Source organism: Pituophis catenifer, unplaced genomic scaffold (genome assembly GCF_029215685.1).
Source record: "Pituophis catenifer annectens isolate HBS135680 unplaced genomic scaffold, rPitCat1.0.hap2 SCAF_8, whole genome shotgun sequence".
Taxonomy (NCBI): Eukaryota; Metazoa; Chordata; class Lepidosauria; order Squamata; family Colubridae; genus Pituophis; species Pituophis catenifer.
The window spans coordinates 3,423,216-3,561,912 of NW_027256888.1; the positions used below are offsets into that span (position 1 = coordinate 3,423,216).

At 40.5% G+C, this 138,697-nt stretch overlaps 2 protein-coding genes across 2 annotated transcripts; one reads left to right on the forward strand and one right to left on the reverse strand.

The window, feature by feature from the left end:
* The first annotated feature begins 30,605 nt into the window (after positions 1 to 30,605).
* Positions 30,606 to 93,952, forward strand: ATP8A1 (ATPase phospholipid transporting 8A1). The gene is made up of 37 exons (XM_070949066.1): positions 30,606 to 30,776; positions 41,394 to 41,508; positions 41,948 to 42,047; positions 43,915 to 44,013; positions 46,101 to 46,146; positions 47,388 to 47,428; positions 49,273 to 49,346; positions 52,622 to 52,691; positions 54,138 to 54,265; positions 57,278 to 57,389; positions 58,336 to 58,501; positions 59,098 to 59,225; positions 59,945 to 60,022; positions 60,930 to 61,018; positions 62,247 to 62,291; positions 62,990 to 63,062; positions 64,621 to 64,726; positions 67,142 to 67,224; positions 67,341 to 67,390; positions 67,469 to 67,538; positions 69,294 to 69,378; positions 69,902 to 70,041; positions 70,600 to 70,738; positions 72,034 to 72,098; positions 73,925 to 74,097; positions 75,115 to 75,298; positions 75,388 to 75,498; positions 78,185 to 78,259; positions 78,358 to 78,480; positions 80,508 to 80,586; positions 82,293 to 82,354; positions 83,103 to 83,159; positions 83,338 to 83,445; positions 87,846 to 87,934; positions 88,552 to 88,644; positions 90,396 to 90,487; positions 92,589 to 93,952. The coding sequence occupies exons 1-37, from the start codon at positions 30,728 to 30,730 to the stop codon at positions 92,684 to 92,686; spliced, it is 3,495 nt and encodes a 1,164-aa protein (XP_070805167.1). The 5' UTR covers positions 30,606 to 30,727; the 3' UTR covers positions 92,687 to 93,952.
* Positions 93,953 to 103,817: 9,865 nt separating this feature from the next.
* SHISA3 (shisa family member 3) lies at positions 103,818 to 108,786 on the reverse strand. Its single transcript, XM_070948929.1, has 2 exons — positions 108,501 to 108,786; positions 103,818 to 104,206 (listed from the first exon to the last, which is right to left on the reverse strand). The coding sequence occupies exons 1-2, from the start codon at positions 108,784 to 108,786 to the stop codon at positions 103,818 to 103,820; spliced, it is 675 nt and encodes a 224-aa protein (XP_070805030.1).
* Between the last annotated feature and the right edge of the window lie 29,911 nt (positions 108,787 to 138,697).

Genomic DNA, 138,697 nt, shown 5'->3' on the forward strand with positions numbered 1-138,697 from the left:
TGTTTCTCTAGGGAGAAATTGCCCCTTCGTGGATTTAGTTCCAGCCCAGAATTCTCCAAAATGCTATTTCAAGCTCCATTATAGTTGTGTGTTTTTTTTTATTTTTTTGTCTTGTCTTGATTCTATCCCTTTAGGGCAGTGATGGCTAACCTTTTTGCCATCGCGTGCCAGGAGGGGGTGGGGGAGGTTCACGCACACACGTGCCCACACCCATAATTTTATGCACCCCACCCTATGCATGCGCGCCCAACCCCCCCCTCCCCCCTTGCTCCTGGCCCGTTTTTCTTTGTCACCTGGCTCCAGATCCTCTCTATGCATCTGGGGAGGGCGAAAACAGCCTTCCCCACCTACCCCCAGAGGCAGAAGACAGCCTGTTTCCCTACTTCTGGTGGTCCCAAAAGGCCTGAAAATCAGGTGGCCGGCATGCATATGGGCGCCAGAGCTGAGCTGGCGTGCCTACTGATATGGCTATGTGTGCCACCTGTGGCATGCGTGCCATAGGTTCGCCATGACGGCTTTAGGGCCTGTAAAACAAAGGTGTGAGCAGCACAAATAAAATGTGGTGCAGCGCTTTGAATAAGCCACGTCTCTGCTTCTCATCTTCTCAGGTTGGTCGATGCATTTTAAAAACTCCCCTTTGAGCTAAATCCTGTTTACGTCTTCGCCCAAATTTTGGCAGGTTGCATCCACGGGTGGGCTGCTGGGGGTTCGCAAGGGTTCGGGAGAACCTCTAGCTAAGATTCTGTGCAGTTCAGAGAACCCCCAAATCCCACTCCTGGCTGGCCCTTCCCACCCCTCCCCTCCCCTCCCCTCCCCTCCCCTCCCCTCCCCTCCCAGGAGTCCCCACGTGGCCCGTTTTGGATGCAGGTAAGTGCAGAGCAGGCGCAGAGGCTCTAGGAGGGTGAAAAACGGGCCTACCGGAAGTTTGGGAAGGTTGGAAACGGGCCCGTTTATGGCCTCCAGAGGGCCTCCGAAGCCTGGGGAGGCTGTTTCGCCCTCCCGAACCTGTCAGAACCTGCTGGATTTCACCCCTGCCTGTATCCGATGCTGAGATTGTAACACTTGCTACGAGATTACCAGACGGAGTAATTTGCTACTTCCCATGAAAATTGTGGGCCTCTCTTTCTGCATAATGGCCTCCTAAATTGAATTAGCTCTCCTTCATGTTTTGATAACGTAAGGCAGGAAAACAGAGACGGAGGGAAGGACAATGAGCTCACAGGGTAGGAGAAATGTGGTAGCCAGGGGAGATCAAGGCTGTTACTGCTGATGTGCTTTGAGTCTCTAGACCTCATTAAGGCTGAAGTGGGGACCAGAAATAAAATGGTGCCGTGTGACTTCGACTGTACTTACAAGGCTGCATTTTAACAACGGCGAAAATATGCAAAGGCGAAGGCACTTGGAAGCTAAATGAACTGAATGTCTATGGAGATTCTCAGTCATCCAGGTCGCAGATATCCCAACGGTGCTTTTTCAAAAGGCAACTGAACTTTTGTTTTTTTCCTTGAAGAGGTTTCGCTTCCCATCCACGAGAAGCTTCTTCAGTTCTGACTGAATGGTGGAGAAAAATCAGAAATCCTTCCATCCTCCACCACTCAGTCCGAACTGAAGAAGATACTGGATAAACACAACAATGACAACACAGAAAATATTTAAGAGACAAAGATTAATGAAACCTGGAGTTTTTCTTTTAGGTAGAATGGACAAGCCAACGGAAAGACAATTTGGAGGTGCGATTCCTTCATGGGATGCTTGACTGCTGAAGAATGGATTTTGAAATTGACTGAACTGAATTAGCGGAGATGGAGAAATTAACTGCTTTGATTAGATGGACTAGACAGCTCTCTAAGACACCGGAAACCGTTTGTGGACTTTTTATGCGCTGAATATAATAACAGATGGTTAACAGAGGGATTTGAAGATTAATGTAATGTTTAGCTTAATGTTTAGTTCTATTGTTTAGACTGCTTTTTCTTCTTTCATAGATAGATAGATAGATAGATAGATAGATAGATAGATAGATAGATGGGTGGGTGGGTGGGTGGGTGGGTGGGTGGATGGATGGATGGATGGATGGATGGATGGATGGATGGATATGATAGATTAGATAGATTAGATAGACAGATAGTTGTAGATAGATAGAAGATAGATAGATAGATAGATAGATGGATGGATGGATGGATATGGTAGATAGATAGATAGATAGATAGATAGATAGATAGATAGATAGATAGATAGATAGATAGATAGATATGAGATAGAGGGAGAGATAGATGGAGGGATAAACAAAGGGAAAGAGAGAGGATGGAAAGATAGGACGGATAGATAGAGAGATGGATGGATGGATGGATATGGTAGATTATAGATAGATGATAGATAGATAGATAGATAGATAGATAGATAGATAGATAGATAGATATGGTGGATGAGAGAGAGAGGGAGGGAGGGAGATATTTGTAAAAGGGGAGGAGAATTTATTCCTTTTTCTTTTCTTTCAGCACTCAGCCAGGGTGGATCCTACATGCTAAATGTTAAATTTAATTGAACACTTTTTCCTCTCTAGTAGCAGGGTTACTAATTAACAAAAATCAAACAAATATACTAACTAAGAATATCTTAGAAGAATCTAAGAAAGGCTTACAGGAGGTGACCGGATTAAATGTAGTTAATAAAGTTAAATACTTGGGAATTTGGCTAACTGGCAAATGTTCGAGCATACAGGAGGATAATTATAATAAACTATTAATTCAAACAAGAAAAGATTTAGACAAATGGGGCAAAATACAACTCTCACTACTAGGACGAGTAACAACAGTTAAATCCTATGTTTTACCGAAGTTAAATTTTTTATTTCAAACCGCCTTCTCTTTCTCTTTCAAGGCAAAAAGTACATAATAAATTGCCTTTTTTTTTTCTCGTTGCAGAGGTAGTTCATTCTTGCTGCCACAGGAGGGATACATGTCAATGTATTAATATATGAGTGGAAAATATCATTCTTTAAATGATATTTAAATTCACTTTCTCCGAGAGTTAAGTACTGAATAGACAAATTGTTGCATCATTGGTGTTATTAATCATTAATATTATCAGTGTTAAACCAGTGGTGAAATCCAAAAATTTTTACTACCAGTTCCGTGGGCGTGGCTTGGTGGAAGTGGTGTGGCTTGGTGGGCATGGCAGGGAAAGGATACTGCAAAATCTCCATTTCCACCCCACTCCAGGGGAAGGATACTGTAAAATCCCCATTCCCTCCTGACTCCAAGGGGAAGGATATTGCAAAATCTCCATTCCCACCCCACTCCAGGGGAAGGATACTGTAAAATCCCCATTCCCTCCCGACTCCAGGGGGAAGGATATTGCAAAATCTCCATTCCCACCCCACCCTGGGACCAGCCGGAGGTGGTATTTGCCAGTTCTCCAAACTACTCAAAATTTCTGCTACCGGTTCTCCGAACTAATCAAAATTTCCGCAACCGGTTCTCCAGAACCTGTCAGAATCTGCTGGATTTCACCCCTGTGTTAAACCATGCTGCACTGCTAGCATTAGAAGATAAGAATTAGAAGACGGTATGCACACAGACAGGCAAACGTCTGTACGTATTGTGGGAAGCCACACACCCCCAGAAGAATGAAATAGTTTGGAGAATATTAAAAAGGCAGAATATTATACTTTTTATAATATTTTTGTTCTGCACAATTTTTATTTCGCAAGTTCTATATGATAGTGATTGAATAACTTCAGATGTTCATCTTGGCTACCAATTAGACCAGGAGTGAAATCCTACTGGTTTGGACCAGTTCGGGTGAACCGCTCCGGATTATGTGAAAATATCTACAGACCCCTCGCATCCTGGACGTAAACTGTTTCAACTCCTACCCTCAAAACGATGCTATAGGGCACTGCACACCAGAACAACTAGACACGAGGATGGTTTTTCCCCGAACACCATCACTCTGTTAAACAACTAATTCCCTCAACACTGTTAAACTAGTTACTAAGTCTGCACTACTATTAATCTTCTCATCGTTCCCATCACCCATCTCCTCCCGCTTATGACTGTAACTTCATTGCTGGTATCCTTACGATTTATATTGATATTGTTTCCTGATTGCTTATTTGTTCCCTATGACTATCATTAAGTGTTGTACCTTATGATTCTTGATGAATGTATTTTTTTTTTATGTATACTGAGAGCTTATGCACCAAAGACAAATTCCTTGTGGGTCCAATCACTTTTGACCAATAAAGAATTCTATTCTATTCTATTCTATTCTATTCTATTCTATTCTATTCTATTCTATTCTATTCTATTCTATTCTATTCTATTCTATCCTATCCTACCCTACCCTACCCTACCCTACCCTACCCTACCCTATCCTATCCTATCCTACTCTACTCTACCCTACCCTACCCTACCCTACCCTACCCTACCCTACCCTACCCTACCCTACCCTACTCTATTCTATTCTATTCTATTCTATTCTATTCTATTTAGCCGGTAGACACCTTCAAGCAATAAAGTCAATAGAAAAAGACTGTCTAAAACATTTGAAAGACACCTGACTGATATTCCGCATTTTTATGACAAATAAAAAAGAAAAGAAAAGCAGCAATAGGACTACAGAGCGAGATATAGAAAAAGTGAGCGAAGATTTCATTACAAAACCTGGACAGGTTTACGACTCTCGATTTTAAATGGCTGTGAAGACAATCAGAACGGAATTGCACTGGGACCAGCAGCTTATCTGATTAATTGCACGAAGAAAAGGAAAGAAAGGGAATTTAGAGACCGGAAGAATGGAAAAGTAAACAAGACACAAAGGGAACCAGAAAACCATGACTGAAATATCACTGCTCCAAATCGGTCTGTTCCACCGAAGCAAACAGAAGTTAACAGATCTTGCAGTTGTTATAGAGGCTGCAATGCATTTGAAATATGTTTATTTTCCCCTTTTGTGGCCAGGAATCTTAGCTAGATTTATTGTTGTTTACTGCATTTTCTAGCCTTGGAATCTTCTGGGTGACATCAGCCGAGTCTCGGAAGACACACCAGGAAATAAATTGAGAGGAACCTGAACTCATGGGGCGAAAGATAGAGCTTTGGCACCCCAAAAACACTTAAAAGAACGACGTCCAGTCAAATAAAACAAATGCACAATACTTGTTCAATGGACGCTAACAGTATTTTTGCAGCTTCTACTTCAGATCCCCAGCACAGCAGTGACTTTATGGTTAAATCTTTTTCAAGAGGGAGGAAAAAAAAAACAATAACATCCATTCTCAAAGTGAATATAAAGTTAAAACCAGAAACTTTACTGTTGGGTTTCATGGGAAAAGACTCGAGGAAAAAAGTTTAGAACTTTGATGTTATCTACGTTGAAGGCAGCAAGATTACTGTACGCACAAAAATAGAAGGACGCTTTGATTCCCACAATGGACAAAGGGCTGCAAAAGTCGATGGACGTAGCAGAGATGGCTAAATTGACTGTCTTGATTAAAGGAAAAAAAAACACACAATTGTTGTAGCCCGCCAGCAGTCAATGGAGCTGGCAGCAGAGTCGGACAGTGAGGAGGTTGGTGTTGTGGCCCCGCCCTCTGAGCCTATCTCATTGGAGGAAGAAAGCTCCGAACATGAGGAAGAGGAGTCAGCCAGGCCTCCCTCTCCAGGCCCCTCCCCTCTGGCACTGTCTCAGGTGCCGGCCGAGGGAGAGGAGATTAGCCAGGAGCCAGGTGTCTCGGATGAGAGCGAAGGAGAGCCGTCATTCCTGGATGCATGCCAATGAAGGCGTGATAAACGGTTGCAGCAGTTAAGGAGGCGTGCTAGGGATTAGAACTGAGTCACTGGACCACACCCCAGAGACTATATAAGAGAGGGTGGTGGCTGGTAAAACTCCGTGACGAACAAAAACTAACTTTGGCTAGTCACTTGAACAACGTCTGAAGCTGCCGAAAGGGATATTGTTTTGCTGGACTATTTGCAATGCGTATGTAATTTTATGTTATCTGTTGCGGTAAAAGCTCTTGGCAGACGGTGATTATATTGCTGCCAAGTTTGAGATAACGACCTGTGTGCGTGCCAAGTACTTTCTTAACCCTCGGATGGCTGTGTTTGTGTGTGTGTGTGTGGACGGGGACAGATCAGTTGGGGAGAAACTTGGGCCAGTCCTGGGGGCTGGGGAAAGCTCGGACGAGGGCTCTGCGTCGGAGGCAGAGAGGGAGTTAAACAGCAGCAAGGCAGAGGAAAGCTGGAGCCTGTTCCCAGTATGTGCATGTGCAGAGCTAACAGAAGACAAAAACAACTCAGAAAGCAGGGTCGACTCAGGAGTAAAGCCACACCTTGGAGGTGATTGGACCCTCCCATAGGAAACAAAAGAGGAGCGAACGGGGAGTGGGCCTTTTGCAGGAAACAATTCGTTCGTTCAGTGACTGTGAGAGACTCTGTGCCAAGTTTGGCCTTGTACTGCGGTTGGAAACAAGTTGCGTGGCAGCTTTGCCAAACGACATAAGGTGTGTTGAGAAATATTCCTTTGCAAAACTGTTTGGACAAACCTTGCTGACTGTGAATGAGCGTAATTCACAGTCGTGTAAATAAAAGAGGTTTTGCCGGGACCGATTCCTGCCTCCTGCCTGTTAAGGGAGCCTAGCTCAGAACAACAATGACTTTTGTTTCTACTTGGAAACCGCTTCTGGGCTTTGTGCTCGAGGTGGCGAGAAAAAATGAAACTTTGATTTTGGGGCTTTGCCGATTTGATAGATTTGTTGTTATAGAAATGGCTAGTTGATATTACCATGCAAAAGTAAAAAGTTGAGGTATGATGCTGTTATTTTATTCTACTGCACCAAAGGGAGTCGGAAATCAACGCCTTTTCTTTCTTTTTTCCCTACTTTCTCCGGGAGGCTGGGGAAGCTGTTTTCGCCCTCCCGGAGGCTCAAGGAAAGCCTCCAGAGCCTGGGGAGGGCAAAAATGCCCCCCCCACCATGGTGCAGGAAGCCGACTAGACCACGCCCACCTTGCAACCAGGCAGAGAACCCCTTGCTAAAATTTTTGAAGCCCACCCTGTATTGTATTGTATTGTATTGTATTGTATTGTATTGTATTGTATTGTATTGTATTGTATTGTATTGTATTGTATTGTATTGTATTGTATTGTATTGTATTGTATTGTACTGTACTGTACTGTACTATATTATGTTATATTATTGTCAACTTGCAAAGCTTTCAAGTTGCCATGAGCAGAAGAGAGGGAGAACTGATGGAGCTGATTGATCTCCCTAACTGAAGTGCATTCCATACATTCTTCCTGACCGCAATCAGAAGGAGGGTGTTGGATTTCACAGCCAGCCAAAGTGGTTAATTGGAGAATGTGATTTATGACATGGCCAGAGAGGAGGGGAGAGACAGGGTCATAGGGGAACGTAAATCTACGTGGGATTAGTTCTAACTGCATTCTAATATTGCCAAACTGGTGCTCCTAATAAATGACTGTATTTCTTTTGAAGTTTGGCTTGTGGCTCATGAATTAGTTAGGGGATCTTTCGGAAACTTCACTATATTATATTATATTATATTATATTATATTATATTATATTATATTATATTATATTATATTATATTATATTATATTATATTATATTATTATATTATATTATTATATTATATTATATTATATTATATTATATTATATTATATTATATTATATTATATTATATTATATTATATTATATTATATTATATTATATTATTATTGTCAACTTGCAAAGCTTTCAAGTTGCCATGAGCAGAAGAGAGGGAGAACTGATGGAGCTGATTGATTTCCCTAACTGAAGCTACATTCCACAGATGCTTTTTTACCGCAATCAGTAGGAGAGTTTTGGGTTTCACAGCCAGCCAAAGTGATTAATTGGAGAATGTGATTCATGACATGGCCAGGGAGGAGGGGAGAGACAGGGTCATAGGGGAACGTAAATCTACGTGGGATTAGTTCTAACTGCATCCGAATATTGCCAAAATGGTGCTCCTAATAAATGACTGTATTTCTTTTGAAGTTTGGCTCGTGGCTCATGAATTAATTAGGGCATCTTTCGGAAACTTCATTATATTATATTATATTATATTATATTATATTATATTATATTATATTATATTATATTATATTATATTATAAATTATATTAATTATATATTATATTATATTATATTATATTATATTATATTATATTATTATTATATTAATTATATTATATTCTGATTTTTTTAAAAAATTAAACATTAGAAAAAGGGAAAAAATATCCAGGATTAATGGGCTGATATTTGTTTCCATCTTGCTGGGAACTGCAGAAAGCTGGGTTCGTTTCCTACACCAGCCAAGACTTAAATTAATTTTAGATCAGAATAGGCACAAGCCAGAAACTTCTAGTCCAACGAGAGAGGAACAAGAAGTACCGTCAGAGACCGATATTTCCCTCGCTTGCAGTCTCGAATTTTTGACAGCAGAGTGAGATTTTTTTCTGGCGTGGAAAATAAATGATCTATTGTAATGGAATTAGAAAAAGAAAGAAAGAATCGCTTTCCCGCAATCCTCCCCAAAAGAGTTTTTTTAAAAAAATATTTTTGCAAGAGTAAAAATCCTGCCACGTTTAATTCGGCCCTGATTCCTGCCTGCCTGTTAAAAGTTCTACGGGAAGCCAGACATTTTTAAAAGGAAATCTGTCCTAACTTCCTCCAGAACTCATGCAGGTTGTCTTAACACCTGGTCCTGATGGGCACTTACCTGTGGGTCCCATTAGCATAGGGCCCCATACTAATCTGTGTATATTAACCAGTGGTGGAATTCAATTTTTTTAATACCGGTTCTGTGGGCGTGGCTTTGTGGGCATGGTGTGGCTTGGTGAGTGTGGCAGGGGAAGGATACTGCAAAATCCCCATTCCCTCCCCACTCCTGGGGGGAGGATACTGCAAAATCTTCATTTCCACCCCATACCAGGGGAAGGATACTGTAAAATCCCCATTCCCTCCCCACTCCAGGGGAAAGGATATTGCAAAATCCCCATTCCCTCCCCACTCCAGGGGAAGGATACTGCAAAATCCCCATTTCCACCCCACTCCAGGGGAAGGATATTGCAAAATCCCCATTCCTTCCCCACTCCAGGGGAAAGGATATTGCAAAATCCCCTGTTCCCTCCCCACTCCAAGGGAAGGATACTGCAACATCTCCATTCCCTCCCCACTCCAGGGGAAAGGATATTGCAAAATCCCCATTCCCTCCCCACTTCAGGGGAAGGATACTGCAACATCTCCATTCCCTCCCCATTCCTGGGGGAAGGATACTACAAAATCCCCATTCCCTACCCACTCCAGGGGAAGGATACTGCAAAATCCCCATTCCCTCCCCACTCCAGGGGGAAGGTTATTGCAAAATCCCCATTCCCACCCCACTGCGGCCAGCCAGAGGTGGCATTTACCGGTTCTCAAAATTTCTGCTACCGGTTCTCCAGAACCTGTCAGAACCTGCTGAATAGCACCCGTGACGTTAACTCTTCAATGCACCTTGTATCATATAAATACAGCAACATCTTTATTACATTTTACTGCATTTTTTAAAAAAATTAATACTAACATGCATGAATAGAAATTAACACTGATTTCTTTTTTCCCCTAGATGATGAGATGAGACCGCCTGTTTTTAATGTTTCAACACCGATTTTGTTGGAAGTGCCAATAAAATGAATATATGTTTAATTTTATCGGCCATTTATATTTTTATTCCTGTGAGTAGTTTATTTATTTATTTTATTATCGGATTTATATGCCGCCCTCTCTCCACAAGGAATCAGGGCGGCTCGCAGCAATAAACAACAACAAGTCCAATTAAAATTCAACTATAAAGCTAAAATTAAAATTAAAATTCCCATTAAAACCCCATTCAGTCCAGGCTGGCTTGGCGAAACAGCCATATTTTAAGGTCACGGCGGAAGGAGCGAAGATCGGGGGCTACCCGGAGGTCCAAGGGGAGCTGATTCCAGAGGGTAGGTGCGCCCACAGAAAAGGCTCGCCCCCTAGGGGCCGTCAGCCGACATTGTTTGGCCGACGGAACCCCAAGTAGGCCCTCTCTATGTGAGCGCACGGGGCGATGGGGAGCTGTTGCTGGCTGCAGGTAGTCCGCCAAATACCCCGGGCCTAAGCCATGTAGTGCTTTAATTGTCGTAGGGGTCCCAGTACACTCCTTTGCCCGGGGCCCATAATGCTGTTAAGACAGCCCTGATTGGGAGGGTCAGTGGGTTCGACATTTGCCCATGAGAAAGTACAAAGAGTTCCTGTCCTTTCCGGGGGGGAGGGGGCAGGAGTGAAATCCAGCAGGTTCTGACAGGTTCTAGAGAACCGGTAGCGGATAGTTTGAGTCGTTCGGAGAACCAGCAAATACCACCTCTGGCTGGCCCCAGAGTGGAATGGGAATTTTGCAATATCTGCACCTTTGTTCATTGTGCAAGGCAGGGCTGATGAGCAGGGATGAAGACCAACCTACGTATTCATATTTGCCAGGGGGGAGGGATAAATGTCACTCCCGGGCTTCATCCTACAAGCTGAACTTATTTTAGAAACCACACGGGCTGCGAGTTGCCTACTAAGAACCACGTTCACACTGTGCTCCGATCCCCACTCAAACAAGAAGGCGGTTTTGCCGTGCGACAGCTCCTACTGCAACCTGTATCCTGCAGGCAGATTCTGTTGGTTGTATTACAACATTGTGATGGTTCGTCTTATACCTGCAATGTTTTACAATACCTCATAGTTTTTCTTTATTATTTAAGTATTTCAGGATGATGTAGCGGAAATCGCTCCCCCCTCCCCAACTCTATGCCATCCTATTTAGGCATGTGTCAGCACTTCAACCTGCATTTACTCTATTGCTGATATGAGAAGGAGAAGAGGGGGGCAGCTGGCAAGAGGACGCTTGACTTCTCACCTACTTATTTTCCCTGAAGATAATATCCCCTAGGAGATGAGATGGGAGGGGGGACATTCCTGGGAGCTGAAGTAGTAGATATGGGGAGAGTGATTTGGAAGAGGGCCAATGAAACGCAGAGAATTGGGGAACGGAAAGGGAAGGTTTGGGGTCAGGAAGTCAGAGTTGGCTACGCCACGATCGGGGACAGGTTGTTGTGCTTAATAAAATGAAAGATTTCTTCAAAGACTATTTGTTTGGAAATGCAATTTATTTTATTTGAGACGACACCGAAACCTGACAGCGCGTTTTTGAGGCCAGGCGCACGCATGAGCAAAGCACATGCACAGAAGGCCGGGCGCATGCACGGAAGGCAGGGGCATGCACGAGCGCACATGAAGCAAGTGTGCGTGCACACGGTGAACCGGTAGTAACATAAATTCAAATCCGCCGCTGCCAATATGGAATCTAGCATGGAATCTTACGATGTGTGTCAGTTGATATGATCTTCCAGCTTGTGGTGAAAGCTGCTGTTGGGTATACAATTGTTCAACCGCGCACTGCACTCCTGACATCCATTATCGAAATCAGCTTGGTTTGGCATGACTGATTTTTAATAAACTCACGCAGACTTCGAGCCAGCAAGTCAGGCGATATTGCTAAATCCTTACCAACCGCGTCTGCTAATCCATCTGTTCCAACGTTTTGCTTAGCACCATCGTGCCGGGTTAAACAAGGCCTCTTTTCCAACTTTTGGAAGAGAGGAACAAATATTTCTCCTCCTTCTCTACCTTTATTCCCGTCATCCATAGAGTCATTTCTCCAAAGATCCAAGAAAAGGACTCGCTAGTTCCCTTAAGACCTTTTACATGTAACTAGTCTCAAAGACCTCGTTTTATTTTTGAGTCAGCTGTTCCCCAACACTTATTTATTTATTTAGTTGAATTCAGCTTTTATTGTTTTTACAAATAACTCAAGGAGGGGAACATACCTAATACTCCTTCCTCCTCCTATTTTGCCCATAACAATCCTGTGAGGAGGCTTGGGCTAAAAGAGGGACTGGCCCAAAGTCTCCTAGCCAGCTTTCATGCCTAAGGCAGGACTAGAACTCACTGTCTCCTGGTGATTGGCCCCAAATCACCCAGCCAGCTTTCATATCTAAGGCGGGACTAGAACTCACCGTCTCCTGGTGATTTGCCTCAAATCACCCAGCCAGCTTTCATATCTAAGGCGGGACTAGAACTCACCGTCTCCTGGTGATTTGCCCCAAATCACCCAGCCAGCTTTCATATCTAAGGCGGGACTAGAACTCACCGTCTCCTGGTGATTTGCCTCAAATCACCCAGCCAGCTTTCATATCTAAGGAGGGACTAGAACTCACTGTCTCCTGGTGATTGGCCCCAAATCACCCAGCCAGCTTTCATATCTAAGGCGGGACTAGAACTCACCGTCTCCTGGTGATTTGCCTCAAATCACCCAGCCAGCTTTCATATCTAAGGAGGGACTAGAACTCACTGTCTCCTGGTGATTGGCCCCAAATCACCCAGCCAGCTTTCATATCTAAGGCGGGACTAGAACTCACCGTCTCCTGGTGATTGGCCCCAAATCACCCAGCCAGCTTTCATATCTAAGGCGGGACTAGAACTCACCGTCTCCTGGTGATTTGCCTCAAATCACCCAGCCAGCTTTCATATCTAAGGCGGGACTAGAACTCACCGTCTCCTGGTGATTTGCCCCAAATCACCCAGCCAGCTTTCATATCTAAGGCGGGACTAGAACTCACCGTCTCCTGGTGATTTGCCTCAAATCACCCAGCCAGCTTTCATATCTAAGGAGGGACTAGAACTCACTGTCTCCTGGTGATTGGCCCCAAATCACCCAGCCAGCTTTCATATCTAAGGAGGGACTAGAACTCACCGTCTCCTGGTGATTTGCCTCAAATCACCCAGCCGGCTTTCATATCTAAGGCGGGACTAGAACTCACCGTCTCCTGGTGATTTGCCTCAAATCACCCAGCCAGCTTTCATATCTAAGGAGGGACTAGAACTCACTGTCTCCTGGTGATTGGCCCCAAATCACCCAGCCAGCTTTCATATCTAAGGAGGGACTAGAACTCACCGTCTCCTGGTGATTGGCCCCAAATCACCCAGCCAGCTTTCATATCTAAGGAGGGACTAGAACTCACCGTCTCCTGGTGATTGGCCCCAAATCACCCAGCCAGCTTTCATATCTAAGGAGGGACTAGAACTCACCGTCTCCTGGTGATTTGCCTCAAATCACCCAGCCAGCTTTCATATCTAAGGAGGGACTAGAACTCACCGTCTCCTGGTGATTTGCCTCAAATCACCCAGCCAGCTTTCATATCTAAGGAGGGACTAGAACTCACTGTCTCCTGGTGATTGGCCCCAAATCACCCAGCCAGCTTTCATATCTAAGGAGGGACTAGAACTCACCGTCTCCTGGTGATTTGCCTCAAATCACCCAGCCAGCTTTCATATCTAAGGAGGGACTAGAACTCACTGTCTCCTGGTGATTGGCCCCAAATCACCCAGCCAGCTTTCATATCTAAGGCGGGACTAGAACTCACCGTCTCCTGGTGATTTGCCTCAAATCACCCAGCCAGCTTTCATATCTAAGGAGGGACTAGAACTCACTGTCTCCTGGTGATTTGCCTCAAATCACCCAGCCAGCTTTCATATCTAAGGAGGGACTAGAACTCACTGTCTCCTGGTGATTTGCCTCAAATCACCCAGCCAGCTTTCATATCTAAGGAGGGACTAGAACTCACTGTCTCCTGGTGATTGGCCCCAAATCACCCAGCCAGCTTTCATATCTAAGGCGGGACTAGAACTCACCGTCTCCTGGTGATTTGCCTCAAATCACCCAGCCAGCTTTCATATCTAAGGCGGGACTAGAACTCACTGTCTCCTGGTGATTGGCCCCAAATCACCCAGCCAGCTTTCATATCTAAGGCGGGACTAGAACTCACCGTCTCCTGGTGATTGGCCCCAAATCACCCAGCCAGCTTTCATATCTAAGGAGGGACTAGAACTCACCGTCTCCTGGTGATTTGCCTCAAATCACCCAGCCAGCTTTCATATCTAAGGAGGGACTAGAACTCACTGTCTCCTGGTGATTGGCCCCAAATCACCCAGCCAGCTTTCATATCTAAGGCGGGACTAGAACTCACTGTCTCCTGGTGATTGGCCCCAAATCACCCAGCCAGCTTTCATATCTAAGGCGGGACTAGAACTCACCGTCTCCTGGTGATTGGCCCCAAATCACCCAGCCAGCTTTCATATCTAAGGAGGGACTAGAACTCACCGTCTCCTGGTGATTTGCCTCAAATCACCCAGCCAGCTTTCATATCTAAGGAGGGACTAGAACTCACTGTCTCCTGGTGATTTGCCTCAAATCACCCAGCCAGCTTTCATATCTAAGGTGGGACTAGAACTCACCGTCTCCTGGTGATTTGCCTCAAATCACCCAGCCAGCTTTCATATCTAAGGAGGGACTAGAACTCACTGTCTCCTGGTGATTTGCCTCAAATCACCCAGCCAGCTTTCATATCTAAGGAGGGACTAGAACTCACCGTCTCCTGGTGATTTGCCTCAAATCACCCAGCCAGCTTTCATATCTAAGGAGGGACTAGAACTCACTGTCTCCTGGTGATTGGCCCCAAATCACCCAGCCAGCTTTCATATCTAAGGCGGGACTAGAACTCACCGTCTCCTGGTGATTGGCCCCAAATCACCCAGCCAGCTTTCATATCTAAGGAGGGACTAGAACTCACCGTCTCCTGGTGATTTGCCTCAAATCACCCAGCCAGCTTTCATATCTAAGGAGGGACTAGAACTCACCGTCTCCTGGTGATTTGCCTCAAATCACCCAGCCAGCTTTCATGCCTAAGGCAGGACTAGAACTCACCGTCTCCTGGTGATTTGCCTCAAATCACCCAGCCAGCTTTCATATCTAAGGAGGGACTAGAACTCACCGTCTCCTGGTGATTTGCCTCAAATCACCCAGCCAGCTTTCATATCTAAGGAGGGACTAGAACTCACTGTCTCCTGGTGATTGGCCCCAAATCACCCAGCCAGCTTTCATATCTAAGGCGGGACTAGAACTCACTGTCTCCTGGTGATTGGCCCCAAATCACCCAGCCAGCTTTCATATCTAAGGAGGGACTAGAACTCACCGTCTCCTGGTGATTTGCCTCAAATCACCCAGCCAGCTTTCATATCTAAGGAGGGACTAGAACTCACTGTCTCCTGGTGATTTGCCTCAAATCACCCAGCCAGCTTTCATATCTAAGGAGGGACTAGAACTCACCGTCTCCTGGTGATTGGCCCCAAATCACCCAGCCAGCTTTCATATCTAAGGCGGGACTAGAACTCACCGTCTCCTGGTGATTGGCCCCAAATCACCCAGCCAGCTTTCATATCTAAGGAGGGACTAGAACTCACTGTCTCCTGGTGATTGGCCCCAAATCACCCAGCCAGCTTTCATATCTAAGGCGGGACTAGAACTCACTGTCTCCTGGTGATTGGCCCAAAGTCATTCAGCCAGCTTTCATGCCTAAGGCCGGACTAGAACTCACCGTCTCCTGGTGATTTCCCTTAAATCACCCAGCCAGCTTTCATATCTAAGGAGGGACTAGAACTCACTGTCTCCTGGTGATTTGCCTCAAATCACCCAGCCAGCTTTCATATCTAAGGAGGGACTAGAACTCACTGTCTCCTGGTGATTGGCCCCAAATCACCCAGCCAGCTTTCATATCTAAGGCGGGACTAGAACTCACTGTCTCCTGGTGATTGGCCCCAAATCACCCAGCCAGCTTTCATATCTAAGGCGGGACTAGAACTCACCGTCTCCTGGTGATTTGCCTCAAATCACCCAGCCAGCTTTCATATCTAAGGAGGGACTAGAACTCACTGTCTCCTGGTGATTTGCCTCAAATCACCCAGCCAGCTTTCATATCTAAGGTGGGACTAGAACTCACCGTCTCCTGGTGATTTGCCTCAAATCACCCAGCCAGCTTTCATATCTAAGGCGGGACTAGAACTCACTGTCTCCTGGTGATTTGCCTCAAATCACCCAGCCAGCTTTCATATCTAAGGAGGGACTAGAACTCACTGTCTCCTGGTGATTGGCCCCAAATCACCCAGCCAGCTTTCATATCTAAGGTGGGACTAGAACTCACCGTCTCCTGGTGATTGGCCCCAAATCACCCAGCCAGCTTTCATATCTAAGGCGGGACTAGAACTCACTGTCTCCTGGTGATTGGCCCCAAATCACCCAGCCAGCTTTCATATCTAAGGCGGGACTAGAACTCACTGTCTCCTGGTGATTGGCCCCAAATCACCCAGCCAGCTTTCATATCTAAGGCGGGACTAGAACTCACCGTCTCCTGGTGATTTGCCTCAAATCACCCAGCCAGCTTTCATATCTAAGGAGGGACTAGAACTCACTGTCTCCTGGTGATTTGCCTCAAATCACCCAGCCAGCTTTCATATCTAAGGAGGGACTAGAACTCACCGTCTCCTGGTGATTTGCCTCAAATCACCCAGCCAGCTTTCATATCTAAGGTGGGACTAGAACTCACCGTCTCCTGGTGATTTGCCTCAAATCACCCAGCCAGCTTTCATATCTAAGGAGGGACTAGAACTCACTGTCTCCTGGTGATTTGCCTCAAATCACCCAGCCAGCTTTCATATCTAAGGAGGGACTAGAACTCACTGTCTCCTGGTGATTTGCCTCAAATCACCCAGCCAGCTTTCATATCTAAGGAGGGACTAGAACTCACTGTCTCCTGGTGATTGGCCCCAAATCACCCAGCCAGCTTTCATATCTAAGGCGGGACTAGAACTCACTGTCTCCTGGTGATTGGCCCCAAATCACCCAGCCAGCTTTCATATCTAAGGCGGGACTAGAACTCACCGTCTCCTGTTGATTTGCCTCAAATCACCCAGCCAGCTTTCATATCTAAGGAGGGACTAGAACTCACTGTCTCCTGGTGATTTGCCTCAAATCACCCAGCCAGCTTTCATATCTAAGGTGGGACTAGAACTCACCGTCTCCTGGTGATTTGCCTCAAATCACCCAGCCAGCTTTCATATCTAAGGCGGGACTAGAACTCACTGTCTCCTGGTGATTTGCCTCAAATCACCCAGCCAGCTTTCATATCTAAGGAGGGACTAGAACTCACTGTCTCCTGGTGATTGGCCCCAAATCACCCAGCCAGCTTTCATATCTAAGGCGGGACTAGAACTCACCGTCTCCTGGTGATTGGCCCCAAATCACCCAGCCAGCTTTCATATCTAAGGCGGGACTAGAACTCACTGTCTCCTGGTGATTGGCCCCAAATCACCCAGCCAGCTTTCATATCTAAGGCGGGACTAGAACTCACTGTCTCCTGGTGATTGGCCCCAAATCACCCAGCCAGCTTTCATATCTAAGGCAGGACTAGAACTCACCATCTCCTGGCAATTGGCCCAAAGTCATTCAGCCAGCTTTCATGCCTAAGGCCGGACTAGAACTCACCGTCTCCTGGTGATTTCCCTTAAATCACCCAGCCAGCTTTCATATCTAAGGCGGGACTAGAACTCACTGTCTCCTGGCAATTGGCCCAAAGTCATTCAGCCAGCTTTCATGCCTAAGGCCGGACTAGAACTCACTGTCTCCTGGTAATTGGACCCAAATCACCCAGCCGGCTTTCATGTCTAAGGAAGGACTAGAATTCCCCATCTCCCACTTTGTAGCCCGTTGCCTTAAGCAGTAGACCAAGCTGGCTCTCCTAAAGTTCCTGAATTATTCTTCATACTTCCAGTATCTTATCGTACTTTGTGGAGTATAAGATGCACTTTTTCTCCCAAAAGTGGGAGAAAATTGTGGTGCGTCTTATACACCGAATGTTGCTGAAGCCCCACCGGCCCACAACCTTCGGCTGTTTTTGGCCTCTGGGTGTTGCGTTTTTGGCCTCCGTGCGTTGCATTTTTGGCCGGTTCCAGGTGGCGGGGGATCGGCTACGGCAAATGGGCAGCACCGAACTGGTTGTGGCAGCAAATGGGCTGCACCAGCAATGAACAGGCTGTTGTGAACAAGCCACGGAGGCAGCAAACAGGCCACGGCAAACGGGCGGTGCCAAATAGCCCATGGTGGTGGCGAACAGGCCGCGGTGAATGGGCCATGGCAGCAGCAAACGGGCCACGGCAAACGGACCGCAGTGGTGGTGAACAGGCCACAGCAAATGCGGCTGCACCGAACAGGCTGCACAGCAGCAGCGAACAGTCCACAGCGAATGGGCCGTGACAGCAGCGAATCGGTGGCGGCAAACAGGTGGCCGCGAATGGGCAAAAGCAGGGTTTTTTCCTTGTTTTCCTCCCCCCAAAAAGATAAGTGCGTCTTATACGCCGGTGCCTCTTATAGTCTGAAAAATACGGCAATTTGGAGACATCACAAGCCGTGCAGTTTTACCGTTCTACCCCTTTTGCCCGAGGATTTCAGTCCACGGGGATCCTGTCTTTAATTCTAGGGTTTTTAGTGCAAGCTGTTTCGCCGTTTGCTGAAAGAAGAAAAAAATTGGCTGCGATCTGGTTTTTACGCTGTGCAGGCCAGGTGCCGGCCATATGTCTGGGGAAGGTTACCGCTGACATGCAGTCTGCCGGTGCAGCTTTTTTGGGGGAGGTGCAGACCATTTATTCATTTCATCGCAGAAGATCCGAGGGTGGATGAATTTGCAAGACTGAGCTCCACGGAGAAGACAGGTAGTGGCGCACAGAACAGGCGATGGCATCTCTTGAGAGAGAGAGAGAGAGAGAGAGAGAGAGAGAGAGAGAGAGAGAGAGAGAGAGAGAGAGAGAGAGAGAGAGAGAGAGAGAGAGAGGAAAAGAAAAATAAGCCATCATTTGTTTTAGCCTCCAGCCCCCAAATCCTCTTTGTTGCTCTTCTCTGCACTCTTTCCAGAGTCTCCACATCTTTTTCACATCGTGGCGACCAAAACTGGATGCCATATTCCAAGTGTGGCCTTACCAAGGCCTTATAAAGTGGTATTAACACTTCACGTGATCTTGATTCTCTCCCTCTGTTGATGCAGCCCAGAACTGTGTTGGCTTTTTTGGCAGCTGCAGCACAAGGCTGGCTCAGATTTAAGTGGTTGTTCACTAGGACTCCAAGATCCCTCTCCCAGTTACTGCTATTGAGCCAGGTACCACATATCCCATACCTCTGCATTTGGCTTTTCTTGCCTAAATGCACAACCTTACTTTTTTTTCACCATTAAAATTCAACGGAATGTTGAGCCCATGCAAAACAGAGATTACCGACTTTAGAAATTTTAAAGACCAAATAAATAATAGCACTCAGAGGGGCAGAGTGGTGTGGTGGCCTAGAGGTGGAGCTCTCGCCTCACCATCGGGAGGCTGTGAGTTCGATCCTAGGTAGAGGCTAGGTATTTCTCTCTCTGGGCACAATGAGAATGTATCTGCTGAACAAAACTCCACATTGGCAACAGGAAAGGCATCCGGCCAGTAAACACTACACTCCGTTCAGTTGCCCAGACTCCACCCCGTAAGGGATTAATCGTTAAACGATGATGATGATAGCATTCAGAGGGGCCTCTAATAATCTTTATTAAATTGTTATGGAATGATAGGACCAAACAACATTCCTGGGTCAGCCAGAGACAGTTTTTATTGCGCAAGGTTCAGAGGCAGATTGGTTCTTGCTATCTGAACAAAGGAAAGAGATCTAATACCCCTGTTCTATACTTTTCCAAGACAAAGGATTTTGCTAGCACAGCAGTTTTCCATATATGGTTAACATACATCCGTTACATGATAATTGACATTTCCTAATTACTAAATTCCTGCCCTAATTTATAGTACATGATATAATTTTAGCTAAACATCCTCCTTAGTTCTGTATCCGCTGATGCATAGATTTATGTCTTCCTTTGATAATAAGTAACTTCTTGTTCCATATGGATGTCCTTACATCCTTGACAACTAGGCCCCTTCAGAAGATTTATATATTACCCAGGATGTAATTTAGCTGACTTAGTGTAATCTTCCAAACAAGTATTGTTCTTCCCAACCAGCACATTTCTTTCTTACAATAATGTGAATAAGGAGGGCCCTTCAGTGTTCATATAGCTGATCCTGCATCATTCACATTAAAATGACTAGGATTTCCACGCTAAAAATCTGTAAAATAATAATAATAATAACCTAGGCACCCCAGTGGAAATAAACCAGGAATACTCCTTATTTGCCACAATGATGACTTGATGGAAACTAACACGGAAATTCTCAGCAATTCATCTATACCGATTACATGCAACTTTAGCTAGATCTCTTATTACTAATGGAACAGTGGGCAAATCTGTGGGCCGACTTGTGAATCTTAAACATTTTGTGTTGGCGTAAGTAATCATCTCCTTTTAATGACTCCATAATCCAGGGGTGAGTTCTACTTACCTTTATTACTGGTTCGCAATGGGAGTGCACGCAGATCGTCAATTACGATGTCCGGGCAGGGGGTCAGAGTTTTCTGCCGCTTTTACTACTGGTTCTACCGGTTTTACTACTAGATAGAACCAGGAGCAACCCACCACTGCCATAATCCCTCGCGGGGTGGATTCTGGGCAACTGAATGGAGCTAGCAGAGTGTTTTACTGGCCAGCTGCCCTTCCTGTCACCAATGAGGAGTTTTGTTCAGCAGATATATTCTCATTGTGCCCAGAAAGAAAAACATCTGTTTATAAGTAATAGTGGATATAAATTCTGGCAAAAATAGGAACACGAGGACAAAAGGGTATGGAATTGGCAATTAGGAAGAGTTCTGATATTTACAAAAGTAATGTTTTTTAAATACACATTTTAAAACCTTCTGGGGCTGAAATGATTGGAGCAGTAGCAGGAATGCAGTACCCTTAAGTAAGAGGCCAGGATAGGTTTTGTTGGGGATCCTTTTGGGGTGGGTGGGCTGGAATCACTATTAACTTTTATTTCTTTTATTGCCCAGGTGCCTTTCCTATTTCCGGTTAGGTTTCTCGAGGAATGATCGAGTGTGACATTAAAGTTAGTAGACTGGAGAGACTGCAGGAGATTGAATGCTGCAGTGCAGGCTAACGAAGCAGAGAAATTATTTGTTTTATTTCTTTTTTGGCAACAGGCTGGTACCAGGTTTCCTGGCTCAAAACCTTGGAGGGATTTCTAAACCACAATCCTACAGGTCACACACCGATGACACAAGTTCTTGTTTAATGGTAACAGAGGATTGGTGGTGGTACTGTGGTTTTTTAAATCATCATTTAAAAAAAAGAAAAAGAAAACCTTGAGTTTCTTCCGTATAATGCTTCTTCTCGCGCCAGATTTTTTTTTTTCCCCCATTATATATCAGGACGGAAAAAAAGTGACTTGTATAAAAAAATATTCCACTAGATTAGATACAGATTAACAGAGTTGGAAGGGACCTTGTAGGTCATCTAGTCTAACCCTCCGCCCAAGAAGACCTGACACCATTTCTTAAACAGATGGCAGTCCAGTCTCTTCTTGAAAGTCTCCAGTGATGAAGCTCCCACAACTTCTGAAGGCAACTCCTGTTCCATGGGTTGATTGTTCTCACTGTCCGAAAATTCCTCCTTATTTCCAGGTTGAATCTCTCCTTGTTCAGTTTCCATCCATTATTCCTTCTTCTGGCCTTCAGGTGGTTTGGAAAATAGCTTGACCCCCTTCCTCCTCTCTGTGGCAGCCCCTCAAATATTGGAAGACTGGTCTCATGTCTCCTCTGGTCCTTCTCTTCACTAGACTAATCATGCCCAGTTCCTGCAACCGTTCTTCGTATGTTTTAGCCTCCGGTCCCCTAATCCTCCTGGTTGCTATTCTCTGCACTTTTTCTAGAGTCTCAACATCTTTTTTACAGTGTGGTGACCAAAACTGGATGCAGTACTCTAGGTGTGGTCTTACTAAGGCTTTATAGAGTGGTATTAGTACCTCCCTTGATCTTGATTGCATCCCTCTGTTCATGCAATTTAGGATTGCATTGGCTTTTTTGGCTGCCGGCTCATATTTAACTGGTTGTCCACTAAGACTCCAAGATCCCTCTCACAGTTACTGCTATTAGGTCTGGTTTCACCCAGTCTATATGTGTAGGTTTTGGGTTTTCTTGGCCAGTTTTAAAGAAATTATCAGGATATACATTAGCTGGAATTCTGCCATTAACTTTTTTTTTTTAAATTTGATTTATATGCCGCCCTTCTCCGGAGACTCAGGGCGGCTTACAATGCGTTAAGCAATAGCCTTCATCCTTTTTGTATATTTATACAAAGTCAGCTTATTGCCCCCACAAACTGGGTCCTCAATTTACCTACCTTAGAAAGGATGGAAGGCTGAGTCAACCTTGAGCCTTGGCGAGATTCGAACCTGCAGTAATTGCAGGCAGCTGGTCTTAATAACCAGCTTAATAACAGGGTGCCTTAAACTCCTGTACTACCAAGGCTCTTTTAACTTATGCCTATTCTAATGAAATATGTTGTTTATTTATACCTGTACAGACAGGATTTATTTATAAAAGCGACAATGTCAGCCTGCTTGGGATATTTCCGGTTTTGAGAGCAATAAAATTATCTGGAACACACAACGCGTGCGTTACCTTTTCTTTGTTCCCAGTTGTGGTCAAACAATCAACTCAACTGTATTTCTTTGCTTAGCTGAATGGAACCAGAACAGCCTGCAGCGTTATTACTCAACTCTCTACTTGCTTCCCTGCGAAACAGCATTTATTTAACTCTGACACAGCTAATCTATCACCTCTTAATTACTATGCAAATTGTTTGCATTAGTGTCAAAAGTAAAAGTTGTCGACACCGATTCGGAAATTGTGAGTTTTCCAACCCTGGAGGCTTTTAAGAAGGGGTCAGAAAGGTTTTTATTTTATTATTTTATTTTATTTTATTTTATTTTATTATTATTTTATTACTTACTTACTTACTTACTTACTTACTTACTTACTTACTTACTTACTTACTTATTTATTTTGTCAAGCACATATTAGATAACAGAAATAGATTTAAACATGGTTATTAATACATGAAATGGATACGAATAAAAGGGGGACATTAGGACACGGACGGTAAGGCACATTGGTGCGCTTATGCACCACGCTGTAAGGATCGCCTCTCCTTCCAACTTAAGAAAGTACAAACTCTTTTTTTTTTTTTTTAATTTGATTTATATGCCGCCCTTCTCCGGAGACTCAGGGCGGCTTACACTGCGTTAAGCAATAGCCTTCATCCTTTTGTATATTTATACAAAGTCAGCTTATTGCCCCCACAAACTGGGTCCTCATTTCACCTACCTTAGAAAGGATGGAAGGCTGAGTCAACCTTGAGCCTGGCGAGATTCGAACCCTGCAGTAATTGCAGGCAGCTGGTCTTAATAACAGGGTGCTTTAAACCACTGTACTACCAAACGTAGTTGTTCAACTACTTGAAACGTAGTTGTTCAAAAGGATTCTTTTATTAAGCAGGAGTGAAAGCCATCCAGCTAAAGCACAATCTGAATGCCCTCAGGCAAAGCAGTAGGATTAAAGTGGTAGAGACCCCTCCCTTTAAGTCAGAATGCAGATTTCAGCCAAGTGTGAAGATGTTTTCTTTACTATTTCCTTTGAGAACCCGAACAAGCATGCATTCCCACCGCTACCCTTTAAAGTGAGACAACCCACACGGCTATCATAAACATTCCTGCAGGTAAAGGGGAATCTCAGGCCTCCTTGGCGCAAGGATATAGGTTGTAAAATATCTGATGACACAGGCCATGCTAGTAAATCGAATCCGAGTTCCCCCCTTCCTCCACTTGAATGGCAGTATCACTTTTAGGGATCTGACACACGCCTTACAGACCTCTTGGGAACGGGGTAAGGTCAACAGTAGACAGCCTAAGGTTAAAGTTTTGGGGGTTTGGGGAAGAAACCACAGAGTCAGGTAGTGCATTCCAGGCGTCGACCACTCTGTTGTTGAAGTCGTATTTCCTGCAATCGAGTTTGGAGCGGTTCGCTTTAAATTTATATCTATTGTGTGCTCGTGTATTGTTGTGGTTGAAGTCATTGACAGATAGTTGTAGCAGATAATTTTATGTACTACGCTTACGTCGGACCGAAGGCGGCTTAGTTATAAGTTGTCTAAACCCAAAATTTCAAATCTGGTGTCATAACTCAGGAAGCTCAAACTGCCCAAGGAGCTGCTGATAACAGTTCTACAGAGGAATTATTGAATCTGTCATCTGCACCTCTATTACTGTCTGGTTTGGCTCTGCAGCCCAACAAGACAGAAAACAGACTTCAGAGGATAATCAGAAGTGCAGAAAAAACCATGGCTACCAACCTGCCTTCCATGGAGGACCCGTCTACTGCACGAGTCAAAAAGAGGGCTGGGAAAATATTTACAGATCCGTCACATCCTGGACATCAACTGTTTCAACTCCTACCCTCAAAACGACGCTATAGAGCACTGCACACCAGAACAACTAGACACAAGGACAGTTTTTTCCGAACGCCATCACTCTACTAAACAAATAATTCCCTCCACATCGTCAAACTAGTTACCAAGTCTACACTACTATTAATCTTCTCATCATTCCCACCTCCCATCTCCTTCCATTTATGACTGTATGACTGTAACTTTGTTGCTTGTATCCTTACGATTTATATTGACTGTTTCCCTATGACTATCATTAAGTGTTGTACCTTATGATTCTTGATGCACGTATCTTTTCTTTTTATGTACACCGAGAGCGTATGCGCCAAGATAAATCCCAGCCAGTGGAACAAATTTGTCACACGCTCTCACACAACAAACCCTCTCAGATAATATTTCTGTGCATGAAAATATGTCAGGTGTTAATGACTTTGTTAGATTCTACTTCCAAACCAATCTTCCTAACATAAACACAACCTACGTGTTATATTAAACAATCATCTCGATAAATGCAATATTTTTACGCTCCCCGTACGGAATTGCGAGTTTCCAACTCCCGTCTTCAAGATCTGGAGCCTCGAGAAGCATCCGTTTCATACCGTTTTTGGGGAAAGATATTAGAGCAATATTACCCTCGCGTTGCTTGGCAACCAATTAAAAAAATGAGACGGTATTGCTAAGAACCGGTGAAGATATTGGGCATTTGTTTTATAAACAGGCTACGTGAGAGTCATAAGCCCATCTCGGATAACATTAATCATGTAATAGCCAATAGGATGCTTTTGGGAAGCAAACCCTAAATAATAAAACAGTAAGTTCGTTTTACAACGGCTTCCTAGCAGTCAGTATAGAAGGTATATTTTGCTGGCTATTTTTTCTGGAGATTGTAAACAGCGAGCAATATAAACAGCCTTTGATAGACTCATCCTCTCTAAACCTGACCGAAACTACTTTTAAAACTACCCAGCTTGAAGCCATCATCACAACTGCTCCCAATAATGTCAGTGTGCTATGAAAAAAAAATACTTTACAGAAGGCAGATTAGAAGAGTTAGAAGGGGCCTTGGAGGTCTTCTAGTCCTCAGCGAGGAAAGCGTATACCATTGATGGCTAACCTTTTTGCCGTCGCGCGCCAAAAGCAGGGGGAGTGCGGGGGGGTCACGCATGTGCGTGCCCACACCATAATTCAATGCCTCCTGCCCCCGTGCGTGTATGACCCCCCATAGTCCTCCCACTTTTGGCACGCGATGGCACGGTGGACCTGTAGGCCCATTTTTCGCCCTCCCCAGCCTCCATGTTGTGGCTCCGTTACCTGAGCCTCTGTCATCGGCAGGAGAGGACTCCGAGAGTGAAGGAGAGGAGTTGGCAAGGCCTCCCTCTCCAGGACCCTCCTCTCTGGCAATGCCTTCGGTGTCCGCCGAAGGGCAAGAGATAGGGCCAGGGCCAAGCACGTCCACGCAGCCACAGGTGGACAGTGATGAGGGTAATGAGTCTTGGCTGGATCCACGCCAGCATCGCAGAGATAAGCGCATGCAATAGAGGAAAAGGCGTGCCCGAGATTAGGCTGAGTCACTGGACCACACCCCACAGGATATAAAAGGGAGCGTGGTGGCCAGTCAAACCTTGTGACGAACAAAGCTGAAAGCTTCCACGCCATTCTGCATTGCCGGACTTTTGCTATAGACTTTGCTGGATTATCTCTGGACTTGATTAACTCCATAATTATTGAGCTGTTTCTTTTGATGTACCGGAAGTGGGGAGAAGTTATCTCTCCTCTTCGTAAGTAATAAACTCTTGGCAGGCAGCCACTAGGTTGTTGCCAAGTTCCGTTATCATAAGGAAAAGGATTTTGCCGGCTGGTTTGGTCTTTAACTCTTGAACGTCTGTTGGTGTGTGTGCGTGTGGGACAGGGACAGAACACTCCAGAGACTTTCAAGGAGCTTGGGGAGGGCAAAAATGGCTTTCTCCATCTCCCTTGGAGGCCCTCCGGAGGCCGGAAATGGCCCATTTCCCGACTTCCAGTGGGCCCAGAAGGCCCGAAAATCAGCTGGCCGGCATGCACATGTGCGCTGGAGCTGAGCTAGGGCAATGCTCACATGCCCGCAGATATGGCTCTGCGTGCCACAGGTTCACCATCATGGGCCTATACCATTTCTCAGACAAATGGTTGTCCAATCTCTTCTTGAAAACCTCCAATGATGGAGCATTTACAACTTCTGGAGGCAAGTTGTTCCACTGGTTAATTGTTCTCACTGTCAGGAAATTCCTCCTTAGTTCTAGATTGGTTCTCTCCGTGATGAGTTTCCCCCCGTTGCTTCTTGTCCTGCCTTCTGGTGCTTTGGAGATTAGGTTGACCCCCTCTTCTTGGTGGCAGCCCCTGAAATATTGGAAGACTCTGCTATCAGGTGATCCCTAGCCAGCGGTGAAATCCAGCTGGATCTATCCGGCTCGCGCAAACTGGTAGCGCTGGTGGCTGGAGACTCTGCCCACCCGCCAGAACATCATTACGCCCTGTTTTTGGCCCTCTGCGCATGCACAGAAGAGGTGCACGCACGCTCTCATTCCCAAACTGTTAGCGAAGATAAGTGGATTTCACCGCTACCCCTAGTCCTTCTTTTCATTAAACTAGACATATCCAATTCCTGCAACCGTTCTTCATATGCTTTAGCCTCCAGTCCCCTAATCCTCTTCATTGCTCTTCTCTGCACTCTTTCCAGAGTCTCCACATCTTTTCTGTATCATGCTGACCGCTACTTTTAAGTTTTCTGCATTTAATTTCAAAGGATGCCCTCATGTTTTAACATTGTAAAGGATGGGAAGAAAACGACAATAACCTCTTGGCATTATTATCTTGGCATTTCTAACAATTCCAAGTAAGACGTTTCTATTTTTTCCCCCCCAATTTTATAAAAAAAAAACAGCTAAATGGCTGTTCACCGCTCATCAAACTGTTATTATGTAAGAGTTCTCTTTGAGGGAGATGGAGGATTCAGAAATGTAAATAAATAAATAAATATCAGAGTTTTAAAAAAAACCCTTATCAATACGTTGCAAATCTTTTCATTTAAATGTCCGTATTCTTCCAGAATTGGAAGTATTAACAAGTCGAAACGCTGCATTCCAGATGACAGAAGCTAAGGAAAGGTGTTGTATTCCTGGACCATAATTTAAAGAACAATACTTTAAAAAGTTTTCCCTTTTTAAAGAATCTGTGGTCTTGTTTGTTGAGGAATTCACAGAGCAACCCTAGAGTAGCAAGGGTGTGCACATTATCACAGCCAACACAGAGATACACTGAGTTGTGTTTACTTTTAGGAAATAGTAATAAGGCGCAGTCCAATAAACAGTCCAGGTCATACACAGATAAAGCAGTAGATAGTAAAACAATAGTCCAGGGATATTCCAATAACAAAGTCTTCTTACCAGTTGTTGTAGTCATACACAATAAACAGTATGGAAATAGTAGCAAACACAGCAAATAGCAGTAACAATCAGGACAGAGCAATAATGATCAGCAAAGATCAGCAGAGAGAAATAATGGAAAATAGAGCACATTGTTTTTCTAAGAATTGTCTTGTTCCTTTTTTTTTTTTTTTAATAAATCATTCTCTTTGCTTTGAGAATTTATCGGACATCCATCTGTGTTCCTAACAAAACTTGCGGGTAAAAAAAAAACCTGTAACTTTTAAAACCAATATTTATTTTGTCCGGAGAACACTTTTAGATTTGTTTATGCTGATAAACATGTAGTCGGATGCAAGGTGAGCTTTTACTCCCTTACCAAGGATTTCATCCTGCTGAGCAAGACAAGACGGCAACTGCTTGTCTGTTGTGATGATTCGGCACAGCACCACACTTTTGAAAGTGTGGTAGGTAGGGACATTTCCACAAGAGTGATTTATGGCTTCTCGTGGATGGCTGTGCCTGCCTGCCCTCTTTAGTGACATGTCACCACAGTAATGACAGGTGATGCAGCTGTATTATCCAGCACTTCTGTGAAAATGATTGTAAGCCAGTATGCTGAGTAATTGCTGCTTGACAGTTTATGTATCCATCCATCGTATCATTTCCCTTTACCTCTAACATCAGTCTATTATCTGTTTAACTATTATCTATTAACTATTATCTGTTTAACTAAGCTGGTTATCAAGACCAGCTGCCTGCAATTACTGCAGGTTCGAATCTCGCCAAGGCTCAAGGTTGACTCAGCCTTCCATCCTTTCTAAGGTAGGTAAATTGAGGACCCAGTTGGTGGGGGAAATAAGCTGACTTTGTATAAATATACAAAAGGATGAAGGCTATTGCTGAGCACATTGTAAGCCGCCCTGAGTCTGCGGAGAAGGGCGGCATATAAATCAATTTTAAAAAAAAAAACTATATCGTTATCTATCTCTATCTACCAGTATCTATCTATCTACCAATCTACCTACCTATCTACCAGTATCTATCTACCAGTATCTATTTATCTACCAGTATCTATTTATCTATCAGTATCTACCAATCTACTTACCTATCTATCTACCAACCACTATCTTATCTATCTACCAATCTCGACCAGTATCTATCTATCTATATCTATCTATCTATCTATCTATCTATCTACCTACCAGTGTCTATCTACCTATCGTGTTTCCCCAAAAATAAGACCCTGTCTTATATTCTTTTGAACCCTGAAATAAGCACTTGGCCTTATTGCCATGCACTCAAAAGCCCGATTGGGCTTATTATCAGGGGAAGTCTTATTTTGGGGAAAACAGGGTATCTATCTATCTATTTATCTATCTATCTATCTATCTATCTATCTATCTATCTATCTATCTGTGTCTGTCTATATTATAGACAGACACAGATAGATAATGATAGATGATAAAAGATAGATGATGATAGAGAGAAATGATAGGATAGATGGATGGATGAGTGGACGAATGGATAGGCAGTCAAGCAGGCAAGCGGGGAGGCAGGCAAACAGATATAGACTCTATATCATTATATATCTATCTATCTCTATCTCTATCTCTATCTCTATCTCTATCTACCATTATCTACCTCTAGCTACCTCTATCTCTAAATCTCTATCTCAATTTCTCTCTATTTCTACCTACCAATCTCTCATCTATTGATCTATATCAATTATATATAACCTGTGTCTGTATCTATTTCCTGCCTTTATTTTTACAAATAATATTTATAAATAAATAACCATTAATATAACCATGTGTGACAGGACTTGTGCGATCACGTCCTGCAGAAGAGAGTAACCAAGTTCAGGCTACTGCTCAGTACTCATAGGACAATTACCGTACATGTATGGTTTTTTAAAAAAAAAATATATTTCAACAGCCCAGAATCGGTGACCTTTGCTGCCATCATTGTAACTTCACTGTTGCAGGCAGCTATTACATTATGTTGGAAATATATAGAAGGCTGCAAAGATTCCTTTGCATTTTCAAATAATCTAAACGTCTGTAGCACTTTGCAAGAAGAGACAAAACTCCTTGGTTGAGCCTTGGGATTTCCTGGTGGTCTCCCATCCAGGCTCTACCAGATCCTTACAGGGTGCAAAAAGGCTCAAAGGTTTTCATACCTTAAAAAAAAGGGGGGGGGTTTGCATTCAGGACAAAGTAAAACAACTATCTCTCAAGTTTGATTCCACCTCCCACCCCAAGACTCCCACCCGCCTTCCATTCAGCAAATGCCGGTAAACTCCGCACCGCCCGGCTTTTTATACTCTCCGCCCCGCCCCTTTTCTTGCCAGGCTCCGCCCCGCTTCAAATCCGGCCTCTTCCATTATCGATCCTTGAAAGCGCAGGGGAGTCGGTCGGCTTTGTCAAGTTGGGGGTGGTGGAGGAAAGAAGGATTCCACGCACGCACACATATACATACATACTACGAGGCGTGAAGGGCAGAAGCACGTCTCTTTGTCCTACCGTGCGCCGCCTCAAAGGCCGGTCGAAAAGGGCTTTTTTTTTCCTTCCCCCCCCTCTGAAGGAAGTTGGTACATTCCAGTCGAGGGAGGGAAAGGAAAGAGAAAAAAAAAAAAAAGGAGGGACGGGCGCGCGAAGCCAGAAAGCGCTCGCTCGCTCGCGCGCGCTCGCCCCGGCGCGCAGGCGCAGGTGTCCCGAGAGGTGGTCTCGCGACCGCAAAGCCGCGGGGGGTCTCCCTCAGGGGGAAGAGAGAGAGAGAGAGAGAAAAGGGAGCGCGCATGCGCGAAGAAAGAGCGCGCGCGAGAGAGAGAAGAGTCGCCTCAGCCCTTGTGAGGGGAGCGCGCCTGCCGGCCGCCTGAGGCGATAAAGAGAGAGAGAGAGAGAGGAGAGATGCCCGCCGTTCAGAAGACCGTGTCGGAGCTGCGGTCCAGGGCGGAGGGTGAGTGTGTGTGAGGCCGGCCACGGAGCGGGTTTGGAAGGAGCCCCGAGAATCCCTGGTGTTGTGAGGTGATGTGAGGGAGAAAAGGCGCCTCAGCTGCCCCCTCAGCGCCGGTTCTCCTCCCCCAGTCAGTCAGTCAGGCGCTGAGGAGGCTCGCTTGGCCCTGAGGGGGAGGGGAGGGGGCTCCCCGGGGTGGGGGGGTGGGGGGGTTGAACGCAGCCCCTTCTTTTTACCCGCAGCAGCCCCTGCGCTTTTGGCCCGGCCCTTTTTCTCCCCTTTCCGAGCATCCTCCAGCCTTCCTTCTGGCCACAGGCAGCAGGGCTGGAGGGGACCCTGGAGGTCTTCTAGTCGAGCCCCATTCCCCCCCCCATCTCCCCGCCCAAGGCAGGAGATCCAACACCATTCTAAACAAATGGCTGTCCAATCTCTTCGTTTTTTTTTTTTAAAAAAACAACCCTGTAAAATATAGAATAAAGCTGGCAGGATCCCAGGGGCTGGAGGGGACCCTGGAGGTCGTCTAGTCTAACCCCCCCTCCTGCCCAAGTCCTCATAGCATCTCAGACAAATGGTTGTCCAATCTCTTCATTTAAAAAAAAAAAAAACCCTATATCATATAGAATAGAGCTGGCAGGATCCTAGGGTTGGAAGGGACCCTGGAGGTCGTCTAGTCTAACCCCCCTGTCCAAGGCAGGAGTCCTTTTGCCACCCAGGACAAATGGCTGTCCAATCTCTTCATAAACGCCTCCGTTGATGCAATTTAGTATCTGTTCACTCTGTGGTTCAGATGACTCCTGATTATAAGGCTGGAAGGGACCTTGGAGGTCTTCTAGTCCAACCCCTGCCCAAGGCAGGAGTCCTCATACCTTCCCAGACAAATAGTTGTCCAATCTCTTCTTGAAAACCTCCATAGATGGAGCAGCCACAACTCCAGGATGCAAAGCTGTTCCACTGATTGTTTTCACTGTCAGGAAATTCCTCCTTAGTCCTAGGTTGGGTCTCCCTTTAATGAGCTTCTACCCATTGCTCAGGTCCTGTGGAGAATACATTGATGCTCTCTTCCCTATGAGAGCCCTTCAAGTATTGGAAGATGCTATTATTCTCTTCCTAAGCCTTCTCTTCAATAGCCTAGACATACCTTAGTTCCTTGACCCATTCATCATACGATTGAGCCTCCAGACCTTGAGCTATCTGCAAAGGTGGGCCAAAACACACCAAGGTGGCCGCTGTGCCCCCAGCAAAGAAGGGAGGTCTTATTCTGGCAAGGCTGTCATTTTGACTGTTTTGACCACCTCGGATGCCCATCTTCAATTGTCTGGCTCCTATAAAACACTGTGAGTCACTAATGGGAAAATAACCCTCGTGTCTTGGTGTCTGCTTTTGACTATTCCATCTTTTGGTCCTTCTGCTACCTGAATTGGGTTTCTTTTCCCAAACAACCAACAGTTCTTTCCCGATAATTGAATAGTCATGTGTTTCATGCAAATGCCAGTAATCATGTTTGATGGTGGTCTTAAGGGATGGCAGCCCCCTGCTGGGGTGAGGAAACTAAGCAGGTCAGGATTGGATAGTCCTGAATGGATCTGAAGGCTGTAGAAATGGAGCTTGATTGAAAAACCTTTACCTTTTTACTTTAATTTTGCGTGATATCTCACAAAAGCAATAGGAAGTGGCTTTCCCTGGTATGTTACAGTTCTATGTTCATGGCTTTTGCTGTTTGCTAGATGTTTTGTGGACTATTTTATGTTACAAGGAAACAGAATAAGATTATGATAGAGTGACATTGAGGTGAGATTTGGTCATCCTAGGCCTGTGAAATGCTGATAAATACCTCCAGATTCCTCAATATCTGGGAATGTTGTTAACTCATCTTTACTTAAATAAAAGGAATGACAGAATAGCCTAAAACAGATTGAAGGGAATTATTGCTCTTAGAGAATGATACGTCGGTAATATTTGAAGCTGAGAGGTTTTGGCTGCTGAAACCTTTGATAATTTATGAGATATACAGCATCTCAGTTTATAAGGTGTATCTCTCCTTGTTTTAGCCTTGTTCTTACCCCAGGTTGTATCTGAAGTTAAAGGAATCCATATGAGGAATATATTATAGGGAGGACCATCCTGTAGCAGAAGATGAATGGAGAACGCTGGCTGTACACAGTGAGATTACATCTCATGGTCTCACGTCGTATTGCTCAGTTTTCTCTGCAGCATGAGAGGGAATAAGGGAAAACAACCCATTCTGGACTGAATCCCTTAGATTTGTGATCAAATGAGCAGCTCCTATTAGCCTACCTCCAAACCTCGTCAATGATATAATGCAATTTCATTCCAATATGAGGACTACTGGGGTTTAGATTTAGATGAGCAGAAAGCTGTTCCCCTAAGAATAATATTACACTGAATAATGGAACTCTCTTGCCATATGGGGGAAATTTCGTAAATATTTACAGTACCTATTGTGATCAAAAGTATTAGAGAATTTATTTTCTTTTAATAATCAAACATCATAATTTCAGTTAATATTGTATATTTAAAATGAAATTAGATGCCACCATGCATTTTAGATATAGATTGTACTTCACTTAATTAAAATGTTATTCTACTTTTGGAGGGTTTTTTTAATTAGATTTTTTTTTTTCAATTTTTGGAGCTAAGTAAGCAAAACTTAAAAATCCAACCCAATCTTTCTTAATGTAAATAAGAAATCAATGAACAGTTCAGTCCTGTTCAATTCCAGCATTCCACTTTGACAGTAGAAGTTCAATTTGTCAAAAATAGCACTATACTAATTTGTATGTCTGAAATACACAATCAAGAATTCCTAACGTGAAGTTTATTTTTATAGCCAGAACATCTGCAAGTGAAGGTTGCTTTCTTTTTGTTCTGCTGATGCAAGAAAGAGAAAGTTCTGTATGTATCTGCTGTAATACAGCACTAAGCAAAACATCGTGATAAAAGCTTTTGTTAATGCTTTATTCCACTATAACAGTGATGGTTAATCTTTTTGCCGTCGCATGCCAAAAGCAGGAGGACCATGGGGGGGTCGCGTGCACGCGTGCTCCACCCCCCACGCATGTGCGCATGACCTCCCCACGCAATGGCACAGTGGAGCCTGGGGAGGCCCGTTTTTCACCCTCTCCAGGCTCCAGAGGCTTTCTAGGAGCCTGGGGAGGGCAAAAACGGCCTCCCCCACCCCGGAGGCCCTCCAGAGGCCAGAAACGGCCCATTTGCCAACTTCTGGTGGGACCGGAAAACCTGAAAATCAGCTGGCACTGGAGCTGAGCTTGGGCAACGCTCACCTGCCCACCAATATGGCTCCGTGTGCCACCTGTGGCACACGTGCCATAGGTTCGCCATCATGGCACTATAAATATTTCTGCTGTATCCCTTTTTCTGCATAGAAGAAATATTTCTTAGCATTAATCAGATAAACACCTACAATCATCATTACAGTATTAAAAGATGTGAATATGCTTACATAATTGTGTAAAAGTATATTAATATATGGCTGAAACATTAGATATTAATATATCTAATTATTTCTGATAATAAATCTAATTAGAACTAATATAAGTAGAGTGCGTTTATTAGACTTTGTAAACTAATATATAATTTAAATTTTTCAGCAGGCAGAAAAATATTCTGTTTATTAGTTTTACTAATGACCCTCCTACTAGTTATTAGCATTAGTACCTAATGTTTATTATATAAGTAGAGTTGAGTGTATTACTATAGAAAGAATGCATCTGAATAAATGGTTGTAAGTTTTTGGTTTCATTTTTGTGAATGCGATTGAATATAGCATTTTAAATAACATGCTTTCCTTTGTTTTACCAAATTAAAAAACTCTAAAATAAAGCTGTGAAATATAAAATGCACATACTCATCATTTATTTTTAGTTTTACAAAAATGCCATTTGGGCATGTTCTATTAATTTTCTTCTTGAGCAATGAGGCTAATAAACCTTCCATCTGTTCTTATCAATCATGTGAGCCCCGCCATTGAAAGGAATAGGATACAAAGATTACTCAGAAGGCAAATGGGATCAGAAGTTACTTGTAACTCAGGCAGATTTTCCTTTTCAGAAGGACAAGGCTGTATAGTCATGATGGCGAGCCTAAGGTACACGTGCCACAGGTGGCACGCGCAGCCATATCGGTAGGCACGTGAGCTCAGCTCTGGCACGCATATGCACGCCGGCCAGCTCATTTTCAGGCCTTCTGGACACACCAGAAGTAGGGAAACAGGCTGTTTCCTGCCCCTGGAGGGCCTCGGGGGGGGGGGGCGTTTTTCTCTCTCCCCAGGCTCCAGAACCTTTCTAGGAGTCTGGGGAGGGTGAAAATGGCCTTCTCCCCCCCCCCGCCCGAGGCCGAAATGGCCTGTTTACCAACTTCCGGTCCCACCAGGACGCGGCATAAACACAAACCAGTTGCCAAGCATCCGAATTTTGATCTTGTGGCCAGGCCAAGAGCCTTGATAGTACATTGGTCTAAGCACCCTGTTATTAACACAGCTGCCTGCAATTTACTGCTGGTTCGAATCTCTCCAAGGCTCAAGGTTGACTCAGCCTTCCATCCTTTCTAAGGTAGGTGAAATGAGGACCCAGTTTGTGGGGGCAATAAGCTGTATAAATATACAAAAGTATGAAGGCTATTGCTTAACGCATTGTAAGCCGCCCTGTGTCTCCGGAGAAGGGCGGCATATAAATCAAATTTTTTTAAAAAAAAAAACGGTCATAAGTTATTTTTTTCAGTGCCATTGTAACATGGAACAGTGACTAAATGAACTGTCGTAAATGGTGGACTACCTGTATCTAGGTTTCTTTTTCTTCAAATGCTATGAGATAGTGGGCCTTGGGAAATTCTAATTATTATCTGAAAGCCACATAAAGTTTCTTACAGTTCAGCTAAGTTTCAGCCACATGTTTTAGGAAGTAAAGTGATGGAAGCACAAATCAGATCATGTGAAAGTAATTTTGAAACATCCTTTTGCATGTTAGTGCAGGGATGAACAATTTTTATGAAAGAAGACGACACATGAGCAAAGCTTATAAGCAAAGGAACACGGACATCTCCCTACATTCCCACGCATTTTCTCCACAGAAATGATTGTTCCCTTTCCATTTTGCATTTGTGTACAATCATTGTGGATGTGTTTAATGGTATCTGCAGTTTCCCTAATAAAAAGCAGTGATGCGTGCTGAAGGAAATTTGAAGCTGGGAATGAGGTTAAAGCCTCTTCATTGTTCTTGATCAAGATTGCTGGTGAGAGGAACAGTCTGGTTCCTCTTTCCTCAGCAGTCCTAATTAGGATTGCAGGGGGTGGAGATCTTTAACCTTGGTCTCTTCTGATAATCCCCATTAAAAAGCTGTTTTTTTTTAATGCCTTTTGTCCTTCAGGCCCTTCTGCTGCATAAGATGCTTGAGTTTGTTTTCCAAATTGACACTTTAGGGAAGAAAAGGTAGCTTTTAATAAATAAATCCAGTGACTTGAATAATTACTTTTCAGTTTGAGCCTATCAGAAACTTTAGTTTTAAAATGACTAATCGTATAATATCTGCAAAGTGTTGTAGTTGAAAAAATCCTTATTGATTATCTTAGGTCAGTGGTCAGCAACCTTAAACACTCAAACAGCCACAAAGGTCCTAATCGGAAGCCCTCACCCCACCCCCACCCCGTTCAATTCTGGAGCCGACCGGAAGTCCGGTTCCCCCACCATAGAGTCTCCTCCTAGCGTAGCATCCTTTTTCCTCTACTAGTCCTAACCCTATCAATTGTGGGCTGACCTGAAAACATGCCCCTTGCCATAGAGTCTCCTCCTGGCATGCCCTGCTCCCCCCCCTCCCCCGGAAGCTCTTCTCAAAATTGTGGTGCTGACTGACGACAGGGAGCCGCAGCAGAGGGATGAAAGAGCCACATGTGGTTCCAGAGCCGCAGGTTGCTGACCCCTGGCTTAGGTAATGGCATAGTACCAGCATGTACTATCTGTAGTATGATCTACTACTGGTTTGGAGGGAGGTAATGTTGAAATCAGCTATAAGGAGTCCTCAACTTATGACCACAATTAAACCCAAAATTTCTGTTGCTAGGGGAGTCGTTTGCTAAGTGAGTTTTGCCACATTTTATGACCTTTCTTGCCACGGTTGTTAGCTGAATCATTGCAGTTGTTAAGTCAGTAACACGGTTGTTAAATGAATCTGACTTCCCCATTGACTTTGCTTGTCAGAAGGTCTCAAAAGGGGGTCACATGATCCCAGGGCCCTGCATCCATCATAAATACAGGCAAGTTGCCAAGTGTCAAGTGCCAATTTTGATCATGTGACCACGGGGATGCTGCAATGGTCATAAGTGTGAAAAACAGTCTTAAGTCACTTTTGTCAGTAACTTGGAGCAATCACTAAATGAATGGTTGTAAATCAAGAACTACCTGTATGGTATGCAAATGTAAGGAACAATACTTTTAAGCTAACTACTATAAATTTCAGCCCTGCTCTTGTTTATTCTACGACACATGCAAACTTATGTCTGTGTATAAATATGAGAACTTAAGATATTTTAATATTATTTTACATTCTTACAAATATTGTTCTTCTGCACATTAGCCCATAACATTATTTTTGATAACCAAATTGCAGTTGTACATACACTGTTGCTATATATTTAAATACATATTTTTATGGTAGAAGAGAATCATATGTTTTCATATTTTCCACATATTCTTTGAGAAGATTTCTACCAGTAGTTCATGGATTTATCAAATTGATAAGCATATTCAGATCTATACGTGAGTCTAATTTTGTCTGTTTCCTAATTAGCAAGAATTTAATCATTGATTTGTCTACAATGCATCATTCCATAATTTTTCCTAGTGATAGAATTTGCAATATCCAAGTTCTTTCAAAATCTAACGAATGCTAAGATGTTACCTTAAGACACTCTACTGTATCAACAATTACCGTATATGTTTTAATGATGCACTTGTAGGACAAAAATATTTAATAATGCTAGCTGAGGAATCATTTCAATTTCCCAATGAAATTTCCCACTTTTTCTGAAAATCAATTTCTTGACTGTAGGTTCACAATAGGTAAAATATATATTGCCTTAGTTCTTCAACTCATCCTGTGAATGATTCATCATGATTGTTTTATTAATATATAGTCATCTTGCCTGGAACATTATATTGCGCTTGAATGATTTACTGTGACATTTCTTGTATTTGTGACAAAATAGATTTATAAGGTAATTTTTTTGTACTCTAAATTTCTCAATTTATCTCTCGTGTTTTATTAATGTACCACAAATCATCATCAAAATGTTTTTTTATAAATTACTGATCTCAAATCCATTCTGGTTCTTTTCTGCCTGCTTTAAGTTATATTTTTGAATTCAGTTAGAATCTTAGTACTGTTATTTTACTTTTCAAAACTATATCATTCCAACTAAGAAACAAGAATTCCTTTCACAGTCAACAGGAAAAAAAGCCTCTTTTCTAATAGGATTCTCATCCCTGTAGAAGTTCTACAAGTTGAATGAGTCTAGTTTTTTCCAAGTTTGTGGCTCTCTAAATTTTTTTGCTTAAATCAGGATGCAGAATGTTGGTGATATCAAAGAGCCAAAAAGGCTTATGTTGTATTTTAGGACATAGATTTTATTTCACATGTGTCATTTCAATTGCACTTTATTATCAACTTCTTTAAAAAGGACTGTATTCTTTTACAGGTAGTTCTTGACTTATGATCACAATTGAGCCCAAAATTTCTGTTGCTAAGTGAGACAGTTAAGTGAGTTTTGCCCCCATTTTTCTTGCCACTGTTGTTAAGTGAATCACTGCAATTGTTAACTTAGTAACATTGTCGTTACGTGAATTTGGCTTCCTCATTGACTTTGTGTGTCATAAGGTTGTAAAAAGGAGATCATATGACCGCGGGACACTGCAACCATAATAAATCCATGTTTGTTGCTTAGCATCTGAGTTTTGATCACGTGACCATGGGGATACTGCAATGATCATAAGTGTGAAAAATGGTCATAAATTACTTTTTTCAGTGAGTTGTAAGTTGAGGAGTACTTGTACTTAAAATATAGTGTTGTACTGATCTGTTATTTATCTCTACAACCTCAATTTAAACTTACGGCTTTTTAGGATCCCTTATTGAAGACTAAAGGGTTGGTATTGTCAGTCCTTATAAGAGAGTTTTATGTAAATTACATTTCATCTCTCTCCCAGTTCTACGTGCTGCTGAAAGTTGCTTTTATGTTTGGATCCTTTTACAAAACTGTAATTTTGAAAATTTCCCACTAATTCAGCTGCTTATCAATTATCTGACAGTAGCACAAACCCCCTTCTGCCACAAAGCTTCAGAGGAAGCATCATTTTCACAGCTATTATTCTACTACTTTAATTCAGATTTATTCTTTTTTTTTTTAAACCATTTGGCAAGTATCTGTCCACAATGGAGTATAGTTAGCATGTAAGCATTTATTCAGGTCACTTGTAATCTCAGTATGCAGATATCTAATCTGCTTATTATACAAAATAATACATTTTTCTTAATTTTTTCCTGCTTCCTCTAACAAAATATTAAAACATACAAATTAACATGTAGGCCTAAACCAGCTTCAAAATTTTTCAGTTCCTCTTTTAATGTTTCAGATGTTTTAATCCTTCAGGTGACACCTGAGTGAAACATTGCTAGCATATCAGATTAATATTTCTTCACTTTTCTGTTGACTGCTTAATTAGACTCAAACTCCTCCTTCTTTAATTGTTGAGCTAAGGGTTGCATAACTACAGATAAGTCCTCAACTTACAACCTCCACTGAGCCCAAAATTTATGTTGCTAAGTGAGACATTTGTTAAGTGAATTTTGCCCCATTTTACAACCTTTCTTGCTATGGTTAAGTGGGTCACTGCAGTTAAGTTAGTAACACGGTTGTTAGGTGAATCTGCCTTCCCCATTGACTTTGCTTATCAGATGGTCGCAAAAGCAGATCACATGACTCCAGGACACTGCAACCGTCGTAAACAGGAGTCAGTTGCCAAGCTTCTGAATTTTGATCACGTGACCATGGAGCTGCTGCAACAATCATAAGTCACCTTTTTCAGTGCCACTGTAACTTTCAACAGTCGCTAAATGAACTGTTGTATGTTGAGGACTTACCTGTACAATGGAGATATAGTAGGCCAAAGTCCTGGCCTGGTATTTGGAAGCTGGACAAAGCTCTATGAGACAAAACAAAGTTCAAGTTTAATCCTAATAAAACAGAATTCCGTTTTCCCAACAAAAAACTGGCTTTTCTCTCTGCTCCATTTATAAGGAGGCAGGGCTGTGATTCAAAGTGTTCTAGACTCAGGGCTACTATTATTTGGAAAAGAGGTAGTAGTGGGCATAACCTGGGAGGCCTTTACCCAACTTTGTACTCCAGCTGTAACTCTTTTCCAAAGCAGGAAAACCTGGTGATAGGACCTCAAAGTCTTATCACCATGACAATAGACTATTGCAAGGTGCTTTATATGGGTTTGCTTTTGGAGGTTACTTGGAAACCACAGTTGTGTAATGTGCAACTGTCTGCAAGCTGACAGGCAAGAGCAGTTACAGTATACCCATATTCATAATCATATTCCAGGTACTATGCTTCCTTCCAACAGGTTTCTTATTACACGCAAAGTGACAGTTTTAACTTTTAAAGTGCTTAAGTGCTTTGCTTAAGCACTTAAGCAATTGGAGGAACACCTTTTCCTGGTAGAAGCAATCAGTCCATTTCAGTTTAAAACGAGTATTGTTGATTCACAACAGATTAAATTAATGGCTCAGAGGCAGTGGTCTCTTTGGTGGTTAGTATAGTAGCAGACATTACAACCTTAATAGGCAGAGTTGTCTAGAAAAGCTTGGCTGTGAAACAGTTGAGGATGTGGGGGAGAGAGAAGGTATGTTTTGTGTTTGAACTAAATCAGCTAGAAGAGAGAAGTATTTTTTTCCACGAGAAGGAAGGGTTTAGGAGGAAGTAGAGAGGCAAGGATTGGATGTAGCGTAAAAAGAACCCATGATCGGTCAAGATTGAGATATTTTACAAGACTTTGGAGGAGTGATGTTACCTAATATTGGTTGCTGTCCGTAACTAAAATCATTGACACTTTTTATTTTAATGTTTTTAGTTATCGACATTTATTTTTTATATTAACTGTACATTATTGTAATTTTTTTTGCTTATAGAACTGAAAATTTTTGGGAGTTGCAAGCTTCAACCATATAAAACTTTTAAGTAAGTCCCTGACCAGAGTATACTAAACTTGGAACAGGCTGCAACTATTGTAACATTAATAAGTAACATTTAAAGTACATGAAATTTAATTTCTCTGTCAAATCAAAATATTTAGTTTAAATGCTTTGAGCAGCTAGAAAAGCTACTTTAGCATGTCACTAACAGACCAGGGAAAGATAAAAAATTTAATCCTTAAATAGGAATTAAAAAGATTAATTTTATCAATACAAATGATAGAATAGTACCTACTATTGTTTTTTGTGTTTCTCACTGCTTAAATTTAAAATGCTTTTTGTTTTCATTTAAATCATTGCAGAATTTGTACATATTAGATTTTTAATATTTTGTAGGTTATGAGAAGACAGATGATGTTTCAGAGAAAACCTCATTAGCTGATCAAGAGGAAGTGAGAACTATATTCATCAATCAACCACAATTCTCTAAGTTCTGTAGCAATCATGTCAGGTATTTGTAACCAAAGTTTTGTACAATTATCTTACATACTCTCATTGAAAGCCAAAGCACCGTTCTGCCACTGCATCATTAGCTCTGACCTGTTGTGTATGTGTGATATCACTAAGTGCACATTGAAAGTGGTGCTTGTGCTTCCTTTAACCATGTATGTCCTTAAACTTCACCCACAGGTTGTCTCTGATTTGTTACAAGCTATGGTAGGGTCCTTGATGCTCTCTGAATTTGGCTGTTTTCTTGCAGACAATTAAGATCATCAGGCTAGAAGGGAAGGGGGTTTTCAGGGAGAAGGAGGAGGAAGATGTTATGTGTATTTAGACATACAATACTGCGTTAACTGTTAAAATCTCTCTTAGTGTACTCTGACTACATATTTTATCTGTTTTTTATGTCTTTCCCTTAATTCCATGTATTTTTAATTCCTCTCTCTTAGCACTGCAAAATACAACATTATCACATTCCTGCCTAGGTTCCTCTATTCTCAGTTCAGGAGAGCTGCTAATGCCTTTTTTCTTTTCATTGCATTGCTTCAGGTAAGAATGTGTGTAAGTGCTCTGCTCCCTCCCTTCCTCCCTCCCTTTATCCTCCAGTAACATTTAATTGTTAGAAGTCATAAAATTGTTTGTAATGTCCTCAGTGGCTGCAGGCTGTCATTATGCAATGTCTTAAGTTCAGATAAAATCTTAGAACTTTTTAGGGAGTGAAATTTTAAACCAGGGCAAGGTTATTTTTTTCTTCTCAATATAGCTATATAGTTTTATTGTTTTAAAACTCTTTTTAATACTTTTAACTATAATGTATATTTTGAATTGTAAGCCGCTCAGGGAGATTGACTGACATGGGCGGCCATGGAAATTGAACAAACAAAAAAATACATTGTCTAACTTTTCTTATGAAAAGATTCCTAAGAAGTATTTTGGGCCCTGCAGAAGCAGAGGTACTTATTAGGGACTTAGCCTGATATTTACCAGGTTATGTGAAAAAATGCTTTAAGAGTTGCATTCAATTTATAATGAGTTGATTCTTTCACAGCATCATCTTTTCTCAGACTCACCCAAAAATCTGGGGGGGGGGGAGAAAGTCACCCCACTTTAATGATTAACAAAGAGGTATTGTACCCAAGTGAGGTCCAAAGCACTTTTGCCAAATCATTTTTGAAGAATGTAAGCAATATATCCCGAAACACGTATATTGTTGTAGTAAACTTTAAACTGAAAGTTGCTTTACCAGTTCTTCCTGTCCCTGTGTAATGATCAGTATAATAAAGAGTTTTTATGATGTAAGCATTAGTTGTATAGGAAAGACCAACTCCTGTATTTTTTTTATCTGTCATGTGATAATGAGTTTAACCCTCCTGACTGAACTTTGTAATTGGGCATATATTTTGGCCTCCGTGTTTCTATAGAACATAATATAACAAGTAAAAAGACTAATAAATTCTCAGCTAGAAAGTTATTATGTGACTTTGATATTATGTCAGGCTTTGTTTGGTTCTAGATCTACACTGTAATATTTATTGTATTAAAGGCTGTAAGGATAATGAGATTAAATAACACGTTTTCACATTACATATTTTTATTCTGGGATAAATAAAAATTCTGGGTAATTTTTTTAAAAAAACATGGGCCATTAGTGGTATTTCATATTTTATAGGGATTTATTGCCAGGCAAGTTTTTAAATCATTTAAGTTAAAATTCATTAAACTTCTCCTGAGTTCACAGTTTAATCCAGATGGATCAGTAATGCCTAAAACTCTCAAATTACTATCAGTATTGGAATGTATTTCAAATTTCAAATCTTTATTGTCAGTGCACAACATATGTACAATGAGATTGGTTGAGCTCACTCAGTGCACCCCCCACAACACAGTGAAGACAGAAAATCCCTAACCCAACAAATCATATTAACAAAACACCCAGTCCTATTGCACCAGTGTGAACATGTTACACATTGTGCTGGCCCTGCAGTCCATCATACTACATAGTTATGATGTTATTTCTCATTCAGGAGTCTGATAGCCCACGGATAAAAACTGTTCTTCAGCCTGTTTGTGTGGCTGGCTATGCTTCTATATCTCCTTCCCAATGGTAGGAGGGTAAAGAAGTGGTGAGCAGGGTGAGAATCGTCCCTGAGAATTTTCCTCACTCTTCTAAGGCAACGAGCCTTAGAAGAGTTCATTTTTGGTGATTATAAATATAAAACGTTTATTAAGAAACAGTTAATTGCAACTAGGGTAGATAATAGTTAATGGAAATAACCATTGTAATTATTTGAGACTATTTGAGAAATTTTCCTCATTAGCATTTAAGTGGATTCTGCTGTTATCACATTTTATTGAACATATTTTCATACAATTAATGCGACTAATATTAACATGCACTTTTCTTTTTATGCTTTAGCAAATTCCAGACGTTTCTCCAACAGGACGGTATACAACTTTGGTTCCTCTCTTATTTATTTTAGTTGTAGCAGCAGTCAAAGAAATAATAGAAGATATTGTAAGTAGTATAATGTTTCCTTCATAACTTTAAACTAATACTCATCTTCAAATAAGATACATGTTTAAATTTAAAGGGACGCAAACCAAATATACTCATTTTGATTTTTTTTAATTGATTTTTTTTTTCATTAATTTTTTAGCAGCTAAGCAAAAAAATCCCTCACATTTTGTTATGGAGCATACATTTCTGATTTTACACATGCAACACATGTAATGATGATGTGCCTTTAGGCGAAGGAAATCTACAAACGACTGCTATAGATTTTCTCCATCTCCCAGGGGCCTAGCACTTCCTGTGCTTTTTATTAACTGAAGCATTTTCAATATTTTATGTATGATTGTTCAGTAAAAGGAGTCCTCAACTTACAGCAGACACCCCAAAAGCTACTAATGACCCAGTTTCAAAGATATTGCCGCTGCAGAACTTCTTTGGGCATTAAGAGGGACTGCAGAAATACTGCACGCAGCCCCTCTGTCTATTTCCCCCACCCCACCAGGTTCCCGCAGGCCTTGGGGTTTTGTTTCCCATTCAGCAGGACTTGGCCTCCTCCACAGTCCTCTCCAGGACCCAGCGACACCCCAACTCTCCTTTCTGTATTTTGCAGCTCCTGAGAGAGGCGCCAAGTCGATGTGAGGCTCAGTTTTTTTACACAGAGTAACACAGCCTTGTGTTATTTTGCTATTCTCTCAATCCTTGGAAGCCTCTGTTTTTACGGCTGAGAGGCAGGCTGAGTCCAACAGGTCCTTGGGTGGACTGCGGAGCCTGATTTGCTTCCCTTGTTAAAACCAAACCTTTGCATATAGAATAGAACAGAACTGAACTGAACTGAACTGAACTGAACTGAACTGAACTGAACTCTTTATTAGCCAAGTGTGATTGGACACACAAGGAATTTGTCTTGGTGCATATGCTCTCAGTGTACATAAAAAAGAAAGATAAGTTCATCAAGAATCATAAGGTACAACAGTTAATGATAGTCATAGGGTACAAATAAGCAATCAGGAAACAATATCAATATAAATCGTAAGGATACAAGCAACAAAATTACAGTCATACAGTCATAAGTAGGAGGAGGTGGGTGATGGGAACGATGAGAAGATGAGAAGATTAATAGTAGTGCAAACTTAGTAACTAGTTTAACAGTGTTGAGGGAATTATTTGTTTAAGAGAGTGATGGCGTTCGGGGAAAAACTGTTATGTCTAGTTGTTCTGGTGTGCAGTGCTCTATAGTGTCATTTTGAGGGTAGGAGTTGAAACAGTTTATGTCCAGGATGCGAGGGGTCTGTAAATATTTTCACTATATTTTCACATTGTAAGATGCCAGACTGAGAATATTTTCCAAATGCATTGATTACAAGAAGTATATTGAATGTTATTAGTTCTGTACAAGCATTTCAGTGATCAGAACAAGACACTGCCTGTTCCAGAATTGTGTCCCAAACACAAAACACAATCTTTAGAGAATAATGGAATAAGCTGTTGCTATGTTGTTCTTTATCCAAATACCACAGTATTTGTCCATCTATATAGAGTTCCCGTTACTTGTCCCAGCTTCTGCCAACCTAGCAGTTCAAAAGCACGTAAAAAGTGCAAGTAGAAAAATAGGGATCACCTTTGGTGGGAAGGGAACAGCGTTCCGTGCGCCTTTGGCATTTAGTCATGCTGGCCACATGACCACGGAGACGACTTTGAAATGGAGATGAGCACCGCCTCATAGAGTCGGGAACAACTAGCACATATGTGCGAGGGGAACCTTTACCTTTATAGGCCATGAGGAGGATGTTTTAACAAAAATATTTTGAACAAATCCCATAGCAAATTACCAATTTAGGATGCTCTCTGCAGTCTGCCTGGACAATACAATACTTTTAAAAAAAAAAAAAAAACTTAAAAGTTATGCCTTGGTTTGCATGAAGTATAAATCACAAAAATATTACCAAATGTGGTATCTTGTGAATAGTTCTCTAACTTGATTTGTTATACATGTTGTGTCAACCTAGTCATAATACACTTTAACATGTAACTTGCCTAATATTTAAAGTATTCCATAATAGTAATGTAAAAATCTATGTGGTTTGTTTCAGAAAAGACAGAAAGCTGATAATGCTGTGAATAAAAAGGAAGTACAAGGTAGGAAGTTTCATATATAACCATTTTTTTAACTGTTCAGTGAGTAAAAACAAAGTCATATGAAGTTTTCTGAATAAAGCTATTTTTTATAATTACTTTGTCATTTCATTTATTTATATGATTTATATGATCACCCATTACATAGCAGTGAATCTAGATGGTGTTCGAAGTATAAACAAGAAATTGTAAAATGTGAGATCGCAAGCATAGTTGTGGTTTCACTTAATGACCATTTCTGTTGACTACTGAGTTGCCAGTCCCAATTGTGGTAGCTAAACACAAACTACCATATTTTTCAGAGTATAAGACGCACATTAGTTTTTGGTGAGGAAAACAAGAAAAAAAAATTCTGCCTCTGCCTGCCAACATCCATCAGTGTTCATCTGACTAGCGTCCTAACAGCAAACAGCCTGTCAGCTTCGGATGTTATCGCAGCCTGATTCAGCACAAACAGCTGATTGGCAGTTGGATCGGCCTCCCAGAATACCGCCAATTAGCTGTTCCAGGCTGCAGGGATCGCCATAGCCCATTGCCGCCTCCATGCGTCATGTTTTTGGCCTCTGTGTGTCGCGTTTTTGGCCTCCACACGCTCCATTTTAGACCCGTTTTACACCCGTTCCAGGCTGCCAGGATCACCATAGCACATTGCCGCCAATCGCCACCTCCGTGCATTGCGTTTTTGGCCTCCGATTGCCCTGTTTTTGACCTCTGCATGTCGTATTTTTGGCCTGTTCCAGATGGGAATTGCTGCCGCCACCAATCCCCACCACCTGGAACCAGCCGAAAACACGATGTATGGAAGCCAAAAATGGGGCGTGCAGAGGCCTAAAATGGCTGAAGGGTGGGGGCCGGTGGGTGGGCGGGGCTTTGGCAACATTCACTGTATAAGACACACAGACATTTCCACCCACTTTTGGGGGGGGAGTGCGTCTTATACTCCGAAAAAGACTGCATGTACTTGAAAAAGAGAGCACTTTAACCAAAAAGGTGGGGGAGAAAAGTAAACAAAAAGACTGACAAAATCTTGCACAAATGAATGGTTTTATATTCAGAATTCTTTTGGTAACAAAATAAACTTTTTTAGAATAAACTTTTGTTCCCACATGGTTTCATTTTGTATTTTTTGGATAAAATGTTTCTGTATAATTGGATCTTGGAGCAAATGTTACATTAGTAGAAAAGCATTTTGATCATTGGTTTAATAGAACATTTGTGGTTTTGTTGTTGCTTTCATGATGCAGTATTGAGAAATGGAGCCTGGGAGATTGTACACTGGGAAAAGGTATGTGGTTTCGTTATTGTAAAATTTAAATACAATTTAGATCCAAAGAATTGAACAGACAACAATGCTTGTTAAACATTGTTCTGAAGTATGTTTGTTGTCAAGTTATTTAATACGGTAGTGTTTATCTTTTTTCAGCGTTTTGCACTACCCACTATAAAAATTACGGATTATCAAAGCATCTTATATTCACTGATATAACCTACTACAGGTAGTCCTCGAATTACTGGAGTTTCATTTAGTGACTATTTGAAGTTACAACAGCACTGAGAAAAATGACTTATGACCGTTTTCACACGGTTGTTGCAGCATCCCTATGGTCACATGATCAAAATTCAGACCCTTGGCAATTGGTTCATATTTATGACCGCTGCAATGTCCTGGGGTCATGTGATCCCCATTTGCAAACTTTTGCCAAGCAAAGTCAATGGGGAAGCCAGTTTCACTTAACAACCACATTACTAACTTAACAACTGCAGTGATTCACTTAACAAGAAAGGTCATAAAATGGGGCAAAACTCATTTAACAACAGAAAGTCGAGGACCACCTTATGTAACATAAGATAAGCATATAAGCAGTTCTACCCCGAGAAGAGTAACTCTGGATCTAAATCTTTATATATGTTATAGTGAATTACACTGAATAAATGAAATATATTGAATATATTATAATTAAAAGGATTGTTTTCTATTTTGTTGACTGTATGTTTACCATACTGATTAAATTGTCATTAATTGTTTTATTGAAAGTTCTGATCTATTTTTATTGCCTACATAATAATTCAATGTGCATGTGATCCCTAAAGGGTTAATTTGTATGCTCTGATACGCATTTAGGCAAAAGAATAGTTTATTATTCCATGTCAATACTTCTCAAAGTTGCCATTTCCCTATCCTATTAATCCAGCCCTAGTTATTTTCACGCAGCATAATTAGCAAATATCCTGGATTCTCACAATACATTGAATCAAATGAGTTGAATCGAATCAAAATGCACATGTATCTTTTCTGTTTAAACGTGTCAATATAACCATAGTGCTAACAGCATCATCATAAAGAATTAAAAAATATTACCTCTCTTGTTTAGCATAGAATAGTGCTCTAATTATTCTTATAAGTGCCTTCATTCGTTATGGATTGCTGTCTTTACTCAGTGGGAAAATAACCACTGGAGAACTGAAATATGAATTCATTTTAGATATTTTTAAGCCATGACAACTATAAATATATATTTGCCCACATAGAAGCTGGTTTCATTGAAATAAGTGGGGATTATTTCTAAGTAGAAATTATTCAAGTTACTCTAGTAATCAATTTTACATAGCTACAAGAGAGTGTCTCTTTCAGTATTTGACTTGACAGATTCTATACTGTACTTTATTAGTCAATAAAAACCTCCCAAATTGTTATATTTTTGTTATTACACAAGTGCTACAGAAGGCCATAGTAGTTTCATTAGTAAAATTTGTGTATTGAAGTCAACTCATAAAGTTTTTAATTCTTGGAGGATTAGCTGTCAGACTGTGCAACATGATCTAAATAAGGCAAAGAGCTGACTGACGATAAAGACGTCTTCTGTATTCATACCAAGTCACAAAACAGATCACTCTCTTATTAGGAAATGGTGCTTTACTTTCTGTCATAAAATGAAAATAGGAATGTGGTCATTCTGTTAAATGGGAGAAAAATAATACTTAGATGAGAATGCCTACCGTTTTTAAACCTCTTATATTCCATTTTAAGTCGTGTACTACTTTTATTGCACAGTGCGTACTTAAATACAGCAAAGGAAAGGATTATTCTGCTAGTTTCAGACCATTAACCAATTCCCAGTTTTCTTTCAGGTAGATGTTGGAGATATAGTTTTAATAAAAGGCAAAGAATATATACCTGCTGACATTGTACTTCTCTCATCAAGGTAGAGATGCTCATCAATGCTTCCAGAATAGAGTCTGTTTTCTCTCTCCAACTTTGATCCCTAATTGCACCAAGGAAATAAAGAATAAACAGAAGTGTTTAGAACCGCTGAAATATTGAATACATTAATTATTGCTTAAGGAAGCCTACTTCAAATGAATAAACTGGGCTTTCCAATGCATCTGATTATATTTTCTTTCATAGTTTCAAACTCAGAAGCTTTCCCTCCTGGTTTTATTTAATTTATCACCTAAGTATATCAATTGAAAATAAAATGTTAATTTGCGGCACAACGTTGTCTTAACATTAAAGCATTACAAAATGTTACTGACATCTTCCTGAATATATAGTGTTTTAAATTATTTTTTTTAAAGCCTCAAGGCATGCTTTCAGATTTCAAAATACTAGATTTCATCCCAGTGAAATTTAATCTTGTTTATCTGTGTTTCCTTGGACAACTCAATATATGAAACATTTTCCCCCCAAATCTATTTGATTGGGTCATTATCTCCAAATATAAATATTTAAAGAGAGTCTTTTGCTATCCTTACCTGAAGATTTTTACCATATGCAATTCTTGCTTTAATAGGCTTTTCCTTTCTCAATGGAAGCTCTATTTTGTTACTTTGGCTATTTGATTCCTACTCCATCTACTGTACATCATGCCTTCCTGGTAGATGTGCTGAATTTGAATTTCTAGAAATATCAGAATACCTCTCTAGGATTGTGAAACAGCCATGAATTCCAGTATTTATTAATTCTGTTAAAGGAATTCCTAGCATCTGAAAAGGAAATCAAGAGATTTCCCTCCATTCCTTTTTCAAATTGCTTTTATTATTTTGCTAAAGTTAAATAATACACTATTATGCTCTATTTCCTTTCTAATACCATGAATTTGTATTATTGTAAGAGATGACCAGGCTGAGCCTGAGGGAGGGGTCAAACATGTCATCAGTCACGAGTCCCTCTGCACCCACAAGAGATCTAAGTCCAGTCCACTCATTTCCCTTGACCGCTAGTAGCTCAGATTCTTGTAGAGAGTTTAAGCTTGCAATAAATCTTTATACTTATTTGAAATGCCTGAATCTCCTGATTTCCCCGGCGCTTGACAATTACAATTGATGTCCACATCTTAGGGTTATTTTTGCTGCCTGTAAAAATATTTTACATTTTTCTGATCCAAATTAAATAGATTTTGAGGGGGGGGAAAGGACTGTTCCTTAACACGCTTTATATAATAATTTCAACTTTCTGTCTTTTTTTTTTAATCCGTTCGATTTCTCCTCTTTTATTTATTATTCTGTTATAATTATTATTATTTCAAAACTGGTAAAGGTTGCAGTGGGGGAAATAGTGAAGGTGACCAATGGGGAGCATCTCCCAGCTGATCTCATCAGTCTGTCCTCAAGGTTAGAATGAATCAGTTCTAGAATGAATGTGTTTCTGGGTCCTTCTATTAAACCGAGGCAGAAAATGATTCTGCTGTGAACAGATTGCAGAATGTTATCTACAAACATTCATTCAAATGGAAGTACAAGGGAATGTTCAACTTTGTCTAAGCTAATAGCAATAGCACTTAGACGTATATACCGCTTTACAGTACTTTACAGCCCTATGTAATCTCTATGATTATTAAAGCCAAATGTGCAATTAAACACCCATGTACTTCAGCATAAATTCCACCGAAATTAATTGGACATACTTATAAATCAAGAGGCCTAGTATTGCACTTAATTCAAAAGTAGTTGATCTATCTCCAGATTTATTCTATAAAATAAACCAATGACTAAAATAAACTGTTTTGATGAAGTTATTATGTAGATGCTATCTAAAGTTTTAAACTCGACTCCCTTGAGGAAGATGGGCTGTCTAGAAACATGAAATATAAATCAATAAATCATAGATCATAAATCATACCACAGAGAACTTCATGTTCTCAATAATTTTATACAATTTCGGTGTTAACAAATGATACATTTTGAGAATTCTAGAGGACCCACAGCACAGACCTAAATGTTGCATGCTTTATATTGCATGCATTTGGATTTGTTGATGGATGAACAGCATGCTACCTCAATAAAAGCAGTTTTAAATACAAGATTCTATATTTGGATTGCATTTTGTTTGACAACATTAATTTTATTTGATTATAGAGATGAATGTCAAAGTATATTAATTTCTGTAATGAAACATATTTTCCTGATCTTTGATGTTCCTCTCATTTATTTTCAATGTTCTTCAGAAAATATTCACTCAAATGTAAACCCAATTTGATAAATTGGGTTTATTTTAAATTATATGTACATAATTTGGTAGCTTTCCAGTGCAATCCTGTACATACATACATACAAACTATACTAGTTTGAATTGAGCAGACATACCCCTAGATAGATGTGTAAAGGATTGCAAACACAGTGTATATTTGTTAAATCATATGAAATATGTCCGGATTTAGATATGTTTCATATACTGAAACTGAAATAATTTGCATGCTAATTTGTAATCAGTCAATTACATTTTCAGAAAAACTGACCTTTAAAACATAAAGGTAAAGTGAAGAAATTCTTGTTTAAATATGGACACGCTTTGCAACTTTACTAAATATTCAACATTTCCTAAATATATTTAGGGCATCAATGCAAGATCAACATTATATGTATTTTGAGAGATGTGGTATTTTCATACAATGCATTTAATTACAATGCAATTACAATGCAATCAATTACAATTCTGTTGACCATGATTTTTGTCATTTTTTTGCCAGTTACTTCCTGGCTAAAACAGCTTTGCTTAATAACTGCCAAATTCACTTAACAACAGCCTTTACAAAAATCACAAAATCAGGCACAGTCACTTTTTGGCCTGCTTTGTGATTGCAATGATTTATAATCGTAATTCTGCGCTCAATTACTATCATATGTCAAAGACTTTCTATATGTTGCATAATTGTTTATTTTGTGTTACTTTCTTTATAAAAAAACTAGAGAAGTTACGTTATTCAAACCAATGTATTGCAAGCTTAGTTTCTTGTCAAACTATTTAGCTTGCTTTTTCTGTCTTAACAAACATCTGGAATCTGAATTTTTACCGATCATTAATGAAGTCAATATGAATCATTTTCTTTACATATTTTAAGGGTCATTTTCTGAAAATGTAAATTACTAGTTCATATTTTGTTTAAAGACAATAACATAAACTAAAGAACAATGTTGTATTTCAGTGAAAATAGATTCTGGACTGCTTAATTTATAAAATGGATCTTCTCTTTTCTATAAGTGAACCGCAAGCTATGTGCTACATTGAAACATCAAATTTAGATGGCGAAACTAATTTAAAAATACGACAGGTAAGAAGTACATTTTTTCCTCTCTGTTATCTTACTGTATATTGCTTCAAAATAATTCACAGTGCATAGTTCACATTACAAAGCAGAATCTTAAAGGGCAAAAAAAATGCATTAAGGGATAGGAACATTCATTTAAGTCCTCAAGAGATGTAGGCACTGATCCAAAGTGTATTGCATACCATTGATGTTAGTCTGTTATTTACATAAAGAAGAATCCGCATTTTAAGTAACCTGGTTTTACCTGTAAAATATTGATAATGTATATCCCTTCTATGTGTGCATTTTCAGAATGCAAGTATAAAAATTAATAACGCTTCAATTTTAGATTTGCAGTCTTCTCAATCCTTTCAGTTTTATTAGGTGTTTGACTTTATATTCAATTTTGTAAAAAATCTTACATGGGAAATTGGGCACTGCAGGTGAACAGGGAGGGAGAAAGAAAACCGAGAGGACAGTATCATACATAAAAAGATAAACATAATTTTTTATAATGAAAATGTATAATTAAAATACGAATACATTATCAGCTGATAAATAATTAGGGCTAGTGCAAATTTATATACCGTGTTTCCCTGAAAATAAGTCCCTGTCTTATATTTTTTTGAACCCCGAAATAAGCGCTTGGCCTTATTTTTGGGGAGGTCTTATTATTTTGGGGTGCGTGGAGCAAGATGCGGCTCCTCTTGCTGTCTCATCTGATTTCCAGCTCTGCATTTAAATATTTTCGGGGAGAACTTATTTTCGGGGGGAGGCTTATTTTAGCACATGCGCTCAAAAGCCCGATTGGGCTTATTATCAGGGGATGTCTTATTTTTGGGGAAACAGTGTATATACATGGGTTGAAATGCGTGAATGCAGCTTAGGGCTGCAAGAAATATTTGAAATTTTGCTTTTAGTTGTCTTAAATTTGTCATGTCACCCGTGCATGGAATTGTGGCAACTATCAACAGTTATTAGCAACTAGCAAGTTTAATCCGTAATCATGCATTTTGTATTTGGTTTAGAGTGATATTTCTGAATCGTTCCATTCTGCCTTTAACTTTATTATGAACCACTTAAAATCATAATTAAAAATACAGGCTTAATTATATAGATAAAATTCTGTGTCTCTGTGTTTCTAACTGACAATAATTTATATGAGGCACAGTTTATTGCTCCAAGCAATATGACATCCTTTATCTATTTATCCATAAATAAAAATGAATCAGTGTTCAATGCCTTGATAATTATATGAAATTGAGGGAAAAAAAGAGCTTGTGAAACTGAAGTTAATTGCAGGATGAATTTGCTTATACACATCGTGGTATAATATGATTTACCGTTTCCGGTGAATGCAACTAATAAATTAATAAATAGATGTAAACACCCATATGTAGGAAATCATAAGCTTGTGTTACTTATTCTTAGTTTTTCATTATCGCATTATCAAAACTTTTGTTCGAACAGGGCTTACCACTGACAGCTGATATAAAGGACATTGACAACTTGGTGAGACTTTCAGGCAAAATTGAATGTGAGAGTCCTAATAGACATCTCTATGACTTTGTTGGAAATATTAGACTAGACAGCCACGGGTATGTAAACCTTTGAGTACAATTTCTTTCATAATATTTCTAAAATCTATAAAAAGTAGAATATTGATATTGGTGAAAAGAATATTTTCATTGCTGCATTTTAACAAAAAAAAATTATATGTGTCGGTTGTATTAATTTCAGTTGACTTTCACTGTTTAAAGTTCTGGTAATACCCGTCCCCTGCACGCATTTTATAAGTAAATATTAATTCAATGTGCTTATTCATCCTGCCATTTTTTTAAAAAAAAAAGTTTGGCCATTTTATTTCAGCATCATTGTTCAAACCTTAAAGTTTGGAGAAAGAAAGGTAATGAAACAGAACAGATTTTAATCATGAAAACAACCAACCTTTGAGCTCACAAGTATTGATAATTATGGTTTGGCTTTTACTCTTCATTTTACACATTCACCTCCTAGACCTATTTCTAATCGTAACAACTTAAAATGAATGCCTCTCTTATCTGATTCCTTAACCCCACTACTCAGACCTCAACCAGTATTTTTCTGCAAGCATTCTAAAACACCCATTATGCCAGAGAATCAGAATCAAAATAGAACCGGAAGGGAAACTTCAACCGTCATAAATGTGAATCAGTTGTCAAGCATCCAAATGTAAATTACGTGACCCTGGGGACGCTGCAACAGTCAGAAGTGTGAAAAATGGTCGTAAGTCACTTTTTTCAGCGCCATTGTAACTTCAAACCGTCACTAAGCGAACTGTTGTAAGTCGAGGACTGCCTGTGTCTCCTTCCCCCGAAGGAGCTGATGCAAAACAAAAATAAATTTATGAAACAAATTGTGAAACAATTGGCACATTCAGTTAGAATGTTTCAAATGTCTTAAGTTCAGACCAAAGGAAACTTGAGACATTTTGAAACTTCCACTATTTATGGAAACTCAAAACAAGTCAGTTGCTTTCTTAATTTTCAAGCTTGGAAGCAAGATAGTCATTGATAAACAAAACTAAGTAGTAACTATCATGCAACATAGGGAAAAATAGGCAGAGTGGATTATTGTAAGTATTTTGATAGCCTACTATAGAAGCAATACTTAAAAACATTTCTAAAGCCAAAACATTTCTAAAGCATAGCAGCAGAGAACTGAACCCAAAAATGAAGAAGTGGGAAATATATTCAGTTTTAACAATGCTCGTGAATCCACAGGAAAAATCCTCCATTAATTTGAGATCTCTTTCTATGCAGGGACGTCGTACTTGGCAATTATGCAACAAACAAACAAGCAAAAAAGCAGCACAATTGTGCATTTGTCAGCTCAAAAACTCAACAAATGTAACAATGCATCTATTATTCACATGCACAACGCACATTTTTGTGTTTGGCTGTTTGCTGTCAAAGCTCAACATACAAAAGCATAATTTGCTGGAAAATCTCAGCAACTGTAACAACAGGAATATCTATAAATGGTCATGGACCATGCACATTTTTGTTAAGTGGCACTCTGTCCATAAAAGCACAACAGGAATTATCTATGGATGGCCATGGACAGTGTTTGCCCACAATAGAAAACACAAAGCACACACCAAATTCATAATCTGCAACATTTATGTTACAATCCATGAGCTTAATTTCCATCTAGAAGAATTTAATAGTAATAAACATAACCTGGAGGTACAAAACGGCCTAGACTCTGAGAAATGTGGTTAATGCTGTATTCTCTATTCCCTTTAACTAGTTCCACTCAATACTAACTGAAGTTAAAATCTTTGTCTACAATCCAAGTCTCTGTGGCAAAAGGGTGTTTTGTTTGTTAATTGCAGGAGATTGGAGGACTATTTTGTGTTAGAAATGGTTTGCATATCTTGATTTCCCATTCGGTAGAAATGTACCTAAAACCCAGTATTAAGAAATGAGGCATGCTAAGTTCAGCTGATTCTGGCATAGGTTCCAGACCATCCAGGGTCAAGTCTTAGATTGCAGAAGACTTCCTTTCAATGGATTCAGCAGCATTTTAACATCTGGATGGTTTCCGTTAACACGCAAAAGGAAGCTCATTGAAGGAAGAACCAAAGGGGAAACAACATCGTATATAAAGATTTACGATGCTTCCAGGACAAAAATGGTTAGCTCCTTGATTTTATCAGCAGCACAAATATAAAAGAAGAGAGAAGTCAAGCTCTTTTGTAGATTAATCACTGACAGCAAATAAAGATGAAAAGCTAAACTGAAAAGCTTTTTCTACTACTGTTCCTAATGATACAAGAGGCCTTATTGATTCATATGTACTACCTCTGTCTTTTTCACTCTTACAAAAAAAATCCTTAATGAAGGAAAATAGTGGTGAGGCTTAATTGTGTGACCTGTATTAAATCAGGATGTGACTCAATTTTGGATGCAATGATCAGTTGTGATGATTGACAGGACTATAAAAATATTAGTAAAGGTAAAGGTAATCCCCTTGCACATATGTGCTAGTTGTTCCCGATTCTAGGGGGCGGTGCTCATCTCTGTTTCAAAGCTGAAGAGCCAGCACTGTCCGAAGACGTCTCCATGGTCATGTGGCCGGCATAACTAAATGCCAAAGGCGCACGGAACGCTGTTACCTTCCCACCAAAGATGGTCCCTATTTTTCTACTTGCATTTTTTACATGCTTTTGAACTGCTAGGTTGGCAGAAGCTGGGACAAGGAACGGGAGCTCACCCTGTTACACGACGCTAGGAATTCGAACCGCTGAACTGCCAACCTTTCGATCGACAAGCTCAGCGTCTTAGCCACTGAACCACTGCATCCCTCTAAAATATTAGTACAAAATAGCAATTTGGATGTGTACATTGCAAAGAGAAACATAACATACCCAATGGCAGAATTAAAATTATGTTCTTATTAATTATTATTATTATAGTTATTTCCATTAAAAAGTCTTAAAGTTGCATTTAATAAATGTGCCTAAGAATTTCCCCAAAACCCCTAATCTGTTTCTATATTAATGTTTCTGAAGTAGTTATTTTGCAATCGATTCAATGTGACTTAATTTTTTCTGTCTTCTCTTTTAGGACTGTTCCACTGGGGCCTGACCAGATTCTTCTGCGTGGTGCTCAACTCAGAAATACACAGTGGGTTCATGGAATTGTTGTTTATACAGGACATGATACAAAACTTATGCAGGTTTGTCTCCTAACCGAGTATGTTGAAGGTCTTTGGACCTTCTGCTCTATGTTTATGCCATAATGGACAGGAGCCAAAGATCGTCTGATTGGATAATAAATTAGAAGCATGACTATACAGGTAGTCCTCAACTTATGGCCATTTCCCCCCACTTAACAATTGTTGCAGCAGCCCCAGCATCAAAATTCAGATGCTTGGCAACGGACTCATATTTATGCAATTGCAGTCTCCCAGATTGCAGATTCGCTTAACAACTGTGGCAGTAAAGGTCGTAAAATGGAGCAAAATTCATTTAACTGTCTCAGCAACAAAAATTTTGGACTCCAGTGTAGTCATAAATTGAGGACTACCTGCATAAAAGAACACTTAACACCATGAACTTGCTATACAGATCAAAAAAATAGTTGGCCATCATTATTATTGGGTAAATACATTAGTATCATTTGACACATATCAAGGTTATATCCTTGGGTTTCTCAGTTCACTAGATAAACATATGACTCATAAATTAATAAATAAAAGTGCATTTATTTTACTGTCAAATTAAATCGGCAGTAATTTATTTATAGGACAACAATCCCATGATACATAAAAGACAATCAAGTTTCTTATCACATACACTTCAATCATTTGTTAATTTTTAAAATGCCACAACACTCTCATACAGCAATCTTCTGTAGATTCCTACAGAAATCTAATGTGGCTCTCTTTTTGGCATTTATTTCAACAGTTGTTCCTATTCTTATTGACACCTCCAATGGAATGTATCACCCAAGTTAAAACTGTGCCGTGTTTTTCAAGCTGTTATAAAATAAGCTATATCATTCATTGACATGAATATTTAAGATGATTAATCCAAGCATGAAAATATCCGTAGACATTAAATAAAAACCAAAATAGCATATGAATGTCATATTTACTTGTGGACCCTCCTTTTCTTCCACAGAACTCAACAAGCCCACCTCTTAAACTGTCTAACGTGGAAAGGATTACAAATATACAAATTCTGTTTTTGTTCTGCATTCTTATTGCCATGTCTCTGGTTTGTTCCATTGGTGCAGCTATATGGAATCAAAAGCACGAAGGCAAAGACTGGTACATCAACCTAACCTGTAAGCCCTTAAAACAAGTGTGTTTTTCCTGCCATAATGATACCTATATCTTACTTTACGTCTACGAAGTAAAATAAGTGCATCATACATCCTTGTATTTATACCTGTTTAAAACAGAATTATGGTTAATATTGACTAAAGGTTTTTAATGATTTTTTTAATAGTTGGTACCCTCAAGTGTGTATACACTTGCAAAACCATATACAAATTCACCGGAAGACATATTTGTCCGGGTTCAAATTAGAAATTGTGTGAAACCATGTATAGTAATTGCATTTCATGCATTATTTCAAAGAGGCTAAATGACTTAAATAGCATTAGCACACAGTATTGTGGATTTATAGTTTTCTGTCTGCACTGTGTTCTTAGCAGAGATCCAGTTTAACTGCTATTTTCCAATTTGTTTTTTGACACCTATTCAGATTCCTTTCCAAGGCAAATGATCAGATTCAAGAGCAGGTTTCATAGGAACCAGGGTATTAGGAGAGTTTTATATATAGTTTTTAAAATAAATTTAATTAAATAAATTTCTAGAATTATTGTACTTAATGTAATAACTCATGCATGATTTCTCTTTGTTCTCCCTGTTTTAACAGATGGTGGAGCTAATAATTTTGGACTCAATTTCCTGACATTTATCATCCTCTTCAATAATCTAATTCCAATCAGCCTGTTAGTTACACTGGAAGTTGTTAAATTTATTCAAGCATATTTTATAAATTGGGTAAATATAATAATTATTGTGCTATTTGCAGACCTTTTAATAATTCATTTCAAGAATAGAATATATGCTGTTTGATAATATTTGATAATACAGGCTATTTGTTAAAATAGTGCAGATTAAATTGCAGGGTAAAATATCACAAAATATTTTCTTACATGATTGCAGGCTTTAAGTGGTATAGATTAATGAAATCCTGTACAACTAAACCGTTTAAGATATGACCTTGCAAAAACATGTTTACTCTTAATACAAACTACAAAGACAGATAATGAATAGTCTAATGCAGTGATGAAATCCTCCCCAGTTCTATCCGGCTCGCCGAACCGGTAGCACTGGTGGCGGGAGGCTCCGCCCACCTGCCGGGACATCATTACATCCTGGTTTTTTTACCATCTGTGCACGCGCAGAAGAGGCGCATGCATAGCGCACCCCGTTCCTGAACCGGTAGCGGAAGTAAGTGGATTTCACTGCTGGTCTAATGCATATTCTCAATGGAGGAAGTCTACCTCCTAGCCCTATGCCTGTCTTTATATCAAAAGTATCCTCCTCCTATCCTCAATATTCACACATGGAATGCAATTTTGGTAAATGTTTAGTTAATACCAAGTTCATACATACCTACAGGTTCTTGCTTAATGTTTTGCTCAAAGCAGATTGCAGTGGAGTGTGTGCGCAAGTTAATACCCTTTTCAGCTTTTTTATTATTATTATTTTATTAGGATATTGACATGCATTATGAACTTACAGACACTGCTGCCATGGCACGTACGTCCAATCTTAACGAAGAACTTGGCCAGGTATTTTGGGGGTTTTTTGGGAGGGGGCGGTTCTGTTGTTTTATTAATGTGTAATTTCTTAATTTAAATTCACACAACCACCTCCTCTAACTGTCATTTATCTGATAAACTTGGTAGAATGTAAATATTCTCTATCTTGTGTTTAAATGGATTATGTTTACATTTATCCCCCAAATATGCCAGTGTAGAATTCCTGGCTCAGGAAGTCTGGGAGTTGAAGTTCACAAATCATAAAGGGGCCATAGTTGCCCACCCCGGCCTAAAGATTATTCTCCAGAACAAGCCAGAGTCTAATGAGACTCATTTATATCAATAACCTAATTCAACCACTATTCTGAACAACAGAGCATTTATAAAGAGTCCTACAGATGTGGCAAGGGAAAAAAAAATGAGCCTGGGGTGCTATTTTTAACAATGTCTCATTACAGGAACCGTTGACAAGATACCATAAATATTGTAACTCAGTAAGCAACACTTACAATTAGTTTTTCATCTTTGTATTTCTTAAACTTCAATAAAATATTATGAAAGAAACAAAAAGAGAAAGAGTTCCCGGAGATACATCAGCTTTAGGGACACTTCCCAAAAAAGAGGATGCTATTTACTTAACAGCTGCTACTAGGTTTAATCCCATCCATGTAGACAGAACATAAATCTTCAAATGATCCTTCTTGAGATCCCAGTACTCCTAATTGGTGAAGTTGAAAATGGTGCTGAATTCTAAGCTGACCGTTTACGGATTTGTTATCTAAACCATCCAATACTGGAAAGCTTTTGTATGATTTTTTTGGCTAGCGTTTTCAGTATGTTGAATAATTTAAAAAATCACATTACTATGATAAGGTTATCATATTAATATATGCTCAATGAAACATATTAATGAACATTTACCTTTTTTTTTTTAAAGGTCAAATACATCTTTTCAGACAAAACAGGTACCTTGACGTGCAACGTTATGCATTTTAAGAAGTGTACTATAGCAGGAATATCTTATGGGTGAGTTCTTTTCTTAGGTCATTGCTTGGTTTTATCTATCTTGCTAGCTTTTTTTAAAAAAATAAATAGAGTTGGACATTTCCAATGTCATTAAAATATTTTTGGAGATCTCTTCAGGATCTTTTAAATTAAAAACAAAAACGTCTCAAAGACAATCAAAAGCCTCTGATGCATAACTATTTCAGGGCCTGCCTTTTACTCTTAAGTCAGCTTCATCTTTTTAGCCATGGAGTTCAAATGATCGAACTGGACATTTTACACGGATGCTATTTCATTTAAACTTCAGCAACCTCTATGGGAGGCTCTTTCCTGGGAGCCGCTGATTGTCAGATTGTTAATTACTAAAAATAAAGATACTGAAGGCTAAAATACTAAAATACTAATACAGATAGTTCTCGACTTACAATAGTTTCTTTAGTAACCGTTCGAAGTTACAATGGCGCTGAAAAAAAGTGACTTCTTATGACCGTTGCAGCATTCCCCATGGTCATGTGATTTATATTTGGATGTTTGACCACTGCTTCTTATTTATGACGGGTTGCAAGCGCCCTGGAGGTCACGTGATCACCTTTTGCAACTTTCTGGCGAGCAAAATCAACGGGGAAGCTTGATTCACTTAGCAACCGTGTTACTAAGTTAACAATGGCAACGACCTGTACTAAAATTCTTCGGGATACGGAAGTTAAAAGACAGTGCAAAGAATTTGCTCTATTCAAAGTCCCATCTATAAGAACACGTGCACACTTGTGTTTATTGGATTTTCAAAACATATGATAGAAATTGGAACCTAAAATTTCAGTGTCTCAGACTGTGAAGCATGGGATCCTTCTCTGGGCTCCTGCTTCTTCTTCACTTACATCTGGCTGTGCCTTGTCCTCATGTTTAAAACCTCTTCCATCCCCACCTTCCCTTTCTTCGCTGGCTGGGGAATTCTGGGAGTTGAAGTCCACAAGCTTTGAAGTGGCCAAGATTGGACACTCTTGGTCTGGAATTGCCGGAGTTACGTAAGGCAGGCTGTGCACTCCAGGTCCCTAATAAAGTAGGATTCCAAATAACATAGATCACTTTTAAAAACCTATAGCTTCAATTATATGAATGGGTCACTAGATCATTTGTGATTTTTTGATATTTTTTTTGGCCTTAATTTCTCTCTGATGAGCTTCAAGCCTTTCTCAGCTTTCTTAGCTATTTCTCTATGTTGTTCTGCCCTTCTTTACATTCCATGCAGCCATTCTCCTGAATCGGATGATTTTGGCTGTACCTCCGACGAGTGGTAAGCACTAATTTTTGCTGCTATTTCCTTTCTGCTCGCAATGATCTATAACTATTATTAACATACTGACACTGAGCATATATAGAGAAAGTGATTTTGAAACGGTACCTTCAAATAAACATTTCATCTGTTGAGAAATGGGATTCGACTCCTCAGTTGAAAAGATAATGCATTGCTGATCCGTTTATTTTTAGACTGATTAAGCTTTACTGAACATTACTTCACTCAAATATAAATAACCTGGTTTTGAAATGTTCACATTAGAATTATTAGAGTATTACAGTACAGTTTTACAGCATTATCAAAAATATCCATATACGTTCATCAAAACTCAATGTCTAGGAAACCATTATTTGTTATCAGAGGCTAACTTTTGATTTTTAACCCATGGGTGAAAGATCTGGTTTTGATGTGATTTGTATGGGTAAATTAACTAATATTCATCTCATTCTATATATTTATCATCATTTTGTTGAACCCAGTTAAATGTGTTGTACTACTTAATCAAACTATAAGTATGTGGGTGGATAATTAAACTGTGAGATGCCTTCTTAAATACAAATTAAATACAAATCTTGTGTAACCATTACTTCAAAAAAGATGTAAACAGAATCTACATGATTTATACTTAATGAATCTCTTTTTTTTATCATAAATATATGTAGTAATTATTTCATTTCTTTCATTTTTATTTTTAGCCAGAGTCCACAAGCAAGGGAAGAAAAAACATTTAGCGACTCATCATTACTGGAAAATTTGCAAAACAAACATGTAAGATGCAGAAATACGCTGATGCAAAATAAATAATAACTTCAAAACTAACATAAAATAGGAGGAGGACCAGGTATTACGTATATTTGCCAGTTACTTACAAAGTAATAAAGGCAGGATAAAACCCTAATAAAATAAATACAGAATAACAGAGTTGGAAACGACCTTGGAGGTCTTCTAGTCCAACCCCCTGCTTAGGCAGGAAACCCTACACCACTTCAGACAAATGGTTATCAATGTCTTTCCTTACAAACTTCCAGTGTTGGAGCATTTACAACTTCTGGAGGCAAGTTGTTCCACTGGTTAATTGTCCTCACTGTTAGGAAGCTTCTCCTTAATTCCAGGTTGCTTCTCTCCTTGATTAGTTTCCATCCGTTGTTTCTTGTCCTGCCTTCAGGCACTTTGGATTCTCTCTTCTTTGTGGCAACTTTTCAGATATTGGAATACTGCTATCATGTCAACCCCTAGTCTTTCTCTTCCTTAAACTAGAGATACCCTGTTCTCGCAATCATTCATCGTATAATTCTAGCCTCCAGACTCTTTTATCATCTTTGTTGCTCTTCTCTGCACTCTTTTCTAGAGTCTCAACCTTTTTTTTTTTTTTTTTGGTATCATGGTGACTAAAACTGTGAAATCCTGATTATCAGAAGAGTTAACAATATTTATTTCCTCTTAAGGGCTTAACCATCTGTGAGATTTTAAAATGACAAACCTCATAGAAAATAAGGCAGAGACCATGAACAAGTAAAAAGCAGATTTAATATATATATAGAGAGAACATCTTACAGCTCCGAATACATGGTTTAAATACATTTTCAAGCAATCAGCAAAACAATTAAAACGCCCCCACTTATTGTTTTTCGGACGTTGCATAACATTTTGGCTTTCTCAGCCACATTTGTCTCGATTTAGAATTCCCCCTTGGAGGGGCATTTCCCTCCTAAAAATAACCTTTCAATATGTCCTTAACTAAAACAATTAATTGGAACGGTATCTCCCTTCCTTCTTTCTTTTAATTTAGCTTGGGTCAGCCTGAACCAACTCAGAATGTACTAACTTAAGTTTATGGCGTTATTTCTTCAGAAAAGGCATCATACTTCCCCTTTCTAAGTGCCTTACGCTGCCAAATAGCTTAGAGTTAACTTAGGTCATGAGAAGTATAAATATGGAGTCATTTAGGCTATCTTCTTTACAGGAATAATTCTATTTCTCACATCATCACAGAGTGGAGTTTTGATTTGCATAAAAATAGGTCTGCAATCAAGAAAGGGAATGGAGCATTTCTCACTGTTCTGACTCACAATCTTTTTTTCTATCACTACCCCTTTCCTTCAATAAGCAACTGGTGGTGGTTGTTTTTTAAACAAAATGCATATCTTTTTTCTTTGTCTCTTTCGTTTCCCCTACCATTTTGTTTCTGCTAGGTGAATGAATGTTTTTTTAAAAAAAACAACAACGTTTTTATTTCTATAGCTATTTTTGCACCTGTTTGTCTGTACGTTCAGTTTTTAATTCTAGAAAAAAAGAACAGTTCATTCTACTGTTTTCTGTTTTTCAGCCAACGGCACCTATAATTTGTGAGTTTTTGACAATGATGGCAATTTGTCACACAGCTGTCCCAGAAAGAGAGGATGACAGAATAGTTTATCAAGCGGCATCTCCAGGTAAGGCTTACGCGGCAGCCGTAATCGCTTTCGACTATGTAAAGTTTGAACTGCGTTACATTCAATTATGTACTTAAAAGATATATTCACATCGAACGGATGGATTAGCCTGGAGTTTATTGTAAAGAGGATGCATTGCTAACTGTAGGCTGAACATTACCCTGAGAATAATGTGGGCTTTTAAAAGACATTTTGGCTTACCACTCACAAAGTCACGCCTATAATAAGCTTTGTAGGATTTCTTCATGCAATGTAATGTGAAGAGAATGAATTAGTACCGGTTTAGTTGAACAGTGTATGCCCATAATTTATACCACCGATCATCGGAATAACAGACTGCTCTGGACAGAAGATCCTGATCTTCAAAAGTCCATGTGAAAGTCTGGTTATACAGTAGTGGCCAAAATTGTGGAAAGCTTTTGGGAAAAGTGTATTTTCTAAAACTAGCTAATAACACCACTTTTTGGGGCGGAGTAATACCATAAAATTATATATCAATGGAAAGATAATTTAATCAAGAATGTCATGCAATAACTTTTGTGAAGGATTTGCTATTAGAATAGCAGTTACAGTATAAAGAAGAAAAGTGCAACATGTAGAAAAAACCGAGATATACAAAAATTATCACCATAGAAAAACAACATATTCAAAAATGATCCCCGTGTCAGTTAATCCCTAGTTGGGTAACCGTTAGCATGAATGACAGCCTTACAACATCTTCCCATGGAGTGAACCAAGTCTTTTAGTTCTGCAGCTGTTATAATGTGAAACCAAGATAGAAGGATGGCTTCTATTAACTGGGTTTTATTACTGGGTCGCTTTTGACTAACAAGTTTCTTTAGTCGGCTCCATAGATTTTCAACTGGGTTAAGGTCTGGGCTATTCCCAGGCCATTCCATCAGTGGAAAAGGATTATCTTGAAACTCCAAAAAAAAAACAAAAAAAAACAAGTGGTGTTATTAGCCATCAAACCTCCAAAATACACTTTTCCCAAAAGGTTTCCACAATTTTGGCCACTGCTGTATCTATGTTTGCATTCCTTGGAGGTTAGAGATAGGGAAGTAGCCACCACGCTTACCTTTATCTGTCTTTGCCACTCCCTTCCCAATTTCCATTCATGGTAATTTCCTCAGCAGAAATTTATTTTACATACACCAGTGGTAGAAAACTTGTGGAAATGGAAGTGGGCAAACAAGCTCCATTAGTGAATCACAGGTAGTCCTCGTTTGCCCCTAGTTTGTTCAGTGATTGTTCGAAGTTACATCAGCACCGAAAAAAGGGACTTATGTCTGTTTTTCACACTTATGACCGTAGCAGCATCCCCATGGTCACATGATCAAAATTCAGACAATTTGGCAACTGACTCACGATGGTCGCAGTATCCTGGGGTCATATGATCACGTTTTACGACCTTCTAGCCAGCAAAGTCAATGGGAGAAGCCAAATTTGTTTAACCACCGTGTTCCTAACTTAACAACTGCAGCAATTCGCTTAACAACAGTGGCAAGAAAGGTCGCAAAATGGGGCAAAACTCACTGAACAAATGTTTCACTTAGCAGCATAAATTTTGGGCTCGATTGTGGTCGTAAGTCGAGGACTACCTGCACATTACCGACTGATTGATTGATCAGTCACTGCTCTGGTTAGTAGTGGGTTTCTCGGCCCAATTTAGAGTGCTGGTTATTACTACAATCTCCTTTATGGGCTGTGACCAGAGACCATCTTATCGAAAATCAAATTCCTGTTGTCATATAAGCTACTTACATGTCGCCTTGTCCCGCAAGATGAGTCGCATATAAATTTAATAAATAGTCTAGCCTATAGCCCTGGGATGTCTGGTGGTCTGCCATACAGTGAGATCAACTAAGGTGGGCCAGGTTCTGCCATTTGATAGGATATCATTTTTTCCCAAAAAAAAAAAAAAAAAGGCTATATAGGAAAAGGTTGGATCTTTTTTTTAGCTATGCGTTTTAACTACACAAACATAAAAATATATAGGGACATAGCGATGCTTCCAAAGCGTTCTTGTACTGCTTCTCGAAACCAATTAATTGACTGATATTTTTGAAAAGAAAAAAAAATGGAAGCTGCGATAACAATAACAGGAGAAAACGGAAGAAGCGGAATTTCACAATTCTTTTTCATTTCCCCCCCTCCCCCCATCAAATTATATGAACCAAGAAAAGCTATTATATGATAGAAGTCTTGTTTGGAAGCATTCTTGAATTATGAAATCTTTTTACTTGGGGGTGGGGGAAATGTAGCGGAAATTATATATGAATGAAATGAAATTGCGTGTGAATAAAATGAAGATGAAAAATCTGATTTCTGGTGAACAAAACAGTAAACATATTGTATTTAGTTTATTGTTCGTATCGATTTGCCAGTGAAATAATAGTGGATGTTTTGTTACAGATGAAGGAGCATTAGTCAGAGCAGCTAAGCAACTCCATTTTGTTTTTACTGGAAGAACGCCAGACTCTGTCATTATAGAATCTGTAAGTAGATTAAATTAGTAAATTGTCCAGGGTATTATTTTCTCAGTTTAAAAAAAAAATTAAGAAATTAGAAATGCCTTTGAAGTTTTAAAGTGTTGCTTTTTTTTTTCCCCCAGCTGGGTCAAGAAGAAAGATACGAATTGCTAAACGTGTTAGAATTTACAAGGTAAATTACATAGGTCTTTTTAATGCCTTTTGTTTTCTCAGCCCCTTAAAAATGTTAACTGTTTTTCAATTCTTCCAGTTCTAGAAAAAGAATGTCTGTAATTGTGCGCACACCATCCGGAAAATTAAGACTCTACTGCAAAGGAGCTGTAAGTTGTCACTCCGTTTTGTTTTGTTTTTTTACAAACGTAAATTTCTGAAACTTGATTGTCAGTGATATTTTCTCAAGGAAGATTGTAAGGAATAAACAGAGGGTGATTTATTTAGTCATGCCACTTTCTTCTACTCTTTTTTTTTTTTTTTCTATACCAGTAAACACAGAAAAATAGAACCAACATTTTGTAACGGCACCACTCTGTCAATCGGGTGAAAGATGGTAGGTCTCAAACTTAAAAGTCTTTCCAAGGTTGGACACCCCTGGTTTAACACATCTTTGGATGCCAGTTCTTGGGTACAATGCTGAGGAATCCCCCATAATTTAGGAGACGATAACCTGACCACCCTTGGACTGCAAGGCCATCCAACCGATCAGTCCCAGAGGAGATCAACCCTGACTGCCCTTTAGAAGGCCAGATCCTGAAAAGGAAACTCAAATCCTTTGGCCACCTGATGAGAAGGAAGGACTCACTGGAGAAGAGCCTAATGCTGGGAACGATGGAGGGCAAAAGAAGAAGGGGACGGCAGAGAACGAGGTGGCTGGATGGAGTCACTGAAGCAGTCGGCGTGAGCTTCAATGGACTCCGGGGGGATGGTAGAGGACAGGAAGGCCTGGAGGAACGTTGTCCATGGGGTCGCGATGGGTCGGACGCGACTTCGCAACTAACAATAACAACAACCTGACCACCAGAAGATTCCAGTTTTTTTCTGTTTCTCTGGCCTCATTTTTCTTTTGGATAAGATGGATAAGATGCTCAGGTACCTAACTGCATCTTCTCCGCACACAGACCCCTACACTTGAAACACAACTGCCTTGTGTGTGGTGCACAAATCTACCAATGGAGAAACAGATAGGGGAAGGAGGGAGCACAAGCATTGGCCATCACCCCTGGTGGGTTTTTTCCCCCCTTCCTTGCGTAAATAAAATCAAATTTTACTCAAAGAAAAGAAATTTGGGGGAGGGGGAATCAAACATAAAAGTCTTAGTTACTTAAAACGCAAAAATACTCGAAGTTAAACGGAAAGCAACAACTGGTAAATTGTTTTTTTAAAAGAAGACTACACACAACTTAAAACTAACGGAAAGTGTGGGGTGTAATATTCCACCCACACCACCAGATGGTGCTGCTGCATTACATGACATCCTTTTGAGTACCAGCATTCAACTCAACATTTTATAGAACTCTTAATTTCTGAAAGAAAAACACTGATTTAAAGCCTAAAGCTTCAATTCATGGTCCAAAATACATCATTCAGAATTCTGCGCTGTACCATCATCATCAATACAGAACCAAAAACATGGGAGACAGTTTTATATGTTTAATTATTGGATGTAAATTTTATTTATTTGATACACACTGCCGCATTCGGGTAAACAACTCTTAAAAATAATAGTGATTTAACGCACGTTTATACATTCAGTTCATAGTTCTCAATCCAGTAAAAATTGTAAACGGTTGTTCCATACAGTATTATTTTCAATCAGTTTTTGCATTAATATAAAAATACAAAGGGGTTTTTGTTTTGTTTTTGGTACATAGTGGTGATTTTTTTTAAAAAAAAAAACCTTGCCTTACACTGATTTTTTTATGGAAAATGGGATATGCATTTTTAATTAGATAATAATTAACTAATACTACACATTAAATAGAGTTTTTGTTACAGAGAATCATTTTCTGGCCTAGTTTTGCATTTACATTTTTTTTAATGCTCAACAAAAAAAATTGATCTGTTAATTATTACTATAGGACACGGTAATTTATGATCGTCTGGCTGAAAATTCAAGATACAAAGAAATTACCTTGAAACATTTAGAGCTGTTTGCTACAGAAGGTGAGTACAGTATTACTGTTTAATTATAACAGCACAGTAATAAATGAGTATTAGTAATAATATAAATAGATAATGATTGACGATTACTTTAAAAACTTACTTCTGTTTTTTCAGCTAGTACAGTGCAGATTAGAAGTTCTTTTTCAAGCCCCAATAAACGCTGCCTTTTGCTTATTTTCTTTATATTTGATTAACTCTAATTTGTCAGCAAGTGATTGAAAAGCATCACATACGACCTGTGATGTTGCCTCTTTGAAAATGTCAGTTTGAAACTCATTTAGAAAAGAGGAAGAACTTTTATGAAGAAACACCAATCCTTTGGCCAGGTTGAAGTATATGAAAACGTATTTTATTGCACCTGAAACATGGATTTTTACCCTTTTCCTAAGAAAGATGGTAACTTCCTTGGGTGAACAAATTAGTAGCAGCCAGTTGCCTGCAGATCAGCTGGTTCTCATGTCTATGAAGAGAACAGCCTATAAGTCCTAAGTGTCCAACCTTGACAATTTTTGTGGAATTGTAGGTTTGAGGACCCTCTGTTTTGCTGTGGCTGAGATTACAGAAAGTGATTATCATGAGTGGCTGAACATGTATCAAAAAGCTACAACATCTATTCAAAACAGAGCCCTAAAACTTGAAGAGAGTTATGAACTAATTGAAAAAGTAAGTGGTCCGTGTTGCTTAACTTTATGCAATGAATTTTACTGAGATTTGTGTTAATTGTATGTAGATTTTATTATAAATTAATATTGTAGCTTAGCCCTGATTAAATATGTATTTTTAAAAGGGGGGCTTATGTCATATTTTCAGTCTTCTCGATCGAAAGATCTCTAATAGCTTAAAAGTACTTGACAAGAAGCTTCCAAACATGATTAAAAAAGGAAGTTTGAGAATTTAAATTATCATTTAAAAGGCACCAACCATCGTTGCAAGCAAGATGGTTGTCTCTCATTGCTCAATATCCAGCAGAGAAGACCATCTTGTATCATTGTCACAAGGAGCAATTGTTTAGAGCTCATTTCAATTTTTCCTTACGAGATTTTATTTTTCTTGGAAGAAAAAAGACTTTGTTAAGAAGGAAAAGATGGAATAGCCACCTGACTATACTACTAGGAATCTTCTGTTAGCAAGTGCCTTAGTTTAAGGTGTCCTGAATCTAAATTATATTTCTTCCTTGCTTTAAGAAGAGGAAGTTAATTCTCTCGTGTGTTTTTTCTGAAGAATCTCCAATTACTTGGAGCTACAGCCATAGAAGATAAGCTACAAGACGAAGTGCCTGAAACCATCGAAACACTCATGAAAGCAGATATCAAAATTTGGATTCTTACTGGAGACAAGCAAGAGACAGCTATTAACATTGGTAATACGTTAAATTGAGTTGGTAGACTTACATGTATGTATCTTCTTTTTGTGCCATATCTGTCATCGGATATTGGCGATCCTGTTTTTATCAAGAGCCGCACGAAAAATACTGCTGAGTTTTGTCCAAACCAGTCCCTTTAGATTTTGTATGCATATATTTAATTGAAAAAAATACGTATTTTCTTTGGGAATTATTCAGGATTTCCTTTGATTATGTTTTTCTGATAACTAGAGGAAAGGAAGAATTGACTATATGAATACAATTTTGGGTTAGTGAAGAAATTGGTTATGTCCCGGTATTCACATAAACAGCAATCACAGAATGAAAGATTGTAACAACTAATAAATAATAATTAAGAGAAATCAATTATTTATTAAATATATCCATTGGATGTATTATATTAATCATCGGTATTGGATATCATTGCTAAATATTGATTATGATTACATTTATAAACATAAATCACAGAGAATAATACCCACATACACACTGTACTTTAATTAAAAGACTTTTAATTAAGCAACTGTTGACAGCTTCTATCAAGTGATCCTTACGAAGTGCCATAACATTCCCTAGAAAAGTTTTAGCAAGTTTCTGGCTTTTGCCTGAAATATTCTGATAGCAGAATGGCATATTTCTGTTCAATAACTCAAGGTCAAATGGATGTCACATAAAGAATATTGGCATTTTCATTAGCATGAGAAATTTTGCAAATCCTGTAGAATTTTCCCTAATCCTGCAATTCTGTGACTACAAATGCGATCTGAACTTCATCTAACTCTAATTAATATGGAAAGAGATTATGGTTAAAGAATACACAAAAAAAGTGCACTGAAGAGGGTTCTTTATACAATTGTATTTATTTATAGTCCCAGAAACAATATATTATTCTTGACTCTTATCTCATTGACTTCAGCTTCTGACTCAACTTCCCCTCTTAAAAGAGAATATCCTGTAGTTTAGCATATTTTTTTTCAAATAAAGATAGTGAATGTTGGCTGAATATGTTCTATAAAAGCAAAACACAGTATGTTATTTTGGGTGTTCTTTGTTTACCTGAAATCAAATAGAATTCTCAACTTTCTAGTATTCTCTTTAAATATATATATTCTCTCAAGTGGCCTTGAATTTCCCACCAAACCTCCATATAGTAATTTAACGCCAGTTATTTTATCCAGGCCACAATATTCTTGCATTTAATGTCTCAGGAATCATGTTTATATCTTTATGTATCTGTAATTACAACTTTTAAAAATCCTAACACAATAGCGTACTTTTTTTTTTTCTAATAGGACATTCCTGTAAACTCTTGAAAAAGAACATGGGGCTGATAGTTATAAATGAAGGCTCCCTTGATGTAAGTATAGTCTAAATTTGTATCACAGTGTATGTACTGGGTATAGACTAGTTTAAAAAAATAGATATGGATTAATTATTTATGTTCTGATTAATAGGAAGCATATAACCTCTAGGCATTTTTCTTTTTTGATCTAAATATTTTTCCGAAAATTATGCTTTAGAAAATGTTGATATGAAGCTAGGGGGGGGGCTAAATTTTGTCATAAAGGAAAAAAATCACAAAAATCATTCCTGCAGGACATCCTATTTAAAAACGGAGCTTCATTCACCGTGCAAGCCACCATTTCTTTTTAAAAACAGAAATCTTGCATTTAAGAGGTAAAACTCCCCTCCCAGTTGCACAGATGGACATGCTGACTCTTTCTCATTCTCTCATGCACACACAGACGTGCGCCTGCAGACTTAGAAAATCTCATAACTCTTGAGACTTGCTAATCTCTTAGAGAGTGCGTCCTTCTCCAGTCTCCACCGTATGCAGAGAAAGAGTACTTCAACCTAACAGTAAACAAATAGGTTGAAGAACATCACAGAAAGATGGACGATAACATAATGTTAGTTAAACAAAGCAGGCTGTACACCTCTTCTGATCTCAAGATATAGAAAACATGCAGTGAAAAAAATATTTTTTAAACCCTAGCCTTTGTTCGGCCCTGTTTTCAGTACATGTTCTGTACCTCTGTTTGGTTATTTAAAAAGAGAACTTGGAAGATTTGTAATGATGGGAACTTTCTTGGCTGCAGAAATATTGTTCATCTATATCAACCTACACTTCTTACGAGCTATGAAAGTGAAATGATATTAGGTCAGTCTCGTTGCATCAAGAGTTTTCCCCGTAGCTCGAAACATGATTGCATTTTACTGGAATGGCTCAATTTGAAGAGAGATCAAGATACATTCTCAACAAATCCTATGATAGGCATTAGAACAGATACTGAAGTTCTTGAGAAGGAAATTAGCGGTTGCCTTGAATTTAGAAGGCAGAAAAGAGGATAACGACAGTTGATCACTAGCAAACAGTACTGGACTGTATGTAATTATGATTGACAGATTTTCCTAATAGAGATAATCCCAAATTGTTTATTCCTAGCATTGATAAAAAAAAGGCTTCAGCTGCAGTAGTCTTGTTTCTTTTTGGAGGAAAATGCAACGATAATGTGTCTTGCAAGTTTGTTTTATTAAAGTTTACCAGGTAAAAAAAAAAGAGGTGGATTAACAACTAACCTCATCTAATTAAATAGATTTAATCCCCTAGCAAAGCCTCTCAATCGGTTTTAAATTATCCACTAAAAGACACAACCAGGTTGCAGAGTTTCATTGACAAAAATAACAGAGTTTATTTCTGAGGAAGCAAATCTAGATAGAATTCTAGCATACAGCTGTATTACATTTATGCATAGTGTATAAAAAGCAATTAAAGGATTCACATTTTCCAACAAATACAGTAAATGACATTGATATAGCCTGAACCCAATTAAATAGGAACCTGGTTGTGCAAGCATGTATCAAGATTCATATAAGAAGGATATTTGCCAGGTGAAGACCCTTTTTCTTCCCCCAGACAAGTTTAATTGTGAGCTAAACCAGCTTTTATTTTGTGGAAATTCTATTTTTCCTGTTTTTAATCAGTTCTGATTTCAATCCCTGCTGCTGTTGAATTTTGTACCCTTTTTTTTCTTTTTAGAGTAATTTTAATTGTGTTTTTAACTCCCTTGATAATTATGTTAATAAAGTTGCACAGAAGAAAATAAACATCTTAATGGGAGAAGAACCCTAGGAACAACACACAGAGGCAATGCGTATGCTTATTGTTGTGGTATTTTACAGGCAACAAGAGAGACCTTAACCCATCACTGCAGCACCCTGGGTGAGGCACTGAGGAAGGAAAATGATTTTGCACTAATCATTGACGGCAAAACATTAAAATACGCTTTGACGTTTGGTGTCAGGCAGTATTTCTTGGATTTGGCTCTGTCCTGCAAAGCTGTCATTTGTTGCAGGTAAATCTTTCTCTCTCTCTTTTTTTTTTTTTTCCTTTGCTCATACAATTTTGGGCAGCATTCCTCCAAAATATTTTTGGTTCCAGTTGAATTTAAAGTAAAGTTGTCAACGCTTATGGGAACCACGTAATGTCTATTTATTTATTTAGGGAATTTATATTGCCACCTATTTGCACATGGCGACTCAAGGCGGCTTACAGAATATAAAACCTCATATAAAAACAATAAAACTAAGAAATAATAAATTATAATAATAAAATAACCCCCCGCCCCGGCAATAGTGCCTCACACAAACCATTTAATGGACTCCATCCCGCTCTGGGTTCCCCAGGCCTTCTGGCAGAACCAGGCCTTCAGCACCTTCCGGAAGAGTGCTAGAGTGGGGGCCATTCTAATCTCTGGGGGAATGATGTTCCAGAGAGAGGGGGCCACCACAGAGAAAGTCCTTCTTCTGGGTCCCACCAGGTATGTCTCGCTAAGGGGCAGGATCCACAACATTCCCTACCTCCCAGCTCTGATGGGTCGGGTAGATGTGACCGGCAAGACACGGTCCCTCAGATAACCTGGTCCCAAGCCATGAAGGGCTTTAAAGGTGACAACCAGCTATGCTAGTGTTAGGCTGCTATCTCTAAAACAAAAACTTTTACTTTACTTTTACTTTTATTAGACTTCTATACCGCCCTTCTCCCGAAGGACTCAGGCCATATTAAAACACATAAAATTTACAAAATTTAAAAACCATTAAAATGAAATATACAAAAATTTGGCCCACAAATTAAAAAACTTACAAAAAGTATTTTAATTAGTATTAGCATTGATTTTTGTTCAGTATGTACATAGCTGGCATAGAGCCACAGTCCTTCACCTTCTCCATCCGGATTGAGACCCTTATACAGGTAGTCCTCGACCTACTAAGTTTTGTTTAGTGACAATTTGAAATTACGACAGTAATCTGTTTCCTGATGACCATTATTTAAGTTTAATAACAATATTGTTTTTTCCTTTTTTTTTTTCTAGAGTTTCGCCTCTGCAGAAATCTGATATTGTAGAAATGGTTAAAAAACAGGTAAAGGTAGTGACCTTGGCCATTGGGGATGGAGCGAATGACGTCAGCATGATACAAACGGCACACGTGGGCGTAGGCATTAGTGGAAACGAAGGCCTCCAAGCCGCTAATTCTTCAGATTATTCAATAGCTCAGGTAGGATCTTCCACTGGTTTAGAGTATTAAATCATTGTCAGTATGTGATTGTAAGCATTAAAGGCATTTCTTTTTTTCTTTGTTTGTAGTTCAAGTACTTGAAGAACTTACTTCTGGTCCATGGTGCCTGGAATTACAGTAGAGTTGCTAAATGCATTTTGTATTGCTTCTACAAGAATATTGTCCTTTATATTATTGAGGTAAGAATGGGCTTACATCGGGGGAGGGGAACACACCTCTCAATTCCCCCCCCCCAAAATCTTAACTGAAAGGTATGGTTTTATTCATTTCAAACATTCCTTCCTATTTTGATTTATGAAACACCAATGCAAAGAGAAATTGGCATCCTTTAGGTTTGGTGGCTGCATGATATGCATTAATTCGAATTAAAGCAAAGCCAGGGAATAAAATATAATCATAAAGATGTTTTATTTGTTATTTCAGCAAGAATTATTAAGAAACATGCATCCTAAAATATTTAATCTCTTAAAACCTCTTTATGTTACTGAATTTTAGGATGTATGCTTCTCATTTGTTTCAATGACTTAAAACGAATTGCCACTATACATTGATAAATTACATCCAGTCCTATTTTCTGGATTGCTGAGAGATGTACATTCTTAAGTTTTGTTCAACATCTTTTGAATTCCCCGAATTCTAAGACCAAGAATTACGACATCCTGAAGATAACAAATATTAACTGAAAATATGAAATCAACATATTTTCAGTCATCCATGGAACCTTCTTTTTCAGTAGCTACCTTTCCATTACTAGAAATTTCTCCCTTCCTTTTATGATTTTTATCTCACTTCTAATATCACAGTTAAGGATACGTTATTAGCTAAATCACAGTTAAGGATATGTTATTGGCTAAAACATTTTGCAGTGCCATATATTTAGCTATCTTTCCCTGAAAGCTTTAACTAGGAAACACATTGCTTAAATACATTGGTATTTTTTGCGTAAATACATTGGTATTTTTTGTGGCTCCAGAGTTAACAAAGCTACCCGCAAAATTTCTTTGCTTGGATTTTATGTTCTGTTTTGCCAACTAAAATTAATCAGTGGATGACTGAAACGTTAAACAATCTTAGTTTAATTAAGCAACAGAATATTAGTAGCTTAGTAATAATATTGTCTCATCTAGAATTCTAACTTTTTGCTTCTGAGATGGAAGACGTTGAAAGTCCCTGAAAGGTTTCGAACGTATCTCGAAATGATCTGCCAATCACTTAACCTACATTCAACTTTTGCAGCTCATGCAGCGGTTAATAGCTTATGTCAACACTGAATGAATAAATGAATGGACAGAATATGCATGTCTGTAGCAAGGACAACTGCCTGTTCTGAACCTCATTTCATTGTTCAAGCGTGAGAGCAAGTAACTGACTGAGGATCTTAGACTCCCTGTTACAATGCTTGAAGCCTAGGAAAATCTATGTGGCTGTTTTTTTTTTTTTCTGCCCCAACTCTCTTTTTTCCCTCTTGGAATTTTGTAAAACATCTTGACCAATATTTAGCTCAAATAAGTGGTGTCTAGTTAACACTTTATATTTCCATTAAATTGCAAAATTCTACTACAAAACAAAGCTAGAGTAAAAAATTTAAATTGCCTGAAATGCTGAACATATAATAATTGCTTATATTTCAGGATTCGTGTACACATAGCATATATTTCATGTTTTGCTTAAATGTTTTATATCTGGTGAGGTATGTTTATCGACTATGAGTTCTTTTGTTAAGTCCCTGATAAAAAGTTAAGTGAGTAGACGTGTTGTTTTTTTAGTGTTTTGCTGCTGTGGCTAACATTAACAGCCATAATGTATAAATCTAGCAGCTGGGACAGGTTTGTATGCATTTGATTAAAATAAAATCAATGCTTCCTGATATCTATTAAATTCTAACAATTTTCTTTATGTTAATTACTACATGAGAGAGGTTGCTTTCAGGCTCTCCTCTCCTTTCCTTCTAATTATTAGATATCAGTTAATGATCTGTTTAGAATTCAGCTGTTGAAACCAAACCCTATAATTTATATTTCAAATGTCAGCTCAGTATTATTTTGTTGTGTCTACAGAATCCCTGTTACGCTTTTTAAAAAATCCAGAAAATACAGCCTTGTAAAAACATTGCCTTATGCACTGTAATGTTTCATAGTTATCAAAACATTAATCATAGGCAGCTAATTTAATTTACATAGAAATTTTGCAAATATTCAGATAGTTGATGAGTATTTTCAACATTCTATTGCGTACCTTCAGGTATGAAAAACCTGTAACAATCTCAATGAGAAATGCATTAAATTCATGTAATATTGTTTTGGGATTCTTTTTATCCATTAGTAATTAGAATTAATCTGTTGATTGAACATCTATAAGGATGGGAATGTACTCTTAAGAAACAAAGGAATTAGGTGCCCTGTTACCTAATAAAAGTTAAATAGATATTGTCTTCATTATTAACTTTTCTGTGACTGAAAGTTTATGTTATTGCTGTTTTGAACATATTTGGTTAGCAAATATTAGTGATTCCAATCCTTCAAGTTGGAAGAACAGTTGGGAAAAAATGTTCATTATAAATGATTTAATCAAGAAAATATAATTCAAATTATATAAAATATTCAGGTGGAATCATGCCCAGAGATAATGTGGAACCAAAATAATCTATGTAAAACATTGTCTCAGAGACAGTTATCATGAAGGGTGTGACCTTAATCAGAATTGATTGAAAGCAATTTTTAAAAAAATTATAGACTGAAGACTCTTCACATGTTTATTATCTTTTCTGCCATTAAAATTTTCCCCATTTTTAAAAGATTATTGATTCAAGAAAAGATGCCCTTCAATCCATAAAACTAATATTATGTTTAAAACTCTATTCTTCAGATATGGTTTGCATTTGTTAATGGATTTTCTGGACAGATACTGTTTGAAAGATGGTGCATAGGACTTTATAATGTGGTAAGTTTTATAATTAGTTTCTTTGACAATGCTAATAGTTAAAATATATTTGAATGTTCATTACAGGTTTTTGTTATTATATTTGGTTTGTGCATTAGATGTTTACGGCTATGCCTCCATTGACGCTTGGAATATTTGAGAGATCCTGCCACAAAGTAAATATGCTAAAATACCCTGAATTATACAAGACGTCCCAAAACGCTCTGGATTTCAATTCAAAGGTAGTTGGAAATAATTTGTAATTATTGCATGTACACCTGTTTGATTCTATTTTACGACAACGTGCTTAAAATCATTTACATATAAGTTTGATGATGATGGTCCCCTATATCTCAGTAAGCTTCCAGTAACAATAAAATCCAATCCTGTCTATCTTCTGTTTTTTTTGTTTTTTGAGCTAGCTAGTTTTCCAGAGAAAAGCTGTTCATGAATATGCATAAAATTTTCAGAGGAGGATTTAATGTGGTAAAAAAGTAGCGGAAAGAACCTTCAGCAAACAAATAAATCATTCATGTGTATGGAAGAGTTTCTTGTTTATGCTTGTTGGTTGAGACTCTTTTGGCGCTCACGCCAACAGTGAAATTTTCATATTACGAGTAAATAAATAATAATAAATAACGTTCAAATTATTTATCCTGGTTCTTTAAAAACTTTTTAAAAGCCAGTATGGATAATAGATGCACAATTTCCAAATACTGATGTACTAGTTAAGAGTTTTTTGGATAACTATAATCTGAATCTGAGAGTGTATATTTTGCCAATTAAATTAAGTATGATTGATTGTATCATAATACACTCAACAAAGTGAAATCTCAGGTGCTGGTGCTTTAGCTGATGTTGGCCTTTGTTCACATTGTTATTATATTATTTTTCTGTACATAATTCTCTTCATTAGGTATAAGTAAACCTAAAACAAATACATATAGAAAGAACACTTAAATATGAACTAGTGTTGGTAATTTTATTAACACCAATTTAATTAACATCAAATTCATTAACAGAATAATTATACAGATCATGTTTTAAATTAATGTGGCTTCTGTACCGCTTATTTATAGCACTTTAAAACTAATTAGCTCAGATTTTTATGAGTTTCTTAAATGCTTCCTACATTTTTTTTCTTTATATTCCTCTTTTGTTAAACAAATTACAGTATAAATAATTGTGTAGGCCTGATAGATCAAAAAGAATTTCAACAATTTACTAACATAGGTTTTCTGCCACAATTTTCACATTATCTTTTGTGAATACATATAATTATTTTTGAAAAAGTTCAGTGAATGCAGATGAAGTTATTCTATTTGTAGTGTCCTGTTTAGTTTTGTTTTGCACAATTATGAATGTGGTCAAATCCCATGAACCACTCAGTTGTAAATGTTTTAATTATATTTTTTATTTTAGAAACTGATCTAACTTTTTATTGTTTTTAATTCTTAACAGGTTTTACAATTTCAAATGATTTGTAAAGACAGATATTTTTGGTTTGATATATGGAAGATTTAGAATTTTCATTGCCCTAAACGATGGTGCACAGATTCATTGCGATCAAAAGGGTCAGAGTTCAGGGGTCATGAAGAGAGGTTAAAGGATTAACGTGGGACAATGAGTATTCACCATAAAAATGAAAAAGCGGTCTTAATTTTCTTGCCCCCCATCTCAGCTTTTTCTCAAATAATATTCTTTTGTCAATGACACAGCAAGGAGAGACAAAGGTTAATGAGTAACACAAAAGTTCAAATATGCAAAGTATTGTGGCATAAATTGGATTGTACAACCTTAGCCAGTTAGATAATATTACAAAGATGTTACAGGCAGGGTAGAAAATTTTTTGAGGCAGAGAACATAATTCTGTTGTTTGAACAATTTCAAGCGATTAATACGTTTCTCTTTAGCACAATAAAGATTGTGATTTGTAAAAGCATGTCAGGCGTTACTACAAAACAACTTTCCTTTTATAGAAATAGTGAAAGGGGTTTCTTGACTTGACTCTGTCCATACATAAATACATAAAAACACATAGACTTTTTGTACATGTTTGATATAACTGTCTTATTATCTTTATTTGTAACATGTTAATCAGGAAAATGGTATAAATAAAAAATGCTTCATGTGCGTAATTAAACTGCATATATATGTGTGTGTGTGTGTGTGTTTATATATTATGTATTTAATATATGTGTATAAAAAGTTAAAATTTATAGAGCTACTTTTACCACAATGACGGTCATTAATGTTTGTTTTCGCTTAGGTTTTCTGGATCCATTGTTTAAATGGCCTCTTTCATTCAGTAATTCTGTTTTGGTTTCCGCTAAAAGCTATCCAGTATGGTAAGTAAATATTTAAAAAATAAAAAAGACTGCATTCACAGTAGACACGTACGTATTTGTTTGTTTGTTTAACAAACTCATACAGCCACTCATTAGCCAGACGGAATAATCCAAATAATCATTCAGAATTATAATCTGAATATAATCTGGGAAAATTATATTTCCAAAAGCTGACAAAGGAAAATCAAATATGAAATTGAATCCATAAATGTTCAGCTGGTGGTTGCAGATGTGCATACGATGCTCTCCTTCCTTGCTTGAAATGGCTATCCTGCAGCCTTGGGAGGAAAACTGAAGGTAGATATTTATTTTTAGCCCGTCCCTGACCTACTTCAGCCCCAGAAAATTGCAACACATGTTTTTGCCCAGATGCAAATGCATAGAACTATTAACGATTCTGTATTCCTCCACATAATCTCACAATATGCGGAAATATACTAAATACATTTATTCCTAAACTAATACGATTTCACCCTTTATTAGAAGCAGGGCTGCTAAAATGGAAATCAGGCAGTCTTCAACTTACGGCAGTTCATTTAGTGACCGTTCAAAGTTACAACGGCACTGGGGAAAAAGTGGCTTATGACCGTTTTTCACATGATCGCAGCATTCCCATGGTCACGTGGTCAAAATTCAGATGTTTGGCAACTGGCTCGTATTTAGGACGGTCGCAGGGTCCCAGGGTCACTTTCTGACAAGCAAAGTCAACGGGGAAGCCAGATTCACTTAGCAACCGTGTTGCTAACTTAACTGCAGTGATTCACTTAACAACGGTGGCAAGAAAGGTCGTAAAATGGGGCAAAACTCACTTAACAAACGTCTCACTTAGCAAAATAAATGTTGGGCTCAATTGTAGTCGTAAATTGAGGACTACCAGTAGACATCTGCTCTTTCTCCCTAACTATTACTTTAGTTAACACCTGATTAAAGAATTTTTGATTACCAGTTTTCAATCTCTTTGTAAATTACTTGGGCTGCAGCTGTAATGAATAGGTACCACTTGAAGAAACATGCCGGCTGGGGAATTCTGGAGTTTGAAAGCCACCCATCCTAAAGTTGCCAAACTAAAGTTGAGAAAGCCTGGAATTTTTTTTTCCTCTTAACTCTAGATTTCCTTCTTCGGTTATTTGCCTTATTATACAAACGTGCAGTATACATAGAATGTGGTTTCTTACATATAAATATAGCTGATGGTTTATTCATTTGTAGTAGCTGCCCATTTTTCTTTCTTAAAGTACCAGTCTTGAGATGTTTATAGCAGAGGTGGGTTTCAGCAGGTTCTGACCAGTTCTGGAGAACCGGTAGCGGAAATTTTGAATTGTTCAGAGAACCGGTAAATACCACCTCTGACTGGCCCCGCCCCCATCTATTCTCTGCCTCCCAAGTCTCAGCTGATTGGGAGGAAATGGGGATTTTGCAGTAACCTTCCCCTGGAGTGTGGTGGGAATGGAGATTTTTAAAGCTGTATCTTTGTAAATCTGAATAAACAAACAAACAAAAAATTTGGCCAGTAATTAAAAGTGTGCATTGCTGCCCTGCCACGCCCACCAAGCCACACCCACAGAACCAGTAAAAAATTTTGAAACCCATCACTGGTTTGTAGGTAAGAGTTGCTTGGCGAGTTGGCAGCCATATGAATCTAATGAAAGCAAATAAATTGCGTGCAGAATCTGTTAGTTAACGTTGGCAATGTTACTCTTTTATAGATACTGTGTTTGCCAGTGGTAGAACTTCAGACTACTTGCTCTTGGGAAATGCCGTATATACAGTAAGTTCTGTACAGTAAGTTCCAGCTCAGATCTTAAACCGGAAACAGCAGTTGACCTCACTGAGTCCTACTTAAGCAGCTTAAGAGCCCTGGTGGCGCAGTGGTTAGAATATGCAGCATTGCAGGCTAACTCAGCCCACTGCCAGGAGTTCGATCCTTAAGGTTGACTCAGCCTTCCATCCTTTTGCATGGACTAGGTAGTGTGCAAAACCACACACACCCTGTTCCGTGATGCCCAAGAGTGGCTTACAATATACAAATCTAAACACTATTGCTGTTTCTAGCTACCATGAAAGGCCAAATGACTTGGTGTCATTTTGTATACAACAGCCATCCTCTGTTGATCATCTACTTTCAGTCCAGTGTTTGTTGTAATTGTTATTTTCTTTTTCCATAAATGTCTTCATATAATCAAAACCTCTGGGTGTTCTGTCCCAGATGACATAAGGGCATTCATTCGTGTGTTTTCTGTGTTTTACTCGGGCATCATTTGCAAGCGTGCACACACAGAGATGCTCACTCATTCACTCACTCACTTGTAAGCTGCGGAGTATAAGTAACTTGTTTGCACTCCATCTGTAACTGAAGGAAAACGCAGAAGCAAGATAACGATTTCTTAAATTGCATGTTATACAGATGTTAGAATGTTAAACATTTCTTCAATTTTGAAATCGCGTATTTCAATCTGAGTTCAGTTTTATCCGGTTAGGAAAAGTAATGTCTCTCCTCTTTTTTTCTTTTTTTTTAGTTTGTGGTCATAACAGTGTGCTTAAAAGCTGGATTGGAGACTTCATATTGGACTTTGGTAAGATGTCTTTAAAATATTATAACACAATAAATGATAGCAGCTCATTTCTATTGAGGCAATGCACGACACTTTTAATTAATGGTGGAATTTTTTGTTTGTTTATTCAGATTTACAAAAATACAGCTTTAAAAATATTCATTTACTAACTGAGTTTCTTTCTCTCTTTTTTTTCCAGTTTAGTCATATAGCTATATGGGGCAGCATTGTCCTCTGGATAGTATTTTTTGGCATCTACTCTTCTTTATGGCCAGTAATTCCTATGGCACCGGACATGTCAGGGGAGGTAATATTTCTTTTAATTAACATAAAATTTTGAAAATATGTGTTACAATTTTTCTTTCAAGCAGGAGATGATTTAAAACTTAGTAATCTTTTCAACAGTTTAGGAATTCTCCTGGACATGGTAGTTTTTGACATGCTAGCGTTAAAAAAAATGTTTCAGAAAAGCATTTAAGCAGAAACCTGAAGATTCACCTCCAGGGAACGATGATAAAAATATTTTAGAAAGTTCTAATAAGAAAACGGTTAAAAAAACAACGAGGAGCTAGTAACAGTAAGGATAGCTGGCCAAAAAAGGGTGAAAAATATAGGTAAAAATGTGTTTTTCAGAAATATGTATTTGTGGTTTGATGCAAATTCTAATATAAAACAGAATATACATTTAGCAGGGAGTATATTTTTGAATTCTAATGGCAGAAGGGGACGGAGAACTAAAGGACCTTTTGATGTGGGTGAAAGAGGAGAGTGCAAAAGTTGGCTTGAAACTCAACATGAGGGGGGAAAAAACTTGGCTCTTGGGAAAGCACCTTTGGGACATTTTGGTTGATCAGTGTACAAAAATCAAAGTAATTGATAATGGTAAAAGAATAAAAAATAGGTCATTCCTCAAATCATCTCAGTAGAATCCATCTTCCGGCTAATTTAAAATTGTGGCTCACAATCAAAAATTAAAAATCCGCGATGCAAGAAAAGAAAAAGTCCAATTGCACCGGTAGGTGCCTATCTAAAACAGGATCATTTTCATGAGTTTATGAAACCCAGTTATATGGAGGCTAAAAGCACCTCATGGCATAAGCTGTTCCTTTAAGGTCAGGATTGCCATTGAAGTTTTGGTTCCGGGGTTCCATCCCCTTGACTTCTGATTGGGTAGAGATACTAAGAGAGTATCTCTAACTGGGAGATGGTAAGTTCTAGTCCCACCTTAAGCATGAAAGCCGGCTGGGTGACTTTGGGCCAATCACTAGGAGATGGTGAATTCTAGTCCCGCCTTAGCCATGAAAGCCGGCTGGGTGACCTTGTGCCAGTCACTCTGTCTCAGCCCAACCAACCTCACAGGGTTGTTGTGAGAGAAAACAGGAGGAAGAAGTATGACCCCTGCTCGCTCTCCTGAGTGTCTTTTAATGTCACGAAGGCAGGATAAAAAAATCTTAAGACGTAAACAAGAGAGCCAGTTTGGTGAAAGGGTCAAAGCCGCTGAGCCAAATGCTTCCTGCACGTTTCTGAAAATCACTTTTTAATTGATAATAAATTTAAGAGGGACCCTTTCACCCGTTAACATCCAACAGGTTCTAACGACGTTCGGCTCAACTGAGGCCGACCCTCTGGCAATTTGTATTTCTCTGTTATGTTTTGCGGGGGGGAGTCCCATGCCAACATTTCAGCAAGGTTGCATTTGATTTCCCAAGGCCGAAAGGGGCCAGGGCCAGAAGACTTGGCAGCGGGCGGCCGATGAATTTGTAAATCGCGAAAAGGCAGACGGAGTCCAACCCCAGAACAGGCTGTCCCTGTTAGCGGCCATTGTCTGCCCTGGATCCGTTTGCTAAATTCTCAGCTGACCCGTCTACGGGCAGAGAGATGTGAAAAGTTAGAGACAAAATGGGTTCTGAGCTGAGCCCAGAGGGAGCTTTTCTTTCCCCCCCCCCAGCCCCTCCCCCCAGCCCCAAACAGAAAGGAAGGAAATACCTCCGTGGGATTGTGTGTTTCTCCCTCTTCACCCACACACATACAAAGAAGCTTTCTGTCTTTAATGTGAATGTCAGCTTTAAATCTTTTAGTTTTGGATTAACTCTGCAAAAGGTGGGAGGGGGGGAACAAAATCTGACAGGCTTTCAAATATGATGCAGAAAAACGTTTGGTGGTGGGGGTTTTTTTTTTTTTTTCCTTCCTTCAATTCAGGTTGCTCATTTGTGAAGCCAAAGGGCTGGATTGAGTGAATGTGGGCGCCCGTTGTTCCTTCGTCCATCGTTAGCATCACAATGCTCAGAATTAAACATCCTGGGACCTACATTATCAATTCTGCTGTTTCACCAAGCAACTTTTAATACAAGGGGGCTTAGACAAGGGGGATGGTTCTTTGGTATTTCCCTAACTTTAAAAAGTCATTAAGAACCATTTAAAAAAAAGAAAGAAAGAAAGGAACTCTATTTAAATCCCCCGTCCCCGGCTATTTTTTGCATTTATGTTTAATTCAGAAATCAGTCGTATTTATCATTTTCTCTTGGCTTGCTTTCCCCCACCACCCCATTAGAAGCTACTCGGCCTTTCTTCTTCAGCACTTTTGCAACACACTTAGAAAAGTAATCGTCCTCTTTTCTTTCACCTGTTATGGATCTAATTCTATGAGCATCCTTAGTTTCTCTGCACGCAATAATACTCTGATTAAATCACAGGGCATAGTTTCCACTCCACCTGTAAAGTCACTGCATCGTCACTTTCTCTCTCCCTCTCTCTCTCTCTCTCTCTCTTTTTTTTTTTTTTTTAAATGCAATTTACATCTGGGCCAAATAATTTACCATTTTGTGATTAATGAAGGGCAAAGGCGCTAACTGCATTCTCCAAGCACAAACTGTATCACTGCTACAGGAGAGGGGCCCCTGATTTTACTCGCCTGCCCCATCGCCTCCTGCTCCTTGAGCCTTAGGAAAAAGGGTCCCTTGTCTGTCTGTCGAGTGATTTTGGGGGGCCCCCAGACTGCTGCTCCAGGGGATTAACAGGCCTCCCACTTATTCAGCAGAAGAGTTTAAAAGCTCCTGCAATGGAAATTTCCTGTTTGTCATTTGATGAAGTGAGACCCATCTGTTCCCATGATTTTGAACAGATACAATGCCAAAAACTCATTCCCAACATGCGTTTATTTTGAGTGTTGTTAGTGTGTACTTCGTAGCATACTATCACATCTCGGAACCTGAAATTTGCATTGTCATATGTACACCTGGAGCTAATAAGAAGTGCAAGTGCATGTAATGAGCCCTCAGCTTTTAAATTACTCAAAATACCTTGAAAATTTCACTGATAAACTTCTGCTTTTAGTGAAGGGCTTAATTGTATTTTCAAATATTATAGTGCTTTCAGATAATCTATCTACTTCTCTGGAAAGTGAATAAAGGATTATGAGCTGGTAAATAAAAAACTCTCAGTTTACCAGCAACTGTTTTACAGATTTTATTCGGCATATTTTGTCCTAATGCACAACATTTTTCAAAGCAGTGGTATCCAACAATAAAATGATGTAATGATTACAAAGTAATCAAAATCATTTTTAAAAAACATTAAAAATAACCCTAGAACAAAGATTAAAATAACCTGTATCCAAACAGGTTGCCTATTCTTTCCCCCAACCCCCAACCCCCAAAAAAGCATTTAATTATTATTTTAGTTTCTAAAACAACCCACTGGCCATTGATTCTGGGTGGCTTAACAAACTATTAAAAATGGCAATCCTGAAAAAAAAAATAATTCTGACGGTGAAACAATACATTGCACTAGATGTCCAGAGATTTTCTATTGAATTTTAAAGGCCAGTAAGCGTGTAAATTTTTTCAGGAGAAAAAAAATACCTCTTTTAGCTAAAACCTATACAAAACCTCCACTTCTGGGACAATCAACGCCACAACAGCCATACAGTTTTCCTCTCCAGGCAATGAAACACCCCACCAGTCACAAACAGACTCTCCTGCAGCTAGGAAGAGTTACTTCGCTTCTGAATCTCTGGAGAAAATTTAAAAAAAAATACATTTTTATGGCTGGGAGCTCATTTTTTAATGTGGGATCCTTGCTGCATTCTGAGCTTGGTGGCTTCCTTGCAGACATTTTATTAACCGACTAGGTAACATCTTCAGGGCTAGAGGAGAAAGGGGGTTTGCGGAGTGGAAGAGGAGGAGGACTGTGGGGTCCTTGGTGCTCTCTGAGTTTGTTGGTTTTCTTGCTGATGTTTCATTACCCAACCAGATAACACCATCAGTGGTAGACGGGATGGGATGGACTCTCTGTTTGTGTGTGTGTGTACACAAATACATACATTCACACATACACCACTTCCATCTAGCACAGATGATACTACCTAAGTGGCTTATGCAAAAAAAACAACAGAGTTTAGAAAGCACCAAGGACCCCATGGTTGTCCTCCTGCTCCTCTTCCTCTCCACAAACTCTTAACCCTTTCTAGCACGGATGATGTTCCCTAGTTGGGTAATGAAATGTCTGGAAGTAAAACAACCAAGTTCAGAAAGGACTAAGGACCTCCCCACAGTTCAACGCTCAGCTATAAATATTCTCTTCTGTTGGTACTAATTTTTTTCTACATAGGCGATTTATGATTGAGCTTTCCGCAGAGATTTTATTTACCATCGTTGCAAATGTTTCATTGTATAGGTTTTTTTTTTTTTTTTTTTTTAATCTATATAGGCCGTGATGTTGTTCAGCTCCGGAATCTTCTGGATGGGCTTATTTAGTATTCCAGTGACAGCACTGATATTTGATGTAGTATATAAAGTGTAAGTATGATATAATTAATATATGGTCTACCAAATAATTAATCTGTCCATTTGTTAATTACCTAAAATTACAGTGCAGGCTTCACAGCTACTCAGGACAAAATCCCATTAGTTCAACAGGATGTATTCCTAAGTAAGTGCATTTAATGATGCAGTATAATTATTGGCATATCTTCCTAATTAAATACAAGCTCAATTAGATTTACACATGTATAGAGAATTGACTCCTTAGTCTACTAAATTATGACCTGCTTTTGCAGATTGTTCTTTTAGTTGAGATTACTCCTCAGAGGAGAACAACATATATACTGAATATCACAGTTTTATTATATGAAAGTATAAAATATTAAAATCAAATATACTGTATGGATACAATGCTTCTTTGGAAAATATTACTCCCTGGTTCCCTAATGGTTAATCTCAAAAATGAAGGAATAATCTGAGTTCTCTGTGGGCTCCACTATAGTATAATTTATATTCTTTTTTAGATAATGTTATTGTGGGACTGAATTTAACGTCACTGGGTTACATTTAATTTTATACTGATATTTGCAGACAGATAAAAAGATTCAGAATTTTAAAATGAATTAACTGAAATATATAAATCATTCTTTTAGAGTGAAGAGGGCAGCATTTAAGACCTTAGTAGATGAAGTTCAGGAGTTGGAAGCAAAATCACAAGATCCGGGAGCTGTTCTGCACGGAAAAAGGTAGAATATGATTATCTGTAATTTCCCCAACCCTTGAATATTAGCATTCTATTTATGTGTTTGGCCTGAGTTGACCTCATCGCTTGGAGTCTGAAATCCACGTCGTAAAGGTTCTTGAATTAATTTTGCTCATAAAATGAACCAAATATTGCCTTAGTTAAGCATTCTCTTCCAATTAATTCAATATCCACTTTAACTAATGATGCAACTAGTTCAGCGTGCTGAGAGCAGCTTGGATTAGCTTGTAGCCTGTCCCTATTGCATCTAGTCAGTTAAGGGAGCTTATTTCTACTAATAGGTAATTATGATATGTATATTTCAGTGGGCCTGGAAGGGAAGTAGTTGAATTCCTAATCAGAAGAGAAGGAGCTGTTGGAAACAAGGGGCTTCAAATGGCTGCACACAAGGATGCATTTGAATATACCTGAGAGTAGCCCTTTACCTTGCGAATTTAATTTTTTTGTAAAAAAAAAAATCAACTCTTTCCTTGGAGTATTATTTCTTCCCTACCATTATTTCCATGTAGTGTTAATTCTCCCTTTTCTCTTGGCTTCCTCTCCCAGAGTAATTACAGTAACAACAGTGTAGTTACAGAGTAACTAGGATATAATATATTATAATAGTAATATAGTTACAGAGTAACTATAATATCTAAGTAGCTACGGAGCACTTAACAGTAATTATTTCATAAACATACAATTCAAATTGATGTTACTGCTGTGATAGTTGATAATTAAATACCATTTATCATTTTAATATCTTTAACTCCCCTCGTAACCCTTTGCAAGATTACGGTAGACTCACTACAAACACAATATAGGTATAATAAAATACTTTGCAGCAGTTAAGGGGTTTCACCTGTGTTTTCCAAACCTGTGTTTATTTTCATTCTTTACAACTTTACAACTCCCCCAATCATGTAATTTGTTTCATTTCTATATTTTGATTGCTTAAGATTAAGTCCAGGGGTTTCCAAGAGACTTGCTCACTCAGTGAAGTTTGACTTCCCTTTCTCCATTTTGCAGTTGCTTGTGGCCTGCTCTCTGCCCCCATCCCCAAGCTTCACCCAGGGAATTCAGGGATCCATCCCTGAAAATTTGACAATAACATGAAGTTGTTGCAAATGATGTGAAGGGAATGCATTGGCACCAAAGATCCAAAATTACTTCTCTCCCTAGTTTTTTCCCGGATGCCCTCCATAACAGCAATCTGACCATCATTAGTTGCAGGCCTTGCTGATTAAATCCTTACGTTCAAATGTTTAAGATAACATTAACAAGCTCTGATTTATTTGTTAAATTGTCAACCAGAAACGTATTTACATCCTACTGTAAAACATACTAAAAGTTTGCTTGGTGCCTTAAATTTTGAGGCTAAAGCTACAACGCTGATTTAAAGCATAAAGTAAACAAGAATAATAATCATTTTTCCAGTTACAATACTTATGAAGAGCCTGATCATTGTCAAATATAGAACTAGTAACAGAAATCTACTGGCTTTAATAATAGGAGCTGAAAAAACTTTTCTTGAAGTAGCGTTGCCAATAAATAAATCCATTTTCAGGCCCTGAGTAGGTGTATATACAGTAGCTAATGTTATTATTAACATTATATTAATGTTAAATATGTGATTGCTGCCATTGGTCATTTCCAATATTCTGTTCAATATTTGTTATTGCAGTCTGGATTTCTGCCCCACCCACCCTAAATTTTAGTGCATTTCATAAATTTGTCACCTTTTTTGTTTCCTAGCTTAACTGAAAGAGCTCAGCTATTGAAAAACGTCTTTAAGAAAAACCACGTCAACTTGTACCGCTCCGAATCTGTGCAACAAAATTTGCTTCGTAAGTATTTGAGGTGTGCTAGAAAGCAACACAAAGTCAGAGGTTGCAAATAACAGCACAGTCTTATCAGAAATTTTGCCGACATGCCGATTAGCTCACATATTATTCTACAGTCTCATCTGCCTACTGCCGTGTAACTGATTTTCAGCTACATTGAAGGTTTAGAAAGTGAAAAAGCAAACGGCAAATATTTCAAACAAATAAGCAAATGAAATTTTCAAAAATTCAATTTTAAAGAAAATTAATCTCCCAATGTATCATTGAGGGACTAATTACATAAAAGAGAATAAAGGGTAAATAAAAGAAAATTGAGAAGGGTCTCTTTAATAAAAGAGTCTCTGTGAAATCTTTCACTTCTTCTCACCTTCATCTGTCTCACATGGATTCAGAGCATCTCTTTGGAATATTTTCTTGCTGGAGGTGAAGTCATCCCCCATAAACCTGACCTTCCAGCAGAGCCTAAAAATCTGGTCCTGGGAGTGGCTAATGGGATAGAGAGAAGATTCCCACCCTGTGTCGCTGGCCCTCTTGGATTTTAATGTCCTATTTCTCTCGTTTTACAATTAACTTTTTTTTTACTTTTTATTATTCTGTAAGCCACCCAGAATCATTGTAACAGTGAAATGACCCACATATAAATTGAATCGATTAATAAATAAAATCTCTTGATCTCCATGAACAGTTTGGATGCTCCAGTGATAACCTGTTGTGCCAACAGACCTCAATTTGGACTAGATCTGATCCAAAGTGGGTCAAATGTCCTGGCACTCTAATTCCTTCTTGAAATTTGGCATTTAAAAGGATCTAAACTTGAATCAGACTTTTTTAATCATGTCACATTATCAATAAATGTTCTTCAGAGTACTGTTGCTCGCCAAATCTGTTATCCTTTCCTTCCTTTTTTTGTGCGAGTCTCTAAGGTTAGCCTGAACAAAATGTTTCTCGGTGCAGGCAGTCCTCAGCGTACAATCACAATTGAGCTCAACATTTCTGTTGCAAAGCAAGACAGTTGTTAAGTGAGTTTTGCCCCATTTTACAACTTTTCAGAGCTGTTGTGGTGCAGTGGTAAGAATGCAATACTGCAGGCTAATTCTGCTGACTGCCGATTGCCAGCAATTCGGCAGTTCAGTTCTCACCGGCTCAAGGTTGCCTCAGCCTTCCATCCTTCCGAGGTCAGTAAAATGAGGACCCAGATTGTTGGGGGCAAAAGGCTGACTCTGTAAACTGCTTAGAGAGTGCTGGAAAGCACTGTGAAGTGGCATATATGTCTGAGTTCTATTGCTATCTTCTTGCCATAATTGTTAAGCAAGTCACAGCAATTGTTAGATGTCAGAGTTCCGACTGACGCCCTAATTAAATCACGAGCCTCGAGCCAAGCTTCAAAAGAAATCCAGTTATTTATTAGGAGCTTCATGTTCGCACTTTCCAAGTGAAGCCAACTCTGACCTCACTTAATTTATATTCCAGCTCTGACCCTGTTTAACCCCTCCCCCCAAGGTGTGTCATCAGTCACATTCTCCAACAAAGCAATTTTGTGGGTTGTAGGGAAAATTTCGCGGGTTATAGAGATCACTCCCCTCCGGCCACTGTGGGTAACCATGGAGATGGCCTTGACAGGGAGATGGCTGGAATGTGCTTTTTGTTTTGACTGAAGTGCTCCCTCGCTGCAGCTGCAAAGTTCATTTCCCATCCCCCTTGCCTATGGCAACTCGAGAGCAGACCAGGGATGCTTTGCGAGTTGACATTAAGTCAGCAACACAGTTGTTATGTGAATCTGGCTCCCCCATTGACTTTGCTTTTCGGAAGGTCATAAGAGGTGATCGCTCAACCCCCGGGACCCTGCAGCGGTCATAAATATGAGCCAGTTGCCAAGCGTTTCAATTTTGATCACATGACCATGACGATGCTGCAACAGTCAATAAGTGGTCACAGATCCCTTTTTTTCCCAGCGCCATTGTAACTTTGAACCGTCACGATACGAACCGTTGCAGGTTGAGGACTAACCTGTTATTTCATTTCCGCGATGCGTTCAAAGCATTTAAAGAGCGTTAGAGCGATCCGCACTGTTTCTCGTGTACAACCCAACTCTCTCCACTTCCAGATGGATACGCTTTCTCGCAAGATGAAAATGGAATCGTTTCGCAGTCGGAAGTAATAAGAGCCTATGACACGACGAAACAGAGACCCGACGAATGGTGAAGAAGGATGAAGGACCGAAGTCACGAGAGTTCCAGTGTTTGCCATATCCAGCCAAATTAATGCATATTTCCTGCATCTGCAAACATGGTTGAGTAACAAGATTAGGGGCAGTTGCAGGTTGTTCACTCTTATTTCTTGAAGTTCGCGCGTATTGAGTAGATATAAGCACTGTGCAACTACACTCTTAACACACCATCCGTCAAAATTTTCAAAAGGGACTTATGTTTTGTAAAACAGATGCTGAGAATTAACCTGCAGCCTTTTCAAACAGCTAATTTACAGTAAAGATGAGCACTGCTCCTATGTGTAGACAGATAAAAGGTAAATATTCAATATTGTCCACAACCGGGTTGCTCAGCATATGCTATAGATTGAGAAGCAGAGCCTTTGCCAAGGTGTATACACGGTGAAATTAAATATAATGAGCCTTTGATTTCCACAAGTGCTAACGAACCATTTTAATTACCTTAATTCATGTGACGAAGAAAGACCGCAAAGCAAGATACTAAGAAGGAATTGGGTTAAGTGAGCTTGTTTGCCAAAGAAATTCCATGTCTTCTCCTAGTCCTCATTTGTAAAACCTAAGCGGTAGCGATAGGTGTCCAACGACAGAATTGCATGTTTGATACTCTGTACTTGAAAAGTTTTACAATAATATGAAAACTGATAGGATTTGGTTTTGATGCGTTTAATTTCAGATCTGTGGTTCCTTTCACCTTTGGCCTTACAGAAGCCTTTCTTTTTTGCGTCCATGCTCTTTTTCACAGAATGTGTACATGCAACACAGCATTCATTTTCCTCTTGTCAGGAGTCTCTGTCTTTGAGACTTGTTACCTGCTTAAGAGTCCCGGTGTGGTGACATTTGTGTGCGAGGCTCAGGTATTCTTCCCCGTGCGTATCATCAAGAACTTTCGTTTTTTTAAAAAAGCAATGGTTGCTTGTTGGGATTGGCAAAGAGACAAAGATGGTGCCTTAACTAAGTTTCCTGTTTCCCAAACAGGCATGAACCCTGTCAGACAAGAAAGAGCCAACTGTATTAGCGACTGTTCAGGTGTAATTCAAGGCCACGGTGCATTGCATCCATCCCCTGCGGTTACAGATATATAGGCCCTATAAAGAAAAGCCAATCCAGAATTTTGTAATATTTACAGAAGTCAGAAACTGATTGTCCTTAGTGGATTGGGGTGGAAGTGTGCTTGAATATAGAGATTTTATTTACAGAGCATTTTATATATAAATTAGTTTACTATAAAATAATTTACCTTGTTAGTCACGATAATCTGAAAAAAAAAAGGAATCGACATTATCGGTTTACTACTATTACTATACTATACATTCAGTTTGCACTATCAGATAGTTTATTTGGGGAATTTAATAGATTCTGTTTGTACATTCCCAAGTTTGATTTAAATTAAAGTATGCAAAAGTTTGAGGATTTAAAATAACAAGGTTTGTGTATGTTTTAAGTAAAAAGATTTTCTAGCTAGTAATGTAAAACTTCCCTTCTCATTAACTGAAATGTTTTGAGTAAATGTTTTTAAATCTTGTCATTTTGTAAAATCAGAATGAGAAAGCCTATTAAATTGCAGTCATTTTTCCACTATGCGTGTTAATAGCCATTTCAGTTTATCTATAATACATTTGATATAGGCAGTTCCATGTCTAATTTCTGTGACATGTGCAATTAATTTAACTATAGACAAGCAGAAAAGTTATGATAAATTCAGTATTTCTGGGTCATGTTTCTATTCTTAAGTCCATTTTTAAAAACTACTGTGTAATAGAAACACTATTAAATATTGCATATACATGAAATATATATATATGTCTGTGTATATATATATGATTTAAGTATAGTCTTTTATACTTATTCATAATTGTGCTCATAGTATAAAGTTCTCTTTCTTTGGCTAAGCAGAAAATAAACCAATAATCATTAAAACTAAAAGGGACTTACAGCCTGAAATTGCCTTCAGGAAAGTTATTTCTGCCATGGATAATTAATACATCAATAAGAGCCAAATAAATTGACCTGCAGTGCACACATACACCCACAAATTCACATCATCAAATATACACAAAATTAAGAGCATCTTTAAAAAAAACAAAAAAAAAAACACCTGAATTATTGCTTTACATTAATTAATTGTGCCTCGTCTTCCACAAAATATTCCTGAAGCAAATTATTAAAAAAAAAAAAAAAAAATCCATAGCATGCTTATGGTACAGTTTTTAGCGGTGTATATTTCTTTTAGGCTCGAAAAATAAAATCACATAATAATCGAGCAAAGACTAACTTCCCATTGGTTGCTTACCGTCTAATGCAGAGGTGTCCAACCTTGGCAACGCGGACTTCAACTCCCAGAATATCCCAGCCAGCCATGAGGAATTCTGGGAGTTGGGAAGTCTACAAGTCTTCAAAGTTGCCAAAGTTTGAACACCCCTGATTCTCATGCAAGCTCTTATGGACTCTGACAGAGGGATAATATTTAGTTCAGTCCGCAGTATCAAGATATACATGATATGACATATTAGTTGGGTCAACACCACTCCTTTCCCAACAACATGAAAGGACTGTCTTGCATGCAGTTGATCTAGAATAATGATCTGCATTATTTGTTTCTACATGTCCTTGGTGAATCCTGACGAAGGCATCAATCTCGCATATTAGCTAGAATTCAGGAAACGAAATCTTCCCAATTGCCTAGCCTTACAAAAACGGTAGACCACGTCCACTGCCAGTGATCATATATATATCATATTATTTTAAACATGCCACCCTCTTCCAGGATCCCAGGCTTCGATTTTTTTCTCCGTGTTCTCCCATTTCCTAACCCTCTTAAGGAAAACTTTTTCACACGTGCGATGCAATATTTGCTTAACAGAAACTTAACGTTTTTGAGAGTGCGCTTTATAAAGTGAATGAGAGGATTATTCGTCTGTCTTGTGCTGTCTTTAAGGGTAGAGAAATGTTTGGATTTCAAGACTAAATGACATTTTCAGGTTTCTGAGAAGCTAAAACCCAAGTAAACCAGAACTGTTAGAACAAGTCAGGATGTACAAAGCATATCTAATTTGCAAGCCTGTACTTTTCATTTGAAAGAAAAGCTTTCAAAGTGATTCATTACACTGTAATGTAGAAATATATATTATAAATATAATGTATATTTAGGGATGTTGGTTGATGTGCATATTTTATTCAGCTAGGTTGGTTGTTGTTTTTTTAATTTTCCATTTTTTGCATTTCGTGATAAAAATTACATTTTTCTTTGTTACCTAAATTAAGGAAATTGTACATTATGTGTATATTATGTATTGTGGAATATTTATGTTAAGGTTAAAAAAATCCATCATTGAAAGTATCTGGTACCATTCAGAAATCAAAAGAATGTCTATAACTGTATTATTATTTTTAATTAAATGATTGTAACAATGTGGTACTATTTAACCAGAAAAATCAACCAATTGGATATACTTTGTGAAGCCATAAGTAGTCCTGTTTTCTTAGGTTAGACTTACAAAAATAAATTTTAATAAAATATAATAGTTGTATAACTAATAGAGGAAATGTTTAAAAAAAAACATAATACAATCTCAAATGGGAAGACATCTTTTTTTAAAATCAATTAATGTTTAATTGCTTACTTGCTTGACAATTGGACCATATGATCTATTTTTTTCCCCTACTGACTTCTATATTGTGGGAAAGCAATTGTTACAATTAAATTTTAGTAATCTGTCTGCATGTCACAGTGTGAATCTGAACTGATGCATGCTTGTGCTGTAAAACTCATTATCTCTTTGTTAGATGAAAGAGGCATCAAAATTTATATGTTTGGTAAGCAAAAGTGAAGTGTTGGTAAACAGCTAGATTGCCGACTTCATTTTGTTAGCATGGAATGTCAACTCAAAAGCAACTACACAGTGAAAGTATTCTCAAATAGACCCATGAAACTGATTGAATTAGTCGAAGAATTACGGTGAAAATAGACAGTGATGTATCTACTTGCTTTTTCAGTTGTTTCAACAAAGACTTGCAGCCATTTAAAAGTTTGTAATTGCAAAAAAAAAAAAAACGTGGCCCAGATGTGTAAAAGCTAAAAAAAATAATAATAATCATGTTTCAGTGTTGTTGTTTTACCTGTTCTACAATTTAAAGCCATAATGCATTAACTTCGTTCTTTGCTGCGATTTTCATGAAGTGTTGATTTAAAAAAAATTAAAAATAGGGACTATATATAATATTTAGGACTGCATTCGAGGTAAGCTAGGATTTTTCCACTCTCTTAAATCATTACTGCTGAAACTCCTGTGGAAATTGTGATGCTGCATGAATGGAGAGAATTTTTTTGACTCCTGTGTTTATGGTAGTTTTCTCAGGTTTCGTTTTAAATGGATGTTAAATGCACTGTTTTATAATGTTATTAAATTTTAATAATATATTCACTTCTATGCAGTGTTACATGTCATTGGCATTTGGTGAATGTGCATGTTCTGAACTGCAAATTTTAATTGTTTTGTCTTCTAATTGTTAAAAAAAAATAAACCTTGCCATTAAGTCTACCCTGATGTTCACAGTATCTGCATCTGAAATATATAACTATGTCTTCGGAATTTATTTACACGATGTAGCCAACAGATCTGAAATGTGACATGCATTCCAATACATCATGAAAACTTATCAGATGGTGACACATATATCCATTTTTAATCAAAATATGTCTCTATAAACTTGTAAGGCTAGTTGGTTTGCATAATTCAAATCGCTGGGGTGGGGGGAACCAGCGATGATAAATAAGCACATTATGTATTGCTAAATTGGCCATTAATAATTTCCTTGTTAACTATACTTTGCACGTTCTTTTCTGAGGATGATGCTGATCAGGATATATTATAAGAACATGTGAAGGAGAGAGAGGAAAAAGTCCAAATAAGTAAACTTAAACCTGTCGTTGAGAAATTAAAAGGATTTGTTCGTTCCAGTGTGAGACAGGAGAGAAACCCAATTCCATCGAACAACAAATCAACAAAGCGAGAGCAACCATGGAAGAATCGTAATTACTATTTTTTAACACAAAGGAATGATGATGATTATTATTTGTTCAACTTGTATGCCGCCTTTCTGCAAAGACTCAAGGCGGCGATCGACAAACTTACATAAATTATGGCTTTTGGTAATGATTAATGATGGTTTCAACACACCACATTTAAAACCAGGGCCTGGTGTAAGAGTGTGTAGGCTGGAAGGAAGAAATACCAAACATCCACTATGCATTTTCGATAATAATAATTTCATTGCTGGGTTTAAATGTCCATTTATTATGTCTGAATTTCATTCACCTGCCCCCCTCCCCCCACTGTATTTTTAATATAAAAATAAAACCAAGAAATTATTAGTTTAGTTTTGTCATCTTAACGCATGAACTTTAATCCTAGGCATTTATTAAGAAGCCCCATTAAAGATAAGACATTAGATACAGAATTGCAATCTAATTAACGGTAGTAGAAACAAGAACATTTATTTTAAGGAAGGGTTGTTTCCATATTAATACTTAAAAGTCAACCATAAATACCGCTTCAAGATTATTTCTGCACAGATGACATTAATCTTTTAATACAAAATAAGCAACAGCATGAATTCAGCAGCTTGAGACAGAATTTTATACCATTAAAAAAAAAAGCATACAAAATTGTAAAAATTATATATTGTGTTAATTGAAACGATCAGCATCAAATAAGCATAGTACTTTCACTATGAAATGTGAAAACCTGAGACCACTAAAATATTTAATGTCATGGTTTCATTTTAAAATTATAACTCTGAAACATTATTCTATGCGGTGTTAATTTGAAAAATAAAAATATAATCCCGTTTACCCCCATTTCTGTCTCCATACAAGGAAATACAAATAAATACCATTATTGAGACAATGTGTAAGGCTGATAGCGCTTTAAGCATTTTACTTTAAGACTAACCCTCAATTGAATTATTTTAGAGATATTTTGAGATGACTTTCAATCTCATCTATTCTATGACACCCCGTGCTGACAGATCTAGTTTAAATCTGATTAATAAAACTTGACTTGCAATGAATTGAAATTCTAGCTGCGTTGTTTGCATTCTCATGCAAAGCTAATCGGTGATATTAGATGAAACTATCTCACAGGTCCATAAATATAAGAAGCCTTTTTCTAACCTTGCATATTCAGACTTTATCTAAAACAAAACATCCTTTCTTGACCCATATTTCGGGGGGGAGGAGAATATTCCCTGCTGCTGTCCTCCAGTTACGTGAATAAAAATCCAGAATAAAATTTTGTCCGTAGTAATCATTGTCACAAAACTATTTCTGTTCCACTCGCCCAGCCTCAAATAAAATTCACGGGTGCGATTAAATATATATATATATTGCAACAAAGGTAAATTTGTTGCAACCTAAATTATAATTTCCCTTTAATTAGTCTTAAAAATTTGTCACTGGCTCCATTTTCCTTTGCAAATCTTTTAAGGGGGTGAAATCAACTTCATTTTCTGTTTCTGTAACTCTTCCTATTTGGGATTTCTTACTTAAATCTCCTGATATGAGGTGGTGATAAACTTATTAAAAATAGTCTGACAATACATCAACAGTTAAAAGTTATCAGCGGTACTTTCAAATACCGTGTTTCCCCGAAAATACCCTGTTTTCTATTTTTTTTGAACCCTGAAATAAGCGTTTGGCCTTATTGCCATGTGCTCAAAAGCTCGATTGGGCTTATTATCAGGGGAGGTCTTATTTTGGGGGGAAACAAAGTACATTCCATAATTCACCAGTTTCCAGAATTTACGATTTTACTAGCTGTAGTTAAAGTTACTTCTCTCCATTGTTTTGCTAAAATTTCTACTTACCGTGTTTCCCTGAAAATAAGACCCTGTCTTATATTTTTTTGAACCCCGAAATAAGTGCTTGGCCTTATTTTCGGGGAGGTCTTATTATTTTGGGGCACGTAGAGGAAACCAAAGGAAATGACGGGGACCGGCTGCGCGTGCATTTAAATATTTTCAGGGGGGGCTTATTTTAGCGCATGCACTCAAAAGCCCGATTGGGCTTATTATCAGGGGATGTCTTATTTTCGGGGAAACATGGTATTTCTTCTTCTTTTTTTTTAGCGAGCCTCTTTTTTAAATCTCTTCCTACTTTCACAAAGTGCCCTTCTAACGTAAATGGTGAATTTCTTCCCTTATCAAATCATAATTGATCCAATTGAGAAAGTCTCTTGACTGAATAAGGTTAATTTTAGATCACCAGACGTTCACTGTAACTCAAGGTTTGTTGAAGGTCTGTCTGAGGATGTTCAAACTGGGATCGCGCAGGGGGACAAGTCTTCGCGCTTAAAAACCCCTGTCACCATATCACAAACTAATTTCAAAAATCCTGGGACCCTTAATTAAAGACCAGAATAACAGAGTTTTTAATGGCCACCGAAATCCCAGACGGACTTTCTTTTGAGATCGCTGTTTCTCTAAGAAGCAACTTTTACATTGTGAATCATTCTTGGCAAAAGACCCATTTTAGCATTCGTTAATTCGTTCGTTCGTTCATTCATTTGTATCCTGCCTTTATCATCTTTACAACTAACTCAAGGTAGTAAAGATACCCAACACACTTTGCTCCTCCTATTTTCCTCATAACAATAACCCTGTGAGGTGGATTGGACTCAAGAGAGAATGATTGGCCCAAAGTCACTCAGTCAGAGCTAGGCCATCTCCTGGTGATTGGCTCAAAGCCACTCAGCTAGTTGTCATGCCTAAAGCAGAACTAGAACTCACCATCTCCTGGTGATTAGACCAAAGTCACCCACTTGGCTTTCACACCTAAGGCAGAACTAGAACTCACTGCCTCCTGGTGATTGGGCCAAAGTCACCCACTTGGCTTCCATGCCTAAGCAGAACTAGAACTCACTGCCTCCTGGTGATTAGGCCAAAGTCACCCATTTAGCTTTCACGCCTAAGGCAGAACTAGAATTCACTGTCTCCTGGTGATTGGGCCAAAGTCACCCACTTGGCTTTCATGCCTAAGGCAGGACTAGAACTCACCGTCTCCTGGTGTTTGGCTTAAAACCATCCAGCTGGCTTTCATGCCTAAGAAGAACTAGAACTCACCACCTCCTGGTGATTGGCTCAAAGCCACTCAGCTAGTTTTCATGCCTAAAGCAGAACTAGAACTCACCATCTCCTGGTGATTGGGCCAAAGTCACCCACTTGGCTTTCACACCTAAGGCAGAACTAGAACTCACTGCCTCCTGGTGATTGGGCCAAAGTCACCCACTTGGCTTCCATGCCTAAGCAGAACTAGAACTCACTGCCTCCTGGTGATTAGGCCAAAGTCACCCATTTAGCTTTCACGCCTAAGGCAGAACTAGAACTTACCGTCTCCTGGTGATTGGCTCAAAACCCCCCAGCTGGCTTTCATGCCTAAGCAGAACTAGAACTCACCATCTCCTGGTGATTGGCTCAAAGCCACTCAGCTAGTTTTCATACCTAAAGCAGAACTCTTTCTACGATCCTCCGAGACTGCACAGCATTTTAGACATGATTGCAAAATGTTGCTTGTCAAACTCAAGGCCCAGGGACCAGATTCAGCCCATGAGGGACTTAGATCTGGCCCGCAGGCCCACCCTGGAAACAACAAAGGACAGGCCTGCGGTGCCTCTGCCAGCAAAAAGGGAGCCTGGGGAGGCAGTGTGCGGCCCTCCCGAGCGCCTTTTTTGCTGGCAGAGGGGTGCAGGAGGCCATCGCGGTCAAACACAGAGCCTTGGCAGGCTGCACAGCCTTCCTGAGTTCCCTTTTTGCTAGCAGAGTGCTGCGGGAGGCTGTCGTGGCCGAAAACGGAGCCCAGGAGAGCCCTCATGTCCAAAAATGGAGCTCAGGAGCGCCGTCGTGGCAAAAACGGAGGCCAGGAGGGCTGATGTGGCCAAAAATAGAGCCTCGATGAGTGACATCTACCTGGCCACTCCCACCCTGGCCAAGTTCCCCCCACCCAGCCTCCCTGAGGTCAAACACAACCCGGATGCAGCCCTCAATGAAATCGAGTTTGACACCCCTGCTTTAGAGTGTACACAATACCTCCCTGCAACTCCTTAAGGTAGCTATGTCTTTTCCGGGCTGGATAGCAGGAGACAGACCCCAGGAAAAGATGCAGCTGCTTTAAAAAGCTACAGATAGACATTACCTTTGAACATGTGGGAACTCCAACCTACTTCTGAAATTCTACTGTCTTAAATCTGTATTCCGCACCTAGCAGGTTTCAGGGTTTAGCTGTTAGGCTACAATCCTATCAAACTTCCCTGAGCACAAGCTTCGCTGAACTCGATGGGATTTTTTTTCCTAAGTAGCTAACTTCAGCACCGCGACGTTAAATCTTAACATAACATAGCTTAAGAATATTAATTGCTCTTGTTTTACAACTTGCTTTCAGCATAATACCCTAACTATTTATAAAACTCTTCTCTTTATAATAATTAATGAAACTACTGGTAAAAATAATTTACTACTCTTTTAGAAAGGTAATTAATGTTAATCGGGGGTGGAAAAAAAACAGGCATCGGTAACCTACTTCAAGGAAAAGCCTAGGTGTCAGGAAGGGCATCCGGCTAGTAAATGCTCAGCTCCATTTCGTCACCCTGACTCCAATCCCGGTGCAAGGGATTATAGCAGAGGTGAAATGCTCCCGGTTTGGACCGGATCAGACGATCCGGTAGCAATCATGGTGGGTGGTTCGGCGATCCGGTAGCAGTGGTGGGGGCGAAGCTCTGCCCACCCGCCCGGGTGTCATTTCTTCCTGGTTTTAACCAAGAAGTAATGTGTTTTTTTTGCACATGTGAAGGTGTGTGCGCACATGTGATGCGTGCGCACGAGTGAGCGAAGCGAGCGCGAGTGCGCGGCGCGTGCACTTCTGAACTGGTAAGGAAAGTAAGTAGATTTCACCCCTGGATTATAGGGTTGATTAAAAGGGGAGGTAACATACTTCGAGGAGAAAGATAAGCATGAAAACATCACTGATGTTAACTAACGTCTAAATCAGGGGTGGGAATTCATTTAGACAACTAAATGAAAACATCTTGGCTGATCTCAGGAAGTTAAGGAGGATTGGTCCTGGTTAACAGTTGGATAGAAGCCACCAGAGGAGAGAATAAAGTCAAAATACACCTCAACAAAGACACTAGCACTTGTGTATTGTTGCCAAGACGCCGACACGGCTGCATCCATGAAAGCACAAGGAGAATGAATTTCGCTTCTCATCCGAGAAGCTTCTTCAGTTCTGACTGGATGGTGGAGGATGGAAGGATTTATATTCCTTGCAGACAGCTGGTTATTTGCATCCTTTTTAGTGAGTCGTTGAGGCCACCTGGAGGTTTGTCTGTGTTGTCGAAGAGGCCACCTCTTCGACGACAAAATTGAACAGCCCTCTCTCAACAGAGGGGGAGGGATACAACATCATCTGTCTCCAATCTACAACACAGATCCTTTCAGTAGTTCCAAGAAGGCTCTCCACACCCATTTGCACAACTCAGGTGACCCTGAGGACACAGATAAAGCTCCAAGTGGCCTCAACAGCTCCCTAAAAAGGATGCAAATGACCAGCTGTCTACAAGGAGTATCAATCCTTCCTTTCCCCACCATCCAGTCAGAGCTGAAGAAGCTTCTCGGATGAGAAGCAAAACATCTTCAAAGATTCACTTAACAACCGGGAGACTATCCTATCACCGCAGTGATTCACTTAACAACTCTGGCAAGCAAGTTCGCAAAAATGGAGCAAACTCCCTTGACGCATGTTTCACCGAGCGACAGAAATTTTGGGCTCTATTGGGGTTGTAAATTGGGGATGGCCTGTCCCATATACTCCTATGCTTGAAAGAGCAACTCCTGCCAAAAACATGGACACTGAAACGAGCAACTCACAATCCGCCTAGTTTTCAATCCCCAAACCAGGGAAAACATCGCTGAAGCCCACATGGTGCTGATTGTGGTGGGGGTTTTTTTTGTAAACATGTCGTCCCTCGAAACAACAGGACCTCTTGGACTCTGGAGGGAAACCTTGAACCCGTTTCCCCCACAGAGCCAGTCCCAGGTCAATAAGGGGATCAGTTCCTACGGTGTGGTTGACACCACAAATACAGATGACTGAGAGGGGTTGAGAGAATGGCCCGTTGGCAAGCCACCTGCCGTGTACGGTGGCGGTGAAGACATTTCTCGGCTTCCGCGTTCGGGCCTGACGAGGGGAAAATGGCAGAGGGAGTCCGACGGACAACCGGAGTTGGTCGCCGGGCTGGATGGTCTTGAGGGAATCCGTAAATTGGATGAGCTGAGGATCATGGGTAAAGTCTCCATCTGGTAGCTTCGGAGGGAGAACCTGACGGGGGCCTGCGAGGTGGGCTTCGGCCTCAGGCAGGTGCAGCAATACACGGCGACGAAAGACCCCACGAAAATGAAAGCGACAAAGATGGAGCCGACGATGAGGAAGGGGATGTAGGTGGGCTCTGAGGAAAAGGAGAGAGAGAGAGGATCACGATCAGCCCTGAGTTGACAGAGACTCAAATTATTAAAGATATTCTTTGGTGTTCCCCAAGGTCATATCATCCCAACCGCTCTTTATAACCTAGCTATTCTGAACCAGCTCCCCAAACACGACAAACCCTCTGAAGTGAACTCAAAGATTCCTTTATTAGGAGCGCCGGCAGCCCCGGCAAAAAGTTTCTCTCTCACCGCAAGCTAACAAGTCCGTCCGTCCGGAACAGAGCTAGGGAGGGGCTTCACTAGCAGCGGTGGCTCTTCCGTCCCAAGGACCGGCCCATAGATTTCCACTGCTCTCCTTTCCTCTGCCTTCTGTAAATCCGTGCGTCAGGCACTGGACCCAGCTGCTCCTCCTCTTCCTCATCAGCTGCCTCCAGACCTGGGGGCTGTTGACTCTCCATCTGAGGGCTGACGGACGGCCCAGGCTCCGCCTCTCTCTCTCTCTCTCCGCCAGCTCCATTCCCCCTTCCTCCTCGGAGCTCTCGGGTTGCCCTGATGCTGACTCTGACTCGCACACCTCCTCCTCTGATTTGGCTGCTAGAGCAGACCACAACAATAGTAAACCAATGTATGGCTTATATCTATTTTAACAAAATATATATGGCTAATTTAGAAAGACCTCTGTGAGTACAGGTAGTCCTCGACGTACGACCACAATTCAGCTCCAAACTTATGTTGCTAAGCGGGACAGCTGTTGAGTAAATTCTGTCCCATTTTACGACCTTTCTTGCCACCGTTGTTAAGCGAATCACTGCAGTGGTTAAGTCAGGGACGCGGTTGTTCAGCGCCTCTGGCTCCCCCCTTGATGTTGCTGGTCAGAAGGTCGCTAAAGGGAATCACGTGACCCCCCCCCCGGGACACTTCAACCGTCACAAATACGAGTCTGAATTTTGATCCAGTCACCATGGGGATTCTGCAACAGTCGTTAAGTGTGGAAAAAGGTCATAAGTCGCTTTTTTCAGTGCCGTTGTAACTTGGAACGGTCCCTAAATGAACGTAAGCCAAGGACTACCTGTAATCATTGACTCGTGGGGTACAGAGAGACATCAATGTCAGTTTTTCAAGGGACAACACAAAATATCAGCAGATATTTTTGTAAGTTTTGATGTTCGCTTCAAAGTCCAAAAGTCTCATTTTGGGGCTCGACTGTCCTTCCTTCCATCTAACAAGCTTACCTTTCCTCAGATTAGCCAAGATTAATCAGATTTGTCAGCATATAAAATTATCCTTCAATTGAAACCTTTAGGTGACTTTCCATCTTGAACCTTTTTATTTCTAATTAACCCCCTTCCATGAGAGGCGAAATGCAGGTTGATATCGGTTATTGGCTGAAAACTTCCTACTGCTTAAATCCACCTGAAATCCCGTTTTTTTTTTCCCCCAATACTGTTGGCTCTTCATCATTTTTGCTATCTCACGTTTTTCTAAATAGTCTGAGAAGAACTTTTCATCCAAATAGAAGGGAAGGAGGGAGGGAGAGAGGGAAGGAGGGGAAGGAAGGAAGGAAGGAAGGAAGGAAGGAAGGAAGGAAGGAAGGAAGGAAGGAAGGAAGGAAGGAAGGAAGGAAGGAAGGAACGGAGGGAGGGAGGGAGGGAGGGAGGGAGAGAAGGAGGGGAACGGGGGAAGAAGAAGGAAGGAAGGAAGGAAGAGAAAAAAAGAAAGAAGGGAGAGAGGGAGGAGAATGGAGGGAGAAGAAGGAAGGAAGGAAGGAAAGAAGGGAGAGAAGGAGGAGACTGAAGGGAGACAAAGGAAGGATAGAAGGAAAGAAGGAAGGAAAGGACAGAAGGAAGGAAAGAAGGGAGAGAGGAGACTGGAGGGAGAAGAAGGAAAGAAGGAAGGAAGGAAGGAAATAAGGGAGGGAGGGAGGAGGGAGAAGAAGGAAGGAAAGCAAAGGAAGGAAGGAAGGATAGAAGGAAAGAAGAAAGGAAAGAAGGGAGGGAGGGAGGGAGGAAGGAAAGAAGGGAGGGAGGAGATTGGAGGGAGAAGAAGGAAGGAAGGATAGAAGGAAGGAAGGAAGGAAAGAAGGGAGGGAGGGAGGGAGGGAGGGAGGGAGAAGAAGGAAGGAAGGATAGAAGGAAAGAAGGAAGGAAAGGACAGAAGGAAGGAACGAAGGAAGGGAGGGAGGAGACTGGAGGGAGAAGAAGGAAGGAAGGAAGGAAGGAAGGAAGGAAGGAAGGAAAGAAGGGAGGGAGGAGAATGGAGGGAGAAGGAAGGAAGGAAGGAAGGAAGGAAGGAAGGAAGAAAGGAAGGAAGGAAAAGGAAGGAAGGAAGGAAGGAAGGAGAAGAAAGAGGGGGGGCAAACTATAGAATTAGATGCTATACAGACTCCTTTAGGTAGGCAGAAAAACCCAGAAGGCAAATGTCTACCTAGCATCAATGAACTTCTGTTAGTTTGCTCCAGTTTGGAAACTACAGTTCTCAAATCCTGGTTTGAGGCTTTAGTCTTCTTAACGAGGCCCCAAATTGTTGGGGGGGGGGGGCAGAGGCTGACTCTGTACACCGCTTAGAGAGGGCTGTATAAATCCCTGTAAAAGCGGTATATAAGTCTAAGGGCTATTGCTATTAATAAGTGACGCCTTTATTTTAAGGCACTTTCCAACATCACAATCGCTACACATACCATAAATCTACAACGGGGATAAATATGACGAAATAAACATTAAAATCGAAAACTGCTAAATAACTATGGCGGGGAATGGGAAATGCACTTCACCTTCGGCTGCTAGTTTGCACCATTATTTCAGAATTAAACTTCCCTGAAGTCAAAGAGGGATCCCAGATATATTTACAAACCGTTTTGAAGATTTATTTTATTTTATTTTATTAAGATGAAGGATTTGAACACAAGAGTTTTGATTTCTCAATCTTGATGCCTGCTTGATAGCACCTTTCCTTTTTTAAAAAATAATAATAATAATAACCCTGCCTGCCCGGCAGATGAATCCTATGAGTTATTATCATTTGCGTGGCATGCTGTGGCATTTAACTCGCCGGTTATAAGAGCAGCCTGGAAACTCCTTAGGGTAGATCCTATCTACCCTAAGGAGTTTCCTGGCTGCCTATCATTTCATAATTTTAATTATTTTTAAATTTTGTCTCTCTTTGTGCTTTTAATCAGGCTGTACACCGCCCTGAGTCCTCTGGGAGAAGGGCGGTATAGAAATAAAATTAATAAATAATAAAATAAATAAGAGCCTTGGTAGTACAGTGGTCTAAGGCACCCTGTTATTAACCTGGTTATTAACACAGCTGCCTGCAATTACTGCAGGTTCGAATCTCTCCAAGGCTCAAGGTTGACTCAGCCTTCCATCCTTTCTAAGGTAGGTAAAATGAGGACCCAGTTTGTGGGGGCAATAAGCTGACTTTGTATAAATATACAAAAGTATGAAGGCTATTGCTTAACGCATTGTAAGCCGCCCTGAGTCTCCGGAGAAGGGCGGCATATAAATCAAATAAATAAATAAATAAATAAATAAATAAATAAATAAATAAATAAATAAATAAATAAATAAATCCGCAACTGAATTGAGGCTTAGGATTCCCGCAAAAAGGAACCGTGGTCCTAACCTCCTTCCTCGATTGGGTCGAGAAGGGCTGCGCGGGAAGAGAGAGAGAGAGATCCTCTTCTCTGTCTCTTATAGCGAATCTAGCAGATTTTCTAGCGCGGGATCCTAGGCATGACAACTCTGTAGTAAAGTTTCCGGCTTTCAAGGGGCTCGCCCGGCCCCACGTTGCGCGGCTCCCCGGATCCGAAAGAAGCCGCTTCAAAGCGCTCCGAGTTGCGCGGCTGGGATTTGGGCTGCGCGTCTTTAAAAAGAAGAGGCGCGCAAAAAAAAAAAGTGCGCAAACGAGGTTCTTGACCCGCGAGGACGGGAAAGTGGGGTTTAAATAATAATGAAATTTAAAAAAAAAAAAAAGCTTTGACTAATATTTCTTTAGGATAACTAAGCCAAAGAGGACAGGACTGGGGTGTTTTTTTGTAATTTTTGTTAAAAAACAGTGAAATTGCAATTAAATCACCCCACCCCACAACCGCCAAGCAATCTCCTAGTCCTCAAGAAGATGCATGGATGGGGAACGCAGGCAAGAGGAAGACCCCTCCCTCGAAAAGAGGTGCAACTGAATTTCGGCTGCCACGGACGCAAGGGAAGCCTCCCTCCGACCAACCACATCCTCAACCCCCCTTGCAAAAGACGCGCAAGGAAAGCCGGGCGCGCCCACCTGCCCTCAAACCCACCCACCCACCCACCGGACACTCACGGGGGTTCCCCGCCGGGACCTGGGGCTCGGGATCGTCTGCGCACCCGCCTTGCTCCAAGCGCGCCTCGCTGGCGGCGCAACAATAGCGCAAGGCGCAGGAACCGCAGCAGATGGCTGCGTCCGGAGTGTCGAAGCGTTCCGGGCAGAGGAATCCTCCGTGGGATCTACCCTGCGCGTCTTTCCAACCGTGGCAATACTCGCCGGCGGGGGGTTTCTGCGCAAGGACCCCCCAGCGCCCAGCCAGGCAGCAGCACAGGAATAGAAAGCGCAGCCACCCGGCGCCCATGGCTTCTGCGCGGGGATGCTCCTATCTTCAGAGCCCCTGGTTGATTGTGTCTCCCCTCCCTCCTGGGAGGTCCCGGGGCAGAGTAGGGGGTGGGTGGGGGGAAATACTCCCCCCCCTCTCTCTCCGCTGAGAACACCCAGCTAGACTTCAGGGAGACCCCCCCCACCTCTCCAAAAAGGGCAGTGGTCAGCCATCAATAGGAGAGGCGGTTTGCCATTGGGGGGTCTTGGCCAAAGGATGCCCTGAAAGACCAGGGCAAGGGGGTGTCTGTGGGGCAGAAGGAGGGAAAAACAACCCCCCCCCCAGATGTCTGAGAAGCAGGGGTGAAATGCTCCCGGTTCGGACCGGATTGCCCGATCCGGTAGCGATGGAGGAGGGTGGTTCAGAGAACCGGTAGCAAAACCGGTAGCAGAGCTATCCAGGAGCCTGGATAGCTCTGCAGACAAAGGCACTGTAATTTAACACCAGCCGTCTGCAATTAAAGTAAGTTCAAATCTCACCAGGCTCAAGGTTGACTCAGCCTTCCATCCTTTCTAAGGTAGGTAAATTGAGGACCCAGTTTGTGGGGGCAATAAGCTGACTTTGTATAAAATATACAAAAGGATGAAGGCTATTGCTTAACGCACTGTAAGCCGCCCTGAGTCTCCGGAGAAGGGCGGCATATAAATCAAATTAAAAAAAAAAAATCTCTGCCCCCCACCCCATGCCCAGCTGAGCCGCGCAATCATCAGAGGCTTTTTTTTTTTTACTTTTAAAAGCATTTTTTCTACAACCTCTTTGGCCAAAAAATGCTTTTAAAAGTTAAAAAAAAAGCCTCTGATGATGGCACGGGATCGTCAGAGGCATTTAAAAAAAACAAAACCTTTTTTTCTTTTAAATGCCTCTGACGATCCCAGCTGAGATGCCTGATCGGCAGAGGCTTTTTTAAAAAGAGGTTGTAGAAAAAATGCTTTTAAAAGTAAAAAAAAAAAAAAAAAGCCTCTGATGATCGCATGGCTCAGCTGGGATCGTCAGAGGCACTTAAAAGAAAAAAAATATTTTTCTTTTAAATGCCTCTGACGATCCCAGCTGAGTTGCCTGATCGGCAGAGGCTTTTTAAAAAGAGGTTGTAGAAAAAATGCTTTTAAAAGTAAAAAAAAATAAAAAATGGCCACACCCACCCAGTCACATTACCCCCCACGACTAAGCCAAGCCCACAGAACCAGTAGTAACAAATTTTAGATTTCACCACTGCTGAGACTGAGGAACATTTGGGAGGTCCCCCAAACTTGGCACCAATTGGCGATGCCGGCAGGAAGTAGGATGGAGTTGACGGGGAAGATGACCTCAAGGTTAACCGAACACGGACAAATTCTTCCCGTCAGAAGATGCTATTTGGACCGAGCCTTTTTATTTATTTATTTTTTAAATCATTTTATTTATAGGGTTGTTTTTTCCTTCCTTTAACATCCATAAATGCTCGGTGAACAGTGTAGTATTGTCTGGGTCAATATATTTTAAGCACGGTACTAGGCTGTGAAGCCTCACTCTACTTAACAACTCATTCCCGCAACACTGTCAAATAATTTACCAAGACTGTTTTTACTATTATTCTTCTCTTCCTTACTAGTATCTATCTCTTCCCACTTATTACGATAACCGTGTTGCTTGTATCTTTCAATTTATATTGTTTTTACTTGTTTCCTAGTACGATTTGATAGCTTGTTAGTAACCTTGATTCTCACTGAGTGTTGTATCTTTTTATTCTTGATGAATGTATTTTATTCTCCTTATGTACACTGAGAGCATATACACCAAAGACCAATTCCTTGTGTGTCCAATCACACTTGGCCAATAAAGAATTCTATTCTATTCTGTTCTGTTCTGTTCTGTTCTGTTCTGTTCTGTTCTGTTCTGTTCTATTCTATTCTATTCTATTCTATTCTATTCTATTCTACTCTACTCTACTCTACTCTGCCTCTATTCTATTCTATTCTATTCTATTCTATTCTATTCTACTCTACTCTACTCTACTCTACCTTTATTCTACTCTATTCTATTCTACTCTATTCTATTCTACTCCTATTCTCCTCTACTCCTATTCTATTCTATTCTATTCTATTCTATTCTATTCTATTCTATTCTATTCTATTCTACTCTACTCTACTCTACTCTACTCTACTCTACCTTTATTCTACTCTATTCTATTCTACTCTGCTTCTATTCTACTCTACTCCTATTCTATTCTATTCTATTCTATTCTATTCTATTCTATTCTATTCTATTCTATTCTATTCTATTCTATTCTATTCTACTCTGCTCTACTCTATTCTACGCTACTTTTATTCTACTCTATTCTACTCTACTTCTATTCTATTCTATTCTATTCTATTCTATTCTAATAATAATATTATTTATACATAATCATAATAATGAACTGAGCCTTGAACTCTGGGCTCCTTGTTGCTGTTTGAGCTGGATGTCTTTCTTGCCCCAGATGGGTCATATCGGCACTAGATGCCACATTAGATACCTTCACCCTAACCCAACTCACTTCTAGCACTAATGATGTTACCTAGTTAGGTCACGAAATGACTGCGAGAAAACCACCAAGCTCAGAAAGCACCGAGGACCCCACAGTCCCCCCCCCCACTCCTCCTCTCTGCAAATCCCACTCCCTTCCAGCACTGATGATGTTATCTAGCTGGGTCGTGAAACGTCTCCAAGAAAACAACCAAGCTCAGAGAGAGCATCAAGGACCCCATAGTCCTCCCTCCCTCCCTCCTCCTCCTCCTCTTCCTCCTTTCTGCAAATCCCACCTCCTTCAGACACTGATGATATTACCTAATTTAGGTCACGAAATTTCTGCGAGAAAACCACCAAAAGCTCAGAAAGCATTGAGGACCCCCAGAGTGACCTTGAGGACAAGGAACCCCGACCTCAGCCTGAAAGTTTATCTAGATGCCATGAATCGGAGCCCCGCACACACACACACCCCATTTGTGTTTGTGAGTCTTTTTTCATTTTTTTCTTTCTGTCTCTCCTGCTTGGCTGTCAGAGCAATTACGATTTACAGCCGTCATGCAAAGAGCCGTGTGGTTAACTGGGCAACTTCCCCCCTCCCCCTCCGCCCGCCCCAGTCACTTCCTATTTGCAATGCTCTGGTGCCTGCATTGCTGGGATTCCCAGGGTGGAGTCTGCAGATAATAAATAAGCCGTTGGGTAACCGGGATTTATGGGATGATGCGTTATTCCATGCAGTCAGTTCAAAGAACGAGAAGAAGGCTGCCAGACTGAAGCGGTTTGTGGCATACAGGTAACCCTTGACTTAATGAGCACCAATAGAGCCCCAGATTTCTGTGGCTAAGTGAGAAATTTGGTATTTATTTATTTATTTATTTATTCATTCATTCATTCATTCATTCATTCATTCATTCATTCATTCATTCATCTATTTATTTATGTATCAATACAGGTGGTCCTCAACTTACCACCACAATGGAGCCCCAAATTTCTGTGGCTAAGTGAGAAATGTGGTATTTATTTATTTATTTATTCATCCATTCATTCATTCATCCATTCATCTATTTATTTATGTATTAATACAGGTAATCCTCAACTTACCACCACAATTGAGCCCCAAATTTCTGTGGCTAAGTGAGAAATTTAGTATTCATTGATTCATTGATTGATTCATTGATTGATTCATTGATTCATTGATTCATTCACTCATTCATCTATTCATGTATATTTATTTCTGTCTTAATACAGGTAGTCCTCAACTTACCAATACAATTGAGCCCCAAATATCTGTGGCTAAATGAGAAATGTGGTATTTATTCATTGATTCATTCATTCATTCATTCATTTATTCATTCATTCATTCATTCATTCATCTATTCATTTATATATTAATACAGGTAATCCTCAACTTACCACCACAATTGAGCCCCAAATTTCTGTGGCTAAGTGAGAAATTTAGTATTCATTGATTCATTGATTGATTCATTGATTGATTCATTGATTCATTGATTCATTCACTCATTCATCTATTCATGTATATTTATTTCTGTCTTAATACAGGTAGTCCTCAACTTACCAATACAATTGAGCCCCAAATATCTGTGGCTAAATGAGAAATGTGATATTTATTCATTCATTCATTCATTCATTCATTCATTCATTTATTCATTCATTCATTCATCTATTTATCTATTTATTTATGTATTAATACAGATAGTCCTCAACTTACCACCACAATTGAGCCCCAAATTTCTGTGGCTAAGTAAGACATTTGGTATTTATTTATTTATTTATTTATTTATTTATTTATTCATTCATTCATTCATTCATTCATTCATTCATCTATTCATTTATATATTAATACAGGTAATCCTCAACTTACCACCACAATTGAGCCCCAAATTTCTGTGGCTAAGTGAGAAATTTAGTATTCATTGATTCATTGATTGATTCATTGATTCATTGATTCATTCACTCATTCATCTATTCATGTATATTTATTTCTGTCTTAATACAGGTAGTCCTCAACTTACCAATACAATTGAGCCCCAAATATCTGTGGCTAAATGAGAAATGTGGTATTTATTCATTCATTCATTCATTCATTCATTCATCTATTTATCTATTTATTTATGTATTAATACAGATAGTCCTCAACTTACCACCACAATTGAGCCCCAAATTTCTGTGGCTAAGTAAGACATTTGGTATTTATTTATTTATTTATTTATTTATTTATTTATTCATTCATTCATTCATTCATTCATTCATTCATTCATTCATTCATCTATTCATTTATATATTAATACAGGTAGTCCTCAACTTACCACCACCATTGAGCCCAAAATTTCTGTGGCTAAGTGAGACATTTGTTAAGGGAGTTTCGCCCACATTTTACGACTTTTCTCGCCACATTGGTTAAGTGAATCACTGCAGCTGCTCAATTAGTCACCCGGTTGTTAAGTGAATCTGGTTTCCCCGTTGACTTTGCTCATCAGAAGGTTGCAAAAGGGGATCGCATGACCCCAGGAGGCTGCAACCGTCATAAATGTGAGCCAGTTCCCAAGTGTCGTGAATTTTGATCACTTGAGCATGGGGATGCTGCAACTGTCATAAGTGTGAAAAACGGACATAAGCCACATGTTTTCCGAACTTTGAATGGTCATTAAGTGAACTGTTGTAAATCAAGGAAGACCTGTGCCGTTACTTGTACGACTTATAAATGCTGTGTCTTAACGGGACTTTGATATGACAGTAGGTGGGGTGTAACCTGAATGTAGCATGCACATCGTAAATTAATTATTATTGTTGTTATTTTTTGTACGTGATGCTGGTTTGTATTATATGTAATTAATTATAATTAATAATTATATGTATTATATGCACGCCCTAAATAACACTGTGTAAGTGTAGTTCAATATTCTTTCTGTTTCAATAGGACATCAAACTTTCTCCCTCCCTCTTTTGTTGATGAACAAACAATAGATTTCATGGGTCCAGTAGGAAAATAAACTAACAAAGGTGGCTGAACATTGCCATCTAGTGTTCAAACAGTGGCATAAACCTCCTTTTGCACCTCCGAGGCGGCTAACCTGAAGCCACGTCATGGCTCTCTGCTTTTGTAGGAATGCCTTTTTTTTCCGTGCAGAAGATGGCTCCAGAATGCTTACAGATCCAGTTCTACCGAGGAATGATTGAGTCTGTCATCTGCACCTCCATAACTGTCTGGTTTGGTTCTGCAACCCAACAAGACAGACACGGACTTCAGAGGATAGTTAGAACGGCAGAAAAAACCATGGCTACCAACCTGCCTTCCATGGAGGATCTGTATACTGCACGAGTCAAAAAGAGGGCTGGGAAAATATCTACAGACCCCTCAAATCCTGGACATGAACTGTTTCAACTCCTACCCTCAAAACGACGCCATGGAGCCCTGCACACCAGAACAACTGGACACAAGAACAGTGTTTTCCTGAATGCCATCACTCTGCTAAACAAATAATTCCCTCAACACTGTCAAACTATTCACTAAGTCTGCACTACTATTAATCTTCTCATCATTCCCACCACCCACCTCCTTCCACTTACTGTATGTCTGTATGACTGTAACTTTGTTGCTGGTATCCTTAAGATTTATATTGACTGTTTCCCTATGACTATCATTAAGTGTTGTACCTTATGATTCTTGATGAATGTATCTTTTCTTTTATGTACATCAAGAGTGTATGCACCAAGACAAATTCCTTGTGTGTCCAAACTTGACCAATAAAAAAATTCTATTCTATTCTATTCTATTCTATTCTATTCTATTCTATTCTATTCTATTCTATTCTATTCTATTCTATTCCATTCTATTCTGCTCCTTTACTCCATTCCATTTTATATTTTCTATTCCATTCCGTTCCGTTCCGTTCCGTTCCGTTCTGTTCTGTTTTGTTCTATTCTATTCCTCAATTCCATTCCATTCCATATTCTCTGTTCTATTCTATTCTGTTCTGTTCTGTTCTGTTCTGTTCTGTTCTATTCTATTCTATTCTATTCTATTCTATTCTATTCTATTCTACTCTATTCTACTCTATTCTATTCTTAGTCCTGTTCAACAAATGTTCCTTTGGAGGTAAATTAAAAGATGGAGATGGAGATAAAGATGATGGAGGTGGACATGCTTGTCCAAAAAAAACCTGCAGAAGAGGAGGAAGAAGAAGGAGAAGAGGAAGGAGAAGGGGAAGAGGAAGGGAAGAGGAAGAAGAAGAAGGGGAAGGAGGAAGAGGAGGAGGAGGAGGAGGAGGAGGAGGAGGAGGAGGAGGAGGAGGAGGAGGAAAAGGAGAAGGAGAAGAAGAAGGAGAAGGAGAAGGGGAAGGGGAAGAGGAAGGGAAGAGGAAGAAGAAGAAGGGGAAGGAGGAGGCGGAGGAGGAGGAAAAGGAGAAGGAGAAGGAGAAGAGGAAGGAGAAGGGGAAGAGGAAGGGAAGAAGAAGAAGGGGAAGGAGAAGGAGGAGGAGGAGGAGGAAAAGGAGAAGAAGAAGGAGAAGGAGAAGGGGAAGAGGAAGGGAAGAGGAAGAAGAAGAAGGGGAAGGAGGAGGCGGAGGAGGAGGAAAAGGAGAAGGAGAAGGAGAAGAGGAAGGAGAAGGGGAAGAGGAAGGGAAGAAGAAGAAGAAGAAGGGGAAGGAGGAGGAGGAGGAGGAGGAGGAAAAGGAGAAGAAGAAGGAGAAGGAGAAGGGGAAGAGGAAGGGAAGAGGAAGAAGAAGAAGGGGAAGGAGGAGGCGGAGGAGGAGGAAAAGGAGAAGGAGAAGGAGAAGAGGAAGGAGAAGGGGAAGAGGAAGGGAAGAAGAAGAAGGGGAAGGAGAAGGAGGAGGAGGAGGAGGAGGAAAAGGAGAAGAAGAGGAAGGAGAAGGGGAAGAGGAAGGGAAGAGGAAGAAGAAGAAGGGGAAGGAGAAGGAGGAGGAGGAGGAGAAGAAGGAGGAGGAAAAGGAGAAGGAGAAGAAGAAGAAACTTTTTTCTTGGATGAGAAGCCTCTTGAAAAAGCACCTTTGGGACAGCCAGGACCTGGAGGACTTGAGAATCTCCACAGACATTTTTCTATGCTATGTTAGCCGTCATGGATAAGCTTCATGCTTCTGTTTAAAAAGGGAAGAACATTCCCCAGCCTGAAAAACCAGGATTGTGCTGCTGTATCCCTTTCTTTTTCTTTTTTTTAAAAAGCAACAGTTAGAATTTGCTTTATCGTTCACGTGTTTTTGTGTGCTACCGAGGAAGAGACGGAAAGTTGGCATCTGTTTTTAAATGCATTTTCCGATCTGTCAGAGCTAACAATCCAATTTTTCAGCTGGGTGTTTTTTCTTTTTAATCAGTATTTAGTTCAGCAAGCGGTAACCTTTCATTTCTGTGGATCTACCTTGCAATCAGAGCTCTGGCTCTCCAAGCCAATTAGAACCTCACCAGAAGCCCTTGGCAAATTATTTTACTGTCAGAAACAATTTGGTTTTATTTTGACACCAAATCTGATTTGAGGTCAAGAGTCCACATCGCTCCGGCTCTCCTAATTGGCTGGCAAGAATAGGAAATGGACGGTACCCGGAACATTAGGCTGTGCATTATTTATGGGTTCGGCGCATTGTACCGCTACTTATCAAAATCTCGCAGTCCATTTTATGTTATCGTGTAATAAATACTAAATTGAGATGAGAGATATGGAAAGAATAATATAGAATGGAATGGAATGGAATGGAATGGAAAATATAGAATAGAATAGAATAGAATAGAATAGAATAGAATAGAATAGAATAGAATAGAATAGAATAGAATAGAATATATTGAACGGAACGGAATGGAGTGTAGTGGAGCGGAGTGGAGTGGAGTGGAGTGGAACGGAACGGAACGGAACGGAACAGAACAGAACAGAACAGAACAGAATAGAAATAAATGGAATAGAATGGAATGGAATGGAATGGAATGGAAAATATAGAATAGAATAGAATAGAATAGAATAGAATAGAATAGAATAGAATAGAATAGAATAGAATAGAATAGAATAGAATAGAATAGAAAAGAAAATATTGAATGGAACGGAATGGAGTGGAGTGGAGTGGAGTGGAGTGGAGTGGAGTGAAGTGGAACGGAACGGAACGGAACGGAACGGAACGGAACGGAACAGAACAGAACAGAACAGAATAGAAATAAATGGAATGGAATGGAGTAGAATAGAATAGAATAGAATAGAATAGAATAGAATAGAATAGAATAGAACAGAACAGAACAGAACAGAACAGAACAGAACAGAAAATATAGAATGGAATGGAATGGAGTAGAGTAGAGTGGAGTGGAGTGAAGTGGAACGGAACGGAACGGAACGGAACAGAACAGAACAGAACAGAACAGAACAGAACAGAACAGAATAGAAATAAATGGAATGGAATGGAGTAGAATAGAATAGAATAGAATAGAATAGAATAGAATAGAATAGAATAGAATAGAATAGAATAGAATAGAATATCGGAATAAAGAATAGGAATAGAGCAGAGGAGAATTAGAACAAAATAGGGCCCTTCCTTCCCCAAAACAATTTTATCCGCTCATAACAGAAAAGAGAATGACAAATTTATAACAGTCCACTTCGGATCGAGTGGGGCGTCCCGACTTAAAAGCTCGGGGCTCCCGAATGGATGGATGACTTTTCTATAGGGAGCCCCTTTCTTCGTCATGACTTTTGCAGAAATGAACCCACGGGTGCAGTTCAGCCGCCGTCAAAGCTCTTTTGAAAGGACACGAATCTCAGTGGAGGAACGGAGTGCCCCTCTCAGTGTCTCCCATCAAAATTAATGACATTTAACCGGGTTTTAATGCGCCGGATTCAGCCATGCCAGTCAAATAGCGTCTGTGGGTATTGGAGGGAAGCAGGAATCTCACTCTGTCTGCAAAACTACCTGCTCATTTAAAAGATTTTTAAAAAGGAAAAAGAAAAAAAAAATACAGATTTATCTACGAGGGCAGCTCACAAATGCAGGTGGCCCCCGACTTACGACCACGAATTGAGCCCAACGTTTGTGTTGCTAAGCGAGACGCTGGTGAAAGTGGCTTCCGGCTCATCTTACGAACTTACCTGCCACAGTTGTTAAGTGAATTACTACCGCTAAGTTGTTGCTAAGCGTTTGGATTTCGGTCATGTGACCTGGGGATGCTGCAACGGTCGTAAGTGTGAAAAGCCATCATAAGTCCCTTTTCTCGGTGCCGTCGTAACTTTGAAGGGTCACTAAGGAATGGTTGCAAGTTGAGAACTGCCTGTAAACAATAAAAACCTCATCAAGATTTCACTGGCTCCATCCGGTTCGTCTCTTCCCAATCCTGTCCTTCGGATCATGCAGATTTTTCCAAGCAAATCCAGGTAGTCCTCGACTTACGACCACAACTGAGCGCGCATCCCCCATTTTGTTTTTAGTTGTTAAGTGAAACCTGCATTAAGTGAGTTTTGCCCCGGGTTTTCACGACTTTTTTTGCCACCGTTCTTAAGTGAACCTCTGAAGCTTTTCATTCAGTAACACGGTCGTTAAAGTGAACCTGGCTTGCCCCGTTGACTTCTTAGCTGGTGAGAAGGTCGCAAAAGGGGTTCACGTTGACCCCCCCACTTCAACCGTCATAAATACGAGTCAGTTGCCAAGCATCTGAATTTTGACGTCTGGAATTCTGCAACAGTCATAACTGTGAAAAACGGTCGTAAGTCCCTTTCCTCAGTGCCGTTGTCACTTTGAACCGTCACTAAACCTCGACTTACAACCGTCCTCGACGTACAATCATCCTCGTTATAAGTCGAGGACTACCTGTAGCTAGGGACGGTAAAAACGTGGTGATTTTTTTTCTCCCTTTTTTAATTTTTTAAAAGAGAAAATCTCCTTTTGGTGGAGTCTTCTTCCAATCGGAGCGAGAATTTAATCGTCGCGAGGAAGGTCCTCATTGATTAAATTAGGACGTAAAAGATGGCTCCGTCCGTCCCCTTGATGATGAATTGCACGCCCAGGTGGGAAAACGCTGACAAACGATTTTTTTAAAAAAAAAAAAAATGATTAGGATCTCTTGATGAAATGAATGAGCCCCGTATTTGCATGCAAAACTGATGAGGTTTATTATTATTTTATTTTTTAATTATTCAATTGAGTTTAATTCTTTTTCAGGAAGAAAGAGCATCTCCAAAACAACAACTTGGTCACGAATGGCAGACTGGTCCCCAACCTTGGCAGCTTTTAAGAACTTGTGGACTTCAACTCCCAGAATCCTATTCCATTCCATTCCATTCCATTCCATTCCATTCTATTCTATTCTATTCTATTCTATTCTATTCTATTCTATTCTATTCTATTCCCCTTCCCTTCCCTTCCCTTCCATTTTATTTATTCTAATCTAATTTTTCATTCCATCATTCTCTTCTCTTCACTCCTCATCTCATCTCATTTCCATCTCATCTCATCTTATCATATATCATCCTCTCCTCTCCCTTTCTCTTTCTCTCTGTCCCCCCTCCCTCTCCTCTCCTCTCCTCTTATCTATCTTACCTTACCTTATTCTTTTCTGTGTTGCGAATGCTGCTGTCTTGGCTATATAAGAATGTAAGCATTTAAGGGAACAATGCTTCTGTTCCTAAAAAGCCACAGCGTTCCCCGTTAATATGCAAACATCCTTCCTAACAGCAGTAGCACAAGGTAATGTAGTGGTTTAAAAAAAAAAAAAAACAGAAAGGAACTGATTTTCTATCCCAACCAGGATCTTGACTGCCCAGGGAGTACAGATTCACTTTGAAAATCAATCTTTAAGAGACTAAAAGGAAATAAATGTTTCCGCTAAAGACCCTCCTTTCTGAAAAACCAGAGTCAGAGAAACACAGGTAGTTCTCGACTTACGACCGCAATTGAGCCCAACCTTTCTGTCGCTAAGCAAGACAGTTTGTTAAGCGAGTTTTCCTCCATTTCACGACCTTTCTTGCCAAAGTGAATCCCTGCTGTTGTTAAGTGAGTCCCCTGGTTGTTAAGTGAGTCCCCTGGTTGTTAAGTGAGTCCCCTGGTTGTTAAGTGAATTGGGCTTCCCCCCATGGACTTTGCTTGTCAGAAGGTCGCAAAAGGGGATCCCGTAACCCGCCGGGACGCTGCAAACCGTCATAAATATGAGTCAGTGGCCAGTGGTTTGAATTTTGATCACGCGACCAGGGGGATGCGGTAATGGTCGTAACTGTGAAAAAGGGTGATAAGTCTCCATTGTAATTTTGAACAGTCCCTAAATGAACTGTTGTAAGCCGAGGACGACCTATAGCTTGTTTGGGTGCCTGAGAACAGGGGTCGGCAACCTTAAACGTTCAAAGAGCCTCAAAGGTCCTAACCGGAAGCCCCCCATTCAATTCTGGAGCCGACCGGAAGTCCGGTTCCCCCGCCATAGAGTCTCCTCCTAGCGCGGCATCCTTTTTCCTCTATCTGTCCTAACCGAAAGCCCTACCAATTGTGTTGCCGACTGGCAACAGGGAGCCGCAGTAGAGGGATGAAAGAGCCACATGCGGCTCCAGAGCTGCGGGTTGCTGACTACTTAGACGATCTCCTTCCCCATATTTGCATAAGCCATTTGCCAGAAATCCTGTTTTGATTAAAGCAAATACGGATGAGTTCCTGCCAAATTTACTTTCAATGGAACAAAATAAAGCGAGAATTCCTGTTTTGTCATCTCGACTCGCCGTACTTACCCATGTAAAAATATTCCGCTGATAGACACCAGAATCATCTCTGCCCGGCTTGGTTTAAATTAGTTTTAATTTACAATTCAATCGATTAATTACAGTCTTAATTTCAAGCAGATCCCGGAAAGGCACATTCTCACAAATGTGTTCTCGATGTTAAGAGGTTTTTTTTTTTTCCTTTGCTTGGGGAAGGCATATCTGATGACTCTTCTTTCCTTTGTTTTTCCTTTGAGATATTTTTTAAAAAATTATAGAAGAGGAGAGAAATGAGAAGGGAAGGGAAGGGAAGGGAAGGGAAGGGAAGGGAAGGGAAGGGAAGGGAAGGAAAAGGAAGGGAAGGGAAGGGAAGGGAAGGGAAGGGAAGGGAAGGGAAGGGAAGAGAAGGGAAGAATGGAATGAAGAATTAGGTTAGAATATAATATAATATTATAAAATAAGATAGATAAGAGAAGATGAGAAGAGAAGAGAAGAGAAGAGAAGAGAAGAGAAGAGAAGAGAAGAGAAGAGAAGAGAAAAGAAGAGAAGAGAAGAGAAGAATGGAATGAAGAATAAGGTTAGAATATAATATTATAAGATAAGATAGATAAGAGGATGATAAGAGAAGAGAAATAAGAAGAGAAGAGAAGAGAAGAGAAGAGAAGAGAAGAGAAGAGAAGAGAAGAGAAGAGAAGAGAAGAGAAGAAAAATAAGAATAGAATAGGAGGGGAGGGGAGGAGAAGGGAAGGGAAGGGAAGGAAAGGGAAGGGAAGGGAAGGAAAGGAAAGGAAAGGAAAGGAAAGGAAAGGAAAGGAAAGGAAAGGAAAGGAAAGGAAAGGAAAGGAAAGGAAAGGGAAGGGAAGGGAAGGGAAGGGAAGGGAAGAATGGAATGAAGAATTAAGTTAGAATATAATATTATAAGAGAAGAGAAGAGAAGAGAAGAGAAGAGAAGAGAAGAGAAGAGAAGAGAAGAGAAGAGAAGAGAAGAGAAGAATGGAATGAAGAATTAGGTTAGAATATAATATTATAAGATAAGATAGAAGAGAAGAGAAGAGAAGAGAAGAGAAGAATGGAATGAAGAATTAGGTTAGAATATAATATTATAAGAGAAGAGAAGAGAAGAGAAGAGAAGAGAAGAGAAGAGAAGAATGGAATGAAGAATTGGGTTAGAATATAATATTATAAGATAAGATAGATGAGATAAGATGAGAAGAGAAGAGAAATAAGAAGAGAAGAGAAGAAAAATAAGAATAGAATAGGAGGGGAGGGGAGGAGAAGGGAAGGGAAGGGAAGGAAAGGAAAGGGAAGAATGGAATGAAGAATTAGGTTAGAATATAATATTATAAGATAAGATAAGATAAGATAAGATAAGATAAGATAAGATAAGATAAGATAAGATAAGATAAGATAAGATAAGAATGGAATGGAATGAAGAATTGGGTTAGAATATAATATTATAAGATAAGATAGATGAGATAAGATGAGAAGAGAAGATAATAAGATAAGATAAGATAAGATAAGAAAGGAAAAGGTATGATGGGATGGGATGTCATAAATACGACCTGCAAATACGAGTCCTTGGCCAAGCATCTTGAATTTTGATCACATGACCAACGGTCGTGAGTGCGAAAAGCGGTCGTGAGTCTCTTTTTTTGGGGTGCCATTGTAACTTTGAACAGTCCCTTAATGAACGGTTGTAAGTGGAAGACGACTTTTGCATTTGTTTTAGCAATCTTAAGATTTTTTTTTTTTTTTGATCAGCGATTCCAACGCCGATAAAATAATCCATTCAAAATCTGGGACGATAAAAATAAGGCCTGCATTCTTGTTAGTAAAATCACTATCGCCCAGCACAAGGTGCAGTAAGAAATCAATAAAAGCACAAATTGCTCCATCAATTCGTGCATTCATTTCTACTCTTCAAGGTTATCTTTGCTGCCGCGCTAGGAGGAGCCGCCGTCTCTCTGCCATGCATATTAAATCAAGCCACGAGTTACACGAGAAAAGCAGCTCCATCGATCAGAAGAAATCTAGGCAGACTCTCGTAGGGACGGTGGACAGAAGCTGCGGCTTTATTTCTCCTTTCGTTTACCCACAGCTCCCCCCTGTTTTGTTTTTTTTTTAATTTGATTTATATGCCGCCCTTCTCCAGAGACTCAGGGCGGCTTACAATGCGCTAAGCAATAGCCTTCATTCTTTTGTATATTTATACAAAGTCAGCTTATTGCCCCCACAATCCGGGTCCTCATTTTACCTACCTTAGAAAGGATGGAAGGCTGAGTCGACCTTGAGCCTTGGCGAGATTCGAACCAGCAGTAAATTGCAGGCAGCTGGTCTTAATAACAGGGTGCCTTAGACCACTGTACTACCAAGGCTCTTGTTTTCAGAGGGTTGCATTTTGAAATGAACAGAACGGAATGGAACAGGATGGAACAGAACGGAACGGAACAGAATGGAATATAACGGAACAGAACAGAACAAGAGAAGAGAAGAGAAGAGAAGAGAAGAGAAGAGAAGAGAAGAGAAGAGAAGAGAAGAGAAGAGAAGAGAAGAGAAGAACAGAACAAGAGAAGAGAAGAGAAGAGAAGAGAAGAGAAGAGAAGAACAGAACAATAGAATAGAATAGAATAGAATAGAATAGAATAGAATAGAATAGAATAGAATAGAATAGAATAGAATAGAATAGAAAAATGGGATGGGATGGGATGGGATGGGATGGGATGGGATGGGATGGGATGGGATGGGATGGGATGGGATGAGATGGGATGAGATGAGATGAGATAGAATGGAACGGAACGGAACGGAACAACAGAACAGAACAGAACAATAGAAGAGAAGAATAGAGTAGAATAGAATAGAATAGAATAGAATAGAATAGAATAGAATAGAATAGAATAGAATAGAATAGAATAGAATAGAATAGAAAAATGGGATGGGATGGGATGGGATGGGATGGGATGGGATGGGATGGGATGGGATGAGATGAGATGAGATGAGATAGAATGGAACGGAACGGAACGGAACAACAGAACAGAACAGAACAATAGAAGAGAAGAATAGAGTAGAATAGAATAGAATAGAATAGAATAGAATAGAATAGAATAGAATAGAATAGAACAGAACAGAACAGAACAGAACAGAACAGAACAGAACAGAACACTAGAAGAGAAGGATAGGATAGGATAGGATAGGATAGGATAGGATAGGATAGGATAGGATAGGATAGGACAGGACAGGACAGGACAGGACAGGAAAGGACAGGACAGGACAGGACAGGACAGACAGGACAGGACAGGACAGGACAGGACAGGACAGGAGAACAGAACAGAACAGAACAGAACAGAACAGAACAGAATATGATTCTTGACGAACGTATCTTTTCTTTTATGTACACTGAGAGCATAGGCACCAAGACAAATTCCTTGTGTGTCCAATCACACTTGGCCAATATAGAATAGAACAGAACAATAGAAGAGAAGAGAACAGAACAGAACAGCAAAGCACGTGCACGAAGACAACTGGCGGTAACACCGGTTGGAACCCACCCCTGGGTTTGGTGCACACTGTGCATGCATGCACATGCGGTGTCCCTTTGGTGTGCAGCGCGCATGTGCACGCTTACAGTGTGCGTTTGGCGCGCACCGGGCCTGCACGAGCAGCAAGAGGATTTCAGCACCGCCCTGCCCTAGGTTGACATGAGGGACAGATAAATCATATATTGGCCCTGCAAATTTCAGAAGAGGAATTCGAAAGTCCCGTGTGACTCTTCCTTTGCGTTTTTCTTTGCGTTTTTCTTTGCATTTTTCTTTGCATTTTTCTTTGCGTTTTTCTTTGTGTTTTTCTTTGCATTTTTCCCCAACGCATTTTTCCCCAACGCATTTTTCCCCAACGCATCCAGCTTCTTCCCAAACGACATTCTCGCAGACAGAGAAGGCTCAGACTGTCTGTTTTCAAGGACGTTTCCGAAGTATCAATTTCTCTGCCTTAATATCGCCCCAGAAATGCCAACGGGGGCAGGATTGATGAGGATGAAGGGAGACAGCAAGCATCCATCTTCACACGGTTCAAATTATTTTCCACCAAGGCTGGCTGGGCTGGTTGGAATTCTCAACCGAGCTGAATAATGAGGAGGGGGGGGAGGAAGGACTAAGATCGATGGACAGGCAGTCCTCGAGTTGAAACGGTTCATTTTTAACTGACCGTTCCAAGTTGCAACGGCACTGGGGAAAAAAAGGACTTGGGACCAGGTTTCGGATTTACGACCGTTGCAGCAACCCCCATGGTGTTACTGAAATAAGATGTGCACCGGGGAAGAGAGGAAGAATTGGGGAAATATTAGATTTAACAAAAGAAGATTGAGTTATTTAATGGAGTGGTCTCTCTCCCCCACTCCCCTCCTTCCCTCCCTCTCTCTCTCTTCCTCTCCTCTCCTCTCTGTCTCTATCCCTGTCTGTCTGTCTCTCTGTCTGTCTCTCTGTCTCTCTCCTCTCTCTGTCTCTCCTCTCTCTCTCCTCTATGTCTCTCTCTTTCTCTCCTCTCTGTCTTTGTCTCTCTGTCTCTCTTTCTCTCCCCTCTCTCTCTGTCTCTCTCTTTCTCTCCTCTCTCTCTATCTCTCTCTCTTTCTGTCTCTGTATGTGTGTCTCTCTTTCTCTCCTCTCTCTCTGTCTCTCTCTGTGTGTCTCTCTCTTTCTCTCCTCTCTCTCTCTCTCTTTCTCTCTTTTTCTCTCCTCTCTCTGTCTCTCTCTGTCTCTCTCTTTCTCTCTCTCTCTTTCTCTCCTCTCTCTCTCTCTCTCTCTGTCTCTCTCTGTCTCCTCTATGTCTCTCTGTCTTTCTCCTCTCTCTGTGTGTGTCTCTGTGTTTCTCCTCTCTGTCTCTCTGTCTCTCTCTTTCTCTCCTCTCTCTGTCTCTTTCTGTCTCTCTCTGTCTCTCTCTCTCTTTCTCTCCTCTCTCTCTCGCTGTCTCTCTTTCTCTCTCTCTTTTACTCTCCTCTCTCTCTCTCTCTCTCTCTGTCTCTCTCTCTCCTGTCTCTCTCTCTTTCTCTCTCTCTCTTTCTCTCCTCTCTCTGTCTCTCTCTGTCTCTCCTCTGTGTGTGTGTGTGTGTGTGTGTGTCTCTCTGTGTCTCTCCTCTCTGTCTCTCTCTTCCAGCCTAATTCATAGGCTCATTAATTTAATAGTTAATTACAACAGTTAATTCAGTGACAGCTCAAAGTTACAACGGCACTGAAAAATGTGACATGACTATTTTTTACACTTAAGATTATTGTGGCATCCTCCATGGTCACGTGATCAAAACTCAAGACCCTTGGCAACTGACTCGTATTTATGACAGTCTCGGCATCCCTGGGGTCACGTGATCCCCTTTTGCGACCATCCCACAAACCGAGTCAACGGGGAAGCCCGATTCACTTCACAGCCCCGTCACTAACTTAACAACCGCAGTGATTCACTTAACAACGGTGGCAAGCAAGGTCGTAAAATGGGGCAAAACCCACTTCACAAATGTTTCACTTCGCCACAGAAACTGGGGGCTCCATGGCGGTCGTAAGCCGAGGACTAACTCTGTAAACAGTGGACGTTCTTTTCCAGTGGACATTTTTTTTCTGATTTACTGAATCTCCTGGCCTTTCGGAGTCACTGTGTGAGACAGGAAGCCATATAAATCTGTTTAATTAATAAAGGAATGAATTAAATAAATCTCGCTTCCATACTACTCAGGCAATATGTTCTAAAAACAATGTTCACTCAGTACGTTTCAAATATTCCAAGGACTTTGCATGCATAAACTGAGTAATCCTCTTTTTGCTAGCTGGCTGGCTGATTGTAAAATGAAAATAATTTACTTGGGCGTTTGCTTTTGAATGTTTTTAATTACTACCGATCTCTGCCTTTTGTTTTGCGGGTCTTAGCGGCTCAAAGTCGCCGCTGCGAGATCAGCAGCCGCACAAGTTGTTTAGATAAATAAACCTTTCCAGCAGCCTCATTATGTGCCTGCTATCTTTCTCGCAACTTTCATTTGTGTATGTGTATCTAACAACAACAAGAACAAAAAAAAAAACATCACTGTGCAAATCCGCAACACGCATCTCCGAGGCGGAATGGGACAACTTGCCACGGCCAATTCGCCGTGGCCAACTGGCTGTGGGAAAACTCACTGCAGGACAATTGAGCAATTTAATTATTTATTATAAATAAAAATAAAAAGAGACGCTGAGCTTGTCGATCGAAAGGTCGGCAGTTCGGCGGTTCGAATCCCGAGTGCCGCGTAACGGGGTGAGCTCCCGTTCCTTGTCCCAGCTTCTGCCAACCTAGCAGTTCGAAAGCACGTAAAAAAAATGCAAGTAGAAAAATAGGGACCACCTTTGGTGGGAAGGGAACAGCGTTCCATGCGCCTTTGGCATTGAGTCATGCCGGCCACATGACCACGGAGACGTCTTCGGACAGCGCTGGCTCTTCGGCTTTGAAACGGAGATGAACACCGCCCCCTAGAGTCAGGAACGACTAGCACATATGTGCAAGGGGAACTTTTACCTTTAATAAATTTTAAAAATATTTTAATTTTGGTCATTCCCATTTCTTTCTGTCCTTTCTTTTGCATCCTTTCTGTAACGGTTTCCATTGCGATCATTTTCTGTGTTTTTTCATGTGTGATCTCACCAAAGCAAGCAACAAAATGTTATGTCCAAATACAGCTACGAATTCCTTGGCAGCAAATTATAACATCCAAGTCACGCAACTGACGAAACCTCAATTTTTTTTGGATACAAAACTGGTCTGAAACTTTCTGATGATCGTCAGGTGAATTTCGTGCGCAATGCTAAAACGGACAAAGCTCCGTGTGTTTTAAAAAAAAAGTCATTCTCTGCCACAAAATTAGAAAGAGTTTACGACTATAGGGAAAACACAAGATTATGAATACATTTTCCCCTCGGTATGCGGATTTATGCGAGACGTGCCAATAAAACCAGAATGCAGCTATCAACACAATGTTTATTTCCAGCTTAATGTTCTCCGAAAGTTACAAATAAATACTTAGCGCGTTGCACAAATGCAGCATTTTTAAGAGGAGGCAACACTGTCTATAAGTAGAATTGCATTTGGATTCTTCTTGCTTTCATTATTTGACATTTGGCTCATTTTCTCTGGGTAGGGAAGCTTACGTTTATTTGATTATCGTGAACGTTTTTTATAGTGGCTCTCTTTCCATAGTAGGCACATCTGAAAAAGGAGTAAATTGACCTGCCATCTAATCCCAAAAGTATTATATTCATCTGCAAATAGACCCAATTTTGCTCGTATCATAGGGGAAGGTGTAGCAGAATCTGGTGGAGGAGTTAAAAGAGGAATCAACCTAGAATCCAGTGGTGGATTCAGCCAGTTCGCATCACTGAATTCAGCCGGTTCGCATCACTTTGGGAGAACCGGTTGTTAACTTTCTGAGCAGTTTGATGAACTGCTTGTTGGAAGAAATCATTAGGGCAGAGAACCGGTTGTTAAATTATTTGAATCCCGCCACTGCTAGAATCCCTACGTCAGGGGTCGGCAACCTGAGGCTCCGGAGCCGCATGTGGCTCTTTCATCTCTCTGCTGCGGCTCCCTCATTCATCGGTCGGCTGCACAATTGATAGGGCTTTTGGTTAGGACAGGTAGAGGAAAAAGGACGCTGCCCTAGGAGGAGACTCTATGGTGGGGGAACCGTACTTCCGGTTGGCAGAGGAAAAAGAAAGCCGTGCTAGGAGGAGACTCTATGGTGGGGGAACCGTACTTCCGGTTGGCAGAGGAAAAAGAAAGCCATGCTAGGAGGAGACTCTATGGTGGGGGAACCGTACTTCCGGTTGGCAGAGGAAAAAGAAAGCCGTGCTAGGAGGAGACTCTATGGTGGGGGAACTGGACTCCCGGTCAGCAGAAGAAAAAGGACACCGCTCTAGGAGGAGACTCTATGGTAGGGGAACCAGATTACCGGTCAGCTCCAGAATTGAACAGGGGGCTTCCGGTTAGGACTTTGTGGCTCTTTGAGTGTTTAAGGTTGCAAACCCCTTCCCTACGTAGCCACAAACAAAGTCCAAGCCCCCTTGAGTTCTGTTGGTTCTTATCTAACTCTAACCAGGTAATCACCGTTAGTAGAGAAGATTCTGGTGCATAGGCATGAGTAGCTCTTGGGCTCTTTGTCGGAAAACAACGTTGATAGATTTGTTGCTTGTCTTGCTGCATTTATTTCTTGTCGGCGTCTTCTGCTTCTGAACTTCTGCCAAGAAAAGCCTTTGGCAGGTTGTCTAATTAGACCAAGGTCGGTGATAAGGCTGAAGAATTGTGTTATGAAGAATTTGTTTTGAATTAGTTTGGACGACGCTGAGAATGAGTTAATTCTCAGCTGTTCTAATCAGGTCTGTTTGTTTCGAACTGATTGCGTCTGATAATACCTACTTGGGCCTGGGTGACAACATTTCCTGCTTGGGCAGGGGGTTGGACTTCCTGCTTGGGCAGGTCCCTTCCAACTCTGTTACTCTATTAAATACAGGTGGCACTAAGCTGACATTGTCTTCAAAGGAAGCTGCCTCAGCTGTCCTTCACCATTTCTTCTTCTGGAGATCTGAGAAGATCTTCTTGGGTGAGACTTCCTGTTCTGTCCCCCCTTCCCCACACAGGCAAACACACAATCAGGCACGCCTGGCAAGGTTTTATTATGCAATCAGACTAGAATCCCTTGCAGATAAGAGTTTTGGCAGTAAACTGCGAAATGCCTGCCAAGTCAATTTTCACTCACAGTAAGCGAGAGAGAGTTTATCCTCAGTCCGGTCCAGTAGCAAAAAAGTAATCTACGAAGCAAGAGTTAGCCAAGGTCCCATCCAAATATGTACAAGCCAGATTTCAGGTAGCGCGATGTGACTCTCAGGTTTTTAACTTTGACCGCCACAAAGCCTGAAGAGCAATCACACCCACTTTTATTCCTTGTGGGGTGTGGCTCCGTGACTCAGCTCAATCTCTGGCTCTCCCACGCCTCTTCCGTTGCTGCGCACGCTTCTCCCTCTGACACTGCCTGGGATCAAGCCAGGATTCATCATCCTCGCTCCCTATCTGTTGTTGCTCCGATATGCTTTCCTCCTGGCATATCCCAGGCTGTTCTTCTTGGTCTTCGGATGGAACCTGAGGCATTGCCAGAGAGGAGGGTCCTGGAGAGGAAGGCCTTGTCAGTTCCTCCCCATCACTTTCTGAGTCCTCTTCCTCTGTTAGGACAGGCTCGGGAGTTGGGGTCACAACACTTCCTGATCCTTTGACACACAGTGATCACTTCCTTTCCTTCCTTAACGTCCTGCCCAGAGGTGGTATTCAGCCGGTTCGTACGAGTTCGTGCGAACTGCGAGTGGGTCTACCTACCTGCCCGGACGTAATGCCATCCTATTTAGCCACGTTTTTGAGGTTGGGCGCATCCATGCGCGCGCAAGCAAAGCACATGTGCAGAAGCTGGGGCGCATGCACAGAAGGCGTGCACACGTGCAAAACGAGCGTGCACGCACGTGGCAAACCGGTGGTAAGAATATTGGTAACCCACCGCTGGTCCTGCCCTATATTTTCATTTACTCTGTCTGCACCCCGACTTTGTGGTTATTTTTAAAAGGATGGCAACAGCATTTGGGTGTTTTCCAGCTGCGTTGCACGCTTAGCAAAGTCACGCATTTCATTTCTTTCTTAATTTCCTCGTAAAGATTTGTATCCGGATGCTTGTTTACGGGAAGAGAAGGAGGCTTTGAAGCAGCTTTGTGGAGGGATTATTGGTACCTCCCGCCTCATATTTCATAATGATTTCGAAGAACGTCGGGTTTTTATCTTCCTTTTAAATTACTGCGGGGTTGTCAGTTGTGAAAAGCTGCCACATATTGGTAAATAAACATAATTCATCCTCTGGCTCGAACTCGTGGGCGATTTAGCACAACACGGGAACAAATTGAAACCGCGGAAGGGTGCAAACCGAAGTAAGGAAGAAGAACAAAAGGAGAAAAAGAGGAATTTTTTTTTATTATTATTATTTTATTGGTGAAGGATCAAGTAAGAAGAAGAGAGGGAAAGGGCTCCCTGGAGAACCGACGGAATGAAATATTTTAAAATCCTGCCGTTCGAAAGGAATGCAAGGCGATATAACGGTTTTGACCGCAGGAGTGGAGAGCAAAAGTTGAATATTTTAAGGGATCCGGTTGTGAAGGGATGGAAACGCTTGCCTATTTCTGCAGGCTTGAGTCCGTTCACTTACAAGCCAGCCGTTTAGCGACCGTTCGAAATTACAGGACAGGTGGTCCTCGAGTTACGACCGCGACTGCGCCCGACGTTTCTGTGGCTCAGTGAGACCTTTGTTAAGGGAATTATGCCCCGTTTTACGACCTCTCTTGCCACCGTTGTTCAGTGAATCTTGGCAGTTGTTACGTTAGTAGTCTTTATTTGATTTGATTTAGTCTTTATTTGATTTATATACCGCCCTACTCCCGAAGGACTCACTGGTTGTTAAGCGAATCTGGATTCCCCTGTTGACTTTGCTTGTCAGAAAAGGGGATCAGGTGACCCCCCCCCAGAGACTGTCATAAATGCAAGTCAGTTGCCGAGCATCCGAATTCTGATCACACGACCCTGGGGATGCTGCAATGGTCGTAGGCATGAAAAAACGGTCGTAAGTCCCTTTTTTCAGTGCCGTTGTAACTTCGGTCACTAAACGAACTGCTGTAAGTCGAGGGGTGACTGTACTTAAAGTTTGCTACTTATAGAATTACAAATCTCATTTCTCTTGCCTCAGCTGGCAGAACCTTGAAGTAGACAATGAGAGGTGATTATTCTGTTGTCCTCTTTTCGTTGCCGCAAAGAATGATTTGACTATTTCGATTTGTTATCTACAGAGGAGAGGAGAGCAGTGGAAATCTATGGGCCGGTCCTTGGGACAGAAGAGCCACTGCTGCTGGCAAAGCCCCACCCTAGCTTTTGGTTCATCTCAGGGTTCAGGGCCGACCTGAATTATACGAGTTAGGAAAAAAAATAGTTTAACGTTTTAGCATTTTTTAAAAAAGAGATCACTGCAAAAGCAATAGATTAAATAGAGCAATCCATGAAAAATCTGTGACTTGCAATAGCAGGCATACCCTTAGCCTAATTTCTCTAAATTTTGGCTAAACCAGTGCATATTTAACTGATTTACTGGAACAGGGGGGTCCGATATAATCTCACAGTTCACCTCTGATCCCTTGTGTCAGTACAATACAGGTAGTCCTCAACTTACGACCACAATTGGCCCCCCCCCCCAAAAAATTATGTTTTCAAATGAGACACTTGTTAAGGGAGTTTTGCCCCTTTTTGCAAGATTTCTTGGCACGGAGGTTAAGTGAATCACTGAAGTTGTTCAGTTAGTAGCCCGGTTGTTAAGTGAATCCGGCAAAAGGGGATCCCGCGTGAGCCCGCAACCGTCATAAGTATGAATCAGCTGCCAAGCATCTGGGTTTTGATCCCACGAGCGTGGAGATGCTGCAAAGGTTTTTAAGTGTGAAAAATGCTCATAAGTCACTTTATTCAGTGGTGCCGTTAACTTCGGACGGTCACTAAATGAATGGTTGTAAGTCCAGGACTACCTGTATATGAAAGAGAAACCTATATTCTTCTACGTGAACTAATGTTTGAGCTATTTCTTATGTTTTAAAGTTAGAAGTAGCTGTTGGGAGCAAAACGCAGGAGGTCACAATCCTGGGCCGCACTTTTAGTAGAAGACTCTTATTAGAGCCCTCTGTGTTGTCTACACTTGCGTTTGTGTTGCGTGTGAGAGCAAGTGCCAAACGTAACCTCTGAGTCAGAGGTGAAATCCAGCAGGTTCTGACAGGTTCTGGAGAACCGGTAGCAGAAATTTTGAGTAGTTCGGAGAACCGGTAGCGGAAATTTTGAGCAGTTCGGAGAACCAGTAGCAGAAATTTTAAGCAGTTCGAAGAACCAGTAGTGGAAATTTTGAGTAGTTCAGAGAACCATTAGTGGAAATTTTGAGCAGTTCGGAGAACCGGTAGTAGAAATTTTGAGTAGTTTTGAGAACCAGTAGTGGAAATTTTAAGCAGTTCGGAGAACCAGTAGCGGAAATTTTGAGTAGTTCGAAGAACCGTTAGTGGAAATTTTGAGCAGTTTGGAGAACCGTTAGTGGAAATTTTGAGCAGTTTGGAGAACCAGTAGCGGACATTTTAAGCAGTTCGGAGAACCGGTAGCAGAAATTTTGAGATGTTCAGAGAACCGGTAGCAGAACTTTTGAGCAGTTCAGAGAACTGTCAAATACCACCTCTGGCTGGCCTCCGAGTGGGGTGGGAATGGAGATTTTGCTGTATCCTTCCCTTGGAGTGTGGTGGGAATGGAGATTTTGCAGTATCCTTCCCCTGCCAGCCCACCAAGCCACGTCCACCAAACCACAGCACGCCCACCAAGCCACGCCCACAGAACCGGTAGTAAAAAACATTGGATTTCACCACTGCTCTGAGTACTGGGCTCTGTTGTTCCGTTAAGCAGCCGAAACCACCATAAGAGCAGAAATAACCGTTGCATGCAAGATTGAGATAAATTGCATTTGTTCTTGGGGTATATCTGCTTTGTTCTTCATGCGTTGCATGTTCTGACAGAGACCTTCCATGATTGATAGTCCATGTCTAGACGGGAATATTTTTCGATCGGCTACAATTATGTTCATGACATCACAATGTTGCCTAGAAAGAGGAGAGGATATACCTTTGCAATAGTGGCGAATATCTTTGTTGTGGCCTGTCTGGCTGCCGGCCCCTCCAGCAGCTGAATCAGAGGAGGAAGAGGAGGAGGCGTGGAGTCAGGATCAGCATCAAGGCAACCTGGGAGCTCCGAGGGGGAAGAGGGAGTGGAGCTGTCAGAGAGAGAGAGAGAGAGAGAGAGAGAGAGAGAGAGAGAGAGAGAGAGAGAGAGAGAGAGAGAGAGAGAGGCAGAGCCTGGGCTGTCCGTCAGCCCTCCGATGGAGAGTCAACAGCCCCCAGGTCTGGAGATGGGTGATGAGGAAGAGGAGGAACAGCTGGGTCCAGTGCCTGATGCGCAGAAGGCAGAGGAGAGGAGAGCAGTGGAAATCTATGGGCTGGTCCTCAGGACGGAAGAGCCACCGCTGCTAGCGAAGCCCCACCCTATCTCTGGGGATCAAAGGCGGGGGGCGGAGATGAATAGACGTGGCAGACAACTATTCATCTCCCGGACGGACGGACTTGTTAGCCAGCGGTGAGAGAGAAACTTTTTGCCGGGGCTGCCAGCGCTCCTAATAAAGGAATCACTGATTTATCTACAGAGGATTTGTTGTGTTTGTGGGGCTGGGTCAGAACAATCTGTAGGCCGGGTGGAGGTTGGGGGTGGAGGTTGGTTCTCGAAGCTTGTGCCTTGGTTTCCAAATGTTTCGCTCCCAGACCAAACCTGACTCACCACAGTCTGTTTAGTGACTGTTCGAAGTGACAACGGGGCTGGAAAAAAAGGGGGACTTACAACCGTTTTTCACGCTTACAACCGTTGCAGTATTCCCAGGGTTGCGTGAACAAAAATTGGGATGCTGGCAATGGACTCATTATTTATGATGGTTGCAGGGTCCCAGCAAAGTCATTGGAAAATTGTACATTTATAAGACGTGCGAACAATATACATCGAATAAATTTTTGCATCTGAGCAGGCTGGCTGGGAATGGACACTGATTCGTAAGTAGGACAAAGAACATTCCTGCCTGTATGATGTCACCTCGACAAAAATGATTTTTTTTTGCTACGAAATCATGATCTTCCGGCAATAGCAGCGATGATTCAGCTTACTGGCAAATGATGAGTCACGAGCACAAAAGAAGAACGATCGTGACCCCATGAACAACGTTCCTCCAGGCCTTCCTGTCCTCTACCATCCTCTGGAGTCCATTGAAGCTTCCGCCGACTGCTTCAGTGACTCCATCCAGCCACCTCGTTCTCTGCCGTCCCCTCCTTCTTTTGCCCTCCATCGTTCCCAGCATTCGGCTCTTCTCCAGGGAGTCCTTCCTTCTCATCAGGTGGCCAAAGGATTTGAGTTTCCTCTTCAGGATCTGGCCTTCTAAAGAGCAGTCAGGGTTGATCTCCTCTAGGACTGACCGGTTGGATCGCCTTGTAATACAAAGGGACTCGCAGGAGTCTTCTCCAGCACCAGAGTTCAATGGTTTTCCCAGTTGTGATGTATGGCTGTGAAAGTTGGACCATAAGAAAAGCTGAGTGCCAAAGAATTGAGGCTGGCATAGTGCATAATTAATTCCGTCAAATATCTGCAGCTCAGGGTTAAAATGTGGGCTCCGGAGTCCTCGCCGAGCTTGGTTGTTTTCATGCAGACGTTTTATTACCCAAACTAGGTAACGTCATCAGTGCTAGAGAGAAGTGTTGTTGTGGCCCGCCAGCGGCCTGCACGGATCGTGGCTGATCCCGATGACGAGGAGGCTGGTGTGGTGTCGCGCCAGCAGCCTGCGCAGCCGGCGTTCGCGTCGGACAGCGAGGAGGCTGAAGAGGATGTGGTGCCAGAGGCAGAGACTCCGCCAGGGCCTTCAGAACCTCCGGAGGCTCCTTCAAGTGGAGAGAGTGAAGTGGAGGAGCCTCTCCTCAATGCTCGAGCATGCAGGGCTGCCAAAAGGCAGGAGTGGCTACTCAGGAGGAGGAGGTCTCCTCGAGAGTAAGGTTTGAGGATAATTGGCCACTCCCTTAGCCTATTTAAGTCGCACGCAGTTAGTAATTTCTTGCTGGAAACAACGTGTAATCATTAAAGAGCATTTTTGAAGAGTGAGTGTCTTATCGTATCTTGTCTTCTGGGCTGGTTGCCAACCTTTGTCGGACTTTGTTTATTCTTGGTACGTTATAACTTTGATAAGGACCGTTGGTGTGTGTCACAATCCTTGGGAATCCGGAGCTGGGGCAGAACAAGTAGTTAGAATGCAGTATTGCAGGTTAACTCTGCCCACTGTCAGCAGTTCAATCCTGACCGGCTCAAGGTTCACTCAGTCTTCCATCCTTCCAAGGTGGGTAAAATGAGGACCCAGGTTTTGGGAGGGGGGCAAGATGCTGACTCTGTAAACCGCTTAGAGAGAGTTGTAAAAGCACTGTGAAGCGGTATATAAGTGTAAGTGCTATTGTTGTAGAAGGGAGGGAGGTTGTAGGGGGGAGGAGAAGAAGAGGAGGAGGAGGAGGAGGAGGAGGAGGAGGAGGAGGAGGAGGAGGAGGAGGAGGAGGAGGAGGAGGAGGAGGAGGAGGAGGGGGAAAGGACTGTGGGCTGCTTTTTAACACTTGGATGTTTTCTCGCAAACATTACATGACCCAACTAGGTAACATCATCAGTGCTAGAAGAGAAGTGGGGATTGCTCTCTTTTATATACAAGCGGCTTGCCTTGTCGGTGTTGGTGGGAATGGACTTGGTAGTTCTTTAATTGGGTTGTTGTTTAATTATTATTAGCTTGTTTGTCTGAGATTAGTATGTCTTGAATGGGGTTATTTCAATGTTGGGTTGCTCCAGGTTCAGTCCGGTTCTATAGAACCGGTAGTAAAACTGTCAGAAGGCTCCGCCCACCCGCCACGACGTCATTATGGGTGATCTGGGCATGCGCAGAAACTTCTCCCGTGCGCTCCCGTTGCAAACCGGTAGTAAAGGTAAGCAGAACCTACCTCTGGTTATTTGTCCTCTTTGCCAATGTAACGTGAGCTGCTCTCTCCACCTACTTCCACACTTCCAGAATTTTCTCCCATCCTTCCATTGCTTGGGGGATCGAGCGATGTCATTTTGCAGATCGAAGTCCGGGTGAGCCTCATCTAGGGGTGAAATCCAAATTTTTTTACTACCGGTTCTGTGGGCATGGCTTGGTGGGCGTGGGTGTGGCTTGGTGGGCGTGGCTTAGTGGGCATGTCGGGGGGAAGGATACTGCAAAATCTCCATTCCCACTGCACTCCAGGGGAAGGATACTGCAAAATCCCCATTCCTACCCCACTCTGGGGCCAGCCAGAGATGGTATTTGCTGATTCTCCGAACTGCTCAAAATTTCCGCTACCGGTTCTCCAGAACCTGTCAGAACCTGCTGGATTTCACCCCTGGCCTCATCTTATGGCTGATTGCTTCAGATCGGATCAATTTGTGGAAGAGCTGGGGGATCCAGTATTATTAGCCTATGATGGCAACTCTCCCTGCCTCGGAAGCTCATCCACTGAGAAGCTACTGACTTCTTCCAGAAGTTGCTTGGATCCAGTGGGAAGTGGGTTCCATGTTGGGGGTGGTTAGTGGGCTAGGAAGAAGATCCCGCCTCCAACCCCGGAGCAGTCTGCTTTCTTAAAACTTATTCGATGTCTTTTCATTTTGAATTTAATTAATTCTACCTTTGTTTTTACAATGTTTGTCAGCTGCCCAGCTGCTCAGTGTCATTTCAGAGTGAAATGGGCAGTGTATATATTTAACAAATGAGAGATAGGTAGGTAGGTAGGTAGGTAGATAGAGATAGATAGATAAATAGATGATAGATGGATAGATAGATAGATAGATAGATAGATAGATAGATAGATAGAGCTAGCTAATAGAGGGAGGGAAAAAGAGATCAATAAGATCAATAGAGAGAGGGGAGAGAGAGAGAGAATGGGAGAGAGATCAATAGATAATAGATAGACAGATGAGGAAGGGACTGAGAGATCAATAGAGTTGCCGAGAGATGCTGAGAGAGAGAGAGAAAAGGGGAGAGAAAACGATAGATGATAGATGGACAGGTAGATGACAGGCAGGCAGGCAGACAGATAGATGAGAGAGGGAGAGAGGGAGGGAGGGAGAGGCTGTGACTCTCTCCTTCCCTCCCTGCCTCCCTCCCTGCCCCCCTGCCTCCCTCATCTCTTGATCTGTCCCTCCCCCCTCCCTCATCTAATTGTCTGTCTACCAGCTATCTGTCTATCTATCTTCTAGAGAGAGAGAGTGAGAGAGAGAAGGGGAGAAAGGGGGAGAGAGAGAGAGAGAGAGAAAGGAGAAAAAAGAGAAAGAGTGAAAGAAAGAGAGAGAGAGAAAGAGAGAAAGAGAGAGACAGAGAGAGAAAGACACCTACAGAGACAGAGACAGTGAGAGAGAGACAGAAAGACAGAGGCAGAGAGAGAGAGAGAGACAGGCAGACAGACAGAGGAGGAGGGAGGGGAAGGGAGGGAGACAGAGACAGACAGACAGAGGGGGGTGAGGGAGACAGAGACACACACATAGAGGGAGACAGACAGACAAAGGGAGGAGGGAAGGAGGGAGTGAGACAGAGAGAGACAGAGACAGAGGGGGGAGGGAGGCGGAGGGAGGGAGAGAGAGAGAGAGAGAGATGGGCCCGGAGTCCACTCCAGTAGGGCACAGTTTATGTTCTAAATTAACAGGAAAGCAACCGGGCATCGGATTGTGGGGGGGGGGGGAGGGGAGTGGGGGGGAGGACACAGCGGAAAGCTTTCCAGTGAATCTGAGAACCGTCCGCCTAAGAAGGGAAAGAGGAGCGGAGCAGAAAAGCCGGGAGGCGGCAGCGCTCCTGCAAATCAGTCCTTGAAGAGCCGCTGGCTCGCCTGTCTCACCTCAATAGAAGTGAGGAGGGGGCTGGGGGGGTCTTTGCAGGGTTGATTGAAACGAGGGGCGCTCCTCAGTGCCTTTTATTTTTTTGGCAGACGTTTCACGACCCAACTAGGTCACATCATCAGTGTTAGAAGGGTGTGTGTTGGGGGGGAGGGATCTCTA

Bases quoted from the DNA above. Each gene is read 5' to 3' on its own strand.
- ATP8A1 (XM_070949066.1), top strand. From the start codon at position 30,728: ATGCCCGCCGTTCAGAAGACCGTGTCGGAGCTGCGGTCCAGGGCGGAG. The intron at 52,692-54,137 runs GTAAGAAGTACA...TTGTTCGAACAG, and splicing joins CTAATTTAAAAATACGACAG to GGCTTACCACTGACAGCTGA. The intron at 69,379-69,901 runs GTGAGTACAGTA...GTGGAATTGTAG, and splicing joins AGAGCTGTTTGCTACAGAAG to GTTTGAGGACCCTCTGTTTT.
- SHISA3 (XM_070948929.1), bottom strand. From the start codon at position 108,786: ATGGGCGCCGGGTGGCTGCGCTTTCTATTCCTGTGCTGCTGCCTGGCT. The intron at 104,207-108,500 runs GTGAGTGTCCGG...CCTTTTCCTCAG, and splicing joins GGTCCCGGCGGGGAACCCCC to AGCCCACCTACATCCCCTTC.